This window comes from Rana temporaria, chromosome 3 (assembly GCF_905171775.1).
Source record: "Rana temporaria chromosome 3, aRanTem1.1, whole genome shotgun sequence".
Taxonomy (NCBI): Eukaryota; Metazoa; Chordata; class Amphibia; order Anura; family Ranidae; genus Rana; species Rana temporaria.
Window position 1 is genome coordinate 174,549,018 of NC_053491.1, and position 144,179 is coordinate 174,693,196.

Genomic DNA, 144,179 nt, shown 5'->3' on the forward strand with positions numbered 1-144,179 from the left:
AATCATGCCCTGTAGTCTTCAATGTGAAAGCCCGAAGGCTTTCACACTGAAGCGGTGCGCTAGCAGGAACGCTCCAAAAGTCCTGCTAGCCGCATCTTTACCGCGGTATAGGAGCGGTGTGTTCACCGCTCCTATACCGCGCCTTCCCATTGAAATCAATGGAAAAGCGCGGTAATACCGCCCGCAACGCGGGCAGTATTAACCCTTTTTCGGCCGCTAGCGGGGGTTAAAACCTCACCGCTAGCGCCCGAATATCGCGGTAAACACGATGGTATAACCGTCACCGTGGCTCGACGCTGCAATGTGAAAGCAGCCTAAGAAACAAAAAAAATGGAGAAACAAAAAGCCAATTCTGACACATTCCACACAAAACTCCAAAAATGGACTGGACATCTGTCATCTACGTTGTATATTTTCACTATAAATTAATTAAATGTTAGTGTTTGTGTATATATGCAATATGTATTACAAAAATGCATTCACTGCCTAGAATTCTCCTTTACCATTCAAAGAAAGAAAAAAAAAAAAAAGAAAGGGTTTCTAGGAATCCAACAGCTTTTATGCAATAATATCACAGAAAGCACATCATGCCACTTCTCTGTAAATCGTTTGAAGTACTAAATAGCTTCCATTCCAGCATTGCCATCTCACAACCTCATAAATGTTTCTCTACTAAGCAATCCAGACTATGAATTGGTATTAAACTATAGATATAAGAAGAACATTGCAGTGCCACTTCAATTTCTCCTCATCATCACAGCAACAAAAACATGGAGGAGGGTAATAATTATACCCTATATTGCTACACTTTCTGCATTTAACAGGAAAAAACACAATTACTAAAGTACAGTAAGTAGTAAGAACATCATGGATAAGGAAAGAAAAATGACATGTGGCTTTTTGTGGACAGAACCTCCACTCAGTTATTAAAGGTGTAAGGGATCATAATGTACAATGGCTTGAGAATGACTGCACTTAAAGGGGTTGTAAAGGTAAAACAAATGTTCCCTAAATAGCTTCCTTTACCTTAGTGCAGTCCTCCTTCACTTACCTCATCCTTCCATTTTGTTTTTAAAGGCTTTATCCACACCAGGAAGAAAGCCTTGCATTACTGTGTGGAGTTACAGACAGAAGAACAGAAAGTGAGGATTTCTCTGAAGAAATAAGGACATTTAACCACTTGACCACCAGGCACGTAAACCTTAATAACCAGACCAATTTTCAGCTTTCGGTGCTCTCACAATTTGAATGACAATTACTCAGTCATACAACATTGTACCCAAATGAAATTTTTGTCCTTTTTTTCACACAAATAGAGCTTTATTTTGGTGGTATTTAATCACGTTGGGTTTTTAAATTTTTTTGCGCTATAAGAGAAAAAAGACTGAAAATTCTGTAAAAAAAAAAAATATTTCTTTGTTTCTGTTATAAAATTTAGCAAATTTAGTATTTTTTCTTCATTCTTTTGCATAATGTAAAAGATGAAGTTACGCCGAGTAAATAGATACCCAACATGTCACCCTTCAAAATTGCACACGCTAGTGGAATGGCGCCAAACTTCGCTACTTAAAAATCCCCATAGGCGACGTTGCAGGGTATTGCAGAGTATTGTGGGGTATTGCAGAGTAGTGTGGGGTATTGCAGATTAGTGTGGGGTATTGCATAGTATTGTGGGGTATTGTGGGGTATTGCAGAGTATTGCACAGTTTGGTTATGTTGCAGAGCATTGTTATGGGGCAAGGATGGCTGAGCAGGGATGGATGGCTGGATCTGTGACTGCATTTGTCACAGATCCAGCCCACAGCACTCGTGCTGCATCCGCTCTCCCCCCTCTCCTCTCACACTGTACCATTCGGTACAGAGAGGGGAGGAACTGGCGTCATCACATGACGCCGGTTTGTTTACAAGTGATCGCTCCGTCACAGCGGGGATTTACCGTGATCCGTGATGCGGACCCAGCGGTCACGGACATTCCCGCGTGCGCGCCCCAGGGGGGCGCGCGGGAGTGCGATTCTGGGAGGACGTCCATGGACGTCCTCCCAGAGTTAAGGAACCGCCTTGTAGACGTCTTTCGTCTATAGGGCGGTGATTAAGTGGTTAAAAACAAAATCGTAAAGATACATTTCAGATGCCCTCCGGCGAGCTATTTAGATATAACCAGATTATTTATTTTATACGATCTAAAATTACCCGGTTGGATGGACCTCTTGTTCTTACAAATTTTGAATTATCTTGCCAAACAAAGGGCCTTTTACGGGGAAGGATATCTACAGTATACTCTATCCTTACTGACCCGAATGCCAAGCTCCCTTACATGAAACAGTGGGAACGGGATTTGAATACCACGTTGGAATTATTGGACTGGCAAGATGTTGCCTATGCTTTATCCAAAATATCTATTAATACAACATTAATTGAAGCAAATTATAAAACACTTCTACGTTGGTATTTAGTCCCGACCAGAGTCGCAAAGATGCACCCGTCTGCATCGCCCACTTGCTTCAGACGTTGTGGACAGATGGGTACAATGTTTTATGTTTGGTGGCAGTGCCCCGTGGTCACTAGATTTTGGATTCGTATATTTAATCTAATTTACTCTGTAACGGGGGTTAATATACGTAGATCCCCGCAATCAGCGCTTTTTCATAAGTTACCCGGTGAGGTTCCCAAAAAATCGATAAAATTAATCACGTATATGTTTTTGGCAGCAAGAATAACTATTGCTAAATATTGGAAGCAGTCGATGGTTCCCCATGGTTACGCGAAGAATAAACTTAAAGGGTCACTAAAGGAAAAACATTTTTTTGCTGAAATTACTGTTTACAGGGTATAGAGACATATTAAAAATGATTAAAAATAGATAAAAAACAATCATATAATGTACCTACAGTTTATTTTCGTTTTTGCTGTTGTTTCCTGGTTCTCTGATGTACAGAGCCAGAGAGCCAATAGAGGGCAGTGAAGGTTTTTCAAAACGAAACTGGATTGGTGCTGAGGAGTTTTAGACACACCTCCTTGATTAGTCACCACAGTGAGAAATCTCCCATGTCTGTGGTGATCAGGAAACAGACAACCAGGAAGTGTCCAGCACAAAGAGGAATTACAGCAACATCAAAGCAAAAACGAACAATGAGGACATGAAACCAGGACTGCAGTAAGGTAAAGGAAGCTATTTAGCTAAAAAAAAAAAATTCCTTTAGTGACCCTTTAATTGGATCATGGTTAACGACAGACTCACCTGTGTCCTTCGCAATTCTACTAAGAAATTCGATATAACATGGGATCCATGGATACGTTTTCTATCTTCACCTTAAAGTGCTTTTGACTGACCTTCTTCTCTTTCTCTTTTTCTCTTTTCTTTTCTTTCCTTTTCTCTTTTTTTTTTTTAATAATTACTGTTGATTTGGTTATTGTTGTTATTGTCGCTAACTATGGGATGCTTTGACAGAATTTCTATCTCTATGTTGACACGATGTTGGTAGAAGTATACACAGGGGTTCCCTTTTCCCTCCTCTTCCCTACCCTTCCTTATCCTCCCCTACCCTTTCCAATCCCCCCCCTTTTTTTTCTCTTTCTTTCTTCTTCTCTTTCTCCCCTGCTCTTTATAATATGCATCTTTCTCCCTGTGCGAGTCATTCTAAGGCCCCGTACACACGATAGAATCCATCCAATGAAAAATCTCAGCGGATCGGTTTCAGCGGATAGATTCTATGGTGTGTACATTCCCGCGGATATTTATCCGCGGAAATTTCCCAATTCCAGCAGATAAAAATTTGTAAACATGTCTACAAATCTATCCGCTTGAATTGGCTCCCGCGGATCGATCCGGTGGTCTGTACAGACTCACCGGATCGATCCGTCCGAAGGGATCCCCCGCATGCGTCGTAATGATTCGACGCATGCGTGGAATTCCTTTTATGACAGTGTCGCGCACGTCGCCGCGTCATCATCGTGGCGACGGCGCGACACGTCATCGCGAGGGGATTTCGGCGTGGATTTCAATCCGATGGTGAGTACACTCCATCAGATCCAAATCCGTGGAAATCCTCGAGAGGATTTATCCGCGGATACGGTCCGGTGGACCGTATCTGCGGATAAATCCTCTCGTGTGTACTAGGCCTTAATGCTATATGTTAATGTAGCTTCCTGGGACAACTAACAATTGGCCCCTAGTGAATCAGGGACGTATCTTTTTATTTTTATTTATTTTTTCACCATTTAGTGAATGATTTAACAACTAAGAAGGGGAAAGATACAGAAAAAAAGGGGACATTGTATTTTTTCTTGTTTATTCTTATGTCATATGGCTATGTTAATGGGCTCTCCCACTAACTGCACTTTGTGTTGAGCTTGCTTTGTTTCTTATTTATAGGTTTTATGCTTACAACTATTTGTATGAGTAATATTATCTGACAGAGCTCGATTGTTATTTCTGTTTTTGTCACTTGTGCCTTATACAACATTGTTTCTTCAATAAACATATTGAAATATAAAAACAAAATGGAAGGATGAGGTAAGTGAAGGAGGATGGCACTAAGGTAAAGAAAGCTATTTAGGGCAAAAAACATTTATACTGAGCCCTGATTGGGCAGTGCTTTGTCCAATCAGGGTGCAAAATGCACTGTGCAGCGGCGGAGCAAACACCCTGCAAATTTGGGTTTTCCCCCGAACAGCCGCTCAGCCCAACTATACTAGTCAATGTTGTGATGTTGAGAACACAGATATTTGAGGTTGAGTTGATTTACTATTAGTTTTATTTCTGAGTGGATTTATCACTAGTCAGATTTCTGATTTATAGTGATAGTTCTATACTCTCTCCTAAAGTGATCGCGCTGAAGTCCTTTGGATTTTATTATCCAGAAATCTCATGCAAAGCTGTATTCACAAAGCACTTGCCTCTAAAGTTACGGCGGCGTAGCATAAATCTCCCGGCGTAAGGGCGCGGAATTCAAATGATGAACAGGGGAGCGTGTTTTATGTAAAACAAGCTTGACCCCATGTAAATGACGCTTTTTTCGTACAGCGCATGCGCGCGCATGCTCAGTATCACGTCGGAATTTCAAATTAAATTACGCTCCCGCTCAATGCCTAGACGACGTGAACGTAATTTACGCAAAGCCCTATTCGCGGACGTTTTACGCAAACGACGTACACGACGGAAAATTCTACGCTGGCCTGACGTCCATACTTAACATTGTGTACGCCTCATAGAGCAGGGGTAACGTTACGCCGAAAAAAGCCTTACGTAAATGACGTAAAAAAAAGCGCCGGGCGGACGTACGTTTGTGGATTTGCGTATCTAGCTAATTTGCATACTCGACACGGAAATCGACGGAAGCGCCACCTAGCGTCCAGCGTAAATAAGACATACGCCAGTCGGATCGAGCCCTCATTCGGTCGTATCTTGTTTTGTGGATACAAAACAAAGATACGACGGGGGAACTTAGAAATTACGTGGCGTATCAATAGATACGCCGGCGTAATTTCTTTGTGGATCTGGCCCATATTATTTACACAGGTTCTGAGGATAATTTAATGCAGATAAGGCACCAAGTGAGTTTACTTACCACTGTAATCAGCCACAGAACCTGTGTAATTAATATGTGTTCAGTTTTAAAGGGGTGAGGTGGCAACCCTACTCTGCACTACATAGTTGATGGTAACTTCCCTTCTGATCAATTTAGACACAATTTGGGTCAGATTAGATCGGCGGCTCTCCTGTCGGAGGGGGAGTGTGCGCTGATAATCAGCGCATTGATTATAAGCACAGCCCCCGTCAGAGGTGCCCACCACAATGCCAATTAGTGCCCACTAAAATAGCAACCAGTGTCCACCAAAGTGCCAATTAGTGCCCACCAAAGTGCCAATCAGCAAAGCCTGTCAGTGCCCTTCACAGATGCCAATCAGTGCCCATCAGTAATGACTGTCAGTACCTCCTCATCAGTGCTGCCTATCAGTGCCACCCATTAGTACTGCCTATCAGTGCCCTTCAGTGCTGCATATTAGGACCGCCTATCAGTGCCCATCAACTACAAATTAGTGCCACCTCATCAGTGCCCATCAGTGAAGGAGAAAGCAACATTTTATAACAGAAACAAAGACAAAACTTTTTTTTTCTGTCTTTTTTAGTTTGTTTAGCAAAAAATAAAAGAACTCTAGTGGTGATCAAATACCACCAAAAGAAAAAACTATTTGTGAGAAGAAATGATAAAAATTTAGTTTGGGTACAGTGTTATATGGCATCGCAATTGTCATTCAAAGTGTGACAGCGCCGAAAGCTGAAAGTTGTCCTGGGCAGGAAGGGGGGAAAGTGCCTGGTATTGAAGTGGTTACACTCACTTAGTGCCTTATCTGGATTAAAGCGGAGTTCCACCCAAAACTGGAACTTCCGCTTATCCCACTCCTCGCCCCCTTACATGCCACATTTGGCATGTAATTTTTTTGGGGGGGGAGTGGGGGCTTCAGGAGGAGTGGGACTTCCTGTCCCACTTCCTCCTTCCGGGTAGGCGATTAAGCTTAATCGCCTACAGGAAGGGGCTGCTGTAAGCGATCGCCTAGGACACGTCACAGGTCCTAGGCGATCTCCTGTCCAATCAGACGGCGCAGCGCCAGGCCGCGCCGCTCGAGCATGCGCAGTGCCGCTCGCGCATGCGCAGTGGGTGCCCGGCCGTGAAGCCGAAAGCTGTCACGGCCGGGTGCCCACAGTTGAAATGAAGACGCCGACCGGGGAGGGGGGGGAGAGGAGCGGAGCCCCGGCCGGCGTGTCGCTGGAACGCTGGAGCAGGTAAGTGTCTGTTTATTAAAAGCCAGCAGCTACACTTTTTGTAGCTGCTGAATTTTAATAAACTTAAAAAATGGGTGGAAAACCCCTTTAAATTTGCCTCAGAACTTGTGTAATAAATATGTGTTTAGGTTTAAACTGTAAAGGGATGAGGTGGCAACTCGAGTGCAGAGTAGGGTTGCAAGCTCATCCCTTTAAACCTAAACACATATGTATTACACAGGTTCTGTGGCTGATCAAGGTGGTAAATAAACTCACTTGCATTAAATTAGCCCCAGAACCTGTGTAATTCATATGTGTTTGGGTTTAAAGGGATGAGGCGGCAACTCGAGTGCAGAGACCTGTTTGATTTGATGCAAACTGAATGGATTGTCTAGGTTTGTCCTCATATTACAGAGTGTAGATTGTACAATGAGATTGTATAATATACAGGCAGCTTCAGGAGATTTTCACTAACTTCCTGTTGCGTCCTAGAGACAGGAAGTCGTGGTAAATTTCCTTAATGGTACACAGACAGCAAGTAAATAACCTGACATAGTTTTAACTTAAACGTAAAAACATTTTTAGGCTATACACACACATTCACGCCACGTTATAGTAAATAATAAACAAATAATTCATCTTGACAATAAGATGCATTATTATTCATCAAAAATTAGATTACATTTTGTAGAGTATAGAAATCTGAGAAATACGATACAATTGTAATAATAATTATTCATATCTTGGTACTCTGTACACAGATCAGAGCTCCATATGAACGCGCTGTAAAGTTTCTGTCCCAGCCGGCTTGCCGTAGTCGGAGTGTAATGTCATGTGACCGGGGAGGATTCCGCCTACTGAAAGTCAGGCCACCCAGGTGATCGTACCGAGTGACAGCCCTGCCAATGGCTCCGCCCACTTCTGGCTGCCTATGGGTGAGTGAGCGAGCGTTGTTGTCTGTATTAGCTGTCACCCGGAATACTGTGAGTACCGCTGACCCTCCGTTACTATGAGAGCCCATGGTTCCTCTCATCCAATAGCTGTGTGCTCCTCTCCTGTATGTATACAATATGTATGTATGTATGTATGTGTGTGTGTGTGTGTGTGGAGGGAGGGAGGAGGAGGGGAAACTCTGGCAAAACATTGCACTGGGTGAGGGGATGACATCACAAGCTCTGTAATGTATATGATAGGAATAGAAGGGTGAGCTGTGTCTGGCGGGGGGCATTCATAAACAGGGAGGCACAGGGGACACAAGGACAGGGACTATTAGGAATAATAATGACTGCTATTAATGGTTTCCAGAAAGGATGAGCCATTTTCAGGACTTTTCCCACTAATCACATAGGAATGATCTCATGATATACAGGATTGGCTGTAATGAGTCCAGTCACTCATACTAACTAGTGATGTCACTATGGGCCAGTGTTCTGCTTACTTTAATGACACAGATCCTTGGTGTAGAGCTGGGGGCACTCCAAACTACAGCCCTCCCCTACAAGATTGTGTCTGGCCCACATCTGATGTGCAAGGCTCACTGGGCTCTGATGTAAGAACTGAGATGGGCACCCTGATGTTAAGGGGGACTCTGATGTAAGGAGGGACCCTGATGTGAAGGGAGACTCTGACGGGAGCCCTGATGTTAAAGGGGTTGTAAAGGTAAAAAAAAAAAAAAAAAAAACCTAAATAGCTTCCTTTACCTTAGTGCAGTCCTCCTTCACTGACCTCATCCTTCGATTTGCTTTTAAATGTCCTTATTTCTTCTGCGAAATCCTCACTTCCTGTTCTTCTGTCTGTAACTACACACCGTAATGCAAGGCTTTCTCCCCGGTGTGGAGAAAGCCTCTTGAAGGGTGAGCAGGATGCTCTCTACTTTGCAGATAGAGAAAGGAGCTGTGTGTTAGTGGGCGTCCTGACACTACTGTAGTCCAAGGGAGAGGGTGAGCACGACACTCCACACCAGGGAGAAAGCCTTGCATTACGGTGTGTAGTTACAGACAGAAGAACAGGAAGTGAGGATTTCTCAGAAGAAATGAGGACATTTAAAAGCAAAATCAAAGGATGAGGTAAGTGAAGGAGGACTGCACTAAGGTAAAGGAAGCTATTTAGGGAAAACATGTTTTACCTTTACAACCTCTTTAAGGGGGACTCTGATGGGGCCCTGATGTTAAGGGAGGTGTATGATGGGAACCCTAATGTAAGGGAGGTGTATGATGGGAACCCTAATGTAAGGGAGGTGTATGATGGGGATCCTGAAGTAAAGGGGGACTCTGATGGGTTCCTGATGTAAAGGGGAAATCTGATGGGAACCCTGATGTAAGGTGGGGGGACTCTGACAGGGACCCTGATGTAAGGGAGGGATTCTGATGTAAGGGAGGACTCTGATAGGGACCCTAATGTAAAGGAGGTGTATGATGGGGATCCTGATGTTAGGGAGGACTCTGATAGGGATGGTTATGTAAAGGAGGTGTATGATGGGGATCCTGAAGTAAAGGGGGACTCTGATGGGAACCCTGATGTAAGGTGAGGGGACTCTGACAGGGACCCTGATGTAAGGGAGGACTCTGATAGGGACGCTAATGTAAAGGAGGTGTATGATGGGGATCCTGATGTAAAGGAGATTTATGATGGGGACTCTGATGTAAAGAGGGACCCTGATGTAAGCAGGGCAGTCTGATGGGGACCTTAATGGGAAAATGGATTTAAGGTATGGGGGCCCTAATGTAAAGGAGGTTTATGATTGGGACCCTGATGTACGGCGACAACTCTGATGGGGACCCTGATTTAAAGGGGTCAACACATTATTCCCAATGCACATGTTCTTGTAAAATGGCTGTGCATATAAGTGGGTGCTAAGGTGACCACCTGCTGGAACCGTGAGTAGTCCGAGAAAGAGAATATCACCAGTACACCGTAGCTCTCCAGATTGGGTCCAAAGCTTTATTTAGTGATCACTTTGTTACAGCAGATAGCAAAGTTTCAGAACCTCGCAGGACCCCTTTATCAGGCATGTGACCACACATTAGCTGTAACAATGTGATTGCTGTATAAAGCTTTGGAGCCATTCTGGAGATTCATGGTGTGCTGGTGACATTCTCTTACTCTGATTTACAGGGGGACCCTGGTGTAAGGGGGGGGGGGGACTTTGATTGGGACCTTGATGTAATTGGGGAAGTCTGATGGTCCCCATCAGAGTGATGTTAGGGGGGGAGGGACTCTGATGGGGACTCAGATGTAAGGGGGGACTTTGATGGGGACTCAGATGTCAGGAGTGGGACTTTGATTGGTACCTTGTTGTACAGGGGGGACTTTGATGGGGACTCAGATGTAAGGGGGGGACGGGACTCTGATTAGGACCCCAGTGTAAAGGAGGACTCTGATGGGGACTCTTAACGAGTAAGGTGCAGACTCATTGTGTATTTGTGTGATCTTTATTAATGGCTCTATTTTTTGGGGAATTTCTTTGCTTTGCTTTCCTCCTCTATTAGTCTGAATCGTAATATGCTGATTACAGTGTATTTAAAAAAAAAAAAAAAAAAAAGCTCCAAGTAAATCTCATTCATTCATTTAGATTTTATTCATTCATATTTGTTTTGGGTTTCAGCAATGTAGTATGTTTATCTTATACTTGTGGGACCCCTGTGTAAGCTGACAGTCACTGCGATCTTCAAGGTCCTGTGATGAGTGGCTCACTTCTGCATAGCGAACACAGGGGGTCGCTCGCTTGGCAGTGCCTCCATTCAGTATTTTTTTTAGACATTCTGTGGTTGGAAAAGGTGGAGATTGTGACTTGTGCTTCACCAGCTCTCCACTACATTTAATTAGAGAATGCTTTTATATTTATTGAGAAAATAAAAGCCATCCTGTGCCAAGCAAGCAATACCCTTTTTCTCATGTTTAAATTATTTTATTTTTATTCTTTTTTTTCTCATGAGTGCACAAATCTCTGATTGGACAAGGTGGAGGGGTGGGACAGCAATGCCACCTTGTCCAGTCTGAGAATGCCTTACATGCATTAAAAAAACAAGAATTTTTAGTAATGGAGGCAATGCCAAGCCAGCAACCCCATGTTCAGTATACAGCAAGGAACAGCGGTGATGACTGGAGTAGTGGTGACTACTGGAGTGATCCTCTGCTGCCACATCAGTCACACAGGTATGGAATATGCACTCTGATGATGTGTCAAGCTGGAACAATGTTACTATACAATACAAAGCGTACCCGGAGTTGTGCTCTTCCAATGATTAGTCAGTTGTGGATTACTCACTACAGGAGTTGGTGTAATAAAACCTTCCATGTGACCTGGTTATCAGCAATGTGCTTGTTGTTGACTTATGTTCCAGTGTTGTTGTTGTGTATGCGGGCCTTTATATTCTTGTATGACCTTCTTCCTAGAACTGAGGGATCAGCATTGAGGAGCTGAATGATCTCTAGTATGTGCAGCTCTGGGAACACGGCTGAGAGGTGTTCACCTTGTTCTGAGCCATGATTGGTGGATTGTAAAAGGACGCTCCTTCCAGAGATATGAAACCTCACCGGTTATCAACAAATATTTGTACATGAGGCTGCTGAACTCCATCACACCGTGTTTACTGTACAATGTAATCTAGGAAAAGGAGCCGCCCTATTGCTCACCAGTCCTAATAGTTCAAAAATATTAATTCTGGACCACTTTAATGCTATTTTTTAAACATTTATTGTTAAAAGCAGGAACACTAAAGGCAGATTTTTTTTTAATTTTTTTTTAAAATAACATGTTATACTTACCTCCACTGTGCAGCTCGTTTTGCACAGAGTGTCCCCCGAATCCAGTCTTCTGGGGTCCCTTGGCAGCTGTCTCGGCTCCTCCTCGCAAAAGCTTTCCACCTTCATGCGAGCGAGCATGGTGGAAAGCTTTTGCGAGCGCGCTCCGTGATACGGCAGGGGGCATAGCCGCCGACTGTATCACACAGCCCCGGCGCGCGTCATCTGCTGTGATTGACAGCAGCGCCAGCCAATGGCTGCGCTGCTATCAATCCGTCCAGCCTAGCCAATCATCGGCCAGGCTGGGAACCGAAGAGGATCACGTGGACGCGCAGGGGACTTTCGAGGTGTCAGGTAAGTAAAATGGGGGGGGCGGTACCGTCGGATTTTTTTTCACTTAAATGCATAGAATGCATTAAGGTGAAAAAACATTTTACCTTTACAACCCCTTTAATGGTTGTAATGTGTTTGGGGGGGGGGGGCAGCGAACATTCCACACACTGCTTTAGGTATCCAGGTCCTTTTAATATAAACAAGTTTAATTCATTATTTCTTGCTAGAAATATACTTAGAACCTCCAAACACACACACACATATACATATATATTTATTATTATTATTATTATTATTATTATTATTATTATTATTATTATTAGCAGAGACCCTAGAGAATAAAATGGTGGTCATTGCAATTTTATATGTCACACGGTTTATCAAATGCAATTTTTTAGAAAATGCGTCTTTAAGTAGTTGTAAAGGCATATTTTTTTTATTTTTTTTTCTATGCATTAAGATAAAAAAACCTTCTGTGTGCAGCCCCCAATACTTGCCTCTCTGTCCAGCAATGTCCACTAGTGTCCAAGATTCTCCCTCCTGATTGGCTGAGACACGTCAAAGTAATGATGTATTTTCCCAGTTAGGCAGTCAGCAAGAGGTTAAATAAATGATTTTTTTTTTTAGAAGTGCAAAACCAAATGCTGTGTAATGGGTATGAGCAAATTGATTGACACATAAAGCTAATCACAACTTTTTTTTTTTTACCTTGTAGTGCTGTGGCGCTTGATTTCAGAATTCTATGATCACATCCTAAAGAAATCTCCAATTGCCCGACACTGTACACCGTGACCTCAAGGAAACTGTATTATATATGCAGGCTTTATCCACACAACCGTAAAAAAACACTTATACAAGTGCTTTTTAATTACGGATCTGAATGCAGGTGGTACAGTTTTCAATGGAACCATTCACACAGGTGCGTAAACATCAGCTGCTTACAGATCCGTAACACAGAATCCAATAATCTCTGTGATATAAGCTCTTAGGCCCCTTTCACACTGGGGCGGTTTGCAGGCGCTATTGCGCTTAAAATAGCGCCTGCAAACCGACCTGAAACAGCGGCTGCTGTTTCTCCAGTGTGAAAGCCTGACTGCTTTCACACTGGAGCAGTGTGCTAGCAGGACTGCTCCAAAAGTCCTGCTAGCCGCATCTTTAGAGCAGTAAAGGAGCGGTGTGTTTACCGCTCCTCCACCGCTCCTTCCCATTGAAAGCAATGGGAAACCGTGGCTATACCGCTGGCAATGTGCTTTGCGGGCGGTATTAAGCCTTTTTCGGCCGATAGCAGGGGGTAAAACCGCACTGCTAGCGGCGGAATACCACCGCACCTCCCGCCCCAGTGTGAAAGGGGCCTTACACATTTTCTACGCGCATAAATACGCAGAAGTATGGCCAAAGCTTTTTGGCTATACTTTTCCTATGGGTCACAGGAGTGTAGCTTGTTCTGCACTTCTGTCACCTGTTTTCAGCTGATATTGGACTAAAGCCCGCTGTCTGCTGACATCACAGCTCCAGGCTTGGGAAGGATCCTGACCATATGGTTGGGATCCACCCAGATCCCTGCACCAGCACTTGTCTCAGCCTCTCATGACCCCAGTTGGGGGGGGTCTTTGGTAAAGTATCAGAGGTCTAAACAGACCCCAATCTCCATCTCTGCAGCCTCAACAGCACAGGATGAATGGACAGGAATAGCTCTGTACAGAGTTTCCCATTCATTCACAAAATGATGCATAGTAAATATAGTTTACTATACCTCAGTTATAAAATGGACAGAGTCAGTGATTAGCATGGATTCATTAAGACAAGGAAGGGACTGGTAAATGACTCTTCATCCTGAAAGCAGCCCCTGCAGCAGCCAGTGGGATAGGGAAAGGGGGGGGGGTGGCTGGTAGCACTGCTGGGATGAGGGAGGGCCAGGGGAGTACACAGGAGCCCGATTACAGTGGGAGGTAATAGAAGGGGCAGCTGGGTGGCATGTAGAGGAACCAATCCCCCTCCTTTTTTGTTACTGATGCTGCTGAAAGGCTGAGGAGGAGAATGGAGGCGATTGGTTGGATGTTGCCCCTCCTAAATGATGTACAGGGGGCCGCACAGCCCCCTGGAGTATGGCGTCAGGTCTCAATTGCAATCCCTGTACGTATGCCCCTTCATCAGCATTTTCATTAGTATAGCTACATATAGCTATTCACTTGTGTGGGTGGCTCTATGCAGCACCTGCGTCTCCCTGGACCTTTATAGTGTCGAAATGTTTGTTTGGCAAACACGTTTTTGTGTTTTTTAAAAAAATAAATAAAAATTATTTTAAATGCATTTATAAAAGTGTTTGAAAGAAGAACAGTTCATTGGAACCAATTGCCTACAATAAAAATGAAGGCAAAAAAATGTTGCTATGGAGAGCATAGACTGCCTGATGACCTCTAAAATAGTTTCAGGGTAGAACATGCCGTCATGTCTTTTAACCTGTTCATTTCTTATTTCAGATGATTGTAAACCTGCTGCTCCAAAACAGATGTACCTCTAAGTAATGTCCGCGTTGCTGGTATTGGATACATATCTTTATTTGGTAACTTCCAGAAGAAGTAGCTGGAAAAAAGCTGATTTAAAACTTCTTTACCACTGCTGTCCAAGAAATTGCTATACAAGTGTTAGGACAAAGCAATGCAAGCTGCTACTCGGAAAAGCTGAACAAAGGAGATTCATTCATACTAATAACCAAACCAGTGCATACCTAAAACATTTTAAATTTGGCACGGCTTCTTCAAAGGCATTACCGTTGGCAAAGAAGTCTATGTCACGAATCAAGAATACTTTAGACTCTGTCAGTAAAGCTGTATCGAGCACCCACAGTGATTTAATTTCACGGATTGTACGGCCAAAGCCAAATGCAGCTAGTGTTGGCAAAGAAGAAAATGTCCAGGTAGCTAAAGTCAGTGCCACACAGGGTGACTTTCCTGAAGATAAGACCAAGGACAATGGTAAAGAACCACTGATAACTACTTCTACAGGAACTACCTCTCATCTCAACCATCCCGTCCCAGTAGACTCTCCGCATGAAGTCACTGACTCTTGGCCAAGCCTCTTCCATCCTAGCAATCTCTCTACTAACTTTGGGGAAACATACAATTTCCTGGCCAATCATATAAACTCCTACTTTGCTCAAAATACCAGTATGGAGAAGAATAAAACTGCACTAGATGACAAAAACCAAATTATTGAAATAAATGGTTCTAAAGAAGACCTTTCACCTACAAGAGAGGAGGTGTCCGTTTCTACCAAAAAGAGCATTTCGAACTTTCTGTCTAATCAGTCCACTAATGTTCATGCCTTTGTGGGAAGTTACCTTGGGGGCCTTGTTCCAAAACAGAAAGCAGAACAGAAGAACATGATAGAGGAGAAAGGGAAAAAACAAGAGGTAGAGGATTCCCAGAGCAAAAATGAGCAAGAAATAACTAAAGAGAAGACTGTGGATGACAAAGCCAAGAGACTATCTCTACAGAGGGAAAAGGTGAGTCTACCATCACATACCATATATACTCGAGTATACGCCGGCCCGAATAGAAGCCGAGGCACCTAATTTTACCACAAAAAAATGGGAAAACGTATTGACTTGAGTATAAGCCTAGGGTGTCCATCTGCATGCCTCACTGTGCCCATGCCTCACTGTGCCCATGCCTCACTGTGTCCATGCCTAGACTTACGTTTAACATGGGAGTATATAACAGGGGTGCCCAGGTTTGAAAAATTGGTGCTCCCCGGCTGTAGGTCCCCCAGACGGCAAACTTTGTACACTTATGGCCCCACTCTTCCTCTATCTGTGTGCCATGTTTCGGGTTCAGGGGACCTACGGCCGGCTGGTACCGGATCCCCAAATTTAACGAAGAAATTACCATTTAACATGGGAGTCTATGGAAGGGGTGCCCGACTTTGAAAAATCGGTGCTCCCCGGACAACAAACTTTTGGGGACCTACGGCTGGCCGGTACCAGGTCCCCAAAGTCCGGGAGATCAGGCGCAAAAAGGTGACTCGAGTATAAGCAGAGGGGGGCATTTTTAGCACCAGAAAATGTGCTGAAAAACTCAGCTCGAGTATATACGGTAGTTAAAAAAACAAAACTCTGGAGGTAGGTTCAGTATGAAGTGATTTGTAGCTTATTCCTGGGATCCCCTGCATCCACTGAGGGAGTTTAATTCCCTTTGGATTATTGAAGTGCACAAAGATCGGAGTCTAGGAGCCAGAGCTTTTTTTCTCAGAAAATAGGTGCAGGAACTCAACCACGAACCCCGTTCAGATTTCACAAACAGTAGAAGGGTCTTAAAGGTGCATTAAATACCAGGATTGCATTACATACAGAGTGCAGAGTTCAGGGGGTTACACACAGAGTGCAGAGCTGTCGCTTGTAAACACAGAAACCAGACTTCTGTTTTTAAAAGTGATTGTGGTGAGCAGGCGCCAAAGGGTCTGAGCCAGAGGTGGTGGAACTGAGTTCCCCCAAGTTCCCCCTGAAAAAAAGCCCTGCTAGGAGCCCAGACTGACCTTTCAGTCAAGGTGTAATGGGCTGAAGCTAGAAGGGACATATAAGACAATGGGGTTGTTTGCTAAAGGAGTGTCTTTTGTTTGTTTTTTTCTAAGTGAAAAAATGAACTTCGTGAGCCGTACTTTCTCTTAAAAGACATACAGCTACTGCCTGTAGAGCCATTGTACAACACACAGTATGTGCATACCCACATGTGTGATGACTTTGAAAAACTTTTCACAATTTGGCCACTTAAATCCTTACACTTGCCAATTTTTTTTTTTTTTTTTTAACTCCAGGGACATCATGTTCACTTGCGGACAAATACATTTCACTGACTTTCAGATGCGCCTTGAGGCGATTTAGTTAACGTTTGTAGCGCTATACAACTTATTCATTCATGCCATTGCAATGGGATAATCCAATCTTATTCACTTTACCTGTCAGCGATCATCTCTAATTATAATGTACTTTCATGTACTGATGTATTTTTGGTTTAACAGATTATTGCTCGGGTGAGTGTGGATAATAGGACAAGATCCCTGGTTCAGTCATTAAAAAGAGCCTCTGACCGGAGACTGTGCATTAATCGCGTCGAAGAGCTGAGCTGCCATCTTCTGGAGTTTCCTGAAACAAGAGGTGTCGCGGTGAAGGTAAGTCAAGCTTTGTGGTAGTGTTTCCCCAATATGACGAAGTTAGTCTAAATTTAACGTGAAAACTAAAGGCCCGTACACACGACCCGAAAATGGCACGAAAAATACCGCTTTAGAATCGATCGTATGATAATCGGATCTCTAGTACAGAGTTTTCAAGAGCCGATTATGACATTTCATCCGATATATTATCTGATCGAACAAACACGAAAATTATTCTCGTCTGATAGCAGATCGTACAATTTTTGTTTAATTAGTACAGTTGTCTAAAAATACACTACAACACATAACATCACTTCTGATTTTTTTTATTCTGTTGTACGAGAATTTTTGTAACTTTAGTAAGCTCTTCATGTTCGATATACGATTAGCATGCAAAAAAATAAATGGATGACCTGTCGTCCGATTTTCGGATCGTGTGTACTGATATATTTTCTTAAAATTCTCAAGTAATGCCAAACAACTCCAAGCCCATTTATATTTCATTCTGTGTAAACGCTGTCCCTGAAACATTAATGGCAGTACACTGAAGTCAATGTCCTCCTAATGACCTGTTTGCACGATAGTGGTTAGATCAGTCAGTAGCAGGAGCAGAATATTGCCTGTGGCTTGGCAATAAAAAGGATCTCCATTCTTAAAAATAAATAATAATTAGTCAACAGCTATAAATACTGTAGCTGCTGACTTTTACTAAAAAGACACTTGCCTGTCCAGGGATCCAGAACTGTCCTCACCCAGGCTGATTGTTCAACGGTCTTTGGGGTCCCCTGAGCCAGCATGTTTACTAAGGGAAACCGGCTGTGACACCCTGCGGCTTTACAGCCGGCTTCTCACTGTGCATACGCGAGCTGCACTGTGGTGCACTTTGTGAATGGTCCCTCAGCCTTCTGGGATCTGCCTGGGAAGGAGGGGGAGAACTTCCACTCCGATCGCCTTGGCTGTTGGAGTGGAAGTAGGAGCAGGTACCTGCTAAAACTAGGCTTTAAGTTGTTGTAAATCCTTTAGCCTATAATAAAGTTATAATGTGAAAGACCACCTCTCCACCCCTTGTTTTTTGTCTAGTTAGAAGAATTTTTTTTTTTTTTTTTTTAACTTAGTTTTTTATGAAGTACAACCTGTACTTCCGATCCATCCGGGTAGCGGTGCAGGACATCATATGCTCTTCTTCGGCGAGCTCCCCCGATGTTTTCTGGCACATGTGTGTATCTCAGAAGACAGCCGGCCATTCCCAAAGCACCGTGCGGCTTGCGCATTCGCATTAGGAAACGGGCAGTGAAGCTACAAGACTCCACTGCCCGTTTCCCTTAATTAGAATGGCGGCACCTGCATCCAATCCGATGGACGGAACGGCCTCAGGGGGCCAACATCCTTGGACAGGTAAGTGTCCTTATTAAAAGTCAACAGCTACAGTACTTGTAGCTGCTGACTTTTGAAAAAATAAAAAATTGTAGGTATAACACCACTTTAAGATGGCCATGGTTATCAAAATGCAAAGGGTTTATTTATCAAAGTGATTTCTGAACAAAATAAAGCATTGAATGGGTGAATTTTGGTTTGAATAATAAAAATGAATTAAGGTTGCAGTAAACTCCAATGCATAATTTGTACCTATAGGTAAGCCTTACCTATAGGCACTGTAAATATTTCCTAAATGTGCACCTTTTAGGGGATATTTACTGTACATGCTGCTGGCTACATCACGAGCGCATGCGCTTTGAAGGAATAGCCACCTAGGCCGTTCCTTCAGAGTCCTGTGCAGAACCGGCGGCTCCACCGCGCATGCTTGGGACGTCATTGCAGCTCCGACCAGTCACACAGCCAGAGTCTGCGAACCCAGAAGGCAGACGGGGGGGGGGGGGGGGGTGAAGATGGAAGCCTTGTTAGCGGTGACAGCTCGCCACTGGTGCACTTCTTTTTTTTTTTTTTTTTTTTTTTAATGTATGTTTAACACATTGTGCTAGTATGTGATGCATACTTGCACATTATGCCCTTTACCTTGCAGGCTCCAAAAACAAACAAAACCGTGTTTTTAGGTCGTGGTTACTTGCACTATTTAAGTTTTAAAAAGTACATTTACTAAATACATTTATAGCCGCATTTATTTGTCTTCTATATCTTTCTTGTGTTCTCTTGGAATGAGGGATTTTGATGGCCTTATGTTCGAAGAGTTAAAAAAAATATATACATCCTTTTTATTTTTCTTGCTCCAAAACGGTTGCTTTTAGTTGTTCATTAACTCCAGCTGTAAATAGTATAATGAATGTCCTACATTTCAACAGATTGTTGTTCACCAAATTTTTCTGCTCATGGCTGATAATAGAAATGCTTGTGTCAGAATTGACCATGTGATACATTGGCATCATTCTACTACTCAGTCAAGGTTGTAGTATCTTCCATTGTGTGCAATTGTTATGAATGGGAAAAGCTTTTGGTTATTATGCTCCAAAGTTCTTGGGTTATACATCATTATGTGAGATTTCTTTTATGAATTTGCATCTTATTTGAAATGTCCCAGTATGGTTAGTGATGGCACTGTTTCCTAATTGCAGGAAATGGTGGTTCCTTATTTATTGAGGCTCCGACAAGCACATGATGAAACCCTCCAGGCGGCTGTAAGAGAAGCCTTAGCGTTGGTTGGTTATAATGATCCGGTTAAAGGTAGAGGAATTCGGGTACTCACCATTGACGGTGGAGGAACTAGGTAAAAACAAACAGTCTTATATTAAATAATATATTATTATATTGTATATAAATATATGTTTTACAGAGAAATTAATGTGTTTAGTTTTGACAATGCACCAAAAACAGAAAATAAATAAATGATCCAGCAGCTATTTTGCTGCTAGGATGGCTTTTACATTAAAGGGAATTGCTGGCTGAAAAAAACATGATGCCCTTAGCTGCAGGCATCATTCTGGGATATCCACTTAAAGCGGTAGTTCACCCTCTCGTACTTGATGTTACCATCGAGACAGGCATTGTAGCGCGAGCTACAGTATGCCTGTCCCGATTTTTTTAACCCCGTACTCACCTCGTAGTCGTCCATCGTAGATTCCGGCTCCCGCGGGGAATGGGCGTGCCTATGGAGAGGGAGGATGATTGACGGCCGGCCCTGGCACGTCACTCTCCCCGAAGACAGCCGGAGTAGGTCTCGGCTCTTCACGGCGCGTGCGCACAGGCTATGCGCACGCGTCGTGAAGACCAAGCCTATTTCGGCTATTTCCGGAGAAGCGTGACGCGCCAGAGCCGGCCGTCAATCATCCTCCGTCTCCAGAGGCACGCCCATTCCCCGGTATCTTCGATGGACGACTACAAGGTGAGTATGGGGGGAAAAAATTCGGGACAGGCATACTGTAGCTCGCGCTACAATGCCTGATTTAAAGGTAAAAGGAAAAAAAAATTTTTTTTTCCCGTCGATAGGGTGAACCCCCGCTTTAAAGAGCTGACGTTATTGTACACTAGATGCTTGCAAGTGTTCAAAATGTTACATGATAAGCATTTTGTAGTTTTGATGATAAGTTTTTTTAATTTGCAATGCAACAGTGACGCACTTTTTTTATTTCTTTTTATCTCTGCAGAGGCATAGTAGCTCTACAAACTCTCCGTAAGTTAGAAGAACTTACAGGAAAACCGATCCATCTTCTCTTTGATTACATTTGTGGTGTTAGTACAGGTAACGTCTGTTAATCTTATGTTTTCTGCCATATCTGTTTATGGTGTTTATTCTATCTGTTAGGACTAATATGAAGCCAAAAGCTGTAAACATACATTGCAACTGTTGGTGCTGTGTAAATACTGTGTAATAATGTGTGTGTGTGTGTGTAGATAGATAGATAGATAGATAGATAGATAGATAGAGAATGATGCACATTTGCAGATATTCTGCAGGGCTTCGGGTCCAGAGTGAGCCCTTTGGCACATCTGCATGCATAGGGGCGGAGGCAATAAAGAGGAGACTGAAGTTCCTCTTTTAATATATTTTCCCTGCAGCTAAAACTACACCTAAGTGACTATTGTTACCAGGGCTCAAGTCCTGCGGGAACGCGTGGGAACGGAGTTCCTGCACTTTTTTCACAGCAGGAACTCAGTTCACTTTGCAGGACTAGAGCAGCCGAGCCGCCCGAGCCAATCCTTCACTAAGTGGCGATGCCCAGCTCGAGTCACTGTCAGGGGAAGGCGAACCTTAGTTATCCTTTATGTTACTGGCCGCTTCCTGTATATGGATTCATCGGGTAGTGTGTGGGTATTCCGTCACTTCCTCGATGCCGCAATGTCTCCTGGGAGCTTTTGTCATTGTTCCCAGGAGACATTGCGGAGGTCTGCCGCAAGTTAATGCGGGATTTAGAAAGAACTTGCTTAAAGTTCCCACGATAACTCGCGGCAGACCTCCGCAATGTCTCCTGGGAACAATGACAAAAGCTCCCAGGAGACATTGCGGCATTGAGGAAGTGACGGAATACCTGCACACTACCTGATGAATCCATAAACAGGAAGCAGCCAGTAACATAAAGGATTAATAAGGTACAGTGGATCGAAAAAAACAAACAAACATGCGGTTTAGTAATTATGCATATGAGCGTATCTTTTTTTTTTTTTTTTTTTTTGGGTGGGAGTTCCCACACTTTTTTCCCCAGGACTTGACCCCTGATTGTTACCCAATCATAGAGGAGAAAATATTGAAATTCTGTTCAGGGGAGTGGGACTTCTTTTAAAAAGAATGCAAAATAGTAAATGGGACTTTTTAGGCTCCAGTGTAATTGAAAATCGATATTTGTAAAATCCAAAATGTTATTTCAAATATCCTTAAAGATGTTTCTGTATCATAAAATAAACGGGCTGATCAAGTACAGCAGTGTATGACCAGCTACGAACAATCCCTCAATTTTCCTACTCGTAGTAATTATAGACATAACATCACTTCTACATTGAAAATTATGATTACAAATGTGAGATTGAACCCAGAACATTTCACAAGCTTCCTCAGGGGAAGGTGACTTGTCTTCACCATCATGTACATTAGACACCATTAATTAACCTTCCTGGTGTAGATTAGATTGCTGCCAAGCAGTTGCATTTTTTTTATTTACAGTCCTGTTCATGTGTAAGGCTCCATTCACACCTAGGCGTTTTTATGCCCGACGCTATTGCAGCCTGCAATACGCTGGAGGGGGAATTTAACATTGTCGGCTATGGAGATGGTTCACATCTCCACGCCGAAACGCCGTACGCCTGAAGCTCAAAACAAGTCCCGGACCCTTTTTTTCAGGCGGCTTTCGGCGTTCGGCATAGCAGACAATGTTAATCACCCCTCTGGCGTATGTTAGGCTTAAAATCGCCGGACAAAACGCCGCAATTTCCCGCGGCAAACCGCGGTACAATACGCCGCGTTCAGGTGTGAATGCAGCCTAAGAGTCCCATCACCTCTGAACTGTCTTTTATGTCATGCCCGTTTCATGATCGAGCTTAGTTATACACATATTTGGTAAATAAACATTTATAAGCCTATAACAGAAGCACAGGCATTAACAGCTCACCCCCCAGTGGCCCCAGTAGGTGCTAAGTGACCAGCAAGCACCTAGAATGGGATCCAACCAGTGCAGGTCGGCCTTCTCAGAAGCCTACATGTAGATGGTGTCAATACAGGATCTGGGCAACGTATATTCAAATTGGTATGTCCTATATAGTTAAATGGACTCAAAGTCCACCACACTGAATGTTGCCTTGCCACTGGGGAGTAGGACTTCTTTAGTCTTAATTATCTCGGTGGCAGAGTTTTTAGGGCTGTATGTATATATGAGCAGGATACCACAATAACAAAATGTTATACCATCCGTGTGGGGCTACTTTGCTGCCTTTTGAACATAGATACAGCCCTAAGAATTTCCACTTGCCTGCTCACGTTTGGTGAGTGAGGAGCAGGAGCAGACTGGGCTGACAGTTTCCTGGCTGATGGCTTCTGGCAGAAGCGGTGCAGCCAGGAAACTGTCAGAAGGATTGGAAAACCGGATGACACAGAGCAGAGGGATCTCCCGCTGAGACGCGGCTTGTATATGAATTGCCAGCCACTGTCAAAGTCCCACCTCCTGGACCAGCATTGGACCAGTGTGCTGTTTATTAGAGTAGCTGGTCTAAAAGGCGGGACTTTGTTTGACAGTGGCCTGCTTTTAATATACAAGCCGTGTCTCAGCTCTGGCCAGCAGATCCTCCTGATGCATTACTGAGCAGTGATAGGCTGCACTGATGGGGTGGCACTGATGAGGTAGCACTGATATGCTTTATGTTAATAATGTTAAAGCTGTTAATATTCTGCATAAAACATTTAACAGTGTAATTTCATGAGATAATTTACAAGGGTGTGTTTAGGGGCGGGCAGGGTAGAGGTTGGGTGGGGCAACAGGCGGCGATTAACTCTTAAGGCTTGGCTAGTGTCTCAAGACTTGAAATTTTCGAGCCCTGCTAGGTAGCTTGAAATATTTTTGGTACCAACAAATTCCAAATTATATTGGGATATTTCGCAGCAGAATGTCAGTGAATCTGTCTCTGACCTAAATTTCACAAGAAGCTGGGTCATGCAACATGACAGAATTCTGTCCTCTGTCCTAATAAGATTCTCTAGTGTGATGGAAAGCATGCTGTTTAAACACATCCCAAAATGTGTGTGAACTGGATGTACTGTACACGGATAGGCCATAAGATCTACTAACCATCATGTTTGAAGGTAGTACTATTTTACTAAATGTAAGGATTTGTATACTTTCTATATAATCTTTAGGGAAACTGTAATGGTTTGCTGTCAAATTTGTCGTTGTAATACTTTGTCACACCGTATTTGCGCAACTGTCTTAAAAACACATTTTTTTTTGGGGGGGGGGGGGGGATATACTTTTTTGAATTAAAGTGGTTGTAAACCCCACTCTTTGACTTTTACCTACAGGTAAGCCTATAATAAGCCTATAAAGAATATCTCCTAAACCTGTACGGTTTAGGAGATATTCCCCTCGCAATGCGCCACTGATTGCAGCGGCGCATGCGCAGGGGGGATCCTCGGGTAAAGGGCTGGCCCTTGCCGGAATGAAATCTCCCGCGCATGCGCGGGAGTGACGTCATCGCCGCTCCAGCCAATCACAGTGCTAGAGCGGCGATAACCGGAAGACACAGCGAGTCAAGATGACATCTCGCTCGGCGTGGACCAGGTAAGTTCTCTTCTCCTCGTTCCGAGGTAAGTATTTCATAATGAGCTAGTATGCGGTGCATACTAGCTCATTATGGCTTTTGCCTTGCAGGTTAAAAAAATAAAAATTGTATATGCAGGTTTACAACTGCTTTAAGAAATAAGAGAACAGTAAAGTTAGCAAAATATTTACCCATATTGACCCATTTCGAGAAAGATAATGTTATGCCTGAGTAAATTGATACCCAACATGTCATGCTTCAAAATAGGTAATCCACTCTTAGGGCTTGTTCACACGTGAGACAATACCCTGCGTTTAAGAGGCATTTATTCAAAGGTTTGTGTGTGTAAAATCCGAGATCAAATTATACAAATACTTCTAGCAGAGAATTCACAAAAATGTCTGCCATCATACAACAGACCTAAACATGCCTCAAAGCAAATGGTTTCCTCTACATATACAAAAAAAGATATGATCTGACACAACCACAGTGGCAGGCCTCCATCCCTCATATACGTATGTATGCAAAGAACTATGGTCATGGGACTTTGTGTCCAAAAATACATGAAATAGAAATGTATGTTTTATACAGACAGAATTTAAAATGTATTCTCCAAATACATGAGGCAATTGTTGAAACAAATTCCATTGGAAGCTGACATACATTTTAATTAGTAAAATTATTTTATAATATATAGATACATAATGGCATTGATAAGCAGGTACATGATCAATATGAGTTATAAAAATAAGACTGCTCTGACATAAAAGATCTCTACGCATTTCGAGGATTCATCCTCTCGTCAGGAGTGTAATGTCAGCGATATCTATGAATTTGGTCGGTAAATTACGGTGTATTATTGGAAATTCCCTATGTTAAACAAAGAACAGAAGATGTTTGAACAAAAGGATCTTGGGTGTCGGCTGATGGAATAAAGAATGACCCAACTGCTTAGGAAAGATGGGGGGGTGTCCAATGTAGTGTCAGCACCGGGACTGATGCAGGGGAAGACATCCCAGACCAAGGGAACAGCCGATAAGCAGGGCAGATTACCGTGTTTCCTCTGCATCACTTTCCCTTTAACCACCTCATTACTTCAGGACACAGCTGATCACAGATAGCGGCAAAGGGCCAATCACAGCGGCTCCTTACCATGTGGTCAGCTGTGTCCAGTCACAGCTGATCGCATGTAAACAGACTTGCCAGTTCTTTCCTCACACTCTGTCTGTGTGAGGAGAGGAAAGCTGATAACCGGCAAAGCTGACAGCACATTGTAGCACTGACAACCAGTACCCTGATTATCAGTACAGCCTCATCAGTGCCAATCAGAGCAGCCTATCGGTGTCCATCAGTACAACCTCATCAGCGCGTTTGGAAAATTACTTTTCTTTATCGTACATCACGGGACACAGAAGCATAGTAATTACTATGTGGGTTATAGAGAGTACCTTCAGGTGTGGACACTGGCACGCCCTTAAGGCAAGAAGTTCCCTCCCCTATCTAACCCCTCCCATACCGGGAGTACCTCAGTTTTTTGCCAGTGTCTAAGGTGTTGGTCACGAGTGAACATGTGCTCCAAGGAGCTCCACTGGAGGGATCCATATTGGATGTAAAAAGCCTCCATGAAATCCGGATCCGTCCAAAGTGCTTCTGAGCCAAAGTGGACGGTACCCGGGCCCCGGTTAAGAAGAACGGGGTTTGGCCTGTAATGCTTCTCTTTGAGAGCTGGATCCTGGTTATTCAGTACTTTGGTCAATTTCCTAATACCAAAAGTTTACTGACAGGGTGCGATAAGGGTCCAGGGGTGTGGTGTTCCTGTCCATGGACCCCGGTCCCTGAAGGTCTATAGACGCTGTTCTCCGTGATGGGTGAAGATTGGACTGTCTGTTTTTGCAGAGTCCTGCAGCGTTGGATCAGGTAAGTGAAGGTGCTTCAGGACTTGGTCCTAGGAGTAACCTTCCTTTATTTGAGCCATTATGTTTGCCTAAAGCTATCTGTCTGTGCTTCTCCTATATCAGTGATGGCGAACCTTGGCACCCCAGATGTTTTGGAACTACATTTCCCATGATGCTCAACTACACTGCAGAGTGCATGAGCATCATGGGAAATGTAGTTCCAAAACGTCTGGGGTGCCAAGGTTCGCCATCACTGTCCTATATGGTCCTGTGTGTTGTGGGGAGGAGGGGTATCTCTAGTCAGGTAGTTAGCCCCTCCTGTGCAGGTTAAAGCAGAAAAAAGTTGTCAAATGTTTGGCTTCACTTGGCTTACCTGGTCCTCACATGGAGCTGTGGTGTTCCATCCTCATGCATGAGCACGTAGCGTCATGCGCGCGCGACATTGATGTGTCTTAGGCGCACGCGCGCGCACAAATGAATTTTTTGTACGCTGCTTCAGTGCGCACGAATGTGCGCGGCGTGCTCCGTGAGATGCGTGTGACGACATGTGCGCGCGTGCGGCTACGTTACTGGCGGGGTTTCCCTTTCATGGAGAGCGTTTGTTTGGGGAAGATCTGGATGCTTATATTCAGAAAATTTCCAGTGGCAAAAGTACACTGTTGCCAGTAAAGAAAAGGTTTAGGGGTTCCCCCTCCTTTAAGAGATCCTCCTCTCCTATCCCTAGTACTTCCGGTACCAGGCAGTTCCGACGGCCTCCTGGACGATTCAATGCAGGTGGGAAGCCTCAGGGCCAGCCTCAGGCTTCCAAAAAGCCTTGGAACCGTAAGCCACAGGCCAAGCCAGCAACTAAGTCAGCATTATGAAGGTTCTCCCCCACTCAGCCGGGTGGGGGGAAGGCTTCAGCTGTTTGCGGAGGCTTGGCTAGACAGGATCCAAGACAGGTGGGTCCTCTCTACGGTCTCCGGGGGCTACAAGCTGGAGTTGAGCGAATTTCCTCCACCGCGCTTCTTAACCTCGAACGTCCCAAAGGACCTCGGCAAAAGAAGGTCCTTAGCATTGGCCTTAGATCATCTGTTATCCCAAGGGGTTATCAGAGAACTGCCAGTGGAAGAACAAGGTTTGGGGTTTTATTCCAATCTCTTCACCGTCCCCAAACCAAACGGGGATGTAAGACCCATCCTGGACCTCAAGGCCTTAAACAAGTTCCTAAAGGTCCAATCATTCCGGATGGAATCGATCAGGTCAGTGGTGGCCTCCCTGCAAGGAGGGGAACTACTAGCGTCCATCGATATAAAGGACGCATACTTGCACGTTCCTATCTTTCTCGACCATCAGAAGCTGCTTCGCTTCGCGGTAAATCAGCGCCACTTCCAGTTCGTGGCCTTACCTTTTGGTCTGGCCACCGCTCCTCGTGTTTTCACGAAAGTATTGGCTCCACTGTTAGCCTATCTAAGGTCTCAAGGCATATCCATAGTAGCCTATCTAGACGACCTATTGGTAGTAGACCGGTCAGTGGCCGATCTAAACTCAGCGGTACACAGAACCGTAAAATTTCTGGAATCCATGGGTTGGGTTCTCAACCTGGACAAGTCAGCCTTAATGCCTGTGCAAAGGCTCGAATATTTGGGTCTACTCATAGACACAAAGCTAAAAAGGGTCTTCCTGCCCCAAAGGAAGTTCGAGGCTTTACGAGAACTAGTTCAGCTAGTCAAAGCAAAGCGTCAGCCTCCCATTCGCCTCTGTATAAGGTTACTGGGAAAGATGGTAGCCTCGTTCGAGGCCGTTCAATTTGCGCAGTTCCACTCAAGGGAGCTTCAACATGCCATTCTGTCCGCTTGGAACAAAAAGGTTCAAGCCTTGGATCTCCCTATGTCTCTCTCCCGGTCAGTCCGGCAGAGCCTTTGTTGGTGGCTGGTTCCCCAAAACCTGCTAAAGGGGAAGTCCTTTGTTCCCGTGACATGGCAGGTTGTGACCACGGACGCCAGTCTGCTAGGCTGGGGTGCAGTCCTGGGAGGTTTGTCTCTCCAGGGGAAATGGTCAGCCTCCGAGAGGTCTCTACCCATAAATCTGCTGGAAATTCGAGCAGTCTATCTAGCCCTGTCAGCTTGGTCAGACAGGTTGAAGGGTCTTCCGGTCAGGGTTCAATCAGACAATGTCACTGCCGTGGCATACATAAATCACCAGGGGGGCACAAGAAGTCGTGCAGCCCAAAGAGGTGAATCGAATCCTGACCTGGGCAGAGAAATATGTCCCATGCATATCTGCAGTGTTCATTCCGGGAATAGACAATTGGCGAGCAGACTATCTAAGCCGCCAACAGGTGCTTCCAGGGGAATGGACTCTTCACCCCGACATCTTCCAGAGCATTTGTCAGAGGTGGGGAACACCAGATGTCGATCTCTTTGCATCGAGGTTCAATGCAAGGGTGGGCAACTTTCTGTCCCGGACAAGGGATCCACTTGCTTACGGCACGGATGCACTGGTGTTCCCATGGGACCAGTTCTCCCTAATGTATGCGTTTCCTCCGCTGCAATTATTACCCCGTCTTCTTCGCAGGGTAAAGTTGGAAGGAAGACCAGTGATTCTGGTGGCTCCAGCGTGGCCCAGAAGGGCCTGGTTCGCGGACATTGTAAGGATGTCCGTGGGGCAACCGTGGTCCCTTCCGCTTCGGCCGGACCTATTGTCCCAGGGGCCAATATTCCATCCTTCCTTACCGTCTCTCAATTTGACGGTTTGGCTATTGAGTCCCATATCTTAAAGAAAAGGGGTCTCTCTAATGCGGTGGCATCTACTTTGATTAATGCCAGAAAACCGGCATCCAGACTTATCTATTAACGAGTTTGGAAATCTTATGTGGCCTGGTGCGAGACCAGGGGTTGGCATCCCCGGAGGTATCTCATTGGCAGAATTCTGGAGTTTCTGCAGTTAGGGACAGACATGAAGTTGGCCCTAAGCACCATTAAGGGCCAGATCTCGGCCTTATCGATTTTTTTTTTCCAAAGGCCACTAGCTACACATTCCCTGATCAAAACCTTTTTGCAAGGTGTGATCCGGCTTAGTCCACCAGTCAAGATTCCCTTGTGTCCATGGGATCTGAATCTGGTCCTTTCTGTCTTACAGAAACAACCATTTGAGCCCTTGGCTCATATTCCTTTGGTCCTTCTGACCAGGAAGGTGATATTTTTGGTAGCCATAACCTCCGCCAGGAGGGTTTCGGAGTTGGCGGCCTTGTCTTGTAAGGAACCGTACCTTATATTCCATAAGGATAGAGTGGTCCTACGGCCCCACCCAGCTTTCCTACCTAAAGTTGTTTCAAAATTTCATTTGAATCAGGATCTTGTTCTCCCGTCTTTTTTCTCAGAACCTAGTTCTGCAAGGGAGAAGTCTTTACATACGCTAGACGTATTAAGAGCAGTTAAGATCTATCTTAAGGCTACTGCTCAGGTCCGGAAAACTGATACATTGTTTATCCTGCCAGAAGGTCCCAGATGTGGGCAGGCAGCGTCGAAGTCCACTATCTCCAAATGGATTCGGCAGGTTATTACTCAAGCCTATGGCTTGAGGGGAAAGGTTCCCCCGTTTAAGGTTAAAGCACATTCCACTAGAGCGGTGGGTACTTCCTGGGCAGTGCATCATCAAGCCTCCATGGCTCAAGTCTGCAAGGCCGCGACATGGTCGTCTGTCCATACTTTCACTAAGTTTTATCAATTGGACATAAGAAAGAATGAGGAGAGGGCCTTTGGGCGCAGTGTGCTGCAGGCTGCAGTCTGATTCCTCATGTCTGATGCCGCCCGGCTTATTTCTTGGGGTCTCCCTCCCCTCATAGCATTGCTTTAGGACGTCCCACATAGTAATTACTATGCTTCTCTGTGTCCCGTGATGTACGATAAAGAAAATAGGATTTTTATAACAGCTTACCTGTAAAATCCTTTTCTTGAAGTACATCACGGGACACAGAGCACCCGCCCCTCTTTTTGGGGTATTTGGGACACTTATTGCTTGCTACAAAACTGAGGCACTCCCGGTATGGGAGGGGTTATATAGGGGAGGGAACTTCTTGCCTTAAGGGCGTGCCAGTGTCCACACCTGAAGGTACTCTCTATAACCCACATAGTAATTACTATGTTTCTCTGTGTCCCGTGATGTACTTCAAGAAAAGGATTTTACAGGTAAGCTGTTATAAAAATCCTATTATTTGTAAAATTGTATAACAGAAACTAAGAATTTTATTTTTTTATTTTTACCTCTTTATCAAATTTTTTTTTTTTTTTTTTTTCTTCATTTGTTTGGCTCAAAATAAAAAAAAAACCCTGTGGTGATTATTAAATACCACTAATGGAAAGCTCTATATGTCTCAAAAGAAAAGGATAAAAATGTTTTATATGAGTACAGTTTTGCATGACCCACGCAATTGTCGTTCAAAGTGAGTCAGTGCTAAAAGTTGAAAATTGCCCTGGGCAGGAAGAGGGTGAAAGTGCCCGGTATTTGAAGTCGTTAAGCACTTCCCACTAGAAAAGCAACTCTTTCATGGGCATGTATCAAGCATTCTTGAAGTGTGTTTAATGCTGCATAAATACAATGAACTCACGTCAAATGCATCATAAATGACCATGAATCGGCATTGCTTTGTTCTGTATAATCAACACACGTGAATGAGTCAAATAACGTAAAGACTTTTATTGCAAGGAGGAGTAGGAAAGCATATTATGTAGAACTGCCAAGCAGGAAGCAAACTATTCAAATAGAATTGTACTGTTTATATTTTAGATTGTATGCATAAAAAAAAGGTTCTAAAACATTAACCCATATTGATATGATTTACATCCATCTTATTTACCTGATATGCAAAAAATAATAATACATTGAGAAGATGACGACTTTCCCTTTTTAGTTACCAGCCTGATGGGTGATTGTTTTTCAGCTTTGGGTTTAAACATTTCCAAAATTGGCTTTTATGGGGAAGCTGTTCCTGAAACAGATTTGCCCAATTTGTGGATGGATTCGCTCATATCTTTGGTAACCTGTTTAATGCCCCTTTCACACTTGTGCGACTTGTCCTGCGATTTGGGACTGCAAAGTCACATGACAAATCGTACCCCATGATTTCCAATGAGTACCATGCATATCTGTGCGACTTCAAGTCGCACCAACTTCAAACTGGTCTCTGCACTACTTTTGGTCCGGCTTTGATGCGAGTTGAGGTCTATAAACCTCAAGTTTACAGGCATTCCCTGAAATCGTGGCAAAATTGTGGCTGCGATATTGTGCAATTTTGAAGTAGTGTGAAAGGGGCCTTAAGGCTACGTTCACTTTTGGAACATGTTCCACCCATTGTTTAACATGTTCCAGAATCTGCAGCTAGCTCTCCTCTCACTGAGAGTCTGAGAGTCTCTGCCTATGATGACAGGGGTGCCTTTCCTCCAATCAGCAATGTTAGCTATCTTGGCTGTATGCCCAGACATCACACTTTGTGTAAAAGTGGAGTTCCACCCATAAATATAACATTACATCAGTAGTTTTAAAAAAATGTCATTAGTCCTTTAAGAAAAAAAACATTTTTTTTAGATGTCTTCAAAGTGTTGTTGCTAGGCAGAATAGTTAATCTTCCCACTTCCTGCACCTAGGTGCTTAATGCTTCCTAACCTAAACCGCACAGACTCCTGGGAATGTAGTGGGTGTAACTTTCCAGGAGTCTGTGCACTCCCCAGTCTCAAAGAATCATGTGACTTAGGTTTCAGATCAGGTTTCAGCACCTGTACTGTCCATTACACTGCTTGTGCAGCACTGAGCATGTGCGAGATCTGCAAGGCTGAAATCCAGGAAGTCATACAGTCTGGCTTCATGATGCCCACACTTAAGATGGCCCCAGTCAATTTCTATTTTATAAAGTGTCTAAATGCTGTAACAACCTAACAAAACGGACCTTAGTTTACAGACTAACTTTACTAGAATACATTAAGCTTGTGTATTACAGGGGTATTTATATTTAAAAAGTGAAATTGTGGCCGGAACTCCGCTTTAAACAGGAAAATAAAATTTCCTAACACGATCTGAACTTTCTAAACGGTATATAAATGTGAAGACATCAGATATGGATTTAAAACCTATGTAGGGAGATTTGTTTAACCACTTAAAGGGGTGGTTCACCCTAAAAACTACTTTTTCTTATTCCACTGCCCCCCCCACATTACAATACGATTAAGGCTCTTATTATTTTTTTCATGCTGTACATACCTTAGTACAGCATATTCACCCGTGCATCCGGGTTGCGAGTCCCGCGGGAGTGGGGAGTGGGAGTGTAAACACAAATGTTTGGATTTAATCACTGCTTATGACAAGAGTCATTTTTGTGAGTGCATCTATTGGGAGATTTTTAGTGTTTTTATTATACATGTGGCTGTCATCTTGGAGTTTTTCCTTTTTCCAACGGATCTCCATTTATTTAACTGAGTGCTCCAGTTTCCAAAGAGGGAGTTCCATCAATTAAACTGAGTGGTTCAGTTAAAAAGCCTGTGTGCCTTAACACGAGAGTGTCAGGCCATTTATTGTGGTGAGTTTGCATTCTGATGGGTGGTGGAATCACGCAGTCACTGTGGTGTGGTGAAAGCACTGTCTGAAGATCGTGAAGGGACTTCTTCTGTTCTCCATTTATGAACTTCATTTACGTTCACACAATCAGTTTATGGATTTTTTTTTTTTGCCAACCTGTTATTTTGGGTGTATTATTGACACCTATTTTTTGACACTGATATATTGTTTCACATAGAGGGTGGATCACTCATTATTTTTCACTTAATAGTCTAGCAATATTATATGTGTGTTTTTTTATTTTATTCTCTTGAGCGCTGCTTAATATCACATTTGATACCTTTTTTCACATCAGGTAGCACTGTATTTGCATATTACATTTTGATTGTTTAACTTTTAGAGCAGCAGCTCACATTTATTTATTAATTTATTTATTTATATTATCAATATCACTATATTTTCACTTATATTCTCCAGTTACGCGCAGTGGGGGTGGCTCAATTAGACGGCCCTTATTTCCACCTTTTTCCTATCATCTGAGGCTGTTAACTTCACTGGGTGTATGGAGGGTTTACATCCACTTTTTTTTTTTTTCACAGTGTGAAGCCAAGTAATTTTACTGAAATATTCAAGACTATACATCTTCAGTATATGTTATTGGTTAACCACTTCCCGCCTGATCAATTGACGTCCGGGAAGTGGTTCTGTTATCCCGACTGGACGTCTATTGACGTCCAGCAGGATAACATGGCGGCGTGCGCCCGTGGGGGCAAGCAGCGCAGCGATCGGTGATGCTGGGTGTCAGTCTGACACCCTGCATCTCCGATTTCGGTAAAGAGCCTCCGGCGGAAGCCTTCAACATGTGGATGGCCAGGTACATCCCCCATGGCCATCCACATGTTTTAAAACATGCCCAATATGTGCCAATCAGTGCCCACAAATGGGCACTGACTGGCACCATAATAGTACATAAAAAAAAGTGATGCCCAGCAATACCACCACCATAGTAATCAGTGCCCACCCATCAGTGCCGCCTATGCGTGCCCATCAGTGCCACTTATCAGTGCTACCTCATCCGTGCCATCTCATTGGTGCCCACCGGTGCCGCCTTATCAGTGCAGCCATATCAGGGCCCGTCATTGAAGAAAACTTATTTACAAAAAAAATTAACGGAAACAAATAAAAACTATATATATATATATATATATATATATATATATATATATATATATATATATATATATATATATATATATATATATATATATATATATATATATATATATATATATATATATATATATATATATATTTTATAAAAAAAATATTTTTAATAAAATAAAAATCGCAGTGGTGATCAAAATTCCACCAAAAGAAAACTCTATTTGTGGGAACAAAATGATAAAAATGTGTTTGGGAACAGTGTCGCATGACCGCACAATTGCCATTTAAATTGCGACAGCACTGAAAGCTGGAAATTGGTGGTGTTTGGTGCACAGAAGTGGGTGGGGGAGCATCTTCTGCTCCCACAGTGCAATGACATTGATAGTAATTCAATGGCGTACATTTACAGATTCCAATAGCCCTTCATTTTTAAAAATATCCTGCTTTTTAAAAAGCAGAAGACTTTGATAAATAATGTATATGCTCTAATAATGTATAAATCTACCAATGACATTTTCAGTGTTAAGTAGAAGGAGGCTGAAACGCACGTCCTTTACTAGGCCTCTGTGACTTGCAGGATGCACACACTAGATGGCAGTAGTAGCACATATTTTCACAGTACCTTTCAGCCTGATATGATGCTGTATTTGGGGAATGGATTTTGTGAAAAGAAAGCGTATCCAATGGTTTTGACATGCCCCTTGGAGGCAATCATAACTATATTATGTTATGTTAAAAACACATTTGCTGCTTTATTAACACTAAACTGTCTATTAAATGTGTACAAATTGTGACCAAAATATTGCTAACCACCTACAGATCTTGTTTAAATAAATAAATAAATAAATAAATAAATAAATATAGATAGATAGATAGATAGATATTGTGTGTGTATAAAATATAATATTTTTTATATAATTTTTTTTTTTTTGTCAGATTGTGAAAAAAAATCCACTGAACCAGATTATGTATTATTTAATGTATGTATTGTGAAAGACGAAATCCCCTTTCTGTTGGGTTTTAATTCATTAATCCCATGTGCGCCTCTCTAATCCGTATACTATGATTGTTTTAGCTTAATAAATCCCTATAAGAGAGTCACTGGTGGCGTCTGGAATATAATGTACTTAGCTACGGTGTAGCATGCAGTGGGCAGAGCAGCATTTGTGTATATAAACAAAGCTTTTGCTTAGAATGGCAGATTATCTGCAATAGTGTAGAGCTGCAGGATTCTTTCTAAAATGAGGATCACATATTTTTTTTTTTTTTTTTTTGTGCTTAGAATAAAGATCACAACAAATTGGGCTAAGAGCCGGTTCACACTGGGGCGACTTGGGATCCGACTTCATGTCGCCTCAAGTCGTCCCAAGTCGCGCTGTAGAGAAAAACAATGGAAGTGAATGGGAGGGGTGTTAATACACACGACTCAAGGCGATCCGACTTCAGAAAAGGTTCCTGTACTACTTCAATCCGACTTGTAGGCGATTTGTACCCATTGATTTCAATGGAAATCGCCTCAGAAATCTGATCACTGTCTTATCTGAAGCTACTTTCCAGGAAGATAACATACATTTCTCAGGCAAACCTCTCCTGCCCCCCTCCCTCCCCCTCCCTCTCCTAGAGCTGATTGTTGTTTTATTGGCCACTGGAAAGTCTCCTGTCCTGGAGACGACTTCAAGTCGTGTTTGTAAATCGCCCCAGATCGCCCTGTGGTTCATGCTCAAGTCGTGTTGGAGTCGCCTCTGAAAGTGGCGCTGGAAGTCGTGTCGCCCTAGTGTGAACCGGCAGTAACTCTACTATTTGTTTATTTTTTTTTATTCATTAAGGTGTATTTTTTATTTTATTTTTTTTTCACACAAATCAAGTGTTTGAAAGACCCCTGCGCAAATAATGTGTGACATAAAATCTTTCAACAACCGCTATATATATATATATATATATATATATATATATATATATATATATATACGCTACGCCGCCGTATCTTACCTGGCGTCAATTCGAATCCAGGAAGAATTTGCGCCGTAAGTTACGGCGGCGTAGTGTTTTTCTGGCGGCGTATTTGAAATTGGGCGGGTTGGGGGCAGGTTTCATTTAAATGAAGCGCGTCCCCGCGCTGAATGAAATGCGCATGCGTCGTTCCTAAATTTCCCGCCGTGCATTGCGCTAAATGACATCGCAACAACGTCTTTTTTTAACTTGGACGTGACTTGCGTCCATCCCTATTCACGGACGACTTGCGCAAAAAAAAAATTTAAATTTCGACGCGGGAACGAGGGCTATACTTTAACATGGCAAGTCTATCTATACACCACACAATGGCAGCTTTAACTATACGCCGGAAAAAGCCGACTACAGGCGACGTAAGAGAATGCGACGACCGCGCGTACGTTCGTGGATAGTGGGAAAAAGCTCATTTGCATACCCGACGCGGAAAACGACGCAAACTTCACCCAGCGAACGCCGAAGTATTGCATCTGCGATCCGAAGGCTTACGAAGCCGTACGCCTGTCGGATCTTACCCAGATGCCGTCATATCTTGGTTTGAGGATTCAAACTAAAGATACAACGCGGGAAATTTTGAAAGTACGCCGGCGTATCAGTAGATACGCCGGCGTACTTGCTCTGTGAATCTGCCCCCAAGTCTTTAAGTGGTTAAACGGACCTCATTTACAGACTGAAGTTCATCCCTTTTTAAACTAAGACTGAAATGTTAAAGATATGCACTGTATCTATGTTGAGATAAACTTGGCAGGCTGACTGGATTATTTTTTAGTTATTTTTTATTTTTTGTCGGCTGTCAGAAGTGAGCAGAGAACTCGCTTCACTTGTTACATAGAATCAGGGAAAAGCTGTTTTAAGATCGGGCAGGGGGTAGAATCCCGATTTTGATTATTTAATGGTTTTCATGCAGCTCTACAATGGTGGTATGTCTGTGCTGTAGTTTGTGGGAATTTGAATGTATGTGATATTTCTTCAGACATAGCCTACACTTTTAGATATGTTTTAACAAGTAGCTTCTTTCTTCCTAGGAGCTATACTGGCCTTTATGTTGGGTTTATTTCATATCCCACTGGATGATTGTGAGGAAATGTATCGTAAACTGGGAAGCGATGTCTTCAAACAGAATGTTATTATGGGAACAGTAAAGATGGGCTGGAACCATGCCTATTATGACAGCGAAATGTGGGAAAAATTGCTCAAGTAAGTATGCAGATTGCTTTCTTAAGAACATGCTTACGTGGGGATTTTGGTCAGGGTATTTTTTAGTTCAGTTGCCTTAACACAGACAAACACTAGGCCTTACCTTTACTTCATATTTCATTGTGTTAAAAATGAATGTAGAGTAGACGAATGCTGACCCTCCAGTCTTAGTGCATTTATGTACAGTAATTTCCCAGTTCATCTTCCCACTCTAAACTGAAGATCAATTCTGGACACACTACCATAGTTATGTGGGAGTTCGTTTTTGTTTTTTGCAATATTTGCTTACGGTGTTAATGTTTGAGGTAAACGCAGATTAAATTTCACTTTTACTTGCTTTTGGCCCATCATAACCAGTTTGGTTGTACAGCTGTGCCAGTCCATAAGGCTTACTCCATATAAGCCAAATGTACATTGTACAGATGCTGGTCAACTAGTCTAAAACTGCTGTAGGAAGTTTGAAATAAATGGCCCTATTAGTGTTACTAGTGTCGCCTCGGTGAGTGACAAGGGTGAAGCATAGACATCAACATCATTTCAAGTTGGTGGTTGAAAGCCATGCCAACCCTCCAGGTTTAAAAGAAAGGGCAATCTCCAACTTCTTTCTGTCTTCTCTAGTTTGAGCTTGGGACAGCAAATACTGAAACTTCTTCAAGTTGAAAGTTAAAAAGTAATCCCATTTGGCACATTAGGAACTGTAGCTTCAGTAGAACCTGTGCAAAGAGAAGATGGTTTAAAAAATTACACTTTTTTTAATTGAAAAATAAGACAACAGTAAAGTTATCCCCATTTTTTTTTATATTATGAAAGATAATGTTACGCCGAGTAAATTCATACCCAACATGTCACGCTTCAAAATTGCGTCCGCTCGTGGAATGCCGACAAACTTTTACCCTTTAAAATCTTCATAGGCAACGTTTAAAAAAATCTACAGGTTGCATGTTTTGAGTTACAGAGGAGGACTAGGGCTAGAATGATTGCTCTCGCTCTACCAATCGCGGCGATACCTCAAATGTGTGGTTTGAACACCGTTTACATATGCGGGCGCTGCTCACGTATGTGTTCGCTTCTGCGCGCAAGCTCGTCGGGACGGGGTGCGTTTTCTGGCTCCTAACTTTTTTTAGCTGGCTCCTAGATTCCAAGCAAATTTGTCAAACCCTGCAGTATGTCAAAATTGATGCATGAATAAATGTGATCTACAGTGTCGGTGGTTGCGGTTTTGTGATATTTTCCTTGGGAAGTGAAGAAGGAAACCAACCCAGATATTCTTACCTAGGCTCTGGATGTTGTTGTTGTTGGTGTTGGTGTTGGTGTTGGTGTTGTTCAGGATTTATAAAGAGCCAGCAGTTTACGCAGCGCTTTACAATATAAAAGGGAGATGATAGTTATAATACAATAAAATACAGGAGGATGGAGATGGCCCTGATCAGAAGAGCTTACAATCTAATAGTTATGCCTCCAGTGTACATATGCAGTGTCATTTTAATGGGTTATATTTTATGCAGGTTTCCAGACCGATTTATAGCTTGTTATGTATTACATTGTTTCTTGAGTACCGCCATTGTATTATATACTTAAAATTTATATATATGTTTTATCTTGATTTGAAAGGGAAAGAATGGGTTCAGACCTAATGATTGAAACGGCAAGAAATCCTCATTGTCCCAAGGTATGTATTTATGTTGCTGATGTTTTCATTCCACTTGATTTGCTGTGTTCATCCATTCATTATTTGTGTTTTTATTTTGTATTGTAAGTTCTCATATCCGAAACATAGAACATGGCTTCTTGTTTTGATATTTTTAAAATACCGTATTTGCTTCTATTCTATGCTAAAATATATTTGCAAAGCTATTGGTGGACAGTTTTGATTAAAGGGGTTTATAGCTTTTGATGCCACAGCCTGATTTATCAAAGGGTTTTGTGTTGTCACAGCAACCATATTCTCCATCCATTCCTCCAGTATAGCATGGAAATTGAACAGTAACGTAATTGGTTGCTTTGAGTATCGAAGACAGTTAAGATTTCAAGCTCTTTGACAAACGAAGGTTATTGAATTGCTATTTCATAAATAAATCAGTGGCACGTTTAAATTTTCTAATTTTAGAAGAAGGTCTTGCAATTCTATAGAGGGTCCTTATTCCACAAATGCAATCCTACAGCAAAAATGTCCTTGTAACAACCCCATAATTTGTATAGAACACTGACAAGTCCTATATACATCAGATATATGGGCTATGATGTTGATAACTTATTATAACCTGATTGTAACCTATAACTCCTATGTTTATAGCACTTTGAATGATCTGTCTAAGGATTCCTCCTGTATTGAATTGTATTGTAACTGTACTGTCTGCCCTTATGTTGTAAAGCGATGTGCAAACTGTTGACGCTACAGTGCCTTGAAAAAGTATTCATACCCCTTGAGATTTTCCATGTTTCAACCAAAAACGTAAATGTATTTTATTGTCGTTTTATGTGATAGACCAACACAAAGTGACGCATTTTTCTTTACAAATAAATATCTGAAAAGTGTGACGTGCATTTGTATTCAGCCACCTTTACTCTGATACCCCTAACTAAAATCTAGTGCAACCAATTGCCTTCAGAAGTCACCTACATAGTAAACAGAGTCCACCTTTCTGTATTTTAATCTCAGTATAAATACAGCTGTTCTGTGAAGCGCTCAGAGGTTTGTTAGAGAACCTTGGTGAACAAACCACATCATGAAGGCCAAGGAACACACCAGACAGGTCAGGGATAAAGTTGTGGAGAAGTTTAAAGCTGGGTTAGGTTATAAAATAATAATCCAAGCTTTAAACATCTCACAGAGCACTGTTCAATCCATCATCGGGAAAATGGAAAGAATATAGCACAACTGCAAACCTACCAAGACATGGCTGTCAACCTAAACTGACAGCAAGGAGAGCATAAGGGTCCTTTCACACTAGCGGACCGTTCATCCATTCATTACAAGTCCGTTAACGGACTTGTAATGAATCCCTATGGGATCGCGTCCGTTAGCGGATGGAGCATCCGCTAGCGTCCCCGTCCGTCGGGATCCGCTTTTGCGAACGGAAGAAACCCTATTTTTCTTCCGTTCAGCGGAACGGATCGGATGCAGACGGACAGACGGTCCGTCTGCATCCGATCCCCCATAGGGGAGAGCAGAGCAGAGACAGGGCGGTCTCTGCACTGTGTGCGGGGACCGCCCTATCCGCCGACAGCTCAGCGGGGATCCCCGCTGAGCTTTGGCGGACACACGGAGCGGACCCAGAAACGGTCCGCTCCGTGTGAAAGAGCCCTAAATGGGAGAAGCAGCTAAGAGGCTCATTGTAACTCTGGAGGAGCCGCAGAGATCCACAGCTCAGGTGGGAGAATCTGTCCACAGGACAACTATTAGTCGTGCACTCCACAAATCTGGTCATTATGGAAGAGTAGCCAGAAAAAAAGCCATTGTTGAAGTCTTGTTTGCGAGAAGCCATGTGGGGGACACAGCAAACCTGGAAGAAGGTACTTTTTGGCCTAAAAGCAAAACTCTACATGTGGCAGAAAACAAATACTACACATCACCCTGAACACAACATCCCCACTGTGAAACATGGTGGTGGCTGCATCATCTTGTGGGGATCTGACAGAGCTTGAGTTATTTTGTAAAGAAAAATGGGAAATAAATGTCACTCTCTAGATGTGCAAATCTGGTAGAGACATCCCCAAAGAAGACTTGCAGCTGTAATTGCAGCGAAAGATGGTTCTACAAAGTATTGCTAAATACAAATACCCCCACACTTCAGATTTTTGTAAAAAAAATTAAAATAATTGAAAGCCATTTAACATTTTTTCTTCCACATCTCAATTATGTGCCACTTTGTGTTGTTCTATCACATAAAATACATTTTACGTTTTTGATTGAAAAATGTGGAAAACTTCAAGGGGTATAAATTATTTTTCAATGCACTGTATATAAATCACATTAATAATAATAATGTATGTCTCATAATATACACCTTTTAATGTTGGTGCTAAAACGACATTTTATATTCGTATAGAATTTTTCCCTGGTGAATGAATACTGAATGTAAATGAACATGTATTCACCCTTATGCCACCCTTATGTACACACGACTATCTTTAATGTCATGGAAAAAACAACGTGATTCTTGTCAAGCCTGCCTTGCATACACATGGTCGTGAAAAAAATGCTCGCGCAAAGCGCGGTGACGTACGACGGCACTATAAAGGGGAAGTTCCATTCGGATGGCGCCACCCTTTGGGCTGCTTTCGCTGATTTTGTTTTAGTAAAAGTTTGGTGAGAGACGATTCTTTTCAGTCGGTTACAGCGTGATGAATGTGCTATCTCCATTACAAACGCTAGTTTTACCAGAACGAGTGCTCTCGTCTCATAACTTGCTTCTGAGCATGCGTGTTTTTTTTCCCGTCGTTAAAGCTTACACATGACCGTTTTTCAAACGATGAGAAAAAATAGAGCACGTTCTAAATTTTTAATGGCCATTTTTCACGTCGAACAATGCTCTGAAGCCTACACACGTTTTTTTTAATGACCAATTTAGAAAATTGAATTTTTCTCGTCATGAAATACGGTCGTGTGTACGCGGCATTAGGCCAGGTTTACACTAATCTAATGCAGTAACAAATGGCTGCCCCTTCAGTTTGGTCAGTTTTCCAACGCACCCAACTGCATCTGACCCTTTTTTGGGAATACAATGCACAGCAACCTCAATGTGTTTTTTTGGTGTTATTGCTTAGTATACAATTTTGTGTTTTTACTTCTGACATCAGTTTGTGAAGCATGTTTCTCCAATAAAAATGCGGTGTCTGAATTTTGAATGGGATACAACAATAGTCACTTACATTTATTGTTGCATTTCACATTCTTTGCTTTTATACCACGTCAGGATCAGAGGGAAAAACAGGCATTCGTCAGACAGTTCTATAAACATAAAATCCTCTTTATTTGGCAGCAAATACAAACAGGCTTTTTCTTCAGCTTCAGCTCAAACAAAAATAGGTGCAGTGCAATACAAACGCAACACAGAGACACAAGTGTGCTTGGCTTCAGCACATATTCAACATGCAAAAAAGGCAGATTCACCAGCCAGGTAAGTTTGCCAAGCAAGCCTTTTAGTGGGATTCAGGCTGCATACTGATCTCTTCTCTGGACACTACCAACACCCCCTGTCTCTTTAACAAAGCCACTTTAGAAATCGTTAGGGTGTCTCAAATACAACCCATTCTTATCTTAAATTGTTCTTGCACCTGACTTGTGTTTGTGCTCAAATCTCATGTACACAATTTTCTAAACCCAAGAACAAAAAATGTAATGTATTCTAGCTTGGTATCCTCTAGATGTGATTGCCTTACTTTTCATTTCTAAGGCAAAGAACAAGTACAGAAAATATATTCTTTATGGTTAAGCACGGTGCGAAATGCACCATGCTGTTTTTTTTTTGTTTTTTTTTCACTATACTGTATTGTCAAAAGAATTGGCACGCCTGCCTTTACACACATGAACTTTAATGGCACCCCAGTCTTAGGCCCCATACACACGAGAGAATTTATCCGCGGATACGGTCCAGCGGACCGTTTCCACGGATAAATCCTCTCAAAGATTTCCGCAGATTTCTATGCGATGGAGTGTACACACCATCGCATTGAAATCCGCGCGGAAATCCTCTGGCGATGACGTGTCGCGCCGTCGCCGCGATTATGACGCGGCGACGGGCGCGACGCTGTCATATAAGGAATTCCATGCATGCGTCAAATAATTACGACGCGTGCGGGGAATCCCTTTGGACAGATGGATCCGGTGAGTCTGTACAGACGAGCGGATCCATCCGTTGGAATGGATTCCAGCAGATGGATTTGTTGTGCATGTCAGCAAATATCCGATCTGCTGGAATCCATCTCAGAGGAGATTTCTCCGCGGAAACAGATCCGCTGGCGTGTACACACCATAGGATCTATCCGCAGAAACCCATTTGCTGGGATTTATCTGCGGATGGATTCTATCGTGTGTATGGGGCCTAAGTCCGTACTGTTCAATATTGAGTTGGCCCACCCTTTGCAACTATAACAGCTTCAACTTTTATGGGATGGCTGTCCACAAGGTTTAGGAGTGTGTCTATGGGGTTGTTTGACCCTTCTTCCAGAAGCGCATTTGTGAGGTCAGGCACTGATGTTGGAAAAGAAGGCCTGGCTCACAGTCTCCACTTCAATTCATCCCAAAGGTGTTCTATCGGATTGAGGTTAGAACTCTGTGCAGACCAGTCAAGTTCACTCCAAACTTGCTTATCTGTGTCTTTATGGACCTTGCTTTGTGCAGTGGTGCACAGTCATGTTGGAACAGGAAGGGGCCATCCTCAAACTGTTTCCACAAAATTGGGAGCATGAAATTGTCCAAAATGTCTTGGCATGTTGATGCCTTAAGAGTTCCCTTTACTGGAACTAAGCCCAACCCCTAAAAAAAAAAAAAAAAACCCACACCATATCTCCCCTCCACCCAATGGTTTGGACCAGTGCACAAAGCAAGGTCCATAAAGACATGAGCGAGTTTGGGGTGGAAGAACTTGACTGGCCTGCACAGAGTCCTGACCTCAATCCGATAGAACACCTTTGGGATGAATTGGAGCAGAGACTGACCTTACAAATGCGCTTCTGGGAAGAATGGCCAAGTATTCAGATAGACACACTCCTAAACCTTGTGGGCAGCCTGCCCAGAAAAGTTTAAACCCCACAGACTAAGACTGGGATGTCATTAAAGTTCATGTGTGTCATTGTAAAACGCTGCATAAACGGTTGGCGCTATATAAATCGTGGATAATAATAATGTGCGTGTAAAGGCAGGCATTCCAATACTTTTGGCAATACGTCTGTACACCTTAACAATAAATCTTACAGTCAAGAGAAATGAATGGTTTCATTTTCCCTGAATCTTGTTGACTATGCCAGGATCAGATAAGTTAAGCGACAATCCTTCATGCATGGAGTATGTAAGGCTCTGGCCATACAGTGCTTGGGCCAGTTTTGTTCATTCACCCAGTGGGTTGGACAAAAAACCTGACCTGATTCCCCCATCCACAGATTCAAGGTGGGTAGGGGAATCCTCCCCTCTGAGCTATTGTATTCTGACAGCAGGGAGATTCCCCCGCTGTCACAATACACACAGTTGTGCTCATATGTTTACATACCCTGGCAGAAATTACCCAAATGACCCTGATCAAAAGTTTACATACCCCAGTTCTTAATACCGTGTATTGCCCCTTTAACATCAATGACTGCTTGAAATATTTTGTGGTATTTGTGGATGAAGCTCTTTATCTTCTCAGATGGTAAAGCTGCCTATTTCTCTTGGCAAAAAGCCTCCAGTTCCTGTAAATTCTTGGGCTGTCTTGCATGAACTTCACATTTGAGATCTCCCCAGAGTGGCTCAATGATATTGAGGTCAGAAGACTGAGATGGCCACTCCAGAACCTTCACTTTATTCTGCTGTAGCCAATGACCGTTAGTCTTGGCCTTGTGTTTTGGATCATTGTCATGTTGGAATGTTTAAGTACGTCCCATGCACAGCTTCCTGGCTGATGAATGCAAATGTTCCTCCAGTATTTTTTGATAACAAACTGCATTCATCTTGCCATCAATTTTGACCAAATTTCCTGTGCCTTTTTGTAGCTCACACATCCCCAAAATATCTGCAATCCACCTCCATGTTTCACAGTAGGAGTGGTATACCTTTCATCATAGGCCTTGTTGACTCCTCTCCAATGTAGCATTTTATGGTTCAGGCGAAAAAGCAACATTTTGGTCTCATCAATCCAAATGACTTTGTGCCAGAAGGTTTGAGGCTTGTCTCTGTGCTGTTTGGTGTATTGTAAGTGGGATACTTTGTGGCAATGACTTTCTTCTGGTGACTCAACCATGCAGCCCATCTTTCTTCAAGTGCCTCCTTATTGTGTATCTCTTGAAACGGCCACACCACATGTTTTCAAAGAGTCCTGTATTTCAAGTGAAGTTATTTGTGGGTTTTTCTTTGCATCCCAAACAATTTTCCTGGCATTTGAAGCTGAAATTTTAGTTGGTCTACCTGACCGTGGTTTGGTTTCAACAGAACCCCTCATTTTCCACTTCTTGATTAGAGTTTGAACACTGCTGATTGGCATTCTAAATTCCTTGGATATCTATATTCCTTTCCTGTTTCATACAGTTCAACTACCTTTTCCCTGCAGATCCTTTGGCAATTATTTTGTTTTCCCAATGACTCAGAATCCAGAAACGTCAGTGCAGTACTGGATGAAAGATGCAAGGGTCTGTCAGGAGTTCAGAAACTCATCAGACACACACTAATTACAAGCAAACAGATCACAGGTGAGGATGGTTACCTTTAAAGTGGTTGTAAACCCCTTCAGGGAAGTTACACCTACAGGAAAGCCTAGATTAAGGCTTGCCTGTAAGTGCTTGCAATATCCCCGAGACCGATATTTGCAATTTCCCCGAGCACCGCCGCCCTCTGGGCATGCGCCGTCTTGAAAGGGCACTCTGTGCCGTTTCAAGCAGGGGTCATGCCGTGAAAAGCAGCGATACCCGGAAGTAACCTCCTGGAGAGATGTCGCCGCTGGAGGGGGGGACGAGGACCGCTGCAGGGGCTTCGATCTAAGGCAAGTAATTCAGAATTGGCTAGTATGCTAGTCATACTAGCTCATTATGCCTTTGTCTTTCAGTTTTTTTTTAAATAAAAAAATATTTGGGGGTTCACAACCACTTTAATAGCCATTCAAACCCCTTTGTGTCAACTTGTGTGCATGTTATCAAGTCCAAATCACCAAAAGCATTTTTCTACCACTGCCACAGCAGACGGGTAGCTCACTCCAGCCTTAGGAAATTCAGACTGCCTATCTGCCAGCTTTGTTTGATTTCTCAATTGGGTGTTCACATTTATTTATTGAAATTGATTATTATTGAAAATCAACATATGGTAACTTGATGTCGTTTTTGGTATTTCAAAGCAATATGTTGACAATATTTTTTCCCACTGCTTTTATCTTTTTTATTTTTTTATTTTAACAATAGTGGTAGCCTGCAGTTGTTCTACTTTGTTCTAATAAACTTGTGGGGAAAAAAAAGTACATATTATGCATTTCATGTGTATGTGGCCTTGTCAGTGTTCATTGATTGTGTATAAATATTTTAGTTTGCTGAATGCGATTGCATCTATCAGTCTTTTGTGTGGATGTTGTATTGATTTCTTTCAGGTATAGTTGAGAAGAGGGTTTAGCCCTTTCCAATCATGATCATATGATTTATACTTGATTCAAACTATTTAAAATTTTGAAAAATTATTTTCATTTTTTTTTTTTTTTTATACCCTTTTACTAGCCATTCAAAAATGTTCCTCAATTTGTTTACTATAGGACAATGGCTAACCAATTATATATTGGTGAATAAGGGATGTCTGCTGAATTAATTGAATAGTTACTCTGTAATGTAACTTGTGATAGGCACAATGTTCTTCAAAGTATTGATAAGTATTGCTACTTCCCTGTATACTGTGGATATAAAAAGTATACACACCCTGTTAAAATGACAGGTTTCTGTGATGTAAAAAATATATAAAGAACTTTTTTTTACCTTTTTTTTATGTGACCTATAAACTGTACAACCCAATTGAAAAAACAAACTGAAATCTTTCTTTCAGGGAAGTGGGGTTAAAATAAAATAATGTGGTTGCATAATTGTGCACACCCTCTTTTTTTATAACTGGGGATGACGCTGTGTTCAGAACTGAGCAATCACATTCAAACTTGTGGTAAATGGGAGTCAGTACACACCTGCCATCATTTAAAGTGCCTCTAATTAACCCCAATAAAGTTCAGCTGTTAAAGTAGGTTTTTCCTGATATTTTCTTAGTCACATCCTACAGCAAAAGCTGAATGGCGTCCAGCCCCATTCACGGACGACTTGCGCAAACAACATAACATTTTAAAAATTATACGCGGGAACGACGGCCATACTTAACATTGAGTACGCCACCAGATAGCAGCTTTAACTATCCACAGAGAGCTTCCAAACCATCAGAGGGATCCCATTGTTAAAGGGATTGTAAAGGTACAAAATTTTTTTGTCCCCCTAAATGGCTTCCTTTACCTTAGTGCAGTCCTCCTTCACTTACCTCATCCTTCCATTTTGCTTTTTAAATGTCCTTATTTCTTATGAGAAATCCTCACTTCCTGTTCTTCTGTCTGTAACTACACATCGTAATGCAAGGCTTTCTCCCTGGTGTGGAGTGTCGTGCTCGCCCCCTCCCTTGGACCACAGGAGTGTCAGGACACCCACTAACACACAGCTCCTTTCTCTATCTGCAACATAGAGAGTGTCCTGACTCTCCTGTAGTACAAGGGAGGGGACGAGCATGACACTCCACATCGGGGAGAAAGCCTTGCATTACTGCAGTGTTTCTCAATTCCAGTCCTCAGGCCCCCCCAACAGGTCAGGTTTTCAGGATTTCCCTCAGATGAAAAGGCTATGGTGATTACTAAGGCAGTGAAACTGATCAAATCACCTGTGCAAAATAATGGAAATCCTGAAAACCTGACCTGTTGGGGGGGCCTGAGGACTGGAATTGAGAAACACTGCATTAATGTGTGTGGAGTTACAGACAGAAGAACAGGAAGTGAGGATTTCTCATAAAAAATAAGGACATTTAAAAAGCAAAATGGAAGGATGAGGTAAGTGAAGAAGGAATGCACTAAGGTAAAGTAAGCTATTTAGGAAAATTGTACCTTTTACAACCCCTTTTAAAGGGTATCGGTCAGAAGGGTACAAAATAATTTCCAAGGTATTAGATATACCATGGAACACAGTGAAAACGGTCATCATCGAGTGGAGAAAAAATGGCACAACAGTGACCTTACCAAGAACTGGACCTCCCTTTAAAATTAATGAAAAGACCAGAAGAAAACTGGTCAGGGAGGCTGGCAAGAAGCCTACAGCAACATTAAACGGGTTGAAAAAGGTTTGCTTTTTTATTTCCTAAATAGGTTCCTTTTATGCTAGTGCATTGTTGGTTCACTTGCCTTTTCCTTCGATTTCCCTTCTAAGGCTCGATTCACACCTATGCATGTTGCTTTTGAGCATTTTTACAGTGCTTTTTGCTGTGCTTGCTGCATTTTTTGACATGCGTTTTTACTGCGATTTGCGTTTTCTTTATTACATTTTTTTTTAGCCTGCAATTTTTTTACATTTCCTTTTAACAACCAGCTATAACAGGTAAAAAACAAACACAAACCGCGTTTTGGATGTGGGTCCATTGAATTCAATTGCATGCAAATCGCTGCTTTTTGGGGGGGGGGGGGGGGGGGAAGTCCCGACCCTTTCCAAAAACGCAGAGGCGCAAAAAAGCATTGATGTGAACATGTTCCATAGGAAACCATGTTAAAAAAATCCCCTGCATTCCTGCAAAATGCATCAAAATACGCATTAGTGTGAATGGAGCCTAAGGGGCAGATCCACATACATCTGCGTGGGCGTAGCATATGTGAGATACACTACGCCACTGTAACTTACTTTTCTTCTCTTTGAATCCTGAAAGAATTTGCGCCGTAAGTTACGGCGGCATAGTGTATCTCTCGCGGCGTAACGGCGCGGAATTCAAGTTGGGCGGGTAGGGGGTGTGTTTCATTTAAATGAAGCGCATCCCCGCGCCGAACGAACTGCGCATGCCCCGTCCGTCAAAACTCCCAGGGTGCATTGCTCCAAATGACTTTGCAAGGACGTCATTGTTTTCGACGTGAACGTAAATGGCGTCCAGCCCCATTCACGGACGACTTGCGCAAACAACGTAACATTTTAAAAATTATACGCGGGAACGACGGCCATACTTAACATACTCAATGTTAAGTATGGCCGTCGTTCCCGTCGTTCCAGATAGCAGCTTTAACTATACGCCGGAAAAAGCCGAACGGAAACGACGTAAAAAATGAGACGGCCGCTCGTACGTTCGTGGATCATCGGAAATAGCTAATTTGCATACTCAACGCGGATTACGACGGGAACGCCACCTAACGGACGTCGAAAAATTGCATCCAAGATCCGAAGACGTACGCCTGTCGGATCTAACCCAGATGCCGTCGTATCTTGTTTTGAGGATTCAAAACAAAGATACGACGCGGGAATTTTGAAATTACGCCGGCGTATCAATAGAAATGCCGGCGTACTTTCTTTGTGGATCTACCCCTAAATTTTTTTTTTCTTTGTCTGAATTTCTCACTTCCTGTTCCTCCTCAGTAAGCTGTTTTGGCTGACTATACCCCAGCCAGAACAGCTCAGATGATGATGGAAAGCTTACTGAGGAGACACAGGCAGTGAGAAATTCAGACAAAGAAAAAAACATTTAGAAGGGAAATCGAAGAAAAAGGTAAGTGAACCAACAATGCACTAGCTTAAAGGAACCTATTTAGAAAATAAAAAACGAACCTTTACAACCCCTTTAAAGAAGCTGCAGGAATATCTGGCAAGTACTGGCTGTATGGTATATGTGACAACAATCTCCCATATTCTTTATATGTCTTGGCTTTGGAGTAGAGTGACGAGACCGAATGCCCTTTCTTGCGACAAAAAACATCCAAGCCTGACTAAACCTTGCAAAAACACATTTGAAGTCTCCCAAAAGCATGTGGGAAAATGTGTTTTATGGTCTGATGAAACCCAAGGTTGAACTTTTTGGCCATAATTCCAAAAGATATGTTTGTCGGAAGAACAACACTGCACATCACCAAAAGAACATCATACCCACCGTGAAGCATGGTGGTGGCAGCATCATGCTTTGGGGCTGTTTTTCTTTAGCTGGAACAGGGGCCTTAGTCAAGGTAGTGGGAATTATGAACCGTTCCAAAAATACCAGTCATATTGGCACAAAACCTTCAGGCTTCTGCTAGAAAGCTGAACATGAAGAGGAATGTCTTCTTTCAGCATTACAATGACCCAAAGCATACATCCAAATCAACAAAGGAATGGCTTCACCAGAAGAAGATTAAAGTTTTGGAATGGCCAAAACAGAGCCCAGACCTGAATCTGATTCAAAGTCTGTGGGGTGATCCGATGAGGGCTGTGCAATCTGACAGATTTGGAGTGTTTTTGCAAAGAAGAGTGGGCAAATATTGCCAGGTCAAGATGTTACATTAAAGGTGGAAAAAGTTCTAAATTGTTTTTTTATCTTGGTCTCATTTTTTTTTTTTACATCACAGTGTAGACTTTTTATATTTACTGTAGCTTCTAGTACTAGGTCTCCATCTCCAATGTAAAATGGACTTTGGTAAATATAACAAACATGTTACATGTCTTGCCAGAAAACACAGGAACTCAGAATCGTGTCCTATGATTTTACTCTTTCTAGTCATTCATAAGAATATAAAAACTGGGGATTTCTGCTAACGTTTTCTTCAGAAAAAGGCATTTTGTGAAAGAAGGTTGTTTTTCAGCTTTGAAAAGCATCACTTACCCTTAAGTGGATCAATTATTCAGTTAGCATAATACAACTGTGGGCTGGGGAGTTTATTCACTGCTATGTTCTGCTTTATCAAGTGCTGATGTAATGCTGCTAGGATTCTGTAAAATACAAAGGCCACTTTATAAAATGTTGCATTGCAAAATAGTAATTCGATTGACGGAGGCACCAGACATGCTGTTTTTCTGAATGTCAGCCATAGTGTGTTTACCACTGGGAAAAAAAATAAGTTCTTGATGAGTCTTGCTACTGTTTTCCAGAAGATCCCATATTGAGTGGAGCATTCCAACAGGAAATGTTGGATTTATTACGTGAATTTCCATTTCCGAGTCTTTGTATACAGTTGGTGGAAATGCTCAGCAGTGTGAACAACCTGTCATTTACTTAAGTGCATCTATGATTAAAGTTCATGCTTTCAAGGAATCAAAAGGACATGTCGGCATCTTTAAATCACATTATTATTTTTAGTGGAAAATTGCCATGAAATAAAATGCTTCTCCTTTGTTCGTTTTATATGACCTAAAGCTTTGACGAAAAGATCACATGGTCCCTGGCTGCCAGAAGCATTGTGAGTGTTCCAAGTCATTGTGTCCTTAGAGACTGATGGGGACCTGATGTTTTTTCATTTGGGCATATCTTGTCTTGTTAACATGCAATGAGCCAGGCAGTAAAAACAAGGCATGAAAGGGTAGCAGAGCTTGTATATGAAAGGACCAAATATGGCTGTCCCCATGTACACTCAGAAATACAAATTGTACATGGAAGCAAAAGTTCTATAAATTACCAGCACCTTAAGTATTTAAAGCCTTAGTATTGCCTTAACCACTTCATTACTGGGCACTTAAACCCCCTTCGTGCCCAGACCAATTTTCAGCTTTCAGCGCTGACGCATTTTGAATGACAGTTGCGCGGTCATACAACACTGTACCCAAATTATATTTTTATCATTTTTTTCCCCACAAATAGAGCTTTCTTTTGGTGGAATTTGATCACCTCTGAGATTTTTTATTTTTTGCGCTATAAACAAAAAAAGACAGAAAATTTGGGGAAAACAAAACACTATTTTTTACTTTTTGTTATAATAATATCCCATTTTTAAAAAAGAAAAAAAAATTTTCCTCGGTTTAGGCCGATACGTATTCTTCTACATATTTTTGTTAAAAATAAATCGCAATAAGCGTATATTGATCGGTTTGCGCAAAAGTTATAGCGCCTACAAAATAGGGGATAGATTTATGATTTTTTTTTTTCTAGTAATGGCGGCGATTTGCGATTTTTATTTTTTTTTTGTCAGGCCTGCGATATTGCGGAGGACGTATCGAACACTTTTGACACAATTTTGCGACCATTCACATTTATAAAGCGATCAGTGCTATAAAAATGCACTAATTACTGTATAAATGTGACTGGCAGTGAAGGGGTTAACACTAGGGGGTGAGGAAGGAGTTTAAATGTATTCCCTGGGTGTGTTCTTACTGTGTGGGGGGAGGGGACTGACTGGGGGAGGTGACCGATGCTGTGTCCCTATGTAAAGGGACACCGATCTGTCTCCTCTCTCCCTGACAGCACGTGGAGCGATGCGCCGGGCACGTTGTTTCCCCGCTGCGCGCCCCCAGCGGCGCGCACGGGGAACAACAACAGGACGTCCAGGGACGTCCACCCGGCACTTGAGAGCCGCGCTGTGGACGTCTTTTGTCCATAGCGCGGATCCCAAGTGGTTAATTTAGGAAAGAGACATAAGGGGATAAAACTATAATTTTTATGTGTTCTGCATCCCATTAGGAAGGATTGATTCACTTCCTGTATTGGAAGTTTCAACAGAGAATAAAAGAAAATCCCCCCTCTTACACAGTTGTCACCAGAGCAGAGCACCAGCGTAATTGCCAACCTCCTGTTCTGGTGACAACACAAATTTGAATTTCCCATTTATTTCTAGTTCCAGTAAAAATGGCCATCAGTGGTGATGCGCTAAGGTAGGGGTATACAACCAGCGGCCCTACACAAAATCGTTTTTTTTGGGGGGGAGATTACACTTGGCAAACACATGTGGCTGAAGAACAATTTGACAGGGTCTCTCTACTGGACTAGCAGGCTGCTGGTGCAATCAGCTGCAGATAAGGAATTCCCCCATCCCACAGTCTTGCAATACCAAGGGGGGGGGGGGGTGGTATGCTGGTGACATTATTATACTAATATGGCCTTGTGGACATATTAGGTCACTGATGGCACCAGCATACCCCTCCCTTTTGTAATGTGAGATTGCATTGTGGGAAATTTCCTAGCTGCAGCTGATTGGGCTGGCAGCTTGCTATCGTGTGACAGTTACCCATGGGTTTTGGCCAAACCATAGCTCATTACTAGTCATTGGCACAAGTAGAGAGAGTGAACCTTTTTCAGCAGGGAAACGGAAAGCAAAGAAAACCTTTTAACAATGTCTACATTGTATCCCCCCCCCCCCCAAAAAAAAAAAATGCTTTTAGATATAATTTAGAGAAAATGGACCATTTGTAGTATTCATAAAGAATAAACTAATTGTATAGCTTTACTAAGCTTTTATAAAACCTAGCTGAGATGCATTTATTATTTGAGAATATAAGCTCCCAAGATGTAAACAAAAACTCATGGTTAAAGTGATTTGTAAAGCTTAAAATAATAAACATGTTCTTTTTACCTGCTCCGTGTAATGGTTTTGCATAGAGCAAACCCCCGACCCTCCTCTTCTCAGGTCCCACACCAGCCCTCCTAGCTCCTCCCTCCTGTCAGGGGCCCCCAATGCAAGAAGCTTGCTATTTACATTGAGTTTAGTTCAGGCGCTTTGGCAAAAAAACGCCATTTTCTGTATTTATAATTTTGTGATATAGATGGAGGCGGCTGTATACAGAGTTTACCTAATTTTAGCGACAAAGTGGTATGTGACTAATGTTGTTTTGTCCTCCTTTTTTAAATGTTTTTGCATGCTTATGGGGTTAAAGAATGTTATCCCAAGGGAGTTATCTGCTAATAAAGTTAAATTTCCATGTTAGAATACGTTATTTTATTTTTTTTCTGCCTTTTTTGCCTTTCTTGTATTTTGATTGAATTCTGGAAAAGCATCCAAAGCGTTTTTCTTTTTCGTTTTTGTCGGCTTTTAAGAAAGCTCAGTGAACCTTATCTTTTATTGTGTAAACTACTAGTCCCATCAATCCACCATGTAATGGGGATGAACAAAGGAAGACATGTTCCAAATTAGGCCTGTGTGACAAGTTCAACCATGGCTGTCCTATAGGTACAATTTGGAAAAAGTGTAAACATGAAGGGGCAGAAAGTGTGCTATTTGCAGGAACATCAAGTTTAAATAAAGAGATAAAGATAACTAACACAGCCATCGCATGTAGGGACTGGTAAGCTTCAATTTGTTGTTATATTTTTGGGTTTAGATACGTTTTAATTGTGCATTTTCAAATCTCTGTACAGTAATACAGTGAGTTTGACCTCGTTTAAGGACACATGGTTAAAAAAAAAAAAAGCATCTAATTTTCCATCTGTTGTCCACTGGCTTTACTTCTAGGCATTGTACGTCAACAGAAACTAGGTATGACGTGTTGCAGTTAATATTAAACACCTGGCTGTCAAGTGCCCTGCAGCTAATTCTACCAGCCTGTGATCACCACATTTCTGTACATTGCAATTCAAATATTGGTGTAAACGGAGAAATCTATCTTGTACTGCCTAATAATAAAGTGCACTGACCGTGGCACAATCCATTTTAGAAATAATATTTCCTACGTATTTACTAATTTTTATCAAACTGGACCACTACTGATTTACAAGCCCAAATTTTGCCAATTTAGTTAATTAAGCTGTTAATTTGTGACATTTTGAGAAGCCTGCTTTTAAAAGCAAAGCAGAAATTTGAACACATTTGTTTTATTCAATAGACCTATAGCTTCTGTAGAGTTTTTTTGTTATAATACCTATTGTCTTTCTCTGTTTATAGGTTGCTGCTGTGAGCACCATCGTTAATACAGGAATACCTCCAAAAGCATTTGTGTTCAGAAATTACAATCATTTTCCGGGTGTTAAATCGCATTATTTAGGAGGGTGTCAATATAATCTGTGGCAAGCTATCAGAGCATCTTCAGCAGCACCTGGGTACTTCCAGGAGTATGTACTTGGAAATGATCTGCATCAGGTCAGTGTGACTTCCATCCAGGTTATGTATTGTGTTCTGTTTGTAAATCGTACCATAAGATGTTCTTTCCACTGTGTCGCAGAGGTCTGTGTGTGTGTGAAACTTACTGAAAACAGCTTTGTGCCCGTAGGTTGTTTGATAATCTTGTCAGACACAGCCCTGGTGCATTTTTATTTCTCCCAAGTCTATGATTGACCCAATCCAATAAAAGAGAAATCTGAATTGGAATGATGTCACTGCAGCTTAAGAGCCCTGACACTAATAAAAGACATTACTGAGAAACAGAATATTGTGCCCTGTGGCTTCACTTGCTTGAGTTCCCAAAAAAAGAGCTGCTTCATACGACACCACATAGTTTTCTTTAGTGCATCACAACCATTATTGCCCATGAGAACAGCCCTGTTTATTTATCGCAGACATACAAGCATGGTATGGTTTCTGCTGATGGTGGGTGCAATGCTTTACAGGCTCCAGTGTAAAAAAAAAAAAAAAAGTTTTATATATATATATAGTCACACACGCCCGTGATTTGTCATAATTGTGATGATTATGGCTTACAGCTCATAAAAACCCCAACTCCACAATCTCAGAAAATTAGAATATTGTGAAAAGGTGCAATATTCTAGGCTCAAGGTGTCCCACTCTAATCAGCTAATTTAGCCTTTAAATGGTCTCTCAGTCTGGTTCAGTAGGAATCACAATCATGGGAAAGACTGTTGACCTGACAAGTTGTGCAGAAAACCATCGTTGACACCCTCCATAAGGAGAGAAAGCCACAAAAGATAATTGCAAAAGAAGTTGGATGTTCCCAAAGTGCTGTATCAAAGCACATTAATAGAAAGTTATGTGGAAGGGAAAAGTGTGGAAGAAAAAGGTGCACAAGCCGCAGGGATGACCACAGCCTGGAGAGGATTATCAGGAAAAGGCCATTCAAAAGTGTTTGGGGACGTTCACAAGGAGTGGGCTGAGGCTGGAGTCAGTGCATCAAGAGCCACCACCACCTGAGGCTGGAGTGCAGTGTGAAGTTTCCACAGTCTGTGTTGATTTGGGGAGCCATGTCATCTGCTGGTGTTGACCCTGGACTTAATGAAGCACAGTGGACCAACACAGCCGTCTACCAGGAGATTTTGGAGCACTTCATTCTTCCTTCTGCAGATAGCTCTATGGGGATGCTGACTTAATTTTTCAGCAGGACTTGGCACCTGCCCACACTGCCAAAAGCACCAAAACTGGTTCAATGACCATGGGATTACTGTGCTTGATTGGCCAGCAAACTCGTCTGAACTGAACCCTATAGAGAATCTATGGGGCATTGCCAATAGAAAGATGACAGACATGAGACTGAACAATGCAGAAGAGCTGAAGCCTGTTATTGAAGCATCCTGGTCTTCCATAACACCTCAGCAGTGCCACAGGCTGATAGCTTCCATGCCACACCACATTGAAGCAGTAATTGCTGCAAAAGGGGCCCAAACTAAGTACTGAGTACATATGCATGCTTCTACTTTTCAGAGGTCCGATATTGTTCTATGTACAATCCTTGTTTTATTCATTGCATGTAATATTCTAATTTTCTGAGATTGTGGATTTGGGGTTTTCATGAGCTGTAAGCCATAATCATCACAATTATTACAAATCATGACTTGAACTATCTCATATATTAGTTTCACATCTTAAGTTGCAGTAGTCAAATAAATGAACTTTTGCACGATATTCAAATTTCTCGAGTTTCACCTGTGTGTGTGTGTGTATGTATGTGTGTATGTGTGTATATATATATATATATATATATATATATATATATAATATATATATATGTATATATATATATATATATATATATATATATATATATATATATATATATATATATATATATATATATATATATATGTATATGTGTGTGTGTGTGTGTGTGTGTGTGTGTGTGTATAATATAAATATATATATATATATATATATATATATATATATATATATATATATATATATATATATATATATATATATATATATATATAAATATAATATATTTTTTTTTTTTTGTAAAAGGTGAACTTATCCTTTTAATAAAACATTGGTGAAGTAAATAAAGTCTAGAGCTGTCAGAATAATACAAGGTGATTGGTATTTGGTTGCTGTGTGTTGCCTTCTGTGCCCTATTGAATAAGGCTGATAAACTTTTATGTGAAAATAAAATGTAGGGCCAAATGAAAGATAACTGCTTGGTAACGTACAGAGCTTCGTTTGGAATTCTTGCCATTTTGTTTGCTCTGCATTCCAAAATTTTATAGGAACAAAGATTTGTCTCGCAAAATTTTAACTCGTTCCTTTATAAATATAAGTTCTAAATATTATTTATATTAACATTAATTCAGTTTTATTTAGGAAATCCTATATCATGCTTTTTATTTACGTTTATTAGTGGGAATGCTTTAATAAGCATTCCCAGTATTGATATTCGTTTTTTATTATTAGTGGGAATGCTTTAATAAGCATTCCCAGTATTGATATTCGTTTTTTATTATTAGTGGGAATGCTTTAATAAGCATTCCCAGTATTGATATTCGTTTTTTATTATTCTTCTTCTTAATTAGTGGGAATGCTTTAATAAGCATTCCCAGTATTGATATTCGTTTTTTATTATTAGTGGGAATGCTTTAATAAGCATTCCCAGTATTGATATTCGTTTTTTATTATTCTTCTTCTTAATTTTAATTTTATTATTCCGTACGTTTTTTGGCTCTGCGTAACTTCTGCATACTTTGAGCTATTGAGACCATTCAACTTTTAAAATGTTCATCTCGTTCAGCTAACGATGGGACTTCTTCAAGTTTTTTTGTACTATTTATACTTTTTAAAATATTAAGCTTTTAGACACTTTTTTTTAACATTGAAGTCAATGAGAACATCCTTTTTCCTGCTTCAAAACACACGTTCTGCCAAAAGTTTCAGCTCCTTCATACTTTCACTTACAGACACCAAACAAACTTTAAAGCGGTCACAAAATATTCAGCTATCCAAACATGACTTTTCAGATTGATATCTTTTACGGTTTTTGTGAAAACGCAATTTACGTTTAGCGATTTTTTCAGAAAATGGAATCGGTTATAATGTAACCCTATGGAAGGGATTTAGAGTGTGTCATGTGACCTTTACAGTGGAGATCTTTGAAAACAAAAATTATCTTTAAAAAAAGGGCGAACAAATTGCTCTCACGCCCACAAGATCTACTTGTCATACACAATTTATATATCAAAACGTAGGTATGCTTGTCTGGTTTCAGGCAATGTGATCAGTTTTGTGATACGTATTTTAGTTTTAGTTCCAGGAGCTTCTAAAGGACAAGAGCGACAAAACCACTCTCATTGACCGTCCATGTTAAAAATTTTAAAAATTTTCCTGCAAAACACACAAAGACGCTCTTTTCTAAATCGCTGGCATGGCCACAATTTTAAGTTTATCAACATAAATTTCATATCGATGCGTTCACAAGGGCCGCGTCTTTCAAACGGTGAAGTCGCTGTATCGATCGCATGTACGGTTGTGGATTTATTACGTTTTGTTTGGAGGCGTAATTAATGTATTGGTCTGTGAATTAAAAGGCGTTTGTAATGGTATTTCTTTCCATAAATAGCTTTCTACCTCAGTGCAATATTCCTCCTCACTGACCTGGGGGGAGGGGAAACCTCTTGAGGGGGGAGGGGCGACCAGGAAGTCAGCATACTCTCTACTTTGCAGATAGAGAAAGGAGCTGTGTGTCCTAAAGATAGTGTAGTGGTTATGGTGAATGGCTTTGGTGGGGGCTCAGCTATTCAGCATTCCCACTCGCATTTTCCTCAGGGAATGCATTTTCTAGTTATTAGTGGGAATGCTTTAATAAGCATTCCCAGTATTGATATTCGTTTTTTATTATTCTTCTTCTTAATTTTAATTAGTGGGAATGCTTTAATAAGCATTCCCAGTATTGATATTCGTTTTTTATTATTCTTCTTCTTAATTTTATTCCGTACGTTTTTTGGCTCTGCGTAACTTCTGCATACTTTGAGCTATTGAGACCATTCAACTATTAAAATGTTCGTCTCGTTCAGCTAACGATGGGACTTCTTCAAGTTTTTTTGTACTATTTATACTTTTTAAAATATTAAGCTTTTAGACACTTTTTTTTAACATTGAAGTCAATGAGAACATGCTTTTTACCGCTTCAAAACACACGTTCTGCCAAAAGTTTCAGCTCCTTCATACTTTCACTTACAGACACCAAACAAACTTTAAAGCGGTCACAAAATATTCAGCTATCCAAACATGACTTTTTAGATTGATATCTTTTACGGTTTTTGTGAAAACGCAATTTACGTTTAGTGATATTTTATCGGTTATAATGTAATCCTATGGAGCAGGTTTAGAGTGTGTCATGTGACCTTTAGAGTGCAGATCATCCACAAAAAATATTATCTTTAAAAAAAGGGGGAACAAATTGCTCTCACGCCCACAAGATCTACTTGTCATACACAATTTATATATCAAAACGTAGGTATGCTTGTCTGGTTTCAGGCAATGTGATCAGTTTTGTGATATGTATTTTAGTTTTAGTTCCAGGAGCTTCTAAAGGACAAGAGACATGTTAAAAAGTCTAAAAAATGTTTCTGCAAAACACACAAAGACGCTCTTTTCTAAATCGCTGACATGGCCACATTTTTAAGTTTATCAACATAAATTTCATATCGATGCGTTCACAAGGGCCGTGTCTTTCAAACGGTGAAGTCGCTGTATCGATCGCATGTACGGTTGTGGATTTATTACGTTTTGTTTGGAGGCGTAATTCATGTATTGGTCTGTGAATTAAAAGGCGTTTGTAATGGAATTTCTTTCCATAAATAGCTTTCTACCTCAGTGCAATATTCCTCCTCACTGACCTGGGGGGAGGGGAAACCTCTTGAGGGGGGAGGGGCGACCAGGAAGTCAGCATACTCTCTACTTTGCAGATAGAGAAAGGAGCTGTGTGTCCTAAAGATAGTGTAGTGGTTATGGTGAATGGCTTTGGCGCGGGCTCAGCAATTCAGCATTCCCACTCGCATTTTCCTCAGGGAATGCATTTTCTAGTTCTTCTTCTTAATTAGTGGGAATGCTTTAATAAGCATTCCCAGTATTGATATTCGTTTTTTATTATTCTTCTTAATTTTAATTTTAATTTTATTCCGTACGTTTTTTGGCTCTGCGTAACTTCTGCATACTTTGAGCTATTGAGACCATTTAACTTTTAAAATGTTCGTCTCATTCAGCTAACGATGGGACTTCTTCAAGTTTTTTTGTACTATTTATACTTTTTAAAATATTAAGCTTTTAGACACTTTTTTTTAACATTGAAGTCAATGAGAACATCCTTTTTCCTGCTTCAAAACACACGTTCTGCCAAAAGTTTCAGCTCCTTCATACTTTCACTTACAGACACCAAACAAACTTTAAAGCGGTCACAAAATATTCAGCTATCCAAACATGACTTTTCAGATTGATATCTTTTACAGTTTTTGTGAAAACGCAATTTACGTTTAGTGATTTTTTTATCGGTTATAATGTAATCCTATGGAGCAGGTTTAGAGTGTGTCATGTGACCTTTAGAGTGGAGATCTTTGAAAACAAAAATTATCTTTAAAAAAAGGGCGAACAAATTGCTCTCACGCCCACAAGATCTACTTGTCATACACAATTTATATATCAAAACGTAGGTATGCTTGTCTGGTTTCAGGCAATGTGATCAGTTTTGTGATACGTATTTTAGTTTTAGTTCCAGGAGCTTCTAAAGGACAAGAGTGACAAAACCACTCTCATTGACCGTCCATGTTAAAAATTTTAAAAATTTTCCTGCAAAACACACAAAGACGCTCTTTTCTAAATCGCTGGCATGGCCACAATTTTAAGTTTATCAACATAAATTTCATATCGATGCGTTCACAAGGGCCGTGTCTTTCAAACGGTGAAGTCGCTGTATCGATCGCATGTACGGTTGTGGATTTATTACGTTTTGTTTGGAGGCGTAATTAATGTATTGGTCTGTGAATTAAAAGGCGTTTGTAATGGAATTTCTTTCCATAAATAGCTTTCTACCTCAGTGCAATATTCCTCCTCACTGACCTGGGGGGAGGGGAAACCTCTTGAGGGGGGAGGGGCGACCAGGAAGTCAGCATACTCTCTACTTTGCAGATAGAGAAAGGAGCTGTGTGTCCTAAAGATAGTGTAGTGGTTATGGTGAATGGCTTTGGTGCGGGCTCAGCAATTCAGCATTCCCACTCGCATTTTCCTCAGGGAATGCATTTTCTAGTTTTAATTTTATTCCGTACGTTTTTTGGCTCTGCGTAACTTCTGCATACTTTCAGCTATTGAGACCATTTAACTTTTAAAATGTTCGTCTCATTCAGCTAACGATGGGACTTCTTCAAGTTTTTTTGTACTATTTATACTTTTTAAAATATTAAGCTTTTAGACACTTTTTTTTAACATTGAAGTCAATGAGAACATCCTTTTTCCTGCTTCAAAACACACGTTCTGCCAAAAGTTTCAGCTCCTTCATACTTTCACTTACAGACACCAAACAAACTTTAAAGCGGTCACAAAATATTCAGCTATCCAAACATGACTTTTCAGATTGATATCTTTTACGGTTTTTGTGAAAACGCAATTTACGTTTAGCGATTTTTTCAGAAAATGGAATCGGTTATAATGTAACCCTATGGAAGGGATTTAGAGTGTGTCATGTGACCTTTAGAGTGGAGATCTTTGAAAACAAAAATTATCTTTAAAAAAAGGGCGAACAAATTGCTCTCACGCCCACAAGATCTACTTGTCATACACAATTTATATATCAAAACGTAGGTATGCTTGTCTGGTTTCAGGCAATGTGATCAGTTTTGTGATACGTATTTTAGTTTTAGTTCCAGGAGCTTCTAAAGGACAAGAGCGACAAAACCACTCTCATTGACCGTCCATGTTAAAAAAATTTAAAATTTTCCTGCAAAACACACAAAGACGCTCTTTTCTAAATCGCTGGCATGGCCACAATTTTAAGTTTATCAACATAAATTTCATATCAATGCGTTCACAAGGGCCGTGTCTTTCAAACGGTGAAGTCGCTGTATCGATCGCATGTACGGTTGTGGATTTATTACGTTTTGTTTGGAGGCGTAATTAATGTATTGGTCTGTGAATTAAAAGGCGTTTGTAATGGAATTTCTTTCCATAAATAGCTTTCTACCTCAGTGCAATATTCCTCCTCACTGACCTGGGGGAGGGGAAACCTCTTGAGGGGGGAGGGGCGACCAGGAAGTCAGCATACTCTCTACTTTGCAGATAGAGAAAGGAGCTGTGTGTCCTAAAGATAGTGTAGTGGTTATGGTGAATGGCTTTGGTGCGGGCTCAGCAATTCAGCATTCCCACTCGCATTTTCCTCAGGGAATGCATTTTCTAGTTATTCTTTTTATTCTTATCCTTTATTCCGTACGTTTTTTGGCTCTGCGTAACTTCTGCATACTTTGAGCTATTGAGACCATTCAACTATTAAAATGTTCGTCTCGTTCAGCTAACGATGGGACTTCTTCAAGTTTTTTTGTACTATTTATACTTTTTAAAATATTAAGCTTTTAGACACTTTTTTTTAACATTGAAGTCAATGAGAACATGCTTTTTACCGCTTCAAAACACACGTTCTGCCAAAAGTTTCAGCTCCTTCATACTTTCACTTACAGACACCAAACAAACTTTAAAGCGGTCACAAAATATTCAGCTATCCAAACATGACTTTTTAGATTGATATCTTTTACGGTTTTTGTGAAAACGCAATTTACGTTTAGTGATATTTTATCGGTTATAATGTAATCCTATGGAGCAGGTTTAGAGTGTGTCATGTGACCTTTAGAGTGGAGATCATCCACAAAAAAATATTATCTTTAAAAAAAGGGCGAACAAATTGCTCTCACGCCCACAAGATCTACTTGTCATACACAATTTATATATCAAAACGTAGGTATGCTTGTCTGGTTTCAGGCAATGTGATCAGTTTTGTGATACGTATTTTAGTTTTAGTTCCAGGAGCTTCTAAAGGACAAGAGCGACAAAACCACTCTCATTGACCGTCATGTTAAAAATTTTAAAAATTTTCCTGCAAAACACACAAAGACGCTCTTTTCTAAATCGCTGGCATGGCCACAATTTTAAGTTTATCAACATAAATTTCATATCGATGCGTTCACAAGGGCCGTGTCTTTCAAACGGTGAAGTCGCTGTATCGATCGCATGTACGGTTGTGGATTTATTACGTTTTGTTTGGAGGCGTAATTAATGTATTGGTCTGTGAATTAAAAGGCGTTTGTAATGGAATTTCTTTCCATAAATAGCTTTCCTTACCTCAGTGCAATATTCCTCCTCACTGACCTGGGGGGGAGGGGGGAACCTCCTGAGGGGGAGGGGCGACCAGGAAGTCAGCATACTCTCTACTTTGCAGATAGAGAAAGGAGCTGTGTGTCCTAAAGATAGTGTCGTGGTTATGGTGAATGGCTTTGGTGCGGGCTCAGCAATTCAGCATTCCCACTCGCATTTTCCTCAGGGAATGCATTTTCTAGTTTATTTTTAATAGACTAATATCTAAATGTCATAGAAAATTGCAAAATTTGAAGCCATTTTAAGATACAATTACCATGCTGAAAATCACCAGTATTTAGGTATGATGCCTCGTACACAGGATCAGTTTTCCTGGCAGGAAAACTGCCAGGACAGCTTTTGGCCAGGAAAACTGGCCGTGTGTATTCTCCATGGCAGTTTTCCTGGCAAGAAAAATTAGAGCATGTCTTCTATTTTCCTGCTGGGATTCCGGGCGGTATTTTTCTCTGCAGTTTCCCTATGGGGAAAGCCTGCAGTGGAGCATACACACGGCTGGGATTGCCAAAGCTCTTATGGCAGTTTTCCTGCCAGGAAAACCGGCCGTGTGTAGGGGGTAAAAGCTGTCGCAGGTTCTTGGCTTTCCCGGCGGTAAAAAGTCCGTTGGGAAAACCGATCGTGTGCGCCTGTTCACTGATGCCAGATCACCTCGACTTATGCAGTATACCAATATCGAAAAAGGGCTCAACTTTTTTTTATTTATTTTTTTGTTTTGTTTTTGTAATGTAATGTACACTAGGGGCCAGATTCACGTAGAAGTGCGGCAGCGTAACGTATCGTAGATACGTTACACCGCCGCAAGTTTTCATCGCAAGTGCCTGATTCACAAAGCACTTGCAATGAAAACCTACGCTGGCGGCCTCCGGCGTAAGCCCGCGTAATTTAAAGGGGCGTGTGCCATTTAAATTAGGCGCGCTCCCGCGCCGAACCTACTGCGCATGCTCCGTTTCGAAATTCCCGCCGTGCTTTTGCGCGAAGTGACGTCATTTTTTCGAACGGCGACGTGCGTAGCGTACTTCCGTATTCCCGGACGTCTTGCGCAAACAACGTGAATTTTTTAAAATTTCGACGCGGGAACGACGGCCATACTTTATACAGCACATACGTGTGCTGTGTAAAGTTAGGGCACCCAAAACGACGACTAAATTTGCGACGGGAAACTAGACTAGCAGCGACGTAGCGGACGCGAAAAAACGTTGTGGATCGCCGTAACTACTAATTTGCATACCCAACGCTGGTTTACGACGCGAACCCCCCCCCCAGCGGCGGCCGCGGTACTGCATCCTAAGATCCGACAGTGTAAAACAATTACACCTGTCGGATCTTAGGGCTATCTATGCGTAACTGATTCTATGAATCAGTCGCATAGATACTCTGAGAGATACGACGGAGTATCTGAGATACTCCGTCGTATCTCCTTTGTGAATCTGGCCCTATATGTTTCAGAACATGCTCTTAATTGCCACTTGACAAAAAGCTTGACCTGAAACACTTTGCGTTCATCTGAAATACAAGTTCCAAGCAAGTAGTATAGTGTATTTATCTGTCTACACTAGTTTATTACTAAACCTTGTGCTTTTTCCAGTGATAGCTTAAGCTCTTAGTAAATATACCTCCTTACAGTAGATGTGTCTGTCAAGCCAAATGGGGATTCTGTGTACAAGTCCTGACAAACCAGTGTTTTTTTTAACTCCAGCTTGAGAGCCTTTATTGTATTTGTCAGATGGGCTCCATACTTTTTGTGAAGCCTAGCATATACTGTAAATTAAGTGTAATACAAAAGAGACAAGATAATATTCATTTTATTTAAACATGTATAGCTACAGTTTATTTATGGGTGTCTATACTGATAAGACGGGGGGGAAGGTGAGGATAATGTAAAAAGAACAACTCCTTCTGGATGTTTTAGGCCTCATGCCCATGACGTTTACATGCTGACAAGTCTTCTAGAGTAAGGGATGCCGCGTACAGCCACCAGCATAAGTGAATGGCTATATCTGTAAGTGTGGTCATCCTCATGTAAAGCTCAATCACTTCTGCAGCCAAATTTAACCACGCATAAACCTATGGCAGAATTCGCCAAACACGAGTGCAGGCAGGTTTCCCAAGATATTTCTGATAGGTCTTCTTTGGTATTATTGTAAAACCAATGACCTCCAGATCATGCAAAGCAAAGTTGCCTTTAGCTTCATCTGTTAACATGAGAATAGTCTGAATGATCAGGCAAAAGTCAGTAATTTAGTTGAGGTGCAACTGTTTTCCAGGGGAATTCAGCTTCCATGATTGGATATATGGAGTCTTTTTATAATAATATATCTCCCTGAAACCCAGAATGTATGACTCTGGGCATCAGAACAAATAGGAATCGTTTCTGTTCGTCTTGTATAATCTCTGCAAGGATTATAAATCCAACAGTGACTTGTTAAGGTTGCATATATCTGTAGGCCCATTTATGAGGATTTCAAAACTCGGCACTAAATTACTGATTTTTATCTCTGGTCAGGATCTATTTTGACAGCTCTAACTTCCTATTGGGGGAAAAAAATGGGTATTCACAGTTGGGTATTTAAATTAAAAAGGAAATCCTAAAGCGGCAACAAAGAGATAAATGTTACCACCTCAGGGTCTAATGGGGAAAAAACATTGTTAACCCTAAATACAGACTGCTCTCCCAACCAATAATTTAGAGAATAAAACATGAAATTAGCCTAGATATGAGTAAATTGTAAGCCTACAGAGATGCACATTCCTCTAATTTCCCTATACAAAGTATCCTAAGGTGTGTCCTATGGAGTAAGAGGACAACTCTGTCGGTGCCTTGTGATCTAGAAAAGGGTTCAGTAACAACTGTTGACCCTAATTCATGCTCGGAGATTAGAGTACCATAACTATTCTAGTTACTCGTTTAGAGCCAAATCTAACAAAAAAAAAACACCTACTCCATATACTGCTATTATGCTGAATCCAACAGAAAACATGCAATATTATCTATAAAGATGCCAGAATAGTAGAATTTGGTGTTTGTGTATATATGAGAGACTACGTTGGACTTGTAAAGTAGGGGATACTAGCGACAGGTAAGACATAGGTGTCAAGTAAGTGGTCTTGTAGAGACTTCAGTCTGAGAAGTTAACAGAGATTAATATTTGTTATCACTCTGTTGGATATCGATCATGACCATGGATTTTACCTCTACTGGCAAAAAGTATTTCTTCTTCTGCAATAGGGCTTATAACTCCATACACTGGGAAATAAATGAATGTTTAGTTGACTAATGCTCTCTACAACAAGCTTTTCTTCATATTGCCTACTTACCAAAACCCAGGTCTCAAAGCTTTCTCTGTATGTGTGTATGTGTGTGTGTATGTATGTATGTATGTATGTATGTATGTATGTATGTATATATATATATAAAGGTTTCACTTCACTGTCTAAAGCCTCGTACACACGATCGGATATCTGATGGAATCTAATCCAATGAAGCTGACTTTCATCAGTCTTGCCTACACACCATCGGTCAAAAATCCAACCGTGCCAAAATGCGGTGACGTAAAACACTACGATGTGCTGAGAAAAATTAAGTTCAATGCTTCCGAGCATGCGTGGATCCGAGAATGCGTCGACTTCATTCCGAGCATGCGTGGATTTTTGACCGATGGACTTCCACACAGACGATCGTTTTTTTCTATTTTTTTTTTATCCACAGGAAAAATGTAAAACATGTTCTATTTTTTTTCACCGATGGAGCCCATACACCCATAGTCCATCGGTCTGTTTTCATCAGACAAACCGATCGTGTGTACAGGGCTTAACATGTCTGGGAGACTGAGATGCAGCTATTATTGAAAGTCTTCTCCTCCTTTCCAACCTTTTTATATTTTTTCATCTTTTGCTATAGTTTAGGATTCTAGATGAGGGGGGTTGCAGATGCATAAGGCTACTATGTAATACAACAGGGATCCTTAATATTTAATTTCCCTCAATTCCATCTGGGAGTCCACAAAGCCTAAAGGGTAGTTCTTAAGATCAGAAATGTTTCTATGTTGGCCATAGAATCCGCAGTGTCAAAAGATCATAGGACATACTGCTGGATAGAAAGATGAATTGGGATCTCGGAGAATCTGCATCCTCACGTGCTAGTTGACAGCCATGCCCTTACAAAAAATACAAATAAGAATGTGTAGGATTTTAATGGAGCTGACACTTCCCCACAGAAGACTTTAGACCAGCATATTTAAAAAAACATACATTTTATTACAGCATATTCATTAAATAATAACACTGGGGAATGCTAACCCCAAAAATGCATGGATAGAAAGATGAATTGGGAGCTCGGAGAATCTGAATTCTCACATACTAGTTGACAACCATGCCCCTTCAGTCTTACATAAGTATACCCTTTTATTTTCAGCACAGTTGAAACAAAGTTTTACTGTATATGCTAAAAAATAAATTATAATGACTTTTTTCTATCGGTACCTACTAAAAGATGCTGATTTTGATGCCTTACTTGGAGAGACATGTATGTGAAATTTTCATGGGTACACAGTAAATGTTTAGTGTAAGGAAGAAAATTTTGTTTCTTTAATTTTCCTATTTTTAACAAAAAAAGTAGCAGCGAGGGTAACTAGCAATGCAAAGCATGTCTTGCCAGGCATTGATGTAAAATGGTTACTATGGAGTCAGAGGACCTTGCTTCCAAATATTACAGCTGTATATGCCAAGTCATATATCTCTCAATGCATACTGCGTTCTGCTGCTAATTACATTGTGTTCAACTGGATCATCCTCGTCTAAGGAGAACAAAAGCACAGTGCACCGATGCATGTAAAAGACACATTTTACTATTTTGTATTATCTGATTTATGTTAGGAAAGTATTTATGATGTGGCTGAAATTTTTACTATTTAAAATTTTAAAATTATATATTTCAAATAAGGTCTTGCAAACAACCTGAGAAGAAATTGCTGCTTCTCTGGTTTAAAAAAAAATATATATATATATATATATATATATATATATATATATATATATATATATATATATAATATGCTGTTGAATGCATTTTAACCCCTTTTATGCCTAAGCCTTTTTCTGACATTTGTTGCTTACAAGTAAAATCCATATTTTTTGCTAGAAAATTACTTGGAAATGACATGGAAACCCCAAACCCCGAACTATATATATATATATATATATATATATATATATATATATATATATATATATATATATTTTCTTTATTTAAAAAAAAAAAAAAAGTATAATGTGAAAGATGATGTTGCGTCCAGTAATTGGATACCTAACATGTCATGCTTTAAAATTGCGCACTCGTGGAATGGCAGTAATAGGCAGTGACAGGTACTCTTTACTGAGGGATCTGGGGTCTGTAAGACCCCAAACTCCTCCTCCTGCACTTAAAAGCATTCAAAAAGCCAAGTTTGGCAGTTTTGAATATTGTTGGTTTTTGATTTTTTTGCGCCTATAAGTCTACCGTAAACCATAAGTGATGTCATGACATCACTTCCAGGTTACTAGATCAGAGACCTGAACAAAGCCAATTACAGTGGGGTGGGAGGAGGGGGAACGTCCCCTCCCCCTGCTTGGGATAACGACCTCTTTTGTGGCGTCAGTTCACACATCCTGTGCATCTTTGGCTCTGTATTTAAGGGCTGACTTCAGGCCAAAATGTTGTCTCTGAAACAAAGAATAGGGACGCACCGGACCCCTGCTGCGAGCCGCATCCGGCATCGGTGTGAACCCAGCCTAAAGCATTGGTGGACATCGGAAACTACATGCATGTCATTTTATTTCACCAATGTTCCACATTAAAAACAAACCTAGATATGAGTGGAAGCCAGATAACAAAACATATTTTTGGGTCAAGAGGTATACATTTGTCACAAAATAGGATGCACTTTTTTGCAAAATGATTGATTATCCATTCAGTCAATTAAATCATTTGTTTTCCAGGCCTTTCAGCCAGTGTGCCTTCTATATTATGGCTGACTTTCTGGCTCAGTTACTTCCGTATAACATGGACATAGAATATCATTATCAGTCAGTAATGAACTCTCTCTGCTTATGTAGGATAGTTAGCAGACATTTCCTTTATTTTTCTATAGCCTGTCAACTGTCCATTTACAAGCATATTTATTGGAGAAGCTTTTCGGTTATTTGGCAAGTTAATGTACAAACCATTCCAGTTAGCTTCTTGCTATTTATTATTGATTGCTCGGTATCCTTCTAGTCATAATATTCGGCGAGGGTGTACAAATACATTCTGTGCTAAAAAGCCCTCTGACCCATGTGATGTAAGACGTGCCCATTGAGAGGCTGGCATCTTTGAAAATAAATATGTTTTTTAGCATGATTTTAGTTTTTCTGGTCGCTGGTGACAATGAGATTATTAACATAATGTGTTTTTAAATTCAAAACGCAAACACATTAACAGCTGTGGCATATTTAACATTCACCGTATCTACAAAATATCATTTGCCCATCACATTTCTGTAGTTTTGTTCAGACAGCACATGCTGTGAGATTCCAAACGTTTGATGCTTGGTAAATTGGTAATAGAAGCCATCATGCTTGTTACATAAATGTTGGCCTATTTATTCCAGCCATTAGCTATAATTTAATTTTCCGAATCCCTCTAGTTTCCAGGTACTTCTATAAACAGCTTGTTAAGATTTTTTTATTTTTTTTTTATATTTTTTCTTTTCTTGGCCCAATTTAACATCCCTTATGTATCCATCACTGCTGTGGTTAAATGATACTTCTCAGCATGAGTCACTGGTTAATAATTTATGATGCTCTCTCAAGGTTCTCTTCAAAAGAAATAAAAAGCGGGGACCTGGTCTATGGGGGAGGATCAAAAGGGTGCCATATTTCCGCACGGAGAATACTCCTTGTCACACATGATTTGAAAAGTATGAACTATAACAAATTAGCCCAGATGACTAATAGTATTCAACGAGGAGGAAAATGGACTGCTTACATTAAAATTATCATAGAAATGTGTCTTTTGTTCATTCTGAAATCGTTACATTTATCTATTAAATAAGAAATAGGTTTATTAAAACCAGTGACTGCTTTGCTGACATATAAACACTGCAGAAAGAAGTTTACTAGTGTAGTCCGATCCCTTGTCTCATTGTAAATGATTGAGGAAGCCTTATTGTTGAGAATGGGAAACGGCTCTTCTATTCTACCGATCTCCCCCCCCCCCATGTACATTATTAGTCTTTGTGAAAGGTATAGAGTCACAGGCTATGGTATATTTATATTTGAGAATTTATAAACCCTGATGTTCAGACTGCCCGTCTTGTTTCTTGAGGTCCTGAAATGCTAGGGCTGTATAAACTCTGTCAAAATGACCCATTTGTGGAAAGTGGACACTCTGAGCAGGGGTGTCAAACTCAATTCCATCGAGGGCCGCATCAGCATTATGATTGCCCTCAAAAGGGCCAGTTGTATCTGTAAGATTAGATGCTCAGTGCATCCCCTCCCATTAGATGTCAAGAGCCACCCCACCATCAGAAGTTGAGTCCCCCACTCTCCCTTACATTACAGTGCACCACCCTTTCCTTATGCTGCTGCTGGGAAGAAGCTGGGTGCATTGCTAGAAAGCAGAAAGTTAATGGTCTTGAGTAGGACCAGAGGAGGGCTGGAGCTCTCTTGCAGCTTCAGGAGAGGTGCAAGGGCCACATGAAATGACCTGGAGGGTCGTATTCAGCCTGCGGGCCTTGTGGTTGACACCTGTGCTCCTAGTGTATATAGTATAAGATGCATGGTGAGATATATATATTTTTTTTACGGTGTAGTTTTTTGCTACAAATTTTTGGAAAATTAGGTAAATAACTTCCTCCCCCCTCAAAGTTGTAATTTGTAACTTTAAGTTGATTCTCACTTCCGGCACAGGCATGCTTTTACAATTAAACTACAAAACGTTCTTCTACTCCTCCCATGTATGGGGATACCACCACATGCATGTGTGAGACTTTTTCACTTCCTAGATAGATAAATAATTATCATTTCTTGAGGCCCGGAGTGCCAGGACAGGAGAAACACCCAAAAAATTACCACATTTTTGCAAAGTAGACCCTCCCAACATTTTTAATTTGAGGTGTGCTTAGTCTTTTGAAGATGTTGTTTTATCGTATAATCCGACCACCTGTATGCTCCATCAGACAATTGTTGTCGAAATTTCCGACAACAAATGTTGGAAGGTCATGCTCTCAAATTGTCGGATTATCCGATCGTGTGTACAAACGATCGTGTGTACACATCCAAAGTACAAACATGCATACTCCAAAACCAATGCTAACCATCAGACAACATTGGCAGTAGTTGCCCAAAGGGTGGTGCTAAAGAGCTGAAAAACAACGTAGTTTCATGCATGTTGGCTGAAAAAGTTCTGCCATCTGTATACGGAACAAGTTCTTGGCCAATGCCCTTCGGACAAAATTCCACGGATTTGTCCGATGGAAGTCCGATTTGTGTGTATGAGGCTTTAGAATTACACCCTAAAGCACATTCAGCTACTCTTCCTAAGAATAAGGATACTACATTTTAGACTTTTATACAGCCTAACTGCATAGAGGGGCCCAAAATCCAATTGGCACCTTTTTGGGCTTTCAAGGGACATAAATGATGCGTCGAATTTCCTAACAATCTGTCCCATTTTTGGAGTTCCTGAAGTACCAGTGCCAACAATACTGAATGCATTTTGGGGCGTAAACCTCCCAAGGTAGTTTTTAAGAGGCACAGTGAGACTTGTAAGAGTTTTTAATTTTAGAATAATTTGAATTACTCTTTAAAAACTACTTCTTCTGTGTATAGTAACCACATGTGTGTGACTTTTTCAGTGTTTAGGCTAGTTATTTACCTGACATTGTATCTATTGTGTATCAAAAAAAATCAAGCAACATTGTATGAAAAATTAGTGGTAAAGGATTATGGCTTAGTGTAGCATCGCCTATAGCAGTCCCCATCCCTGTAATCCTAGCCTGCTGGCATGTGGCTGCCCCCAGGAGTGCTATGTTCACTGGCCAGGAATACAGGGGGGTGAACAAGAGTCCCTGTCATTACAGGAGTGCAGCTGTCCACAGGGAATGGCTGGGACTGGTGTCTTGTCAGAATAAAGTTGGTGGGACATGCAGGTGGTTTAGGCTGCGGGAAGAGATGTGGTCAATAAACAGGCAAAGGATCAGGGACACTGTTGATGGCTGTACTGGCTCTGGTGACCGTGATGTGACTAGGGATCAGGAACATTGTTGCTGGCTGCTCTAGTTGATGATGGTCACGTGTTTGGTAGTGCTACCAATCAGGAACACTGTTTATTATTTACTTATATAGTGCCGATAATTTACACACCGCTATATGTGTGTGTGTGTGTGTGTGTGTGTGTGTATATATATATATATATATATATATATATATATATATATATATATATATATATATATATATATATATATATGTACACACACTGTATATTGAATTCACATCAGTAGCTTGCATCCTAACTCACATTCATACATATACATACTAGGGACAATTTTGACAGGACCCAATTCATCTATCAACATCTCTTTGGAATGAGGGAGAAACTGGAGTACCCGGAGGAAACCAACCCATGCATAGGGAGAACATACACACTCCATGCAGGTGGTGCCATGGTTGAGATTTGAACTGACAACCCCAGTGCTGCCAGGCAGAAGTTCTAACCACTTAGCCACTGTGTGTTGCACAGTGGCTGGCTGCACTAGTCTGGTGACACTGGGATTGGTGCTGTGACAATCTTGATCACTGTTGCTGGCTGAACTAGTTTGGTGACACTGTAACTGGTGTGCCGGTGATCAGGGACACGGTTGCTGGATGCACTGGTCTGATGACACTGGAACTCGTCAGAGGAGGTCAAGGGCATGCAGGAACAGGGAGAAAATTGAAACCCTGTGCAGGTAGTGCCATGGTTGGAATTTAAACTAATGACCCTAGTGCGGCCAGACAGAAGTGCTAACCACTTAGCCACTGTGCTGCCCAGTTACTGGTTGCACTGGTCTGGTGACACTGGCACTGGTGTGGTTGCGGTCATGAACAGTGTTGTTGGCTTACATCTGTTTGGTGACACTGGCACCTTTTTAAGGCCCCTTTCACACTGGGGCGTTTTTCAAGTGTTTTTTGAGCGTTATTCGAGGGAAGCCTCATCTGCAATCCCAATGTGCTGGTAAAGCACCGCTAAGACCCTAACGTTTTAGGGCGTTTTTGCAGTGCCTCAGTGTGAAAGGGAAAGGCGTTTTTTACAGCGCTTTCAATTCATTTCAATGGAGAGGGGCCTTTTTGGAGCGTTTTTTTCAGTGCCCAAAAGCTGCTCCAAAGATGCTGCTTGCAGGACTTTTCTCAACGCCCTGCCAGTGCAACGCCTCAGTGTGAAAGGGTAAGACGTTTTTACAGCGCTTTCAATTCATTTCAATGGAGAGGGGTGTTTTAGGAGCGTTTTTTTCAGCGCCCAAAAGCTGCTCCAAAGATGCTGCTTGCAGGGCTCGTGTGAAAGGGTCCATTGAGAGAGCGTTTTATGAGCGTTTTAATAGCGCTATTTTTAACGCTAAAACGCTGTAAAAACGATTCCGTGTGAAAGGGATCTAAAGGATAAGTTCACTTTTTTTTTAAATACACACCTTTTTGTAGGTACAAAATTGTTTATTCATTGAATTTTTTTTATTATACTGGAGCCTGTAAAGCATTACACCTGCGATCAGCAGATTTGCCGTTGCAATGCATGATTCCTGCAGACTCTGCCTGTACTTCCGATGAGGACTGGCAGTTACTGAATGGTAGGAGAAGGAATCAATAAACTACAAGGATGCTCACCAGTGCCCTCGCAGTTCATTGCCGGCGGTACTTGTAACCTATTCATTCACAGGAAACTCTAAATAAATGACAAGGCCGTGTGGGTGGAGCCTAGCTTCTAAAACCTTTAACCCTTTACAACCATGTTCAAATCTAGTACAACTGATGAGATGGCTGTTTCCAGACAGGGTTCATTGTGGTAAACACAGCTTTACAGTGCTTATTACACAGAGGACTTGGGAGAATTTTTTTATTGCTGGAAGAGCATCCAAAAATGTAAACTGCTATTTTTTGTGTAACGTATGATTCGTAATTGAGAACATGTAACAAACATAACATATGTTTTCTCCCAATCTGCATACGTAGAAATACACTTTAAGGTTTGCTATTGCAGCCTTTTGCCTGCACAGGCCTGATTAAAATGAAAAAAAAAAAATGTGGTCATTTTAGCACATGCATTCCGTTGTTATGGTACAGTCTGGGTTTCTAAAGTATTTCCTAATTTTCTGTTACAGGATGGAGGATTGCTTATTAACAATCCATGTGCACTGGCCCTTCACGAATGTAAGTGTTTGTGGCCAGACGTGCAATTCCAGTGTGTGATCTCTCTTGGCACAGGACGTTATGAAGGTGAGGGCAAGAGCACAGCAACACACACAAGTCTGAAAGCCAAACTGTCCAATGTGATCAGCAGTGCCACTGATACAGAAGGTAAGCAATCATTCTCCGGTGATTTCATTAATATTTTCACCGCCTTTTATATGCTTCCCGTTTCACATACAGATTACTGTAAATACCCCAAACCTACCGATAACTTCTCTAGGAGCACCTGACTAGATTAGTTTTTACAATGAATGTGATGTATACATTTCTTGTGATATTAAAACAAATGTGTATAAATTGAAAGTCAATATTGCGGTATCTGAAACACAAGTTCAATAAAAGTAATGTGTTTACAAAAACATGGAGGCTCACCAGAATATATTGACCCCTTAATTGCAGGTAGGCCAAAAACTGAGATGAGTATGCCTAATCTAATGTCTACCTCCTCCTTCCAGCCTGCATGGATCTTATGTTGGGTTTCCACTCCACTTTCTCTCATTCTTAAAGTGGATGTAAACCCGATTTCAAGAATTTTGAGCTGGGCACATATATCTGCAGTTGTTTTTTATCTCTCTTCAAAGCACTATGTCCTGTAGCTTTCTCCTGCTCCATTCTTCTGTTATCAGCCTGATAACTCCTGACAAGTTCTCCATCACATATGATTAAAACAGCCTGAGTTTTGTGTTGGGGAGGATGCTATAAATAGATTAGCAGAGAGCTGAACTATTCAACGAACCGCTCTGAAAGTCTCTACCTATGTGGAGAGGGGGTGTGTGCCTTTCCTCCAATCAGCTATCTTGGCTGTATGCCCAGGCTTCGCTGCAGTGTTGAACAGAAAGACAAAATCTCCTAACATGATGTGAACTTTCTAAACAGTGTATAAAGCTGAAGACAGCAGATATACATGTAAAACATATGTAAGGAGATTAGTTTCATCTGTGTATCATCTGAGGCCTTCACTGGGTATATGTGAGGGTTTACATCCACTTTAAGTGTTCATTCACACTTATGAGATTTCCATTGCGAAGTTACCGTGCAACTTTATGCAACCTTGGAGGAGTGTGACTTTGTTACGACTTTGGTTTTGACCAATGTGATTGTTTTGGTTTGTGCTCTACAAAGTTACTAGACATGTGCAGAATAAAAACATTTTTTTTTTTTTTTATTTACCAACTAATTCCAAATTTTCAGAACAATTTGAATTCGTATTCATTCTCCATTACATGGAGGGGGGATCTGGGGGCCCCCGTGTTAAAGAGGGCTTCCAGATTCTGAAAAGCCTCCCATCCCCAGACCTGGCCAGTGGTTGTGGGGAAGAAGGCCATGGGAACAAGGTGCTTTTTTTTTCGGGGGGGGGGGGGGTGTATTATTCTAGTGTTATCACATAAATGTATTCATTTTTAAAGTTTTGTATAATACTATATAAGCTCGCCAGATGTATATGACTCCCTTAACAGGAAGGAAAGTCAAGGTCACATTCCACTTACAAGTGGTGTGTCTTTGAACCATCCACCAGTGGTATTCATACAAGGGTCACTGGAACAATTTTCAAAGTGAGTCACAAGCACATTAAAGAAGAGCTCCAGTCTTCTGTGAAAAAACTATAGCTGCTGACTTTTAAACAGGCCACTCATCTGTCCCATGATCCAGCGGTGTGCTCACCCCAGCCGGTTTCAATTTTTCTCTTCTTTCCCCAGTGCCGGCATCTTAACTATGGGCACCCTGGCTGTGACAGCTTGCGGCTTCACAGCCGACTTCCCACTGTGCAAGCGCGAGTGCCGAGCATTGTGAATGGCCCTGCAGTCTTCTGGGACCTGGCACCTGTCCCAAAAGACTGCAAGGAGGGAGAAGAACTTTTGCTTCTGATCGCCTAGGTCAGTGATGGTGAACCTTGGCACCCCCAGATGTTTTGGAACTACATTTCCCATGATGCTCATGCACTCTACAGTGTAGCTAGACATTATGGGAAATGTTGTTCCAAAACATCTGGGGTGCCAAGGTTCGTCATCACTGGCCTAGGTGGTCGGAGTGGAAGCTGGAGCAGTTGCCTGTCAAGATTGGTTACCTGCTCCCCAAAAGTGTCAATTCTTCAAGAGTTCTTAAAGGGGAACTTCCTCTTTTGGGTGGAGCTCCGCTTTAAAGAGTACTGTGTCTTTTTTAAGGCAACCACCAATGAGATTTTTATATGTATGTATGTATGTATGTATGTATGTATGTATGTATGTATGTATGGCTCATCAGAAATTGACCACTTTCTTTTACAAAGTGAATCAAATAAGCGTGCTTTAGAACCACTCTCCTCTGTTTGTACTATTATTAAACCAAGCTGGAATGAGGTCTTCTGCTTGGGCCCCTTTCACACTGCTGTGACTTAAAAGTTGCGTGATTTTGGCGTTTTCAGGTAATGTCTGTGTAAACTTGAGGTCTATGGATCTCAACTCACATCAAAGTCAGACCAAAGTAGTACATGGATTACTTTGAAGCCGGTGCGACTTTAATTCGCACAGTTATGACTGGTTATCATTGGGTACAACTTGTCATTCGCCTCTGATGTCCAAAGTCGCAGGAAAAGTCGCTCAAGTGTGAAAGGGGCCTTAATCATCCTCCGATTTGCTGCCAGATATTGCTCGAAATAAAATAAAAAATAAATGCACCTTCATAGTATGCTATCCTTAAAAACAAGCACTTTATTAAATACTACTCACAGAATCATAAAGAGTTAATTCCCCTTTAATATCAGTCCAGATTTTGCATGTGTGATTACCCTTCTGGTCTGTGTGTAATGACCTCTCCCCCAGCCAATGCATTTCGTCTTGCGAATTCTTCAGGTTGTGTTTCTGTTTCACATGCCTGCAGCACAGGGTGCACGATTATTTTATGTTAAGTAAAGACACATCTATCGATAAAAATCTACATTCATTTTCCATATTGTATATTATTAAGGTGTTACTAAACCTACAACCATAAAATCAGTCTGTATATGCAGTAAAGCATGCTTGGTATACTCCATGTAGAACCTAAGGGGTTAATCATACGCATTGTAAAAAAAAAAGTCTGTTTGATCCCGTCTTCTTTGATCCTCCCCTTCCTCCAAAGTCCCCAATCCTTCTGATAGTACAGAGCCTTGGGGGCACTCTATACATGCTCAGTTAGGTGTGTATTTGGGGGGTGCATGTGATTGGCACAGGGCCAATCAGCACTGTACAGACAGGGGGTCACGTCATGCAGCCTCATAGGACAGTCAGTAGAAAATGAATACTCTTCCCACAAGCTTTAACCAGTGTTAGGCCAGACACTGATGGACGTTGCAAGACTGCTATTTACTACTGATGAGAAAGGGTAGTTGGCAGTTTATTTTTACAAAAATGATTGCATTTTCATTTTCTGTGTACTGTGGGAGACCAGATATAGTGAGTGCAGGGTCCTGGTTTTGGTAAAAATGTTATTATGTTACAATTTTATTTTGAGAAAAGCAAACATATTTTTTTTTTTTTCTGTCACCGACCTTTCCATCAATCAAAGTTCCCTAGTCTATTGCCCCTTGTACATTCCCTGGAATAAAGAGATAGTTAGTTTGTTTACAATCGAAGTGCCATGGCATCCTGGGGCACTGTCTGTAGTCGGCAGGGATGCTGCAACATCCCGGTTGAATAAGAGTGTAGATCGAGCTTCTGCTGTGCTGATGTACAGTTCGGAGCTCCGTTGATCTCGGCCCCTTATAGATACAGCACGGCATAGTGGAAGCTCCATCAGGGGAACAGTGCAGAGCGGTGGATGGGCATAGTGTCTTCTTGAGTACTGACCTGCTCCACCTCCTACACTGCTCTGCTAAACAAACCGTTTACCTGGCAGTGGGGGTGCAGGTACAATCTGCATTTGTTAAAAGTGTGTGTGTGTGTGTTTGTGTGTTAATACGTATGTATGTACTTTTTGTTAATACAACCTTAATACAGTATTTTTTACATTTAGTACAACCCAGGCCTCTGCAGTTAGAAGAGCAGTTGAGGAGTGGTAAAAACATGGCTCAATTGTATTGTTTTACTGTCTCCCCCCCCCCCCCCCCCAACCTCATGTGTGAACAAGCCTTTAGCCTGGGGTGCCTCCAAGACTAAAATGTTTTTTTTAAGGGCGCCATGACTGAAAAAAGATTGAGAAACGCTGGTCTACACTGAAGCAGCTATTTCAATGCCATGAACACAGAAGACCCCATCTGATGTTCTACATGTCACTAAATAACACTTTATATTAAAATAAATAAAGCTTGTGGGCTCGGGAGTGCATCCACACTTGTGCTCCCATAGCACACAGAAGAGGAAGAGCGGAGAACGCCGGCGAGGAACATCAGAAGACAAGGAAGGAGGCCGCTCTGTGCAATACCATTCGCTAATACAGAGTAGCCAGAGTACAGAAAAACCTTATACAGGTTAGATAGGAGAGGTAGAAGGAGGAGGGAAGTTCAAAAAATAGTTAGTCTTGGGCTATTCTTCCACATTAAGAAATTGCCAGAAATCTTATTTCACATACTCGTAAAGATAAACCATAGTGGCTGAAGTCCAATGAAATACCAAGTGATACAATTGCCTACTCACCAGACATAGTTGACCCCATTTGCCATATGGCAACAGGAGTCCAATCAGGCTTAGTGGTCTCTGTCACCATAGTAGGAAAGAGAGCCGACCAATCCCCACACGATGTTCAGATCCCGTAGATCCGACACTGAGAACTCTTAGTGAGCAAGATGAACCAGAAGGAAGAAAACTGAGATCCTTGTAGCATAAAACAAATTCCAATAGATTTATTGCATCTTGCTGCAAGGTTACAATAGATTAAAAACCTCTTCTTGCCCCGCGCAATTGGTGAGAACAGCGAGACCCATGTAACAGGGTTGGCGAGCGTTCCACCTGGGGCCTAGCATAGCGCACCGTGCGTATCATCTCGATGCGTTTTGTTCTGTTTTTTTCCTTCCGGTTCACCTTGCTCACTAAAAGTCCAGTGTCGAATCTACAGGATCGGAACATCGCGAGGAGGGGCTTGGTGATTGGTCAGCTCTCTTTCCTACTATGGTCGTGGAGACCACTAAGCCTGATTTGAATCCTCTTGCCATATGGTAAAAAGGGGCAACTATGTCCGGTTAGTAGGCAATTTTATCACATGGTATTTCATCTGAAAATTTGTAATTTGCTGTTCATACTGTATTTCAGCCATTATGGTTGTTATTACGAGGATTTATTTTTAGTGGATGTCACTATTACTGTTTGTAGAGATATTTCACATTTTTTACTTTTTTCACTTGAATTGTATTTATATTTCATCATTTGATTCATGAATCATGTCTATTTTATCCACATTTTGATTAATAATTAGGCTGGGGGTGGAGTCACCCTAGTGGGCCGTTTAACTCTTTAATTACTTGTTTGTATGTCACAGCAGCTGTCACTTTTAGCACTTTAGATTTTAATTAAAATGATTGGAATGCGTGTATATGCTTTTGATATATTTGCACATTCTCCATACTGTATGAAGTATACAGAGCAGCAGAGGACAGCTAAGTTTCAACTTCTTCATGTGCCTTTTACTGTGAGAGCCCAAAATAGGTCTAACAATTGCATTCTGTCCTATGAATCTTTATTAAAGTAAACCATGCTTTTGTAAGTTAAATCATATTTTTTGCTGCATTGATTGCCTATGTTACAGTTCTAAAAGAACACCTCAAGCTGGAGAAAACACATTTCACAATGTTGACACATGGATGAGGTGGTCACACATAGTAAGCGCCGTAATTATAAAGGATTCTATGTGAAATTCACCCAGTAAATAATTTAGTGCCATTCACCCCAAATGACATTTTACAGCATTTGCCTGACATGCCCTTTTTATCACAATAACGTGGCAGATGGTTGTGTCATTTAACAGCTGTTGAATGACACAAGTACAGTAAGCTATCAAACTGCTTTTACGCCTGCTAGTGAAAGTGCCAGCTGGGATGTTCCATAGTGCTGAAAGTGGACATTTGGACGGGTATCCCAATAGCCAGGGGGCAGTAAGCATGCAGTTCCACTGCTGGTGCCAGCTTGCATACTTTTCAGCATTGGAGGGTGCTTTTAGATGGATTTCCCTAAAACACTGTACCCAAACAACATTTTTACCATTTTGTTCCCACAAATAGAGCATTCTTTTGGTGGTATTTGATCACCTCCTGAGTTGTTTTTTTTTTGCACTATAAACCAAAAAAAATGTAAATTTTGAAAAAAAAATGTTTTTTGTTTCTGTTATAAAATGTTTTAAAGGGGTGTTCCAGACTTTTTTTAAGTTTATTAAAAGTCGGCAGCTACAAAAAGTGTAGCTGCTGGCTTTTAATAAACAGACACTTACCTGCTCCACGGTTCCAGCGACGCGCCGGATGGGGCTCCGCTTCTCGCCCCCCCTCGCCGGCCGGCGTCTTCATTCCTAGTGTGGGCACCCGGCAGTGACAGTTTTCGGCTTCACGACCGGGCACCCACTGCAAATGCGCGAGCGGCGCAGCACGGTCCGATTGAACATGCGCTCGCCTACAGGGAGGGGCTGCAATAAGGCGATTAAGCTAATCGCCTTACCAGCCCCTCGGCGGAAGGAGGAAGTGGGACAGGAAGTCCCACTTCTCCTGAAACCCCCACTCCCCCCCCCCAAAAAAAATTACATGCCAAATGTGGCATGTAAGGGGGCAAGGAGTGGGTTAAGCGGAAGTTCCATTTTTAGGTGGAACTCCGCTTTAAGTAAGTTTTTCTCCTTCACTGATGGGCACTGATGAGGCTGCACTGGCAGGTATTGATGGGCACTAATATGCATCACTCATGGGACTGAAAGGCTGCACTGATGGGTACTTATGGGTGGCACTGATAGGTGGCATGGTTGGCACTAATGGGTATCTCTGTAAAGGTGGCACTGGCAGGCACAGATTGGCATACTTTTTGGACACAGATTGGCATCCCTGGTGGTCCTGGATGGGCATCCTCAGCGCAGCGATAATCAGCGCAGACCCCCATGCCAGGGAAGCAGTCGTTTGGCTCTCCTCTACACGCGTCTGTCAGACGTGAGAAAAACCCGATGCATGGCTCTTCCTGTTTAGACTGTGATCAGCTGTGTTTGGACACCGCTTTTCACGTGGTAAAGAGTCTCCGTCAGACTCTTTATCGAGATCGGTGTTGTGATGTGTCAGACTGACACGCTGCACCACCAGTTGTCGCGCTGCGCACCGGCTGTTATCCTGAAAGATGTCATATGATGTCCAGTCAGGGTAACGGAACCACCGCCCGGCATTCATTTTTCTATAGGCCGGACGTAAAGTGGTTAAGGGGCCCCTTTGTACCCCTAATCAGTCCACTCAGTGAACAGGTATGAAATGTAAATTAATGGAAAAAACAACACATCTGTTAAAAAATAAATTAAAAATTCTGTGTGTAAATGTCATTGATATTTACTTTTCAAGTTCCAGCAATGTTAAAAAGTGTCCCACAGCAGATCTCCTTCAGTACTGGGTTCCCAAAAGGGCGGAGTGTGTGTCCCGCCGCCTTACATTTTAAACCTCTGGATCAAGAAAAAAAGGGATCCCAACAGTGGCATGGTTTTAACATCTGCATGTAACTATGAGGAGGTATCTCCCTGGAGTTCCTGCTGGAACATTAATGGCAATATTTGGGCTCCGTCCAAATATAGGCACTCGCATTGCCCATATTTGGACAAGTACCAAATATGGGCTGGGGGATCTGACCTGCCAGCACTCCCTCAGGGTGCCAGGGATACTAAAGATCCCAGTACCTGTGAGCATCGGGGCTCTAACGCTTTGGAAGGGGAATGTTTCCCAAAGAATTGTAGGGTGAATGTTTGGTAAATTGGCCACCAGTCTTTTTTTAAATATACTCTTAAATCTCTCAGGATGTGGGAGACATTTTTATTTTTTATATTTTAGATTATCATCTAGATCAGGGGTCTCCCAAACTATGGCCCTCTAGTTGTTTAGGAACTACAATTCTCATCATGCCTAGTCATGTCTGTAAATGTCAGGCCCCGTACACACGACCGAGGAACTCGACGTGCCAAACACATCGAGTTCCTCGGCGAGTTCAGTGTGGAAGCCGCCGAGGAGCTCGGCGGGCCGACTTTCCTCATTGAACAACGAGGAAATGGAGAACATGTTCTCTTTTCGGCCCGACGAGTTCCTCGACGGGTTCCTCGCTGAAAAGTGTACACACGACAGAGTTTCTCGGCAGAATCCAGCTCTGACCGAGTTTCTGGCTGAATTCTGCCAAGAAACTCGGTCGTGTGTACGGGGCCTCAGAGTTTTACAATGCCTCCTGGGACGTGTAGTTCCGCAACAGCTGAAGGGCCGTAGTTTGGAGACTCTTCTTTAATTACCTTGGGGTTGTTACAATGGTACACCGTTGAACCCTGTTGAAATTAATGCTGCAACTACTATAGTTTTGTGTCCTAGCCTACCACATTGAGATTTGAGATTTAGATGCATGTTCTGGTCAATAATTATGTATGTTCTGTTTTAGGAAAAGTACCCTTAAGCCAAACATATGTAATTTTTATTTTATTTTTTGTAATCACATACAACTTTAATATTGCTACAATTTTTTTTTTATTACTCCCAAAAATCTGGTAATATCAGTGTAGCAATCGCATAGAAAATATGTTGTGTTTTGTACAGAAAATCCCTGACATTTAAATGATGTCATATAATGAGCATGTTAATAATTTCCAGGCATCGTTTTTTTTTTTTTTTTCAGTGGATTCCATTGTGACTGTTTCAGTATTTCAGGCTAACAATAAGAGTGATGTTGAAGCTATTTTTAATCTGCTGATGTTGTCCTGTCTTGCCGGCTCAGCAGAACTGCATAGTGGATTGCAGTTCTGGGCATGGCCAATATTTAATTTGTCTGAAACCTTACTCCAGTACGCATTGCAGAGTTGATTCAGGACTCTGCACTTTGGCTTTTAATAAGTGTTTTTTTTTTTTTCATGATATTGTCTGCGCTGTAAACAGCATAACATATCACCAGGGGAGCATATCGATTCAATAAAGCACATGTTTAATGCATTATCTACAAACAGAAAACTAGTAATGATTGATGCAGACTAAGCAAATAGCAGATTATGGGTGGAACGGTAAAATCTAGGTGAAAGCTGTACCTGACGACAGACATTATAGAGTCTGGCAAGTGCGTTGGGCCAAGCTGAGCAGTTATGGGTGAGCAAAACCTTTAACCACTCGAAGACCCGACTTTTACTGGCACGTTTACGAGTTTAAATAAGGATTTTTTGCTAAAAAAAGTACTTCTAACCCCCAAACATTATCTTATTTTTTTTATTTTTTTTAGCAAAAATGGAGAACCTTGGCACCCCAGATATTTTGAAACTACATTTCCCATGATGCTCCGCTACACTGCAGAGTGCATGAGTATCATGGTAAATGTAGTTCGAAAACATCTGGGGTGCCAAGGTTCGCCATCACTGACCTAGGGTCTCTGCTAAAAAAAAATAAAAAATAATAAGATAATGTTTGGTTTTTCAATCCGGTTTTGTGAAAACACGTTTTAAAAAAATACACTTTTTTTCAATGCAAAAACACATAATACATAATGTTTTAGTAAAATATAAAAGAGGATGTCACGCCGAGTAAATAGATACCAAACATGTCACGCTGTAAAATTGTGCACGCCCGCACAATGGCGACAAACGCCATAGGCAACGCTTTAATAGCCTTTACAGGCTACCACTTTAGATGTACAGAGGAGGTCTGGTACTAGAATTACTGCCCATGATTTGATGTTTGCGGTGATACCTCACTTGTGTGGGACGATCACAGTTTGCTTGGGTTTAGGAAATAATTTTTTTGTTTTTACATTGTTGCTTAAAATATATATTTTTTATCACTTTTATTGCTGTCACAGGCAATGTAAACATCCCTTGTAATAGCAATAGGCAAGAGACGGGTACAGTTTATGGAGGACTCTGGGTCAGTAAGACCCCAGATCTCTCCTTTCCACTTGAAAGCATTCAAAACACCAATATTAAAAACTGGCGCCTTTAAGATTACAGTAAACTGGGTTACTACATCCGAGACCCGATCAAAGCCAATTACGGCTTTCTTCAGGTCTCTGGCCAGCCGGCAGACGTGCCTGCTGGTTGCTCGGGTCTCTCGGTGGGACAGCAGAGTCTGGGCAAGGGGTGGAAGAAGGGGGGGCGTCCCCTCCTGCTGCTTGTGGTAACAGTTGAGCAGCTGCTTAGATGCATCAGTTGTTATTTCAAGAGAACTGACCGTCTCTAAAAAACGGTACCGGGTTCGGTACAACCATTTTTTATTTTCTAAATAGGTTCCTTTAAGCTAGTGCATTGTTGGTTCACTTACCTTTTCCTTCCATTTGCCTTCTAAATGTTTTTTTTCTTTGTCTGAAAAAATAAAAATCTTGCCTTTTTAGTTATACTTTTAAATGATTGTTCTTCAGGAGTGCAGTGTGACTTACTTAAAGTGTATGTTAAAGCCTATGTTTACGTAAAAAAAAAAAAAAAAAAAAAATCAGCACAACTGACATTACTTATGCTCGATGCTCCTTGTGCTGCTGTCTAGTCCTTTAGTAGAAATCATCTTCCTCTGATTATCACCCCAGTGGACAATGGTGCCAGCAGAGCTGTGACACGTGCCCATCAAAGGTACCCAACTATGCCTGCCCTTTCTGCTCAGCTCCTCCATTCATAGAAGCCATGCTACAGTGTTTGAGTCAAACACCATCTGTGAATGGAGGTTGGGCAGATGATAGGGTCTGCCCCTTCCATTCATAGATCACATAAGTAATTCAAATGAGGTTGTGTGTTATTGGCTTTAATATTTAACCACTTGCTGACCACACTATAGCCAAATGACGGCGCAGACGGCTAGTTCTAGAAGGCCGTTATGTTTCCAGTGATCGTACCCTTTGCGGGGAGTGGGCGGCACACTCTGTGATCAGTGTCTGGAGGACACTGCTGATCAGATTTGAGGTAAAGAGCCAATCGCCAGCTCTTTACCATGTGATCAGCTGTGTACAATCACAGCTGATCACAGATGTAAATAGAAGGCGGTTATCGGCACTCCTTTCCTCATGCTGAGAGCATGAGGCGAGGAGAAGAGAACCTGTAACCGGCTACTCTAAAAGGGACATGTACACTGATAATCAGGGCACTGATTATGAGTATCCTGATTATCAGTGCAGTCCATAGAGTGCCCACCAGTGCTGCTAATCAGTGCCCAGCAGTGCAGCCTCACCAACGCACATCAGTGAAGGAAAAAAATTACCTGTTTGCAAAATGTTATGAAAAAGTCTTGTTTTTTTTTTTTTGTTTTTTTCAATTATTTTTGGTCTTTATTCTTTATTTTGGAAAAAAAAAGAAAACCCAGCGGTGATTAAATACCAGCAGAAGAAAGCTCTATTTGTGTGTAAAAAATATTAATATAAAAATTTAGTTTGAGTTCAGTTTTGCATGACTGTGCAATTGTCATTCAAAGTGCGACTGAAAATTGGACTGGTCCGGTAAAAGTGCACAGTAGGCAAGTGGTTAATTGGTCCTTATTGGGTATTAACAAAACTGGATGAATATATGTTTTGTTCATAGCGAGAGGGTTTTCTTGTATTTTCTGAGCTGTGCCAGAAAAAGGACAGCTACCTGTGATTTACTAGGTCGTGTCTGTTCACTGTACAATGTTCTGGGATGTTGCCTATTTCTAAGTTATGTACTCAATGGCTCCATGCACACTAGCGTTTTTTATAAGCTCAAAAATGCTAGGAAAAAAAAAGCTGGATGAGCTTCTAGTAGCTTTTAGGAGCTTTAGCATTTTATTTGTTTTTTACAGTATGAGGGGGGAAAAAATACTGCTCAAAAAAAACTGCTCGTAGCGTTTAGCGTTTCTTTTTTTCTGCTGGAAAAACGCTTCCAAAAACTATTTTTTCTGCTCCTGGAGGCTGAAGCTCAAAAAACACCAATAGCCTAAAGTAGTGTGTATGGACATATAGGATAACACTATTTAGCTTCTAGGAGCAGAAAAATGCTAATAACAGCTTCTAGCAGCCCAACAAAACACTGGTGTGGATGGAGCCTAAATGATAAGCGTGGGAGCGAACTCTAATGTTAATGTTTTGTTTCTCAATAAACACAGAGGTTCATAAAATGCTTGATGCCCTGCTGCCACCGGACACCTACTTCCGTTTCAACCCAGTCATGAATGAAGATGTACCACTGGACGAAAACCGCAAGGAAAAGCTTAACCAACTGCAGTCAGACGGTCAACAATATCTAGATCGCAATGAAGAGAAACTTAAAAGAGCTGCCAAGGTGCTGAAACAAGAAAGATCAACATTGCAGTATATTTCTGACTGGTTTAACTTAAAATCAAACATGTATGAAGGCCCACCACTCTTTTCTAAACTCTAAATCTTCATCTATAACAAAGATGCTTGTCCATGAGCTGATCTCTAGTTTCCTATTCATGATAAACGGCACCAACTGATAGGGGACCTATAATATATAGCACATTATCAAGGGGCTGTTTACATAATCTCTGATAGCCAGACGTTAAAGTCATCACTGAGCAGATTACTGTAATGACTGATGCCTAGATATAACTTGAAGGGAAAGACAGGATATCATTACTTTTACATTTAAAGCATATTTTCAATTGGCGGGCACTGTATTTCAGAGGAAATAGGTGTATATATTGTAAATACTGACTAGCTGACTTTTATTATATTTTTATTGATTCATTGGATTAATGCAGCTTGATTATTTATTTAAAACATGTTATTGATTCCTTTATGTGTGTGTTGTAAAAAATACCAAGCAAAAGCATATTCTTGGAATTTCCGTCCTCACCTTTTAGTACTACTTTTCTAAACCCAACGTGGGGAAAGAAGCATTGAAGACTCCATTCTAATGCAGGCCTTCCATCTACTGAGAAAGAACTTTAAAGTGTTTATGAAAACCATTTTTTACACAAAATTCTGTATAAAATGTAGCTTCCTCTCCATATCATTCCTTTTGTCAATCAGTTTGGATGAGGCCTTTACAAAGGGGGGACCATCCAGTCTGCCCATCAGAAAGTTTCCTCCAACTCGCTTAAAGCGGTGGTTCACCCCAAAAACCAAGATTCTACCATCAAATCCAGCATAGTAGCGTGAGCTACAGTACGCCTTTATTTTTATTTTTTGCGCCGTACTCAGTTTACTGCCGTAGTGAAGTTTCAGACTCCCCGCGGGGAATGGGCGTTCCTATGCAGAGGGAAGATGATTGACGGCCGGCTATGGCGCGAAAATAGCCGAAATAGGACTTGGCTCTTCACGGCGTCTGCGCAGTCAGCTCCTATTCTGTGCGCAGGCGCCGTATAGCGCCGTTTCCTACTCCGGCTATTTTCGGGAAGCGTGACGCGCCATAACCGGCCGTCAATCATCTTCCCTCTGCATAGGAACGCCCATTCCCTGCGGGGAGTCTGAAACTTCACTACGGCAGTAAACTGTGAGTACGGCGCCAAAAAATAAAATAAAGGCGTACTGTAGATCGCGCTAGAATGCTTGAAAAATAATAATTTAGGGTGAACCCCCGCTTTAAGTCAGCTGTACTCTGCTTGGGGAAATAGATGATGCTTATGTAAACCACTGGACATTGCAATGCTTTGTATATATACCGTTGCATATTTTCTATGTATACCGGCTCAAACTTTTTAAGACCTACTGCATGCTGATGTCTCAAAAATCATATGGAAGCACATGAACATATTTTGTGGGAGTTGTATCTACATTTGGTCTTGGCTTCCTGGATGAGAGCATTGGCCTGAGGTATCCACAGGAACATAATAATAACCCTTCATTGCACCCCTCCAAAAACAAAAGAAAAGAGTGACAGATGAAATATGAGTAGTTGGTGCGGGATACAGATCTTTATGCCTTGTATATTCACCTTTTAAATAAACCTGCCTCTTTCCAGTAAGGCAGTTTTGACAGGTGGTATAGGGTGGCATTTTTATACAGTTGTACCTTTTGAAAATATTAAACTTTCTACTTGGTGAAAGTGAAACTTTGTTACCATCCAACTGCAAAGTTAAAGTGGTTATAAAGCCTAAACATTTTTTACCTTAAAGCAGAGTTCCACCCAAAAGTGGAAGTTCCGCTTCAAACACTCCTTACCCCCTGACGTGTAACATTTGGCATGTCATTTTTTTGGGGGGGGGGCGGGGGCAGGTACCTATTTTTGACAGGTACCTGCTTCCACTTCCGCTGGGGTTGCCTAGGCGGCTCGAGCGGAAGTTCTCCTCTCCCCCCTCCCTCCCTGCAATTTTCTGGGACGCGTCACAGGTCCCAGAAGATTGCCTGGCCTTTGAGAAGGCGCAGCGGGCCTCGCACATGTGCAGTGCACACTCTGCTGTGAAGCGGCAAGCTGTCACAGCCCGGGTGCCCACACTTGCAATGCCGGCACCAGGGAGAGAGCCGAGGGTTTGGGCGGCCACATCGCTGGATCGTGGGACAGGTGATTGTGTGTTTATTAAAGGTCAGCAACTACACTTTATGTAGCTGCTGACTTTCAAATAAACTCAAAAACTTCTGGAACACCGCTTTTAATACATTCCTTGCATTATGGTAAAAAAATGTCCAGGTAGTAATATCACCTCCCCCACCCCCCCTATACTTACCTGGGCCCTCACTCAATCCAGCACTGTGCCCATTTTGTATAGGCTCTCCCAGCTCTCACAGTCAACGCTTGAAACATAGGAGCAGGGGGCTGAGCCAATCAACGCTATCTGTGTCTATGGACGCAGGCAGCCCGGCTCGAACGAAGCCATAGGTGAAGAAGCAAAGCGCCTTCCTATGGTGGCAGACAAAGGGGAGGAGCCAGGCGCGCCAGCGGGGTACCCCAGAAGAAGAGGATATGGTTCACTCTGTGCAATTTCATTGCACAAAGCAGGTAAGCATAGCATGTTTTGTTGTTTTTAAAAAAACAAAAACACGTTATCACTTTAATGCACCAATAAAGTACACTACTATATTTACTGTAGATGGGATGGAATATTTTTCGCCAAGTAGTGCTATGTTTGCACCTTTAGACTTCAGAATAAACCTAACTAATTAAAAAAATGCTCCCTTCCCTTCCTTACACCTATGCTGACTAACCTGTATTAAAAAGATCTGTAAACGTGCCTATTTTCAGCCCGCTCCAGTCATGTGATACGGCTCTCCTGTGAGCTAGTGGCGACTGCAGAAGAGAGGAGGGGATGCCGACAATAGCCTATGGGTAATGTCACTGCTCCCAGACACTGCCAGACATTTTCAAGCGCTTTCTCCTCTCCCCTGCAGCTGACACGGGAGATCACGTGACCAGACAACAGGTAAGCATACAGATCGATCTTACACAGGTTAGAATAGGTGTTAGGGCGGGTGGTTGGAGCATTTTTAAGACTAGTTTGCTTTATCCTGTTCCTTAAGTGCCCTTTTGATTTTTTTTGTTAGCAAAATGATAGGTAATAACATAATTTTCTATGAATTTTGTAATCTCTCCATATGCTGGAGAAACAACTATTCCTGTATTTCACTGCCCAAATATGTAGTTAATAAACTAGACTATTGTACTGTCTAAAAGTAAAATTATATTTTTTGTGCTCTATATATATCCTTGGTTTGATGAATAACCCAAAGACTGCAACTCTTAACATACATGCATGTGAGTCTTCCTAAGATAATGATTAAAGATGTTGAACGTGTAAAATATTATCCTTTCCTAGAAACTAGCCTGCCTAATTTCCTGCTATAACTTTTAATATATATTTTGATAAATACTTGTTCCTTAACGCAACCCAGTATTGTCTAAGCCAGTGTTTCTCAACTCCAGTCTTCAAGGCGTCCCAACAGGTCATGTTTTCAGGATTTCCCTCAGATGAAACGGCTGTGGTAATTACTAAGGCAATGAAACTGATCAAATTACCTGTGCCAAATAATGATAAAGACTGAAAGCATGACCTGTTGGGGCGCCTTGAGGACTGGAGTTGAGAAACACTGGTCTAAGCTGACACCCCACAGTGTCGCAAGTCACAGGTATTATTGCCAGTAATTTACATAGCACAACCGTTAAATACACCTGCCAGCCACAAATATAAGAATTCTGCTTAAAGAAGTTGTAAAGGAATTTTTTTTTGGCTGAAATGACTGTTTACAGGGTATAGAGACATAATAGTTAACTGATTCCTTTTAAAAATGATTAAAAATAGATAAAAATCAATCATATAATGTACCTACAGTTTCTAGTTTAGTTTTTGCATGTTGTTTCCTGCTTCTGTGATGTACAGAGCCACAGAGCCAATACAGGGCAGTGATGGTTTGGAAAACGAAACTGATGGGTGCTGAGGGGTTTTAGACACACAGTAATCACACATCCACAGAGAGAAAGCTCCCAGTACTGTGGTTATCAGGAAACAGACAACCGGGAAGAATTACAGCAACTTGAGAGCAAAAACGAACAATGAGGACATGAAAACAGCACTGCATTAAGGTAAAGGAAGCTATTAACCACTTAAGGACCGCCTCATGTACATATACGTCAGCAGAATGGCACAGGCAGGCACATCAACGTATATATACGTCCTCTGCTTGACGGGGGTCCGATCGGGACCCCCCCCGGTACATGCGGCGGTCCCCGTGGCTTCAGGAGCGATCCGGGACGACGGCGCGGCTATTCGTTTATAGCCGCTCCGTCGCGATCGCTCCCCGGAGCTGAAGAACGGGGAGAGCCGTGTGTAAACGCGGCTTCCCCGTGCTTCACTGTGTCGGCGCATCGATCGCGTCATCCCCTTTATAGGGAAGACACGATCGATGACGTCATTCCTACAGCCACACCCCCCTACACTAGTAAACACATACACAGTGATCCCTAAATGTTACAGCGCCCCCTGTGTTTAACTCCCAAACTGCAACTGTCATTTTCACAATAAAGAATTCAATTTAAATGCATTTTTTGCTGTGAAAATGACAATTGTCCCAAAAATGTGTCAAAATTGTCCGAAGTGTCCGCCATAATGTCGCAGTCACGAAAAAAATCGCTGATCGCCGCCATTAGTAGTAAAAAAAAATAAATAAATAAAAATGCAAAAAAACTATCCCCTATTTTGTAAACACTATGAATTTTGCGCAAACCAACCGATAAACGATTATTGCGATTTTTTTTACCAAAAATAGGTAGAAGAATACGTATCGGCCTAAACTGAGGGGAAAAAAAATGTTATATATGTTTTTGGGGGATATTTATTATAGCAAAAACTAAAAAATATTGAATTTTTTTCAAAATTGTCGCTCTATTTTTGTTTATAGCGCAAAAAATAAAAACCGCAGAGGTGATCAAATACCACCAAAAGAAAGCTCTATTTGTGGGGAAAAAAAGACGCCAATTTTGTTTGGGAGCCACGTCGCACGACCGCGCAATTGTCTGTTAAAGCGACGCAGTCCCGAACTGTAAAAACCCCTTGGGTCTTTAGGCAGCATTTTGGTCCGGGGCTTAAGTGGTTAAAATAAAAAAAAAAATCCTTTACAAACCCTTTAAGCCACTGGTGCGATTTGACATGTCAAATCTGTGGCAATTGCCGGCAATGGCTCTGTCCTAATCGGTGCAACGCCGCATCTGCAGCGCTGCACCGATTTTCAAAAAGTAGTTTCTGTACTACTTTTTGCGATTTCGGGACTAACAAGCGGAAGTGAAATTGTGTGAGTTCAGCTGAACTCGCATGGCTTCACTCCCGCAGCCCAGTTTGAACCTGGGCTCAAGGTCAATGCTACCATGCATCTTTACTATCCACTGAGGTGCTCTAAGGCTGCATTCACACCTAGGCGTTTTGTCGCCTGTAGTTCGACGCTATTGCAGCCTGCAATACCCTCGAGGGGGGATTTAACATTGTCGGCTATGGAGATGGTTCACATCTCCACGCCGAAACGCCTGAAGCTCAAAACAAGTCCCGGACCTTTTTTTTAGGCGGCGTTCGGCATAGCCAACAATGTTAATCACCGCTCCGAAGTATGTACCACAGCGTATTTTACCGCGTTTTGTCGTGGCAAATCGCGGAACAAAACGCCGCAATTCGCGGTAAAATACGCCGAGTTCAGGTGTGAATGAAGCCTTACTGGACAAAGGAGTGGTGGTTGAGTGTGGCTTCACTAGAGAAGTTTAGCCTAGCTGTTGTGAATCTCAAACTCTTAGTAACAAAGGTAAGACTGTTTCAGATAATTAAGAAAAGTACTTGGCTAATAAAGGAATTTTTTTTTTTTTAGGGTTTAAAATGGCTGATAGATTTTAAAGCCAAACTTTAGACACACATCTCACCCCAATAGGAGGCAGCCCTGCAGTGTTATAAAAATAACAATTTTACATTTATAGAAGTGATTTATTTATTTTTGGCTGCCAGGAGCAGCAGAGACATCCTTTCAGATCCAACTTTTAGAATAAGGCCCCTTTCACAGGGGCTGTCCAATCAGGTCCACCTGTCAGTTTTTTTAGGCATACCTAATCGGACCCTCAAGTCCGTTGACACCTGCCACCATTCGATCTGATCCTGTCCGCCAAAAACAGATGGGTGGTGGTCCTATTCCGCATCTGTTCATTGGATCGAATGGCATTGGAGAGAAACGGACAGGTGGTCGGTTTCCATCTAATTGCCTAATGGAGGAAAGTGGGACCATGTCCGCTCTGCATAGCAGAGCAGACACAGACCTGTCATCCGCCTGCTCAGCGGATCCCCCGCGGAGAAAGCGAATTCTGCTTAGCGGAGGTGGCCATGTGAAAGGGGCCCAAAGCTGAACTCCAGACACTAATGCAGCTCTTTTTTTTTTTTTTTTTTGATGATGAACCAGAAACTAGTTTTGTGGAATCGGTGAGGCACCCCAAATGCTGTGTCGCACTGATTCGGACAATGCCATTGCCAGCAATTGGCGCCGATTTGGCATGCAATTTGACATCGACTCCACACAGATTCCCAAAAGTAGTTTCTGTTCTACTTTTGGCAATTTCTGGGTGCGATTTCAATTGACATTTGAGCAGAAACCCGCACAGATGTCTCTGAAATTGCCCCCAAAGTCGTGCCTGACATGTGGGAATGAAATGAACTCGCACAACTTTATTCCCGCAGTCAGTGTGAACCTAGGCTTAGTACCCAAATTTGAATCTGTATCGGCTTCTTGCAGTCTACTGTTCAGTCTATACAGCAGAGCTCGGAGTGGGAGAAGCCGTACGAGGAACCAATCAAGGTATGCTCCACTGCAAGGAAGTAAGGAATGGCAGAAAGATGAGCCAATTAATTTTTTGCTGTTCAATCACAGAATAGAAGTACAAAGGACAAGTAAAAGTGACCAGCAGCAAAAAACATCAGATCAACTTCCCTGATTGACAGGGCTGTGCTGTGGGGCAGAGCTCTATAAACATCAGGACTAGATGGACAGAAATATCATTTATTTGACACATATTGTAAAAAGCTCTAATATATGTATATGGCTTTTTGCCTGGAGTTCAGCTTTAAATGTTTTTGGCAAAGTGTTTCTTATTTCAGATTCCCTCAAATGATGTACTGTTTGCCACCAAACCATTTTTTTTTACCCTGTATTATTTTCTACTTCTGCTTGTAAAGGATCAATTATGCTTTTCTTGGTCTGACTGTTTCACTCATATGTGATAAACAAATAAAGGAACCATATAAAAGCTTAATTTCCTATGGTGAACATGTTAAATGCTATTTTTGTGGTTTATGAGGCTCTTCAAGCCATTTGATGGCTATTTGTGAGCAGGAGATTTAATTCCTGGTTGGGGGTTACTTCATTTGTAATTCTATGATTTTTATTTGAGGCAGTTTTATTAACAGAGGATTACATTTCTTGCCAAACCTTTTACCAGGCAGCCGGAGCCTTAAAGGGGTTGTAAAGGTTCGTTTTTATTTTCCTTCAATTTCCCTTTTAAATTTGTTTTCTTTGTTTTCTTTCTCTGAATTTCTCACTTCCTGTTTCTCCTCAGTAAGGTGTTCAGTAAGCTGTTCAGTAAGCTGTTCTGGCTGACTAACCACAGCTCTGATGATGGTGTCAAGTTTACTGAGGAGAAACAGGAAGTGAGAAATTCAGACAAAGAAAAAAAACATTTAGGGGCAGATCCACGTACCTTTGCGCCGGGCGCAGCGTATCTAAGATACACTACGCCGCCGTAACTTAATTCTTTTTTTCCGAATCCTCGAATTCGCGCCGTAAGTTACGGCGGCGTAGTGTATCTTTTGGCGGCATAATGGCACGGAATTCAAATGGATGTAATGGGGGCGTGTTTTATGTTAATACGTCGTGACCCGACGTAAACAACGTTTTTTTTTAACTGCGCATGCGCCGTCCGTGGGGGTATCCCAGTGCGCATGCTCGAAATTAACCCGGAACAAGCCAATGCTCACGACGGTGACGTCATTCTATGCAAATCCCTATTCGCGAACGATGTAAAAAATTCAAAAGTGTATGCGGGAACGCCGGCCATACTTAACATTGAGTACACCTCATAACAGCAGCTTTAACTATACGCCGGAAAAAGCCGAATGCCAACGACGTAAAAAAATGCGCCGGACGGTCGTACGTTCGCGGATCGCCGTAACTAGCCAATTTGCATACTCGACGCTGAATTCGACGGAAACGCCACCTAGCGGCCGCCGAAAAATTGCCGCTTAGATCCGACGGCGTACTAAGACGTACGCCTGTCGGATCTAGCCGAGATGCCGTCGTATCTTGTTTTGAGAATACAAAACAAAGATACGACGCTCAAAATTTGAAATTACGTGGCGTATCAAGAGATACGCCGGCGTAATTTCTTTGTGGATCTGCCCCTTAGAAGGGAAATCGAAGGAAAGGGTAGAGTGAACCAACAATGCACTAGCTTAAAGGAACCTTTTTAGAAAATAAAAAACAAACCTTTACAATCCCTTTTAAAGCCTAAAGCCATTGGATATCCCTACCTGTCCCGCTCCTGGAACAAAATCAGCACTGCTCGGCCATTCACAGGAATCTTTGTATTCTATTCATGAATTCAAAGCTTCTTCTGATTGGCAGAGTTTGTGACATCATCCACCTCCTCATCAGAGAATACAAAGCTTCCCATGAAGAGCTGAGGGCCCCTTAAGCCTCGTACACACGACTCGACAAGGCAAGTTTCTCCATTCCGTAGAGGAAAAAGAAGACATGCTCTCTTTTTGGCTCGACGGGATTCTCGACCGTTTCCTCATCGAAAAATGTACACACGTCCCGTTTCCTCTGCAAAAAAAAAATCCCAGCAAGTTTCTTGCTGGTTTTTGCCGAGAAACTCGGTCGTGTGTACGAGGCTTTAGTTTGACTAGATTTTGTTCTGGGAGTGAAATGGGAATTTCTTGTCCCGCTGCAGGAACACCGTGCGTTATACTGTATTTAGGTGAGGCGCCCAGAAAGCGCTCCTCTTTATGCAGTAAATAATTTAGTTGGGCCATTTTCACCCAAACTAACTATTTAAAGGAGCATTAAAACTTGGAGTTTAAACCTATGAGAAAGGTCTGTTGTGTTCATATGAGCTCTGAGATCACATGAGCGTGATTGGTTGATGCCTAGTAAAACAGAAGTGGTAGCATAAACCGATACCTCCAGCACTAACTTAATTGCAGGAATAAAAATTAAGTTATTTCACATTTTCCAGCATCTTTAATGTCAATTTTCCCTGATATCTGTCAGCTGGGCTTCTCTGTTTGAAGGTGGCTGTAGACACAAGGATCATCATCTACTTCTGCCACAATGAATCACTGTGTGACAATCATCATATGTGTATACTTACCTTTCGGTGGTATTAAACGCAAAAGCAAAAATGTACTATATTTCCATTAACCAATCCTTAAATGTGGTGGCAGCATTAGTTTTCTTTAGTCTTTTTTTTTTCTTTTCACCTGGTGATCTGGCCAGTAACACGATTCCTTAAAGTGTTACTAAACCCACAACATTAAAATCGGTCTGTTTATGCAGTAAAGCATTCTTGTTATACTCACTGTGGAACCTAAGGGGTGAATCCTCAGCATTGTGTAAAAAAGGCTGTTTGATCCTGTCTTCTCTGTTCCTCCCCTTCTTACAAAGACCCCAATCTATCTCCTGACAGTGGTATATGATATACAAACAGGTGCAGCGCTCTGAACAGGGGGATACCAACAGGCAGGGCAGTGTCCACAGGTGGATGCTCAGGCTGCAATGTCCTCCAGACAACACCCAAATAGGTAGACAAAATAGAAAAATAGTCTGTAACTTCAATCCATAAGAAATGTGTTGGCGTTGCCGGCTATTTTATCTCCTGACCGTACAGAGCATTGGGGGCACTCTGCACATGATCTTGGTGTGTATTGCTAAAGCAATTTGTTTTTTGTTCTTCGGAGGGTGCATGTGATCAGCACAGGCCCAATCAGCACTGTCCAGAAAGAGGGTCAGGAGTCCTGCAGCTTCTTAGGGACAGTCAGAGCAGAATGAAAACGCTCCCCTACAAGCTTTAACCAGACAGTAATAGAAGTCACAAGACTGCTCTAACTGCTGATGAAAAAAGGTATTTAGCAGTTTAAATTTACTAAAATAATTTCCATGTTCTGTGTACTGTGGGAGACCAGATATAGTGAACGCAGGGTCCTGGGTTTAGTAACATGTTAAGGTATCTCAGCTCTGGATGAAAGAGATAATGAGACACATTTATCAACATCATGGCCAACCTGGGCAGAGGGTGGTGTTAGATGGACTTAACATAGAATTTAGACTGAACGCCAGCTAACACTTTTTAGGCAGTTACAGCAGCATTTTTTCATCTTTTTGGACTATTTTTATAAAAGCTGACATTTTTGAAGCACCCCCGTCAGTATTAAATGGTGTACCTCAACCCTCTAACTGATTATTTTGCTGGACAGCTCGGTCTGGAAATTGGAAAAAAAAACGCACTGGAAGGATCACCATTTTTATTTATTTTTTTCAGGTTTAATACAACTTTAACCAAATTTACTAAATCCACTAACTGTAATACGATGTGATAAATCGGATTTATTTTTTTTACACGATTTGAATTGGCTTTGTTGCTGGTTCTCCATTTACATATTTCTATGGTAGTGTACATTCTTAATATGAAATATTGTCCATGTGTTCAATAAAATGCAAGATGTTTTACTAGATGCGTGTCACACCTTATTTAGAGTTATATTTTTATGTGTGTATTTATGCTTCAAGAAGTACTTTTTTGCTTGTTTTTTTCTTTCTGGTTGTGCTGTGTTTTAAATGGCGCATATTTGTACCTCTTGTTGACCACCCGCTTGTAATGCGGCTGGTGTAGGCAATGCGACGTACCTGTACGTTGCTGCCTACTGCTGGGTTTAACTCCCCTCACTGCACACCCTACAAGTCCTAGCGAATGGTTCATGGCTGGGACCTGCTGATTTGGCTGTGTACAGTCACAGCCCAGAGCTCTGTGTTGATAAATACAAACGTACTAATCCCACCACACACATTCCTGTTGAAATGGCTGTGCATCTAAATGAGTGCTGTAGTGGCCAACGGCTTGTAACTGTTTAAAGTCAAAACTAAAAATGTCACCAGCACACCAAGAATCTCCAAAATGGGTCCAAAGCTTTATTAGCGTCAAATCGTTGAAGCAGAAAGTAACGTTTCAGAGCCACGCAGGATGTCGTCACATGTCTGATGAAGAGGTCCAGCGTGGCCCCCGAAACTTTGCTTTCTGCTGTAATGAAGTGATCGCTAATAAAGCTTTCTAACCATTTTGGAGATCCTTGGTGTGCTGGTGAAATTTTTTGTTCTGTGTTGATAAATAACAGCGAGTTCTGTACAGAGGGAGTGATCTGTCAGTTTCTCATCCCTGCAAAACATTCATTCAGGCATTCCCTGAAAGTTACTTTAAAGCTGTATCAAGTAGTACTCAAGTCAACAGGAAGTCACCTGGCGAAATCTCACTGCAAGTCGCACGACTTTCAGGTCACGGCAGTGTGAACCAAACCTATAAAAAACGGGGGGAGGGTTGGGACTTTGAATGAGATGCGTTTTTAGCAGTATGCGATTAAATATATATATATATATATATATATATATATATATATATATATACAGTATATGGAATATAAAAAATGTTTCCATAATGGCCAGGCTCAAAATTACCAACCAAAAAAGCACTAAACCAAATGAATCTATCTAGCTGTATGCATTAAAAACAGAGGTTTAGTTGCATGTATTTGCAAATACCTATGTAGCTGCAGGCCAACGTCAAGGCACTCTGTGTACTGCAGTTCCTAACTATGAATTTTAAAGTCTCCTAAAAAGGAGCACAGGTGTGCTAATTAATAGATAGGGGGCAGATGATCACCTAAACCCGCCCCTACCTATAGTTGGTCTAGCAAAAAATAGCACTGGAAAAACAAAAAACAAAAATGCAAGAGTGGAACCAAACATGCCTACCAAACCAAAATACCACCAAACTAAGGGCGGACCACATCAACCTGGGTCAGCTAGTCAAAAAATGACAATGCATAATTAACTGTCGGTGGTATATGTGGAGGCACTCTATTACACTCCTGAAACGCATCTTCATCCCTGGATAGTGTACATGCAACTAAACCTCTGTTTTTAATGCATACAGCTAGACAGATTAATTTGGTTTAGTGCTTTTTTGGTTGGTAATTTTGAGCCTGGCCATTACGGAAACATTTTTTTTTTTATATATATATATATATATATATATATATATATATATATAAAAAGAGAGAGAGAGAGAGAGCGCTTTTTTTTCTCAGAAAATAGGTGCAGGAACTCAACCACGACCCCGTTCAGATTTCAAAAACAGTAGAGGGGTCTTAAAGGGGCATTACATACCGAGTGCAGAGTTCACGGGGTTACACACAGAGTGCAGAGCTGTCACTTGTAAACACAGAAACCAGACTTCTGTGTTTACAAGTGATTGTGGTGAGCAGGCACCAAAGGGTCTGAGCCAGAGGTGGCGGAACTGAGTTCCCCCAAGTTCCCCCTGAAAAAAAAGCCCTGTGTGTGTATGTATATATATATATATATATATATATATATATATATATATATATATACGCATACTGCTAAAAACGCATCTCATTCAAAGTCCCAACCCTCCCCCCCTTTTTTATAGATATACAGGGATGGAGGTGCGTTCAGGAGTGGAATAGAGTCCCTCCACAGATCTACCACGGACAGTTAATTACGCATTGTCATTTTTTGACTAGCTGACCCAGATTGATGTGGTGCGCCCTTAGTTTGGTGGTATTTTGGTTTGGTAGGCATGTTTGGTTCCACTCTTGCTTTTTTTTTTTGTTTTTCCAGTGCTCTTTTTTGCTAGACAAACTATAGGTAGGGGCGGGTTTAGGTTGTCACCTGCCCCCTATTTATTGATTAGCACACCTGTGCTCCTTTTTAGGAGACTTTAAAATTCATAGTTAGGAACTGCAGTACACAGAGTGCCTTGACGTTGGCCTGCAGCTACACAGGTATTTGCAAATGCATGCAACTAAACCTCTGTTTTTAATGCATACAGCTAGCCAGATTAATTTGGTTTAGTGCTTTTTTGGTTGGTAATTTTGAGCCTGGCCATTATGGAAACATTTTTTTTATTCCATATATATGTATATTTAATCGCATACTGCTAAAAACGCATCTCATTCAAAGTCCCAACCCTCCCCCCCCCCTTTTTTTTATAGATTTACAGGGATGGAGGCCTGTAGTAGTTTTTATCATATGCCTCATCTTGTGTGATCCAAACCTTTCGGTAGCTTCTCAAAGTGCTTTATAAAGACAGGAGAACCAAAATCACAAAAAATACAATGGATAAAACAAAAGAAAAAAAGGACAATTGCGTGAATGTTTTTAGATTTGATTTGACGGAGTTTAGAAAAGATGACTCTGTAAGCTGATGAAAGTTCAGACAAATAATGGGGTGCCAAGCCATGAAATACTTGGCACCCCATTATATGTGAGCAAGAGGATCTTAAAGTTTATATGAAACCTGGGGGGTAGCCAGTGCAAGGACTCAAGGATGAGGGTAATATGATCACTTGTACCAGACCTAGTCAAGATTCTGGATGCAGAATTTTGTACGTATCGCATTTGAGGAATAGTGGATTTAGGTACACAAGTGAGCATTGCAGTAATCAAGGGGAGAAGACAAATGTATGGATCAGCTTTTCAGTTACAGCATATGACGGCATATGACGCATCCAAGCAATGTTTCTCAAGTGGAAAAAAGATGCTCTGACCACATTTTGTAATTGTGGATCAAAGATTAAACTAGCATCAAATATTACCCCTACATTTTTCAATTTAGACTGAAGCTCTCAATTACAGTGCCATCTATAGATGGGCTACCAGGATTGGCCTTACATAATTGATGGGGGTGCCAATAAGCATGGCTTCAGTCTTGTCACAGTTTGGTTGAAGGAACTTGTTGGCCATCCAAGTTTTTTGCCATGGATTCTATTTGCATCTTTGCTTACACTCGGTTGGAAGGAGCACTTTTCAAATCCTATATTCCCAAGGTCTGAATTTACCATGTCAGATGTGTCCAGTTGGAATGAAGTGGATTATATCTCCCAAAAGGCCTGGTTAGGCTTAGAGTAACCCAGCATCAAGCCCTATACACACGGCCCAGAATCTCGTCAGGAAAAAAAATGTTGTTTTTCCTGACGTGATTCTTGGCAAGATTCTCTTGCCGGCCGAGTGTACTCACGGGCCATTCAAAAGAACCGCCGTTCTTTTGAATGGCACGAACGCTGTGACGTCATCGACTACGACGAGCATGCGCTTGTCACATTCGATGTCGCCGCCATCTTGCTTCACCCTACCTATGCCTTGGAAGCTACCGCGCATGCGTCAAAGTCATTTCGAGCATGCATGTGTTTACATGGAGAGGTAAGTATACAGACGCTAGGGTTTCTCGGCAGGAAAACGCTGCCGAGAATCTCACGACAAGAAAATAGACAGGTTCTCTATTTTTCTCGTCTAGATTCTGGGCAGTTTTCTTGACGAGAAACCTCAAAGCCTCGTACACACGTACGGTTTACTCAGCAGAAAGCTCTGACAGCAGTTTTCTTGCCGAGAAAACCGTGCGTGTGTACGAGGCTTAAGGGTACATTTTTGAACAAACAGATACTTCAAGGGTAAGTTTACCTTTACCAAAAAACTGCCTATGCCGATACGGGGTGCCTGTATATGAGAACAAACTGTACAGCTTTTACCAAAGTTGAAAAATGCCCCTGTTATAGGTGTAGGCCATTTATGCATGTCATTTATGTGCCTGTCCAAAAAACTCCCAGATATATCATCTCCTCCTCCCTTGTTGCTGGGACGTTGCTATGTCACTCCCAGCCAATCCAATCTCCTTTTGCAGGTTCTCTCTCTCCCTTATCACAGTAGCTCTGGGCTCAGTGATGCTGCGAAGAAGAAAAGGGACCACATGTGTGGGGGGGAGAGAGTTTGAGAGCTTGCTTTTGAGATGGTAAGGGTGAACAATAACAGCTGAGAGCTTACCTGTAGGTACCTTTACTACTGGTAGTAAATACTACTTGGACACTAGTACCTACAGGTAAGCTTATAATAAATCTTACCTGCGGTTTAGGAAGGGTTAAGGGTGCAGAGTTATAGTATTTTACATGTAACCTATATTTCAACTAAAAAAACAGTCAAGTTCTCAACTTTCTCATAAAATAACACTGAGCTGATCATTGTCTAAACAGTGTAAAGAAACTGTATCTTTAGGTCTCTTTAAATAGAACATCAGTAAATCTTGTGATATTGCAGAATATAGCTACTATTGAGGCTTTAGAAAACACTGGACACTGGAGTTATCTCTCTGACTAAGGGACAACTCTATCTAAAATCTACTGAGCAATTTTGACTAGGGTCAAGGAGGTTTAAAGCAAGTCTTTTTATTCACATCTACAATTTCTCTGCTTGCTTTTTAGAGATTTCCCTCTATGACATTTAATAGTCTGACACAATACAGGCAGATCAATGTTTCCTTGACCACCTCCAGACCATTATACCTTTGTCAGAAAATCTCCCTATAGACTTGAATGTGGATATTTTGGGCACAACATTTGGCACAAGTAAAGTGCTATAGAGATTTAAAATGTGACTCCAATTTTGTTGAAGAAATATTTTCCTCTAGATAAATTACGTGCATAGCAAGGAATGTGGCATACTTCTTTGTAGGCTCATATCTTTCTATACCAGGGCTTGTTCTGAAGTTTGGCAGCCCCTGGTGCTGTGGATCACTTTTCTGAGAGCAGTTGACAAGCACCTGGGAGACCCTCAAAAGGCACACCACAAACACATTCATTGCACACTGTTGCAGGGCGGTTGTGGTTCGGCCCCATTAACTTGAATGTGTCTTGTTCAGCGGCGGTATGGCCCAATGGAAGTAACCGGGGGTTTCATTTTTGCAGCAGGCCTGAGCTAGTTCATTTCCTTATTCAGGTGGGTAGTCGGGGATCAGTAAACCCATGGCTCGACTGCCTGCCACATGTCTGAATGAGCCCTAAAGAACTTGCTCTTTTGTTCAACCCTGTTCTTTCTCAAACTGATTTGTGAATGGAAAGGTCTGCCGCTTTTATAATAACCTTGTGTAGTCTCAGTGTTCTGTTCAAAAAAATCTGCATAATCTTTATCCATCTAGGTCAGGACGCACTTTAGAAAGTATTACACAAATAATAAAAATGTATTAAAGCCTGACATGACTGGTATCTCAGTGCAGACTTCTGAAGAAACCAGTGAGCCAATTACACAAGTAGAAAATTTTTATTTTTGTCTTACCCTTCTTTAGAGTACAATACAGGACATAGGATAGTATTCTGAAGCACTGGTTATTCACCTTCAAGAATATTGGACACTGGCAAGCAAAGCTGTATGAACAGTCCAGTATAACTCCTCCTACTTTCCAGCATGCCTCAGTTTTGTAACAAGCAATGATTGGAATGGATCATAAGAACAGAGGGTATGGACTTACAGTATGTCCCATAATGTACCCCAAGAAAAGGATTTTACAGGTAAGACACAAATCCTTTTTTCTTAGTTGTACATTACTGGACACAGGAAATTATTCTGAAACCCACGGGGACGTCCAAAAGCAATTCCCCATGAGGGGCTGGTAATAGTAAATGAAAGGCTACCAGTCCCACACGGAGAAAAAAAAACAGGTTAACAAGGGTGGCTTCAATGAGCTTACAGTACTGCTTAAAGAACCTTACGACCAAAGCAGGCATTGACTAATGCCTTAATATCCATCTAGTAAAGCCTAATAAACATGAGAGCAGAAGACCAAGTGTCAGCCTTGAGCAATAGAAGCCTAAAAAAGCATATTACTCACTAACTGATTCAATGGAGTGTGCTTTGACCAGGAAAGGGGGAGCCTTGCACTTGAGAACAAAAGCTTGGTGGATAGCCTGCCCAATCCACTTGGTAATCCAGTGAAAGAAAAAGCAGACTGTTCTTCTGTGGGTACATTCAAGGCTGACAGAGTCGGAATGGAGCTGTAGTTCAGAGATAAACAGCATGGACAATATACAGATAATGGAAGGAAACCTGTTTAAGAGTAGGACAGGGAGATTGTATAACAATGCCCTGCTTAGGGTGAAAAGAAGAAACCAGTTTGAAAAAAAAAAAGAGGCTCTGGACATCAAAACCACCTTTTCTTTGTGTATGAGAAAGAAACGAAAAGGTTCTTCATAGCTTAAGGTTACCAATTCAGAAACTCACCACGCAGAAGTTATATAGCTGGATTCAGGTAGATGGGCGCATCTTTCAGGCGGCGTAGCGTATCGTATTTACTCTACGCCGCCTTAAGTCAGAGAGGCAAGTGCTGTATTCACAAAGCACTTGCCTCCTAAGTTACGGCGGCGTAGCGTAAATGGGGCTGGCATAAGCGTGCCTAATTCAAATGAGGATGAGGGGGCGTGTTTTATGTAAATGATTGGTGACCCAACGTGATTGACGGTTTTTAAGAACGGCGCATGCGCCGTCCGTGTACATATCCCGGTGTGCATTGCTCCAAAGTACGCCGCAAAAGAAAAAAGAGAGAAATACCCCCAAAAATAGGACATTAAAGGCCAAACTCAAAGTTACAAAAAAGTTTAATAAATAGACCAAACAAGATGCGGTTGATGCTTGTTGACAAATAAACCTTAATGGTCAAGGTAAATGTACACAACAGCAGTTGCAAAATTGTATGCAGATAGACAACACCAGGGATGAAAGTGCACCAAGTGTCAAAGAGAAAGAGAGGAATGGGGTTTTTTACAACACAAACAGTGTATTATACAACATAATTAAAAAACACTCTCCAAGGGACGGTGGAGGATGCCCGACGCGTTTCTGGTCTTATGGGTAAGCAGAAGACCATCATCAGGGGCCAGAGAGATGTATGGTGTATAGGTTCTCAGTCATTAGTATACGGAAAGAGAAGTCCCTTGATGGTGTGACAGTGGTGTATGGGCTCAGGGTAGATCCCCTCGGGTAAATCCCCTCCAGGAGCAAACGGAGGTCCCAGTGTGGGGGGGGTCCTTGTTTGCAAAGGCCCCTAGAAACCTATGGGGTTTGCTCGGGTAAATCCAATATGGATCAGGAGAGGGGAACAGTTGCTGGAGGTGCATGCATAAACGGCCCAGTGGCGTTAATCCCAGGTGTGGAGGGTGCCGCAAGGACGTATTGGTTTCGACGTGAGCGTAAATTACGTCCAGCCCCATTAATGGACGACTTGCGCAAACAACATAAAATGTTCAAATTTCTACGCGGGAACGACGGCCATACTTAACATTGGCTAGGCCACCTAGGGGGCAGCTTTATCTTTACGTCGGCGTACCTCTTACGGAAACGGCGTATCTTTACTGCGACGGGCGCACGTACGTTCGTGAATCGGCGTATCTAGTCATTTGCATATTCTATGCCGAACTCAACGGAAGCGCCACCTAGCGGCCAGCGTAAATATGCACCCTAAGATACGACGGCGTAGGAGACTTACGCTGCTCGTATCTTAGCCTAATTTAAACGTATCTGGTTTCCAGAATACACTTAAATTTACGACGGCGTAGATTCAGAGTTACGACGGCGTATCTACTGATACGCCGGCGTAACCCTACGTTAATCTAGCTAATAGTGTCAATTAAGACAGACAATAGCAGTTTTTAGCTAAACATGAGCCTGCTGGACCCCCAGGGCTACCATGCTTGCTGGACCCCCAGGGCTGCCATGCTTGCACCTATGATATGCCTTGGTATGGGTGTGAGGGAACTCCTCTAAAGGTACTCGCAATACACTGCACAGCAGGAGGGGTTAGAACCACCTGTAACATTAATTGAGAGAAGCAGGGAACCCCGAAGATACATCCCAGAGGATTGCTGGTGCAGGTGAGAAGGCCAGCTGACCTAGGTCTGTGTGCATACTCCAAAATGGTGCACTCAAATGCAGCAAGACAGACTAAGAAGAAGGCTGCACAGGCTCTTTGACACTTGGACCAAAGCCTGGGAAACAAATAGGGTACCAGATTTAAACAAAAAGTTATCCTTTCCTACCCGTCGCCTCTGAAGGACCAGGCAAGCAGGGCAGCACACCTGAGCTCCCATTTAAAGCAGTAGTAAAGTTTGTAGAAAAAAAAATCATAAAGTCATAATGTCCTCGTTTGCATCACACCTCTGAAGGAATGGCACGGTATGCACACATACACTGGTGGAATATCTTCTAAATGATGCAAGGAGATATTTCATTTTACCTACAGGTTAGCTTCATTATAAGCTTACCTGTAGGTAAAAATGTCAGACACGACTTTACTACTACTACTTTAACCACTTCACGCCAAATCGCGTACATGTATGTCATTTCGTTGAAGTGCTTGTACCGGGGTGATGCCTGGTACTGTTTTTGGAGATAGTGGTTGGCTTTCTCATGATAACATCCAATGCGGCTAATGAGCCGCTCAACCATTACATAAGGAGTTGGAGGGGACACCCCCCACTTGCCGCCTTCTGCCGCTCTGCCTGAGTCTCCCATCCCTCCGGGAGACCAGAGTGACCATCAGCCGGCTGTGTGAAGTCACAAACTAAGTTGAAATCGGCTTTGGTCGGGTTCTCCGATGTAAAAACCCAGAAGCGACATCACAACATCACTTCCATCCAATGGGCATACGTCCAAGGGATCTTTGGGGACTAGGTTCCACCAGACAGTTTCGGACCTGTAGAGCATTTTGTATACCACATTCCCAGGTGAGTACCAAACACATCCAGTGCCCAGAGGCGACATTACGGGCTGGCCCCACATCTTTTTCCTCTCAAGGTCTGAATACAGTTCCCCAAGACAAAGCCAAGAAGTAACAAATTTGAAAGCTCAAAACAGGAGCTCAAATAGCACAGCAACAACTGAAGAATTTTGATAGAAAAAAAAATCTTCATAAAAACTGAAAAGGATTTGATTCTTTTTGAGCAGAGAGAAGATATCTGTTCTTCTATGGACACTAAAACATAAAACCGAGGCATGCTGAGAGCGGGAGGAGTTATATTGGACTGTACTTACATCATTTGCCTGCTAGTGTCCAATTCTCCTGAACATGGCAGTATATCCTCTGTTTCAGAAAACCATCCTGTGTCCCATAATGTACAACTAGATTTCAAGATTTCAGAAAACATTTTGCACACCAATGATATAGAGAATGCCTTCAGGTTATTGCAAGGAACCCCTGTGGAGTGCCCCCATAGCAAGATTCGCTCCCGAGCCACACTTTGTGTGTCCTTTGACGCACAGAGTGCGGCTCGGCCCATCCCCCACTCCCTCCTCACTGGTTGTGATTGACAGCAGCAGGAGCCAGTTGCTTTGGCTGCTGCATCTGCATCAGTGAGGAGGGAGAAAGAAAGCAGTGATGCTGCACTGATGCACAGAGTTTGATAGCCATCTGGCTCAGTTAAGTATGGGGGTGAACAAGCATATTATTTTTGTACCTAAACCCAGCACTTCATATTCCTGATAGGTGCCTGCCGTACCATCTTCTTGTATGAAAAAGTATCCTGTTGACTTTTTGTTGCTACCTTTGTGTGAAATCCCTGATGTTCCTGCCATTGCCTCTGCTTTCCTATCAAAAACTGACCATAATAGGCATGAGAACACAGCATGATCAGATCTCCAATGATCAGACTTGTCCTGACACCCCTCCTGCAAGCTATTCACTGGGAAGACCAGTGTGATGCTGTTTCTCCACTCCCACCTCTTTGTGCAGCCCAGAACAGAGGATATGTGATCACTTTCAAAAAAAGGGGACAAAAGTTACTTAACGGTATAATGTTTTATTTTTTATATCTATATACAAATGTTTTACCATTCATTTATATTTTAAACTAAACAGGTCGCATTACAGGGTGAAAGTTTACATAAACTGTATTGAAGAGAAAGCCTTTAGAACCCCTTTATTGTCATCCAAAGTGCTTGGGAGAGGGTCTCCTTTAAATCATCTTAGGGATTAAAAGAAAATGTTTATTTGTGGTGTGAAATGTTTTGATCTGTAAAATAAAAGTAAGCTTATTCTTCTGTTATGTTCTAAACTGAACAGAAGCTGCATCCCATGAGAAATTATAACCTGTAAACACTTTAAAAATCAATATACCAGGTCCACTTAAAGCTCCTAATTCAATGCATCGAGAACAGAGCTTGGTAAATAAAATGCCTAATGTAAAAGGGATTCCTGAGAAACCTACAAAGTCTGCATGAAACAAAAATAACCCACTCTTTATAATGGAGTCTGTAAATTCGTAAACACCATTTTCTTCAACTACATTACCCGAGGGAGCAAAGTTAAACTGCATCAAAACTGCCTCAGCGTGGCTGACAAGTGTTAGATTTATATCAATTAATGTGTAGGCTTATTTGATACTGTTGGGCATTTTATATAAACCGAATTAAGGTATATTTACAATCTTTAAATACTTTCACGCAGGGAGTAATGGTGTACAGTAACCCCTTATAGATACTCAGGAATTACCTATTCTTTATCATCCACTGAGGGATATAGAAATGTAGTAATTCTTGGACATATTTACAGCATCTCACAAAAGTGAGTACACCCCTCACATTTTTGTCAATATTTTATTCTATCTTTTCATGTGACAACACTGAAGAAATTACACTTTGCTACAATGTAAAGTAGTGAGTGTGCATCTTGTATAACAGTGTAAATTTGATGTCCCCTCAAAATAACTCAACACACAGCCATTAATGTATAAACAGCTAGCAAAAAAAGTGAGTACACCCCTAAGTGAAAATATCCAAATTGTGCCCAAAGTTTCAATATTTTGTGTGGCCACCATTATTTTCCAGCACTGCCTTAACCCTCCTGGGCATAGAGTTCACCAGAGCTTCACAGGTTGCCACTGGAGTCCTCGTCCACTCCTCCATGCTAACATCACAGAGCTGGTGGATGTTAGAGACCTTGCACTCCTCCACCTTTTGTTTGAGGATGCCCCACAGATGCTCAATAGGGTTCAGGCCTGCAGACATGCTTAGCCAGTCCATTTCCTTTACCATAAGCTTCTTTAGCAAGGCATTGGTCATCTTGAAGGTTGTGTTTGGGGTCATAAGATGTTGGAATACTGCCCTGTGGCCTAGTCTCTGAAGGGAGGGCATCATGCTCTGCTTCAGTATGTCACAGTACATGTTAGCATTCATGGTTTCCTCAATGAACTATAGCTCCCCAGTGCCGGCAGCACCTATGCAGCCCCAGACCATGACATTCCCACCACCATGCTTAACTGTAGGCAAGGCACACTTGTCTTTATACTCCTCACCTGGTTGCCGCCACACACGCTTGACGCCATCTGAACCAAATACGTTTATCTTGGTCTTATCAGACCACAGGACATGGTTCCAGTAATCCATGTCTTTAGTCTGCTTGTCTTTAGAAAACTGTTTACAGCTTTTCTTGTACATCATCTTTAAAAGAGGTTTCCTTCTGGGACGACATCCATGCAGACCAATTTTATCCTTAAAAAATTTCCATATGCAACGTTTAAAAAATCATTTTCGGATTGATGTTCAATCCATTACCTGAAAATGGAAAGAGTATGACACAAACCTACCAAGACATGGCCATCCACCTAAATTGACAGGCTGGGAAACAAGAGCAGCAGCCAAGAGGCCCATGGTGACTCTGGAGGAGCTGCAGAGATCCACAGCTCAGGTGAGAGAATCTGTCCATAGGACAACTATTAGTTGTGCACTCCACAAATCTGACCTTTATGGAAGAGTGGTAAGAAGAAAACCATTGTTGAAAGAAAGCCATAAGAAGTACCATTTGCAGTTTGTGAGAAGCCATGTGGGGGACACAGAAGGTGCTCTGGTTAGATGAGACCAAAATTGAACTTGTTGGCCTAAAAGCAAAACTCTATGTGTGGTGGAAAACTAACACTGCACATCTCTCTGAACACAACATCCCCACCGTGAAACATGGTGGTGGAAGCATCAGGTAGTGGAGATGCTTTCCTTTAGCAGGGACAGAGAAGCTGAGTTAATGGGAAGATGGATGGAGCCAAATACAGGGCAATCTTAGAAGAAAACCTCTTAGAGTCTTCAATAGACTTGAGACTGGGGCGGAGGTTCACCTTCCAGCAAGACAACCGCCCTAAACATAAAGCCAGCTCTGAAATGGAATGGTTTAAATCAAAGCATATTCATGTGTTAGATTGGCCCAGTCAAAGTCCAAACACTAAATTCAATTGAGAATCTGTGGCAATTTTGGCAAAATTGCTGTTCACAGACGCTCTCCATCCAATCTGACAGAGCTTGAGCTATTTTGTAAAGAAGAATGGTCAAAAATCACTCCAGATGTGCAAAGCTGGTAGAGAAATACCCAAAATGACTTGCAGCTGTAATTGCAGTGAAAGGTGGTTCTACAAAGTATTGACTTGGGGGCTGAATAAAAATGCACATATTTCACATATTTATTTGTAAAAAAATTAGATTTTCCTTCCACTTCACCATTATGTGCCACTTTGTGTTGGTTTATCACATAAAATCCCAATAAAATACATTTATGTGTTTGGTTGTAACATGACAAAATTTGGAAAATTTCAAGAGGTATGACTACCTTTTTAAAGCACTGTAAATCAGAATAAATAGTTATTTGTGGCTTACTACAGGAATGTGTAAGGAAAACACAAGATGAGGATAGCTACAAATGCAATGTGTATTGCAATTCTGATGTCAGAATATAATTCAATATAGTGTATTATATATGTCATATTAACTAAAGTGCTGTAGATCAATTATATTATGTTCAGAAATGTATTTGTCTCTTGGCATATGCGGACGATTTATTGTTTTCCATGTCATACCCACATATCTCCCTTCCGAATTTGATGGGAGAGATTGAGAAATATGGTATTCTATCCAACCTAAAAATAAATCATGCCAAATATAAAGCCATGAGTGTGGCAATAACGCCTTCTTCTCATAACACTATTCAATCAAACTTTGGCTTTAAATGGAGAACAGCACTCAAGTACTTGGGTATAAATGTACCATCAAAAGAGAAGGACACTTTTAAGATAAATTTCCCGCCAATGTACAATTTAATACGATCACTTATTGACAAATGGCGACATGGTCTCCATTCGTGGTTTGGCCGTATTAATATAATTAAAATGTCTGTTCTCCCGAAAATGTTGTATTTGCTTCAAGCATTGCCAATTATGATCCCTGGGACATTCCAGTGCCAAATATGTAGTCTTTTTATGAACTTCATATGGGCGGGGAAACGCCCAAGGATCAAACAAGATTTGTTGACTATACCCAAGTGCTTTGGTGGGATGGCAGTCCCCGATATATTTAAGTACTACCAAGCGGTACATCTTTCGAGATTGGTAGATTGGTGTAGACATACCGATTTCAAAAGATGGATTGACATGGAGCAGCAGCTGAGCCCTGTACCTCTGTGCGGCGCTCCATGGTGCTATGCAACTCTGCCGACTTCTCTTAAGAAACATCCTATAATTGGCACAACTCTACGAATTACAGCGAGGATTTGCCAAAATGGGAAACTCTCATCAAAACAATCACCCCTGTTCCCTATCCTGGGAAATCCAGGTTTTAGCCCAGGTATGGAGGCAGGAGCTTTCCAGAACCTTAAAGAGAAGGGACTATATCAGGCTTCACACTTTATTAAGTCTGAAGCATGGCCAACCATAAAAATATTGACGCAAGTAGAGGGACCCTTTGAAATTAACGTCTGGCAGGCCTTTCAAATAAACCACTTTATAAGATCCTTGGGACCTTCTATAAACTTCCAACGCCAACTAACGACTTTTGAGTCATACTGTGACGAGAAAGAGCCACTCTCTCGTGTGACCTCTAAAATGTACGGACTATTAAAGAAACCATTAGATGACTTTGAGTTGCCGTGTAATAGTAAATGGGAGAAGGACCTAGATAGGACCTTTACACCACTTCAACGTAAACAGATTATCCACCTGACTTTAAATTCCTCAGTCTGTATGCGGACTCAGGAATTAAATTATAAACTTTTGACGCAGTGGTATTATACCCCAGTGCGACTTAATACATTTTCAATTGAAAACTCAGAGATGTGGAGAAGAATGCAGGACATTGTTACATATAGTCTGGTTCTGTAAAAAAATAAGACAATACTGGGCGGTGATCCTAAGAACTGTACAACAATTTTCTGACTTACAGTTACCCTATGATCCTGCATTCTTCTTACTCCACTGCTCGCAAATCCCGGCTCAGATTTATAAAAGATCGGTACTGTGTCATATGATCAACGCATCTAAAGCAGGGATCCCCCTGCATTGGAGAGATACTAGGCCTCCATCTATGTTAGATTGGTTAAATAGGGTGAGAGAAATAGAGGCCATGGAGGACTTAGTCCTCTCAGCTAAGAATAAGAAAAACCAATATGAAAAAACATGGAAGAGTTGGAATCTATTTAGGAACTCAGAAGATGGGAAGAAACTACTGGAAGAGATAGCAGAATAATGAGGAGAAAATAGGGAGTTATATATGTGTGTGCGAGTACATTTGTATGTATGTATGCATAGATGTATATGCACACACAGTCGTAAAAAGAGGTGTACCCAGCACAGTGTGAAGGATAAACGTTTGCTCCCGCCGTCTCCTTGGGAGGGGTAACTTTTTTTTTTTTTTGGGGGGGGGGGGGTTAAGTTAGGTCCCTCTCCTATCTCTCTGTGAGAGAGAGAGAAGGGGAAGGAAAGGGGAAAAGAGGGGTTATGGTGGAAAGATGGACAGTCTATCAATTTACAACCCTGCCGATTAGTAGTATAGACTAATGAGGGAATAATAAGAAATGTACATGAACAGAATTAATGGACGCGGTATAACTATGAGGTTCTGTCCAGAGGATCTAAAATGTATTAAAGTAGGAAGGAGAAAAGGTTAGGATGAATGTATATAATCTTTAAGAACTGTAACTTTGATTACAATATTGTTATTTTCCTTTCCTTTTTTTTCATTTTGTGGGAAAAAAAACTAAATAAAAATAAAATATTTAATATTTAATATTTAAATTAAAATTAAACAAAAGCCAGCCTGCCAGCCCTTGGAATGTTTGCCAGCCTAGGCTGGCAAATAGGAAACCTTTTGATGAGAACATTAAGAACAAGCCCATTTTCCTAAGCCCCAATTTATGTGTATGCCCTTTAAATATAAGGCTGGAAAATGTAAATGAATACTACGGTACCTGAGCAGAAGACATCAACTGTGAAGGAGGCTAAAGAAAAAACAAGATAATAGGTATGGGGCTATCATTGTTGCTCAGTTTTCAATGGTCAATGCTTTGGGGCTGCCATCATAGCTGCACCCAGGCATGTACTGGCCATTGGGACTACAGGGAGTTTCCCGGTGGGCTGATGGCTTAGTGGGCCGGTTTCAGTGACAGCCTGTCAAAGTAATGGCTGCGCGGCTCGCCCTCCACTTCATGCAGTGATGTGGGGAGGATGAGAAAAATACAGAGGAGAATAAGTGAAATAAGAGGTAAGTGAGGACTCCTTATGTTTTTTTGCACAATTGCGTATAGTTTATATACTGTTTTTATGTTTGTTTGCAAAATTAAAGTTGGCCGGTTCTGGATGAAGTCCAGGGCCACATTTTTGTCTCAGTCCAGCCCTGGCTGCACCTCTACTTTTAGTCACACTCACATCAGCAAAATATTTAGCCTTGATTGCCTTTGTTCCCTTGTGGTAGTTTCCTGCTCTGTGCATAATGTTCTTCGTGTTACAGAAAGAAATAAACTATTTCAGCTCCCTGTATTTTTGTTTTTACATAAATAGTCAAAACCTTTATCCACAGGACTTTTTAGTACCAGCGAGATTTAGTCCATCTGCAATTCAGCTGTACATAGGATAATTGCACTAAGTAAGACCATTATTCCAGTTTCTATTATTATGGTGGGTTCTGTGTATAAGTTATGAAAAAAAGGACAGATGAATCTGCTATTTTTCATACAATTATTAGAATATTTATGGAACTGGTAATATCGGCTGACAGCCTAAATATGCACGCCTGATGCTGCTAACAGTGGATGTATTATAAATGTGTGACAGGTGATTATGACTTATTTGCAGCTTTGTACAACCTTGATAATGGGCATACAAAAAGGATGCTTAAAGGCATATTCTACATTGTGTAAATAATTCATAAATGCACCCCTATATTTACAGAACTATAGGCAAAACTTTTTTTTTTCATTTTGGATAGAGTAAGGGAGGGTTATAACCCCTGTAAGGTTTGTTTTGCTCTCTTGGTCCCAGTGGGGATATTTTAGTTTTACCAGAACGAACGCTCCCGTCTCATAACTTGATTCTGAGCATGCACAGGTTTTTAACGTCGTTTTAGCCCACACACGATCATTTTTTACAACCCGGAAAACAACATAGTTTAAAACGTCGTTAAAAAATGCAACATGTTCGAGAAAAAAAATTGTCATTTTTCAGAACCCAAAAAATGATGTGAAGCCCACACACGATCATTTTAAATGACATTTTTAAAAACTATGTTTTTTTCATGCTGAAAAATTATCGTGTGTACGCGGTATAAGAATAAATGATGCCAAGAAAAAGAGAGGCATTTTTGTTGGTCTCAAAATAATAGAAATGTAGGCGCCAACAGGTTGAAACACCTTTGTATATAATTAAAAACAAGTCTATATTAAGAACATCATATAAAGTCCATAAATGGATGTGTAAAGTCCATAAAATGTGTGCCCCAGGACAGCTTTTCTCTTCGGAGGAGCGGAAGCAGACTCTCTATGTAAAACACAATAACAAATGGAGAAGCCCCTCGAAGTGCAGACTGTAGACAGCTTTAATGAAGAATATTTTGCCAAGTTACAACTTTGTAAGCTGCCATTTGGCATTTTATTCTTTATTAAAGCTTTCTACTCTTTTTGATTTTTGTTAGTCTGCAGATTAGATATGTCATCATCAGCGACAAGCGATTTGAAGATCTGTTAGTGAGGCCAGAGTAAATCACCTGGAAAGTTTTCAATAATGTGGTTTTGAATTTTCTTGGCAGCCATACTACATTCAGCTGGTTGACAAACTTCTCACAAAACCATGAAGTGCAATATGTCACTTGAGATTTATTTTCTGCTTTCACACTTGGACTTCTTCACTAAAAATCTAGCTGCAGCTAGTGATGAACACGGTAAAAGCTTTTTACCAGGACCAGGGGCGGACTGACCATTGAGTCACTCGGGCACTGCCCGAGGGCCCCATGTCACTAGGGGGCCCCATCAGGGTTGCCAGGCTCAGTAAAACCATAAAAATCTATGTTTTTTTTACATCTGTCCCTGATATGTCTGAAACCGACATGCTTCTGATGCGAAAATCCAGAGATTTTAGCTGCCCTGCCTCTGCACTGCCTCCTGGCGTGGTGGCCATCTGTAAGCCCAGGGGCCCCATAGTCTTCTATTGCCCGGGGGCCCCATGAGTTGTCAGTCCGCCCCTGACCAGGACATTGCTACAATGGAAAATCGATATCAGGGCAAATGGAATTTATCAGTGCTGGCTGACTATTGCTGAACACGGCAAATTGCACCAGTCACAAATGAGTAGAAATGAAAATCAGCAGCAAAACACTTTTAGCACTGTTGAACTTATGTAGCATGCGGAAACAATATAGTGACTCATTAAAAGTTCATCTCTTATTTCTCCAAATTCTTATGCGATACAGTCATTCTGAAATTATATTTGTGTTCAGTTTAAAAGGGTTTCATAGTCACTAAAGATAAATACATTTCTAACACATGGTATGGGTGTACTTAAAGCGGGGGTTCACCCAAAAAACATTTTTTAACATTAGATTCAGGCGAGTTGTTAGAAGCGCAATCGGGTGTTTTTTTTTAAATCGTTGCTGTACATGCCGTTTTATAGATATATGTTCTCCGCGGCTTCCGGGTATAATCTGCGGGACTGGGCATTCCTAATTGATTGACAGGCTTCCGACCGTCGCATACAGTGCGCCACGAGTTGCCGAAAGAAGCCGGACTGCGAGTCGGCTCTATAAGGCTCCTGCGCACCGACGTTCGGCTTCTTTCGGCAACACGTGACACACTGTATGCGAAGGTCGGAAGCCTGTCAATCAATTAGGAATGCCCAGTCCCGCAGATTATACCCGGAAGCCGCGGAGAACATATATCTATAAAACGATATGTACGGCAACGATTTAAAAAAAAAAACACCCGATTGTGCTTCTAACAACTCGCCTGAATCTAATGTTAAAATTTTTTTTTTTGGGTGAACCCCCGCTTTAAAACTCCAAAACACATTCTACTACTCCTACCGAGTATGGGGAAGCCAAATGTGTGAGACTTTTTCAGAGCTGAGCTGCATAGAGCGGCCCAAAATCCATGGAGCACCTTCAGGCTTTCAAGGGGCATAAAGTATGCATTTCATCTCTTGACTACCTATTACATTTTTCAGTAGGGTGTACTGCACTGAGAGTGCTTGCCCTCTGCAATTCAGTAGGATGTTCACAGCTTGGTGACACAGCTCACCTGCCTTTTTTTTTGCAGGGACCCCATCATAGCAATCATTAAACTGTTGCTGGCTTCACTGGTGACTTTGGCAATGTGTGGCAGTCAACAGGACATTTTTACTATCTTACACTGGCTCTAATAACACTGTATTGGGGTGGCAGTAGTCAGGACACTGTTGCTGGCTTACACTGGCTCTGCTGGCAGTGTACTGGTACTGCTAGTAAAAAGGACGCTGTAGCTGGCTGACACTAGTCTGGTGACACTCCACTGGTTTGGCTAGTGACCAGGACAAGGTTTTTGGCTTACATGGGTTCTTAAGACACTGTACTGTTGTGGCGACAATCAGAACTCCTTTGCTGGTGTGGCTAGTGAGCAGGACACATTACTCAAAACCTGTCTGGTAGACTATTGGCTCTTCACTGTGCTCCTTATGACCCCATTTCTAACATGGTTTTGGTAGTACAGTAAAACCTTGGATTGCGAGCATAATTCGTTCCAGAAACATGCTTTTAATCCAAAGCACTTGTATATCAAAGCAAATTTCCCCATAAGAGATAATGGAAACTTAGATGATTCGTTCCACAACCATTTATTCATAGGTCTTTCAGTTAGTCCATATAAAACGATTTTAGCATTGTGACCAGGTTGTGTAACCATAAAATGTAATCATAAAATGTCCATCAACAAATGGAAGCCTCCACAAGTGGATTAGAAAAATTCAGCAGGAGCTACAGAGTATAAAAGAGAAGAGAGGCGCCTCTAAGTGTAACAATATGTTGCTAAATGTTGTACCTTCATTAAATGTAACCATAACGCTACACTTAGAGGCTCCTATCTTCTCTCTAAGGCCTTGTACACACGACCGGACAGTCCGCTGAAAACGGTCCGCCGGACCGTTTTCAGCGGACATGTCCGGTCGGAGATTTCTGTCTGATGGTTGTACACACCATCAGACAGAAATTAGAGACAATCTGCGCGGACAGACAGCGCAGTGACGTGTCCGCGCCGTTGCCGCGATGATGACGCGGCGACGTGCGCGACGCAGGAAGATCAATGCTTCCACGCATGCGTCGAAGTCATTCGACGAATGCGAGGGATGGCGGCCGCTCGGACATGTACGGTAAGTCTGTACAGACTCCAACATGTTTAGAAATATTTGCCCGCTCGAAAAAGGCCCGGCGGGCAAATGTACGCCAGAATCCTGTCCGCTCGGCTGTACAGACGACCGAACATGTCTGCTGAAACTGGTCCGTGGACCAGTTTCAGCAGACATGTTCGGTCGTGTGTATGGGGCCTAAGGCCCCTTACACACGTGCAGACCGTATTTCCGCTTTTTCATCCATATGTTTGGGGATGAAAAAGGGACATACATTGGTCCCTATGAGATTGCGGGTGTCAGCGGATGTTCCTGATCTCGTCCGACTCCACAATGATCCGATTCTGCAGACGGAAGAAAACCCTATTTTCCATCTGTCTGCGGATCAGATGAACACGAACATACAGTCCATGTTCATTCAATCCCCCCATAGGGGAGAGCGGAGAAAAGACAGGGCGGTCCCTGCATAGTGTGCGGGGACCGCCCTGTCATCCGACGGCTCAGCGGGGATCAACGGAGCGATCCCCGCTGAGCATACGGAGCATACGAAGGCAGATCATTACTGATCCACCCTGTGTGAAAGGGGCCTTATACTCAGTTGTGACATGACACTACTTGTATATCAAGACATCGCTTGTATATCAAGTCAAAATTTATTAAAACATTTTGCTTGTCTTGCAAAACGCTCTCAAACCAAGGTTTTTGCCCAGGTTCACACTGGGCTGCGGGAGTGAAGCCGTGCGAGTTCAGCTGAACTTGCACGATTTCACTGCCGCTTGTCAGTCCCGATTTCGGACGAGATTTCTCAAATCGCATCTCAAATCGTACCAGTGTGAACCAGGCCTTACTGTATTTTCAATATATTTAAACTAACAAGACTTTGCAAAATAGGTATTTTGTAGCCCCAACTGTGGTTATAATTGCCCATACTATGCAGATTGTAGCAGGGCTTGAAGCCACAACTTTTTCAGACTTGAAAATGTCTGAAATGTCTGCACCAGAACCTGCAAACAGACCAAAAGTTTGTGTGAACTTTAGAACCCCATTAAAGTCTATGGGACTCGAACGTTTGAAATCTAAAGTGCTAATTTTAAAGGCTAATATGCAAGTTATTGTCCTAAAAAGTGTTTGTGGACCCGGGTCCTGCCCCTGGGAACATGTATCAATACAAAAAAAAAAGATTTTAAATTACTTTTTATACTTCAGAAATTATACTTTGTGCAGGGACAGTTCTAAGCATGGGGAACAAGCGCTGCTTTACAGGCATACTATACACCCCCCCGGTATGAAATTTAAGGGAATATTTCACTTTTATTGTTTCACTTTAACCACTTAAGACCCGGACCAAAATGCAGCTAAAGGACCTTGCCCCTTTTTGCGATTCGGCACTGCGTCACTTTAACTGACAATTGCGCGGTCGTGCGACGTGGCTCCCAAACAAAATTGGCATCCTTTTTTTTCCCACAAATAGAGATTTCTTTTGGTGGTATTTGATCACCTCTGTGGTTTTTATTTTTTGCGCTATAAACAAAAATAGGGCAACAATTTTGAAAAAATTCTATATTTTTTACTTTTTGCTATAATAAATATCCCCCAAAAATATATAAAAAACTTTTTTTTTTACTCAGTTTAGGCCGATACGTATTCTTCTACCTATTTTTGGTAAAAAAAATCGCAATAAGCGTTTATCGGTTGGTTTGCGCTAAATTTATAGCGTTTACAAAATAAGGAATAGTTTTATTGCATTTTTATCAAATTTTTATTTTTTACTACTAATGGCGGCGATCAGCAATTTTTTTCGTGACTGCGACATTATGGTGGACACTTCGGACAATTTTGACAGATTTTTGGGACCATTGTCATTTTCACAGCAAAAAATGCATTTAAAATGCATTGGGGTGGATTCAAGAAGCAATTGCGCCTGTGTAACCATAGGTTACACAGCGCAATTGCTTACTTGCCCCGGCGTAACGAGTGCTCCTGATTCAGGAACCTTGTTACGCCGACTGCAGCCTAAGATCTGCGCGGCATAAGGCTCTTATGCCTGCATATCTTAGGCTGCATTCTTGCGATGGCCGCTAGGTGGCGTTCCCGTTGTGCTCAGCGTATAGTATGCAAATTGCATACTAACACCGATTCACAACGTTGCGCGAGCCCTGCGTACGCAGTTTACGTCGTTTCCGTACGGTGGTTTTTGCGTAAGGCTGCCCCTGCTGTTAGCAGGGGCAGCCAAAGTTACGTATACCCGTCGTTCCCGCGTCGCGAAATTTGAATTTTACATAGTTTGCGTAAGTGATTCGTGAATGGCGCTGGACGCCATTCACATTCACTTTGAAGCAAATGACGTCCTTGCGACGTCATTTGCCGCAATGCACGTCGGGAAAGTTTCCCGACAGGGCATGCGCTCTACGATCGGCGCGGTAACGCGCCTAATTTAAATGATTCCCGTCCCCTACGGGATCATTTAAATTGCGCACGCTTGCGCCAGGCATTTTGCCGGCGCGCCCGCGCAATTTACGGAGCTTCTGCTCCGTGAATCGAGGGCAGCGCAAAAAAATTGCGGGGGGCGCAGGGCAAAATCGTTGCCCTGCGCCTCCGTAATAAATGCGCAAATCTACTTGAATCCGGCCCATTGTTTATTGTGAAAATGACAGTTGCAGTTTGGGAGTTAACCACAAGGGGGCGCTGATGGGGTTATGTGTTCCCTGAAGTGTGTTTACAACTGTAGGGGGGTGTGGCTGTAGGTGTGACGTCATCAATTGTGTCCCCCTATAAAAGGGATGACACGATCAATGCAGCCGCCACAGTGAAGAACGGGGAAGCCGTGTTTACACATGGCTCTCCCCGTTCCTCAGCTCCGGGGACCGATCGCGGGTCTCCAGCGGCGATCGGGTCCACTGGTCCTGCGGTCACAGAGCTTCGGACCGGGTCGCGGGAGCGTGCCGCGGGCGTGTGCCCGCGACCCATGGCCGGGTACTAGTACAGGACGTACCTGTACGTACATGTGCCCAGCCGTGCCATTCTGCCGACGTATATGTGCAAGAGGCAGTCCTTAAGTGGTTAAGCATTATTAAAATCACTGCTCCTGAAAAACGGCCGTTTTTTTAAAACTTTATTTGCATTGATACATGTCCCCTTGGGCAGGACCCACGTCCCCAAACACTTTTTATGACAATAACTTGCATATAAGCCTTTAAAATGAGCACTTTAGATTTCTCCCATAGACTTTTCCAAGGTGTTCTGCGGCTTTTCGAATTTGCCGCGAACACCCCAAATTGTTCGCTGTTCGGCGAACAGGCAATGTTCGACTCGAACTCGAAGCTCGTCCCAAGTTTCAACATATACAGTATAACAGAATGTTGAATTACAATTCAGAACAGGAGGCTTAAAGGACATCAGCTATAGTTCTTAAAAATGTGTCCATTGCTAAAACAACCACATATGTGGTCAGCTGATGAAATCAACATCTTGCTATTTCAATTTTAACCACTTGCCGCCCGCCAATGACATATTGACGGCGGCAAAGTGGTTGTCTGATCCTGACCGGACGTCATATGACGTCCTCAGGATTCTGAGCCGCTGCGCGCCCCCGGGGGCGCGCATCGCGGCGATCGTTGTTGCGGGGTGTCAGTCTGACACCCCGCAACACCGATCTTGGTAAAGAGTCTCTCACGGAGACTCTTTACCACGTGATCAGCCGTGTCGAATCACGGCTGTTCACGGTGTAAACAGGAAAAGCCGTTGTCGGCTCTTCCTCACTCGCGTCTGACAGACGCGAGTAGAGGAGAGCCGATCTGCGGCTCTCCTGACAGGGGGGGTTCGCGCTGATTGTTTATCAGCGCACCCCCCCCTTTGGATCGCCACATGGACCACCAGGGATGCCCACCCTGGACCACCAGGGTGGGCAAAAAAAAAAAAAAAAGTCTGTCAAAAAAAAAAAAAAAAGTCTGCCAAAAAAAAAAAAAAAAGCATTAAAAAAAAAAAAGATGCCAATCAGTGCCCACAAATGGGCACTGACTGGCAACATAGCTAAATCAGTGCCGCCCCAGTGTCCATCAGTGCCACCCCACATTGTCCATCAGTGCCACCCTACAGTGTCCATCAGTGCCACCCCACAGTGCCCATCCATGCCCAGTGCCCACCTATCAGTGCCCATCTGTGCCACCCATAAGTAGCCATCAGTGCCACCCATAAGTGCCGCCCATGAGTGCCCATCTGTGCCGCCTATGAGTGCCCAGTGCCGCCCATCAGTGCCCATCAGTGCCGCCCATGAGTGCCCATCAGTGCCGCCCATGAGTGCCCATCAGTGCCGCCCATGAGTGCCCATCAGTTCCGCCCTGTGTGTGCCCATCGGTGCCGCCTATGTGTGCCCATCAGTGCCGCATACAAGCGCCGCCAATCAGTACCACCACATCTGTGCCCGTCAGTACTACCTCATCGATGCCCATCAGTGCCATCTCATCGGTGCCCATCAGTGCCGCCATATCAGTGCCCGTAATTGAAAGAAAACGTACTTATTTACAAAAAATTTAACAGAAAAAAATAAAAACATATTTTTTTTCAAAATTTTCAGTCTTTTTTTAGTTGTTGCGCACAAAAAAAAAATCGCAGAGGTGATCAAATACCACCAAAGAAAGCTCTATTTGTGGGGAAAAAAGGACGCCAGTTTTGTTTGGGTACAGGGTAGCATGACCGCGCAATTGCCATTCAAAGTGCGACAGTGCTGAAAGATGAAAATTGGCTTGGGCGGGAAGGTGTATACGTGCCCTGTATGGAAGTGGTTAAAGAAAACCATTGTACACTGTCAAATTAATGTAATCCATTGTATTCATTTTATTGTAAATGTAATAAAAGATGAAAACAAATGACTTTTACTTGCTAAAGAAGCCCTTTACAGAAATGATTACATTACCTAATATTTATAAATATATTATAGACTATACACTAAATTAGACCCATCTATCATTCTGACATTTGCCCAGCCAGTTTGTGCCATTTCAATGAAACAATATTCTCTACAGGTTATTAGGATAAATCAACTCACCATTCTGTTAAAAAGAAGAAAAATTGGCATTTACTGTAACATGTGACACAAATACATACCCAGAGATATATGGGGGACAACCATTTTCAAACAAAATATCAGAAAAATAAACTTGTTTTCACTTTATACAAAGTTTACAAATTGTATACAGTGAAGAACCCCCCGCAGGTCTAAAACAAAATGTCCTAAAAAAAAAAAAAAATGTCCTAAATACCCCTGTCTTAAGAAAGTAATTTCAATTTTCTGGGTGTCATTGTTTCTGTGTGTGTGTAATGTCAGTATTTGTTTGTGATGATTTCTGTATGTGTTTGTTATAGTTTTTGTTTGTGTGCAATATCATTGTATGTGTGCATGCTGCAAACACACACACACAATCTGAAATAAACACACAGGTAGACACATGCACGCACATGCAGCCTACCAGTGCAGTGCCCACAAAAAGCAGCCTCATCAGTGCCTGCTTAATGCAGCCTACCAGTGCCCATCAAATGCAGCCTACCAGTGCAGTGTCCACAAAATTCAGCCTACCAGTGCAGTGTCCTCATAATACAGCCTTATCAGTGCCCTCCAAATACAGCCTTATCAGTGCCATCAAATGCAACCTACCAGTGCCCATCAAATGCAGCCTACCAGTGCCATCAAATGTAGCCTACCAGTACAGTGCCCACCAAATGCAGCCTTATCAGTGCCCACCAAATGCAGCCTTATCAGTGCCCATCAAATGCAGCCGCCAGTGGCCATCAAATGCAGCCTACCAGTGCCATGCACACCACATACAGCTTATCAGTGCCCATCAAATGCTGCTTCTACAGTGCCCACCAAATGCAGCCTACCAGTGCCCATCAAATGCAGCCTACCAGTGCCCATCAAATGCAGCCTACCAGTGCCCATTAAATTCAGCCTCATCAGTGCCCACCAAATGCAGCTTATCAGTGCCCATCAAATGCAGCCTCATCAGTGCCCACCAAATGCAGCTTGCCAGTGCCCACCAAATGCAGCTTATCAGTGCAGTGGATAAAAGTGTCAGCGCTTCTTATTAAAATATAATAACATAAAATGTCCATCAGTCCTAAATGGGTCATATTAATAAAATAAGTTCATATATAAAAAAACAGTTCATGTAACAGAGACAGTTCCTCAATGGATTGCAATGGATAATCAGGAAGGGTAAAAACCAGAAGGACCTGAGGAACCACCATGGGACACACCACCATTTGCTGCCGCTTACCAGATAATATTGACCCCCTATTACGGAGGGTTAAAAATTGCTTAATGTTTTCACAAGCAGACTCCCAGTGTGGCTCCCTTGCTCTGTCAGATCTACTAATGCGATTCACACCCCAGACCGTGTCGCTTAATCATCAATGCCCACCAAATGCAGCCTACCAGTGAGTGAGTGAAAAACTTGTATAGCGAACTGAAACGCCTCAAGGCGCTTGGTATCCATTTCCTTTGATTAATTGCCTTCAGAATAGGTGGGTTTTGAGTTTTTTCCTGAAGACCTGGTGATTCACTTTCGTTCGGATATTGGTTGGTAATGCGTTCCACAGTCGAGGTCCTTGTACTGAAAATCTACGTTCTCCTTTGGACTTGTAGCGGGCCTTGGGTATTTGGAGTAAATTTTGGTTGGTAGAATGGAGAACATTATTGGGGTTGTGGCTTTTTAATTTCTCACATAAATATTGGGGCGCACTTCCTTGTACACATTTGTGCGCGAGGCAGAGCGCCTTAAATGTGATACAGTCTTTTACGGGCAACCAATGGAGGGACCTGAGGGAGGGAGGGATTGATTCCCAGGTTTTTTTTCCTGCATAATCGAGCCTGGAGTTGATTATTGTTCCCACCACTACAGCTGTGTCTTTTGGAGTGAAGGGAACCAGTCTGCGTAGCAGGCGCAGCAGATGGTGAGATCCGCTGACTACTGAACCTATTTGTGCATCCATTGTCATGTCAGAGTCAAATGTGACTCCGAGGCTTTTGACTTTGGTGCTAGGGGTGATGGTTTGTCCCAGGATGGGTGGAGGAGTCCATGGTGTCGTAGCAGGTCTCTTTCGGTTAGCGTGGAACAGAAGAAGTTCTGTTTTTGATCCATTGAGTTTAAGGTAACTCTCCGTCATCCAGTTCTCTATCAGAGTAAGGCATTTCTCTAGTCTGAGATAATGATCCTTTTTGCTGCTGATACGAAAGTAAAGTTGGGTGTCATCAGCGTAGGAATGGTATAGTAAATTCTGATTACTGATGATTTTGAGGAGAGGGCGGAGATAAATATTGAATAGTACGGGCAACAGGGGTGACCCTTGAGGGCAGGGGTCAAGTCCTGGGGAAAAAAGTGTGGGAACTCCCACCCAAGATCCGCTCCCCCAAAAAAAAAAAAAAAGAATGATACACTCATATGCATAATTACTAAACCGCAAGTTCTTTCTAAATCCTGCGATAACTCGCGGCAAACCTCAGCAATGTCTCCTGGGAACAATGACAAAAGCTCCCAGGAGACATTGCGGCATTGAGGAAGTGACGGAATACCCGCACACTACCTGATGAATCCATATACAGGAAGCGGCGAGTAACATAAAGGATTACTAAGGTTCGCCTGCCCCTGACAGTGACTCGAGCTGGGCATCGCAGCTTAGTGAAGGATTGGCTCGGCTGCTCTCGTCTGCTCTAGTCCTGCAAAGAGAACTGAGTTCCTGCTGTGAAAAAAGTGCAGGAACTCCGTTCCCACGAGTTCCCGCAGGACTTGAGCCCTGCTTGAGGGACTCTGCATGATATGGTACGCTTTTCAGAAGTACCCAGTTTCACTGTCTGGGATCGGTTTTCCAGAAAGGAGGAGAACCAGGGTAGATCTGAGTCGGCCACACTAGCTACTTCTGCTAGGCGGGTCAGCAATATTTTGTGGTCTACTGTATCAAAAGCCGCACTAAGGTCCAGCAGTATCAGAAGCATATATTCTCCTTCGTCTGCTGATTCAAGAGCATCATCCCATATTTTGAGAAGTGCTGTTTTCGTCCCGTGACCTGGACGGAAACCCGATTGAAGAGGGTCCAGTAGTTTGTGGGTGTCTAAATGGTGTTGTAGCTGTTGCGCTACTGCTTTCTCCATTACCTTGGAGAAGACGTTTAGGTCAGTTATAGGTCGACGATGATTTGGGTCTTTGGGGTCGAGGTTGTTTTTTTTAGAATGGGTTTAATTATGCCTTTTTTTAGGGAGGTCGGTACCGTACCTTCCTTGAATGATTGGTTTATGGGGTGCGTGATAGCCGGTACCAAAATATAGGCACATTCTTTCACCAGTTTTATGGGAATGATGTCATTAGGGGAAGTACTGTCTCGCAGGGTTCCGATGATATTTTTTGTGGTGTCGATGGAGATTGCCTTTAGTGTAAATTTAGTTGATTGAGGGATTTTTGTATTAATAACGCTTTTTGGATTAACAGGGGTGGGGCTGGTGGTGTTTTTTTTGCTGAATTGTTTCATGGATTTTTCCAATTTTGTTAATGGAATAATCCGATACTTCATTGCAAAATTCTTGTGACTCAAAATTCGGAGCCTCTAGGCAGACTGGATTCATGGTCCTAGCGACTAAGTTAAAGAGTTCGCGGGGACGGTTACGGGCTTTTACGAGGATATTGGAAAAAAAATCTTTTTTTGCTTAAGGCCTTGTACACACGACCGGATCTATCCGCTGGGATTGATCCGCGGATCAGTTCCAGCGGACAAATCCAGTCGTCTGTACGGCCTAGCGGATATTTATCCGCGGAGATTCCTCGGGCCGATCGATTTCAAGCGGATATAAATTTATCCGCTCCCCTCCCTCGCATGCGTCGTAATGATTCGACGCATGCGTGGAAGTACTTACCTTCCAGCGTCGCGCACGTCGCCGCGTCATCGTCGCGGCGACGGTGCGACACGTTACCGCGGATGAATTCCGCGCGGATTTTGATCCGATGGTGTGTACAAGCCATCGGATCCGGAGGAGGAATCTCCGCTGGAAACGGTCCGGCGGACCGTTTCCAGCGGAGATCCCCTCGTGTGTACGGGGCCTTAAAGATTTCTTTGTGATATTTTTGTGTGGTTTTCCTATGTTGGGCTTCTTCTCCAGGCAGCTTCTGCTCTTCTGCGTTCTTGCTTCAGCAACGTGAGACCGTCATTGAACCAACCAGAGTTATTTTTCCGGATGAGCGTTTTGCGTTTTGGAGCGACTATGTCTGCTGTCTGTAGTAGAGCTTTGTTGATGTAGTTGAGTGTTTCCACCGCTGTTTGAGGTTGTTCTATTGTTTTTTTTTTATTTAGTAGTGTGGTTTTGAAGAGTTTCGAGTGGAGCTTCTTCTGGGATCTTGTCCAGTGTGTTGTTAATGGGTTTATCGTTTTTTTTTAGAGTGATTTTAAATTTGTTTGCATGGTGATCTGTCCAGGGTAGGGGCACAATGTTGATTATGTTGATATCCAAATCCTGTTTGAAGATCAGATCGAGGGTGTGACCTGACTTCCAATTGCTCAAAGCAGGCTTCGGCGACAGGGTCTTGTGCGGAGTTGGCCCAGAGGTTGAAGTCCCCAAGTAACAGTAGATGTTTGGTGTTTAAGGTGTAGGTCGAGATATATTCCGTCAGCGACGTGAGGAGCTGCATTTTTGGTGGTCTGTAGCACAATAGTATGTGAACGGCGTCCTGGGCTGTTGTTTGGAGTTGCAGAGTGAGAGTTTCCATGAATGGCAAAGAGCTCTGTAGATCTGGTTTGGTGAGTGGGAGGTGAGCCTTGTAGATCACAGCTAGGCCTCCTCCTCTTTGCCCCACTGTTTTTGGTTAAAATACCATAATTCTCTGGCACAAGTTCACCTAGAATGGTGGTACCAGTGCCTGGATCAGGATCTTCCACTGTGTCACGGAGTTTGTATTTAAATTGGCCAACACGGGTGGCCGCTGTAACAAAGCCCTGCCTCCTATGATACACGTCACACTGATTCAATTAGACCAGCGTTCCGTCTATCACAGAGCACCTGTCTAGGAGGCGGGACTTTCCTAGCGCCGCCAAACAATTCACAACAGAGCTCCAGACACATTGGAAGACCGCCGCTGTGTCACACACATGGAGAGGAGGAGGAGGAGAGTAGTTGGAGGATTGCACGGTGTGCCCAGGATCGGGTCCAGGAACAGCGTTCCTGCAGGGGTCAAGTCCTGCTTTTGGTGGTACCGGCTCTGGGGGTACGCCGCTCAGACCATGACACTCCCACCACCATGCTTGACCGTAGGCAAGACACACTTGTCTTTGTACTCCTCACCTGGTTGCCACCACACACGCTTGACACCATCTGAACCAAATATGTTTATCTTGGTCTCATCAGACCACAGGACATGGTTCCAGTAATCCATGTCCTTAGTCTGCTTGTCTTCAGCAAACTGATTGTGGGCTTTCTTGTGCATCATCTTTAGAAGAGGCTTCCTTCTGGGACGACATGCATGGAGATCAATTTGTTGCAGTGTTAGTAGAGCAGAGGATGATGTCGGAAGAGCAGAAGACGATGTCAGTAGAGCAGTGGATGGTGTCAGTAGAGCAGTGGATGGTGTCAGTAGAGCAGTGGATGGTGTCAGTAGAGAAGAGGACGATGTCAGTAGACCAGTGGACAGTGTCAGTAGAGAAGAGGACGATGTCGGTAGAGCAGAGGACGGTGTCAGTAAAGCAGAGGACGGTGTCAGTAGAGAAGAGGACGATGTCGGTAGAGCAGAGGACGGTGTCAGTAAAGCAGAGGACGGTGTCAGTAGAGAAGAGGACGATGTCGGTAGAGCAGAGGACGATGTCGGTAAAGCAGAGGACGGTGTCAGTAAAGCAGAGGACGGTGTCAGTAGAGAAGAGGACGATGTCGGTAGAGCAGAGGACGGTGTCAGTAAAGCAGAGGACGGTGTCAGTAGAGAAGAGGACGATGTCGGTAGAGCAGAGGACGATGTCGGTAAAGCAGAGGACGGTGTCAGTAAAGCAGAGGACGGTGTCAGTAGAGAAGAGGACGATGTCGGTAGAGCAGAGGACGGCGTCAGTAAAGCAGAGGACGGTGTCAGTAGAGAAGAGGACGATGTCGGTAGAGCAGAGGACGATGACGGTAGAGCAGAGGACGGTGTCGGTAAAGCAGAGGACGGTGTCAGTAAAGCAGAGGGCGATGTCAGTAGAGCAGAGGATGATGTCAGTAGAGCAGTGGACGGTGTCAGTAGCGCAGTGGATGGTGTCAGTAGAGCAGTGGACGGTGTCAGTAGAGCAGTGGACGGTGTCAGTAGAGCAGTGGACGGTGTCAGAAGAGCAGTGGAAGGTGTCATAAGGGCAGATTTTGGTGTCAGTAGAGCAGTGGACGGTGTCAGAAGAGCAGTGGACGGTGTCATAAGGGCAGATTTTGGTGTCAGAAGAGCAGTGGACAGTGTCAGAAGAGCAGGGGACGGTGTCAGAAGAGCAGTGGACGGTGTCAGAAGAGCAGTGGACAGTGTCAGAAGAGCAGTGGACGGTGTCAGAAGAGCAGATTTTGGTGTCAGTAGGGCAGTGGACAGTGTCAGAAGAGCAGTGGACAGTGTCAGAAGAGCAGGGGACGGTGTCAGAAGAGCAGTGGACGGTGTCAGAAGAGCAGTGGACGGTGTCAGAAGAGCAATGGACGGTGTCAGAGGAGCAGTGGACGGTGTCATAAGGGCAGATTTTGGTGTCAGAAGAGCAGTGGACGGTGTCAGAAGAGCAGTGGACAGTGTCAGAAGAGCAATGGACGGTGTCAGAAGAGCAGTGGACGATGTCAGAAGAGCAGTGGACGGTGTCAGAAGAGCAGTGGACGGTGTCAGAAGAGCAGTGGACAGTGTCAGAAGAGCAGTGGACGGTGTCAGAAGAGCAGTGGACGGTGTCAGAAGAGCAGTGGACGGTGTCAGAAGAGCAGTGGACGGTGTCAGAAGAGCAGTGGACAGTGTCAGAAGAGCAGTGGACGGTGTCAGAAGAGCAGATTTTGGTGTCAGTAGGGCAGTGGACAGTGTCAGAAGAGCAGTGGACAGTGTCAGAAGAGCAATGGACGGTGTCAGAAGAGCAGTGGACGGTGTCAGAAGAGCAGTGGACAGTGGCAGAAGAGCAGTGGACGGTGTCAGAAGAGCAGATTTTGGTGTCAGTAGGGCAGTGGACGGTGTCAGTAGCGCAGTGGATGGTGTCAGTAGAGCAGTGGACGGTGTCAGTAGAGCAGTGGACGGTGTCAGTAGAGCAGTGGACGGTGTCAGAAGAGCAGTGAAAGGTGTCATAAGGGCAGATTTTGGTGTCAGTAGAGCAGTGGACGGTGTCAGAAGAGCAGTGGACGGTGTCATAAGGGCAGATTTTGACAGTGTCAGAAGAGCAATGGACGGTGTCAGAAGAGCAGTGGACGATGTCAGAAGAGCAGTGGACGGTGTCAGAAGAGCAGTGGACGGTGTCAGAAGAGCAGTGGACAGTGTCAGAAGAGCAGTGGACGGTGTCAGAAGAGCAGTGGACGGTGTCAGAAGAGCAGTGGACGGTGTCAGAAGAGCAGTGGACGGTGTCAGAAGAGCAGTGGACGGTGTCAGAAGAGCAGTGGACGGTGTCAGAAGAGCAGTGGACAGTGTCAGAAGAGCAGTGGACGGTGTCAGAAGAGCAGATTTTGGTGTCAGTAGGGCAGTGGACAGTGTCAGAAGAGCAGTGGACAGTGTCAGAAGAGCAATGGACGGTGTCAGAAGAGCAGTGGACGGTGTCAGAAGAGCAGTGGACAGTGGCAGAAGAGCAGTGGACGGTGTCAGAAGAGCAGATTTTGGTGTCAGTAGGGCAGTGGACGGTGTCAGTAGCGCAGTGGATGGTGTCAGTAGAGCAGTGGACGGTGTCAGTAGAGCAGTGGACGGTGTCAGTAGAGCAGTGGACGGTGTCAGAAGAGCAGTGAAAGGTGTCATAAGGGCAGATTTTGGTGTCAGTAGAGCAGTGGACGGTGTCAGAAGAGCAGTGGACGGTGTCATAAGGGCAGATTTTGACAGTGTCAGAAGAGCAATGGACGGTGTCAGAAGAGCAGTGGACGGTGTCAGAAGAGCAGTGGACGGTGTCAGAAGAGCAGTGGACAGTGTCAGAAGAGCAGTGGACGGTGTCAGAAGAGCAGTGGACGGTGTCAGAAGAGCAGTGGACGGTGTCAGAAGAGCAGTGGACGGTGTCAGAAGAGCAGTGGACAGTGTCAGAAGAGCAGTGGACGGTGTCAGAAGAGCAGTGGACGGTGTCAGAAGAGCAGTGGACAGTGTCAGAAGAGCAGTGGACAGTGTCAGAAGAGCAGTGGACGGTGTCAGAAGAGCAGATTTTGGTGTCAGTAGGGAGGTGGACAGTGTCAGAAGAGCAGTGGACAGTGTCAGAAGAGCAGGGGACGGTGTCAGAAGAGCAGTGGACGGTGTCAGAAGAGCAATGGACGGTGTCAGAGGAGCAGTGGACGGTGTCATAAGGGCAGATTTTGGTGTCAGTAGGGCAGTGGACTATGTCATTCGTTTTTATTTTTATTATTTTTAACGATTTTATTTTTTTCTATTTTTTTTTTGCAAAAAAATAAATATATATATATATTTTTTTCTTTTGGTGAAATATCAGGGGGAATATGCACCACGCAGTGTGATTAGGGTGTGCCCGGGCACACCTGGCACACCCTGTGCGCATGCCTATATGGCAGGCTTTTTCTCCAAGTTGACAGAAGAGGATTGAAGACGGGATATAAAATCTCAGGAACATTGCTCTGATAAGGTGTTTGGTGTGAGGGCTCATTAGTGTGTGACATGGATGAGGGGCATACTATTACTATACAGTCTATACTATTACTATATATTGTACCCTAGAGGAGCATACTACGCTATTACTATATATTGTTCCCTAATAGAACGTTCTTGTACATCCATGGAGTGCAGTGACACCCCTCATACAGGTACATAACGGTCCCTGCAGCCCCCCTGACCTCAGGCACGAGCTTCCCTGCTCCTGGGGCACGAGCCTGGCTGCTTCTGGAATAGGTGTGAGCACGAGCCTAGGCCATCCCGAGCTCGTCCCCGCGGCTTTGGAGGGAGCGCGCAGAGGATGCTGCTGGTCTTCGCTGAGGCTGCAGAGGCGGCTGTGTGAGCTCCGGAGGACAGAGCAGCATCATCAGCCTATCCATCCTAGAAGAGCCCGGGGGGAGCAGGCGGAGAGGAGCCCCTTGGTGGAGGTAAGGAGTGTATCCTATAGAAGGGGAGAGAGGAGCTCCTATAGAACCCCCCCCGGGACTCCGCTCTCTGCTCGGCAACAGATGCATTTTGCGGTAATCGCTTTATTCCTGGGCTGGCTCAGCATTGGGGCTTCTGCAGTCACGTCCCAGCCCGATCACTGAACCCCACAACTTTATTTATCTGTCACCGCATGGACAGGAATATGTTATCCTAGGGGGTCCCCCATCATCACTGACTGGTACCCCCATATCCTATGTGTCATCAGACTGGGGATGCTGCAGGACCGGGGCCCATGGCAGGTGCTGCATCCTCCACACCCCCTTCCTTCTATTACACCAACATTCATCCTCAAATCAAATATTTATTACATTGCAGCTTACCAATTCTTACATGTCCATGGCTGCATTAGTCTTCTTTTTTTTTTATCATTTTCACCTGGTAATCCAGCCAGGAACCCTTGTTGAAAAAGTCTGCCCGATCTACCAGGGGTGCTTACAATGATCTGCTTTTATTCATTTATGTAAAATACCTTTATCCCCGTTCACAAAATGTTGCACTGATGGCTTATAAAGTTTAAAACGCTTCAATTTGTTAATGCATCAGCCGTATGACGAGAGCGTGCACGTGTGCCGAGTGTGCGCACGTGCTGAAAGTGCGCACATGTGCCGAGTGAGCGCACGTGCTGAAAGTGCGCACATGTGCCGAGTGTGCGCACGTGCTGAAAGTGCACACATGTGCCGAGAGTGCGCGTGTGCCGAGTGCGCGCATTCCCAGCACAGTTTCGGTCGACTAACTGAAAGCTTTCACAATCATCACAAGCTATCGAGAGTTTCCGGATCACTTGGCAGCCAATCACGGCGGTCATGTGTTCTTAAGCCATGCCCTGCCTCCTGGCTTCAAAAACATCTGGCACTGGGAGGTGCCGGCGCTAAGAAGTTAAATCTGCTAGTACATCTAGGACAGACTTTTTCAACAAGGGTTCCTTAAGGCTTCTTCAGGGGTGTCTTGGCAAAATGCCTAAAAATTGCCCCAAAATTGTGTACAATCCGGCATGTGGATGAAGTCTGCCTTTTAGTTACACAAAGCCACAGACTTTCATTGTGCATCATTACAACCTTCGAGCTGCCATCCTCCTAACGACCAATGACATCATCCGTTGATAAGGAGGATGTCGGCTGCCTGCATGTTATCCTTGTTTGAGGGCGCCTCGAGACTGTCCATCATTTTGGAGGGCGCCTCGAGACTGTCCATCATTTTGGAGGGCGCCTCGAGACTGTCCATCTTTTTGGAGGGCGCCTCGTGACTGTCCATCATTTTGGAGGGCGCCTCGAGACTGTCCATCTTTTTGGAGGGCGCCTCGAGACTGTCCATCTTTTTGGAGGGCACCTCGAGACGGCCCATAATTTTGGAGGGCGCCACGAGATGGTCCATCATTTTGGAGGGCGCCTCGAGACGGTCCATCATTTTGGAGGGCGCCTCGAGACGGTCCATCACTTTGGAGGGCGCCTCGAGACGGTCCATCATTTTGGATGGCGCCTCGAGACCGTCCATCTTTTTGGAGGGCGCCTCGAGACTGTCCATCATTTTGGAGGGCGCCTCGAGACTGTCCATCATTTTGGAGGGCGCCTCGAGACGGTCCATCATTTTGGAGGGCGCCTCGAGACGGTCCATCATTTCGGAGGGCGCCACGAGACGGTCCATCATTTTGGAGGGCGCCTCGAGACCGTCCATCATTTTGGATGGCGCCTCGAGACTGTCCATCATTTTGGAGGGCGCCTCGAGACTGTCCATCATTTTGGAGGGCGCCTCGAGACTGTCCATCTTTTTGGAGGGCGCCTCGAGACTGTCCATCATTTTGGAGGGCGCCTCGAGACTGTCCATCTTTTTGGAGGGCGCCTCGAGACTGTCCATCATTTTGGAGGGCGCCTCGAGACTGTCCATCATTTTGGAGGGCGCCTCGAGACTGTCCATCATTTTGGAGGGCGCCTTGAGACTGTCCATCTTTTTGGAGGGCTCCTCGAGACGGTCCATCTTTTTGGAGGGCGCCTCGAGACGGTCCATCTTTTTGGAGGGCGCCTCGAGACGGTCCATCTTTTTGGAGGGCGCCTTGACTAAAAAAAAATGTTTAGATTCACTGATGTAACAGACTGACAATGCTCCTGTCCACATATGCCCCCTGTGCTCGTTCATCCAGAGTGGGGCATGCTAATACAGGAGGTGTGTTACTGGTCAGATCATTAGGTGAAAACAGAGGGGAAAGAGCCTCTAAAAAAGAAAACAAATGCAGCCAGCACATCTAATGTTTGGTAAGCTGCAATATATGACATTTTTGATTTGGGGTTTAATACGACTTTAAAGTCATAAGAAATCCTCACTACTTCCACATGATGATTTCATTACTGAGTATGTAGCTTCTTTATCCTTTAATCCCAGTATAAGCTGGTGCCATGACCGCTGCCTCAGGTTTCCTGTTTCAGGGTGGCTCATTTCTCTTGCAGCTTCCTATAGAGCCACCCTTGCAAGGACTGGAACTGCTTCTCCCTACACTGTGTACCTCAATAGAAACACACAGCCCCATAGCCTAGGGTGGCAAGGCATTCCTCTGCCTTTTCTGTTTCCCCCTTTTTCGCAGCTAACAAATTGGCGCCAACTGCATTGTCCATACAGGCAGGTTCAAACAGATGGCTGAGCTGTTGCTTTACCGCCCACCTAAAGCCTTCTATACTGCCAGAGGGGACTGTTCAGAGGCTGCAGCCGCGGTGCTTTGCGTTGCAGCAAATTGAATGCGACATGCCAAGTTGACATACCGGTCAGTCTCACCCATTCAAGTCAATGGGGCCGTGCAGTTGTGGTGCATTGAAAACTGCAAATAAATGAATAAAATAAATAAAATTCGACATTTAGGAGGCGGCAAGATCAGCTCCTGAATAAGGATGAGCTCCGGCGTGTTCGCATAGAACACGTGCAGAGCCCGCCAGGAAGTGTGCACGGCGCTGCGCTAATCACAGCCAGGGAGACATTGTCCCGATGCTCGGCTGCAGGGATCGTGAAATGTCTCCCTGGCTGTTATTAGCGCAGCGCCGTGCATACTTCCTGGGGGGCTCTGCATGTGTTCTATGCGAACACGCCGGAGCTCATTCTTACTCCTGAACACCTGAGAGCAGCTGCATAGCCGCACTCTGAAAAGTGATCCACAATGGAGAAAAAGCAAGGGTCAACTCGGCCTAAAAGTAATAGTAAAGTTCTTTTTTTCATAAATCAGATACTAATAACAGAACTTGGGGTTGCAATACATTTCTTCCTCTGAACTCCCTTTTAAAACTGTCCCACACGGTTATATTTGTGTTACCGGGGCCAATAAAGTCCAGTTGGAGTCTCCTCTACATGCCCATAGTGCATCCATTTAGAGCAGTGGGGGGGGGGGGGACTCCGTAAGAGGAACTGCAGTCACATAATTTGTAATGAAAACATCTTTGCCATTCTGAAGCTTCCCTCCATATATTATTTTATATATACAGGCATACCCCACTTTTACGTACACAACGGGACCAGAGCATTGATGTAAAACGAAAATGTACTTAAAGTGAAGCAATGCCTTTTTTCACTTCTAGGCTGTAGTGGGGGTGCCAGGGGCTTTAGTGGGGGCATCAGGGGAACACTCACATGTAAATAAGCTCATCTGATGCAAGGGGGGCCGCTCCAATCCATCCCCCGGACATCGCGCTGTGCACAAAGGACATTGCTATTGAGAGGCTGGATGGCATTCTGTGGCTGACTGGGAAGCCTGAGGGGATGTGATGTCACCGGAGGTGGGGAGGCAGCCAGGATACAGAAAGAGCACACTGGAACTGAGCAGGCTAAGTGCTCAGAACTTCAGTTCCGTCTAATGCGGGTGCACGGCGCGGGAATATTTGACACTTTACGTACACTCGCGGGCATGTCCGTACTCGCGAGTGTACGTAAAGTGAGTGTCCGTAAAGCGGGGTATGCCTGTACTGAGATTCTGTACTTGTCAAATATGCTGCGGAAATCTCCCTCCACTGAGTCTGGCTGCAGCCATTTTAACTGTGGGCAGCTGAAGCTGCTTCCTGTTCACTTCCTGGAGTTACACAGACACACACCTCCAGCTCTGCAGCTTTCATGGTGTAAGGGTTTGGGTAAGAATCTTAACGAATCCTTTACCGTGGAATGTTTATTTTATTGTGCTCAACTAAAAAACACAGAGGATATATAGTGCTTTGAATAACTAGGGCTGTCAGGTGGCTTCATAGAGCCCGACGTTGCCTCATGTCATGTTGCTGTGCAGCCATACAGAGCCGGCAATGTGCTTTCTGTATGCTGTGACTGAAGATGTATCAGGCTGGAAGAGCAGGAGCTCAGCTAGAAATGCTGCTAATTTATGTGTACTACACACCCGTAAATATCAATTGTAATGCTTGTTTGTGTTAACCTTTGCTTTACAGCGTTTCAAAGGTTATGATTGGAGGGCCTTAGGGCAGTGTTATCGCTTTGAAATGTCTCTGTGTTGTGAAGCAAACATTTTATATTCATGACCACTGAATTCAAGTAGAGTGAAACATGACATATAGGATGCAGTCTGTCAGTAACAACAACAAAGCAATCTGTTTACTTCCTCTTTTGCCCCATGAACAGCCTGCAAATGTAAAGCATAATGGGCTAGTATGCATCGCATATTAGCCCATTATGTGACACTTACCTGCAAAAGAATCCAGCAATGTCCCAGCTGCAGGAAGCGTCCATCTTCTGTCTTCTCTTCTTTCCGGGCTGCTGACTCCGGCGATGTGATTCGCCGGTGCCGTGTGACATCACTCCCGTGCATGCGCACGAGAGCCACAATTCACGGCACATGCTGGGGAAGAAACGGCACTTATAGCTGGATTCACGTAGGGCGGCGTATGTTTCAGCCGGCGTAGCGTATCGTATTTATGCTACGCCGCCGTAAGTCAGAGAGGCAAGTGCTGTATTCACAAAGCACTTGCCTCCTAAGTTACGGCGGCGTAGTGTAAATGGGCTGGCGTAAGCGCGCCTAATTCAAATGAGGAACAGGGGGGCGTGTTTTATGTTAATGAATCGTGACCCGACGTGATTGACGTTTTTAACGAACGGCGCATGCGCCGTCCCTGGACATATCCCAGTGTGCATTGCTCCAAAGTACGCCGCAAGGACTTATTGGTTTCGACGTGAACGTAAGTTACGTCCAGCCCCATTCACAGACGACTTACGCAAACGACGTAAAATTTTCAAAATTCGACGCGGGAACGACGTCCATACTTAACATTGGCTAGGCCAGCTTTTTGTTGGATTAACTTTATGCCTGAAAACACCTTACGTAAACGGCGTATCTTTACTGCGACGGGCAAGCGTACGTTCGTGAATAGGCGTATCTCGCTGATTTACGCATTCTAGGCGTAAATCAGCGTTCACGCCCCTAGTATCCGGCGGAACTAGACAGATAAGATACGACGGCGCAGGCCGTCGTATCTTAGCTACATTTAAGTGTATCTCAATTTGAGAATACACTTAAATGTACGACCGCGCAGATTCAGAGTTATGACGCCGTATCTACTGATACGCCGGCTTAACTCTTTCTGAATCTAGCTATTAGTTTTGTTTCTTCCCCGCGCATGCGCCGTGGGGATTTTCGGCGGACTACAAGTGAAATATCTCCTAAACGGTGCACGTTTAGGAGATATTTCCACTACCTATAGGTAAGCCTTATTCTAGGCTTACCTATAGGTAGTAGCAGTCCAAAAGGGTTTACAACCACTTTAACGCTAACAGGGATGGTTTCACTGGTCAGCTTTTATTCATTTATGTAAAACCTTTATTCCAAAAGGTTACATTTTAGATCTTCGACATGAAATATGAACAAAGTATTTCCTTCTATAGTGTGGTCTCAATTAAGAGTGCTAAGCATCATTTCTGGCTGCTGCCCCATTCCTCTGCTATCAGCATGAATCACTTCTGACAAGTTTTCCTGACACCGAGAGAAAAAAGGTGACAGGGGATGGAGTTGTTTGTCCTGATAGGGAAATTTCCCTTCACTTCCTGTCTTGGAGCTGGACCAGGAAGTGACAGGAAACCTCCCCAAAATGGGGGTCATTCACTTCTTAGACAGTTGTCACTTGAATAGTCATCACCGTTGGATAATTCCTCCTGCTCTGGTGACATTATTGGATTTTCCCATACTTTAGGAATGGTCTGCAGGATAAATAGAGAGGTGATTCTTCCCAATGGGGACACAGACGGCAATAAAACTTGACAGAGGGCTTAATAATATTTCATATTCCTGATATGAGCCTGTTGTACCATACTTGTATGAAAAAGTATCCTGTTCTCTTTGTATTGCTTCCTTTGTGTGAAATCCCTGGTGTTCCTGCCAGTCCATCTCCTGTCCTGTTAAAAACTGACCACACTAAGCAGGAGAGCACACTGTGGTCAGTTCTCTAGCTATGCTGCAAACTCAGCCTGCTTTTCTCCAATGATCAGACATGTCTTGACTCACCCTCCCCTTTGCAAAGCATTTCACTGGCAAGCTCAGTGTACTGCTGCTTCTCCTTCCCCAGCTGAGAACAGAGGGAATGGGATTATTTAAAAGAGGAAAAGGGGTATTTATAATGTTGTTTTTTTTTTATCCATACACAAATGTTTTGTCTTTCATTTCTATTTTAAACTGAACGGGTTGTTTTACAAGGTGATCGTTTACAATCACTTTAACCCTTTCCAACTCTGTACAACACTTTTTCCTTACTCATTAATGCATTCATAATGCCCCCAAACACTTACCTGCAGTCAATGGTCACTGTCAGCGGGTCCCCAGAATCCGTGCAGCGTCCGTGATCTTCGTTGTTGTAGAGGAGGGTACCGAGGGTCATGAAGGGATTGGCATCAATCAAATAGTTGGGAGGAGGGGTGTGGCTTGTCAGGCGCTGTGCGGCGGTACTCTATACAGCGGTACTTGTATAAAGCATGACCCTATTCCAAGAATAGAAATGTTCTTTTCTTGTAATATTTCCATACACCTGAGTACAGCCACACTCAGCCATTGGTGTCTATGGACAGCTGGACGCAGCACCTGGGAAATACGCCAAATATGCGTTGTATGGGCTCAGGCACCTGTATGAAAGATCCCATATGCTGAAATTTGTTATTTTTAGTTGTAACTAAACAGTGCGCAGTAAATTGTTCTAATGTTATTGTTTTGTGTCCTTTTATTTATACAATATGGCAAACACTTGTACTGTGTGATCCCTGTATGATGGCTTGTTTGTAGAACTGATGGGACACATAAAGGTAAACTCTGGCTGAATGTGGCTCTGTGCAGCGTGCTAGACGTCATCTTTGATGCTGATCAGTAGAGATGGACTTGTGTCAGACACACATCATCAGCATAATGGAAGATCCTCTTGTCAGACGCTTCTCTGTTAGCCATGATAAGACTGACAGCACAATGGCCTGCAGTCTATAGCAGAGTGCACCCTTTTTGTGTGAGAGAGAGCACAACTTAGAAGAGCCGATTCATGAGGAAAGTCTTGTCTTATCCAGCTCATCACAAATGGATCTGATGTCTTAGAACTGCCTCCAACTGAGCCAATACAGCTTTATCGGGAAATTCCATCCTATTCATTTACAACAAGATAACTACCGTAGTTTGATTTATTATACAGGATTTATATAGTCTTTATATAGCACTTAAAAAGTGCAGTTACAATACAAGAGGAATAGGAGAATCCTGGTCCTAAAAGCTCACAATCTAAAAGGGACAATCCACAGAGATTGCTCTGAACATCTGACAAGTATACTGTACATGGCAAAGTATATAGAGCCTCTCCTGGGGCACTTATCTCATTGTTGTTATGTTGCCGAGGCGACAGGCTCAGTATAGATTGCCAGGCACCGTGACATATTGATTGGTTCTTATAACTGGATTTATGACCAGTTCATTACCCAAAGGTAGCTAGCGTGCTGCATTCAAATATTATTTCCATAAGGAAGACTTTATTATTAGCATGGATAGCTAATCAGAAACAGGTTTATCTTGAAAGCTGATACGCACAGGTGTCTAAAACAGGGTTTGACAAATTTGCTTGGAATCTAGGAGCCAGCTAAAAAAGTTAGGAGCCAGAAAACGTGCCCCGTCCCACCGAGCTTGCGCGCAGAAGCGAACACATACGTGAGTAGCGTCCGCATATGTAAACGGTATTCAAACCACACATGTGAGGTATGGCAGCGATCGTTAGAGCGAGAGCAATAATTCTAGCTCTAGACCTCCTCTGTAATTCAAAACATGCAACCTGTAGAATTTTTTAAACGTCGCCTATGGAGATTTTAAAGGGTAAAAGTTTGTCGGCATTCCACGAGCGGGCGTAATTTTGAAGCGTGACATGTTGGGTATCAATTTACTCGGCGTAACATTATCTTTCACAATATAAAAAAAAATTGGGATAACTTTACTGTTGTCTTATTTTCTAATTAAAAAAAGTGTATTTTTTCCCAAAAAAAAGTGCGCTTGTAAGGCTGCTGCGCAAATACGGCGTGACAGAAAGTATTGAAACGATCGCCATTTTATTCTCTAGGGTGTTAGAATAAAAAATATATATAATGTTTGGGGGTTCTAATTAGAGGGAAGGAGATGGCAGTGAAAACAGTGAAAAATTAGAACTGCTGTTTGACTTGTAATGCCAACGGCCACCACCAGATGGCGCCAGGTCACAGAAGGAAACTTGGGACTTCACAAGGCCGCAAAGCCACTGCCTCAATTACCGGCCGTCGCGGACCGGCGCGATCGCGCGGCGGGGGAGGTGGGGGCTCACGGAGACGCAGGATCCTGTGCTTCCGTGCGCCCCCACCGTGCGATCGCGACGGCCCGTAATTTCTTGGCGCAATTGCGACCTGGCACCCGGATTTTGTCGAGCCCTGGTCCAAAATGTCGCATTTTGATGTGTACAGAGTATAGTTTTGTATACATCTAAACGCAGCACTATAGGAATCAATGGGGTCATACACACTGCTGTGCCTACAAAGAAAATGTGCATTGCGTTTAGCTACATAAAAAATCAGGATACTGTATCAGAAGCCCTACATATCTGCGGATTTTATATGTATAAATGCATATAAGCACTTATACACGTAAAGTCATTAGAAGAATTGTATGAATCTGAATGCACCTAAACGGGTGTAATTCAGGGGCTAGCACCGCCAGCAAGTGCCAGAGCTCCATGCAGAAAATATGCATATACTTGTGTGAATGAGCCCTTATGATGCCAAATCTAAATAATACCTCTTCTTTTATATACTGACTATATGTATCCTAGAGCACCTAGCCTACAACATTTTGCCCTAGATTCCATCCCTCCAGTTTTAATAAATCAGCTTATTTTCTGAGCAGCCTGCAGGAGGTTATGTCATAAAGGGCAGCGCCATCTAAACTGATGGAAAGAAAATACATCTATCTTCTTCACAGCCATAAGCCTTATGCATTTCTAGCAAATAAGACAATTTGATTGGTTGCAATGGGTGACACAGACACTTCCTTTTTTATACTTTACCCTAAATAAAATGAAGACACTCTTGTATTCTTTCACTTCGATGGAAACCCTCTATAACCCCTTGTTATAATAATCTTCAATGGTGAGTTTCAATATCTACAGTACAACAGCTTCTGATTAAAGTTGAACTTAAAGCGGTTGTAAACCGCATAAACAATTTTTTTTTTTCAAACCTAAAAGGCATAATCAGCTAGTATGCACCGCATAGCTGATTATGAAATACTTACCTCCGAACGAGGTGAGGAACACTTACCTGGTCCACGCCGAGCGAGATGTCATCTTGCTCCGGCGTGTCTTCCGGGTATCGCCGCTCCAGCGCTGTGATTGGCTGGAGCGGCGAGAGATTTAAAATCTGCAAGGGTCGGCTGCTGCCGGTCCTTTCGCCGTGGATTCCCTCCTGCGCATGCGCCACTGCAATCAGCGGCGCATTGCGAGGGGAATATCTCCTAAACCGTGCAGGTTTAGGAGATATTCTTTATACCTACAGGTAAGCCTTATTATAGGCTTACCTGTAGGTAAAAGTCAAAAAGTGGGTTTACAACCACTTTAAAGTAGAGCAAAACTTATTTGTTTTTTTATTTTGGATACAGTAAGTTTTTTTTTTTTTTTTTTTTTTGTCCCATTTGGAAAGTTTTCCCTCACCAGTCCAACAGGAAAAGAGAGGAAATCCCCCTGTTGTCACCAGAGTCAGCAGAACTAGTGTCCCCATTGCAAGATTTGACCTCTTTCACTCTCAAAGATAATGATAAAAAGGACAAATAGAGAGGAAGAATCTGAGTCCCTAACAGGAGCAAATACAGAGATCAATACCTGATGTGTGTTCTAATCCCTCTCCACACCATCCACAGCTTAAAGCGGAGTTCCGGCCACAAATTGAAAAAAAAAACTTTTTAAATATAAATACCCCTGTAATACACAAGCTGAATGTATTCTAGTAAAGTTAGTCTGTAAACTAAGGTCCGTTTTGTTAGGTTGTTACAGCATTTAGACACTTTATAAAACAGAAATTGACTGGGGCCATCTTAAAGCGGAGGTTCACCCTCCAAATCAACCTTCCAGCATCCTTAACCTACATCAAATGTAAGAATCATAGCGTTGTCCAATTTTTTTGTTAATGGTCCGTTACCTGTATTTAGATGTGCTTCCTGGTTTCTATCCCAGCGGGGAGTGGGCGTTTCGCTACTTTCCCCGACGGCGCTGTGCATTGTGGGCGCTGTTTGCTATGTTCTGTTGCAGTGACGTGTAGGCCAATCAGATCACAGCAACCAAACTCTCTGCGCGTGTAGTCTCGCGCTAGCTGTGCTGTCATGTGACGCGGGAAGCGCGTCATGTGATGAGGGCGGATACATATTCGCCATAGTAAACAAAGGATCGCCATTACAGCCCTGGACTAGTGTTACATCACAGCGGGGCGTGTCCTTTTCAGGACACTGCCCGCCGTTGTGATGGCAACTGTGCAGTGTTGACGGCATGACTCGCCGTCAACACTGCGCATGCGCGGGATTTCGCGGTGAATGCTGGGACATCAGCATTCACCGAATCCCGGAAGAAATGCAGGAGGGCTTCAAGGTGCCCTCAATGAAGATGGCAATGTCCATCACTAGTTTTTATAAAATATCCTTTACTACAAAACAGCGATCGTGGCGGCTAAAAGATCGGCAATAGTAAGTCAAGAACTGTTTATTTGAATAGCAGCAGAGTAGTGTTAAAAAAAAAAAACGATTCCCAGCAGAACCACCGCTTTAAGTGTGGGCATCATGAAGCCAGACTGTATGACTTCCTGGATTTCAGCCTCGCACATGCTCAGTGCTGTACAAGCAGTGTAATGGTTTCAGATCAGTTTTCAATAGCAATGGGAGTGTCAGAGGAAGTTACCGCCCCTTATCTATGCAAAGCAAACCTCTCCTCCCCTCCTCCTCTCCTCCCCTCCTCCTTCCAGGAACCAGTAAATATAATAAATAATTTGTTCCTGTGCAGATATATCTACATAACAAGATTATATATATCTCTTGTTATATATGTGGTGTGTATACATATACCAGACATGTGCCCTGTCAATAAATTCATTTTGTTAGTGCGGTGATGTTAGTGCGGTGATGTTAGTGCTGCGATGTTAGTGCTGCGATGTTAGTGCTGCGATGTTAGTGCTGCGATGTTAGTGCGGTGATGTTAGTGCGGCGATGTTAGTGCGGTGATGTTAGTGCGGTGATGTTAGTGCGGTGATGTTAGTGCGGTGATGTTAGTGCTGCGATGTTAGTGCTGCGATGTTAGTGCTGCGATGTTAGTGCTGCGATGTTAGTGCTGCGATGTTAGTGCGGTGATGTTAGTGCGGTGATGTTAGTGCGGTGATGTTAGTGCTGCGATGTTAGTGCTGCGATGTTAGTGCTGCGATGTTAGTGCTGCGATGTTAGTGCTGCGATGTTAGTGCGGTGATGTTAGTGCTGTGATGTTATTGCTGTGATGTTAGTGCTGTGATGTTAGTGCGGTGACATTAGTGCGGTGACATTAGTGCGGTGACGTTAGTGCTGCGATGTTAGTGCGGTGATGTTAGTGCTGCGATGTTAGTGCTGTGATGTTAGTGCTGTGATGTTAGTGCTGTGATGTTAGTGCTGTGATGTTAGTGCTGTGATGTTAGTGCTGTGATGTTAGTGCG

General features: G+C 42.7%; 2 protein-coding genes across 27 annotated transcripts in view; both read left to right on the forward strand.

Annotated features, from left to right (window-relative positions):
• Positions 1-7,597: 7,597 nt before the first annotated feature.
• PNPLA8 (patatin like phospholipase domain containing 8) lies at positions 7,598-87,321 on the forward strand. 5 transcript variants are annotated; one of them, XM_040343829.1, is made up of 11 exons: positions 7,632-7,746; positions 12,555-12,758; positions 14,320-15,344; positions 16,856-17,005; positions 19,555-19,706; positions 20,584-20,678; positions 36,798-36,969; positions 38,581-38,638; positions 54,462-54,656; positions 74,453-74,648; positions 86,713-87,321. In XM_040343829.1, exons 3-11 carry the CDS (start codon positions 14,364-14,366, stop codon positions 86,985-86,987), a joined length of 2,274 nt encoding a protein of 757 aa, XP_040199763.1. In that variant the 5' UTR covers positions 7,632-7,746; positions 12,555-12,758; positions 14,320-14,363; the 3' UTR covers positions 86,988-87,321. The 5 variants fall into 5 exon arrangements, with proteins under 5 accessions (XP_040199762.1, XP_040199763.1, XP_040199761.1 ...); XM_040343831.1 differs by having other exon boundaries at positions 7,682-7,698; XM_040343828.1 differs by lacking the exon at positions 12,555-12,758 and having other exon boundaries at positions 7,598-7,698.
• A 44,482-nt stretch (positions 87,322-131,803) lies between these two features.
• The window catches only part of NRCAM (neuronal cell adhesion molecule), a 301,106-nt gene continuing 288,730 nt past the window's right edge, over positions 131,804-144,179 (forward strand). For 14 of the 22 annotated variants that reach the window (XM_040343832.1, XM_040343842.1, XM_040343838.1 and 11 more), the window contains exon 1: positions 131,804-131,956. The gene's annotated coding sequence lies outside the window, so the exon portion shown is untranslated. The remainder of the gene's footprint in view (positions 131,957-144,179) is intronic. The other 8 variants (XM_040343841.1, XM_040343844.1, XM_040343837.1 and 5 more) reach the window with 1 other exon arrangement.

What these genes read in the sequence shown, in the direction of transcription:
- PNPLA8 (XM_040343828.1), top strand. Translation starts at nt 14,364, where the DNA reads ATGTCCGCGTTGCTGGTATTGGATACATATCTTTATTTGGTAACTTCC. An exon ending in TATCTCTACAGAGGGAAAAG is followed by an intron (nt 15,345 to 16,855) that starts GTGAGTCTACCA and finishes TTGGTTTAACAG; the next exon opens with ATTATTGCTCGGGTGAGTGT. An exon ending in CATTTGTGGTGTTAGTACAG is followed by an intron (nt 20,679 to 36,797) that starts GTAACGTCTGTT and finishes CTTTCTTCCTAG; the next exon opens with GAGCTATACTGGCCTTTATG.